This window comes from Macaca mulatta, chromosome 12, assembly GCF_049350105.2.
Source record: "Macaca mulatta isolate MMU2019108-1 chromosome 12, T2T-MMU8v2.0, whole genome shotgun sequence".
Taxonomy (NCBI): domain Eukaryota; kingdom Metazoa; phylum Chordata; class Mammalia; order Primates; family Cercopithecidae; genus Macaca; species Macaca mulatta.
In genome coordinates, this window is record NC_133417.1 from 71,584,176 (window position 1) to 71,728,354 (window position 144,179).

The window sequence follows — 144,179 nt, forward strand, 5'->3', positions numbered from 1 at the left end:
CAAGAGTTTGCAATATATATTTAAAACTAATCTATTTAATACATCCACTTTCAAATAATGCTATACTTCTTCACAGTAGTGCAAATACCTTAAAACCAAGTATTCTCAAGTTATTTTCTGCCATTCTTTATAATATTGGTGTCATTCATGTTTTTCTCGAGCTATAATCAGAATAGATTGTTGCCATTTTTATTTGAACAGTTATATATCAAAGCAATTAAGAATAAGAAAAAGTAAAGATTTTATTTTACCTTAATTTGTTTTTCTGACACTTCATCCTTCTTAATGTAGATCTGAGTTTCTGACATATCTTTTTATTCACTGGATAAAGAATTCTAGGATGGGGTACTTTTTCTTTTTTTGTTTTTTCAATAATTTAAATATTTTACTCCACTTTCTTCTTTGCTTTTACTTTCTGAAGACAAGTCTCCTGTAATTCTCATCCTTACTCCTTTACAAGTAAGATTATTTTAAATCTTCAGGCTTTTTTGAAGAATTCCTCTTTGTCTTTGTTTTCCTGTAGTTTGAATACAATATTCTCAGTGTATAATTTTGCATTTATTCTGCTTTGTATTTTCTATGGTTCCTGCATCTGTGGTTTGGTGTCTGTCATTAATTTTGGACAACTGCCAGACATACTGCTTCAAAAATTTCTTCTGTTCCTTTCTATCTTCTCCTTTGATTATTTCCATTAGGCATATATTAGACCTTTTGAAATTGTTTCACAGTTCCTGTATATTCTATGCCTGGTCGTATTGGTATTCTTTTTCTCTTTGCCTATCAGTTTTGAAAGTTTCTTTTGACATACCTTCAAGCTCACTGATTCTTCCTTAGCCTTGTCTAGAAGACTGGTGAGCCTGTCAAATGTCTTTAAGTCTGTCACAGTGTTTATTATTTCTAGCATTTTCTTTTTATTTTCTGTTAGTTTTTTCCCCTCTGATAACATTACCCATTTGTGCTTGCATGTTATCTGCTTTTTCCTTTAGAGGCTTTAACATATTAATAATCATAGTTATTTTGAATTATCTATTTGATAATTCCAACACCTGTAGCATAACAGACCCTGACGCTTGTTTTCCTCTTCAATCTGTGTTTCTTCTTGCCTTTTAAATGTTTCTTGCCTATTTTCTTGTAATTTCTTGTTGAAAGTTAAACATATTGCCTGATATAGTTTGGCTATGTCCTCACACAAATCTCATCTTGAATTGTAACTCCCATAATTCCCACATGTTGTAGGAAGAACCTAGTGGGAGATAACTGAATCATGAGGGCAGTCTAATATTGTTCTCACCATAGTGAATAAGTCGCATGAGACCTGATTGTTTTATAAGAGGAAACCCCTTTCAATTGGTTCTCATTCCCCTTTTGCCTGCCATTATGTAAGATGTGCTTTTCACCTTCTACCATGACTGTGAGGCCTCTCCAGCCACGTGAAACTGTGAGTCCATTACACTTCTTTTCTTTTTAAATTACCCAGTCTCAGGTATGTCTTTATCAGCAGCAGTGTGAGAACAGACTAATAAAATAAATTGGTATCAGGAGTGGGCACTGCTATAAAGATATCTAAAAATGTGGAAGCAACTTTGTAACTGCATAACAGGCAGAGCTTGGAACAGTTTGGAGGGCTCGGAAGACAAGAGAATGTGAGGAAGCTTGGAACTTCCTAGAGAATTGTTGAATGGCTTTGATGCAAATGCTGATAATATAAAAAATGAGGTCCAGGCTGAAGTCGTCTCAGATGGAGATGAGGAACTTGTTGAGAACTGGAGCAAAGGTGACGCTTGCTATGTTTTAGCAAAGAGACTGGTGGCATTTTGCCCCTGCCCTACAGATTTGTGGAACTTGGAACTTAAGGGAGATGATTTAGGCGGCATCTAGGAGAAGAAATTTCTAAGCAGCAAAGCATTCAAGAAGAGGTGACTGGGTGCTGTTAAAAACATTCAGTTTTAAAAGGGAAACAGAGCAAGAAAGTTTGGAAAGTTTGCAGTCTGACAATGTGATAGAAAAGAAAAACCCATTTTCTGAGGAGAAATTCAAGCTGGCTACAAAAATTTGCATAAGTAATGAGGAGGCAAATGTTAACACCAAGACAATGGGGAAAATGTCTCCAGGGCATGTCAGAGATCTTTGTGGGAGCCCTTCCCATCACAGACCCAGAGGCCTAGCTGGGGAAAAATAGTTTTGTGGGCTGGGCACAGGGCCCCTCTGCTGTGTGCAGCCTTGAGGTTTGCTGCCCTGAGTCTCAACTACTCCAGTCATGATTAAAAACCATGGTACAGCTCAGGCATGACATCAGATGGTACTAGCCCTAGGCCTTGGCAGCTTCCATGTGATGTTGAGCCTGCAGGTACACAGAAATCAAGAATTGAGCTTTGAGAACCTCTGCCCAGATTTCAGAGGATGTGTGGAAATGCCTGGATATCCAGGCAGAAGTTTGCTGCAGGGACAGGACCCTCATGGAAAACCTCTGCTAGGGCAGTGCAGAAGGGAAATGTGGGGTTGAAGACCCCACACAGAGTCCCCCACTGGGGCACTGTCTAGTGGAGCTATGAGAAGAAGACCACTGTCATCCAGAACCCAGAATAGTAGATCCACCAACAAGCTTGCACCATACACCTGTGAAAGTCTCAGAAAATCAATGCCAGACCATGAAAGCAGCCAGGAGGGAGGATGTACCCTGCAAAGCCACATGGATGGAGCTCTGCAAAACCATGAGAACCCACCTCTTGCATCAGTGTGACCCGGATGTGAGACATGGAGTCAAAGTAAATCATTTTGGAACTCACAATGATCTCAAGCAGTCTACCTGCCTCCCAAAGTGATAGGATTATTGGCATGAGCCACTGCACCTGGCATGGGGCTATTTTAACATGGCTTTTTTACTCTTTGTTGAAGCATAAGAAAAGTTTTCTCCAATCTTTCTGAGAGCCTAGTGGATTTCCTGAAGGTAAAGAACATACTTCAATACCATAAAAGCCATAAATAACAGACTCACACCCAAACCATCAGTGTTGAGATAGTCCCCTAAGACTAGGCCCCCAGGAGCTTTTAATTCTGAAGCGAGTTCACAACCTCCTGTAGTCAATTACCATGTCAGTGTTCCTACTAATGTCTGGCTTCCTCTGGTAAGCTCACCTTAGCTGTGATTCTCTGTATTCACCTGTATCTCCAGGTATCAGAGCCATGGTGTGCCCTGTGATTTCATTTCTTTGATGGATCTAAGAGAAGTTGTTGCTGTTCAGTTTGTTTAGTCTTTTTCTTGTGAGGGCAGGAGTGATGAGTCCCAAGGTCTTTGTGTGTCAAAGCTGAAAACATAAATCCTGACTACTTTTTATTAGTAAATGAAAAATGCTTTGTAGCTTCCCTGACAGCACTAATACTCTACATTTGAAATGTAAAGTACATGAAAGAGGCCTTTACTTACAAATTCTTGAGATCTTTTTCCACCTTAATCTAAGCTGAGATAGAGAAGATTTTTTGGTCTCCCTTTCTTGGCTGAAACATATGCTCTATCTTTGTTCTCTGAGTGTGTTGTTTTTTACAATCCCTGTTTTATTCAGAGTTCTTAATTTCAATATCTTATGTTGTTCTAGCCCAGGGCCTATCTTTATCCTCTGGAAGTAACAAAGAACAGCAAAAGCCCTCAGTTATCTGGTTGTTGCACCAAGTGGTCACTCTGGTTTTCTGATTCTACTCCACTCTTGGCCCCTTGTATTGTTTCAAGTTCAAATGAGAATTTAAAAGCTTGTTATATTTTTTATTTAAAAACATGTATTTTTATTTGCAAGCATGTTTTCACTTTTTATCTGTTGTTTTGGATATCTAGTCTAAAAGGTCTTTTCTAGTTCATAACTGTATTGCGAAAAGTTCAGACCATAAAATAAGCGGTCCCTGTGTCAAAGACGTATAGCTATCATTGTGCATAAATGGGAGTATTTACTGTGTGCCAGGAACATAGAATGCAAGAATGAGTCAAATTTCATAAGATAAATTCTATTTTCTTTCAAATGTTTCTATGTTAAAAAAGACAAATTTAAAAGTATGTCTAGAAAAACAAAGTGCTAGTGTGGTAAGAGCAGAGTGAAGAGAGAGTGCTTAAATAAGCCTTGTTATGGTGAACATTGTTGGGGGATGCATGCAGGAAAACCAAATGGAAAAGGTGACAATTGAGCAGAAACATGAAGAGTAACTAGAAATGATCCAAATCTAAAAGGCTAGGTAAAATTTTCCAATAATCAGAACCAACATATGTATAGGCAACTAGGGAAAGTAAATGAATTTCAGTGTGGCTAGAATGCTACGTTGGTGGGTAATGAGTGTCAACAAGAAATATGTGAGTCAGGCTACATGGTGGCTTTTGTGCTAAGATGGGTCAAGATTGCATTTTCAAGATAAAATAGGAATTATTGAAGTATTTTATTTATAAAATTGTTATGGGTACATATTAGATCTATATAAATAGAGGATATATGAAGTATTGTGATACAGGCATACAATGCATAATCATCAGTGTAAATGGGGTATCCATCATGTCAAGCATTTTTCATTTTTTTGTTACAAATATTCCAATTATACTTTTATTTATTTTAAAAGGTACAATGATTGATTAGTCACTCTGATTACATACTACATCTTATTCATTATTTCTAACTATTTTTTGTACCCATTAGCCATTCCCACTCCCCTGCTTCAACACACCCTCACTATGCTTCTAGCTTCTGGTAACCATCACTCTACTTTCTATCTTCATGAATAAAATTATTTTAATTTTTAGCTCCCACATATAAATGAGAAATTGTGAAGTTTGTCTTTCTGTGCCTGGCTTATTTCATGTAATATAATGATTTCCAGTCTCACCTATGTTGTTGCAAATGGTAAATTCATTTTTTCTTTGGCTGCATAGTACTCCATTGTGTATATATTGTGTGTATTTCTTTTATTTCTTTTATTGTGTATTCTTTCTTTTATATTTTTCTTTCTCTTTTCCTTTTCCCCTTTCTTTCCTTTTCTTTTACCCAGGCTGGAGTGCAGTGGCAGAATCTCAGCTCACTGCAACCTCTGCCTCCCAGTTTCAAGCAATTCTCATGCCTCAGCCTCCTGAGTAGCTGGGACTACAGACACCCACCACCACACCCAGCTAATTTTTTCTATTTTAGTGGAGACGGGGTTGCTCAGAGTGGTCTCAAACTCCTGAGCTCAGGCAATCCACCCACCTCAGCCTCCCAAAGTAGTAAGATTATAGGCATTTGCTGTCACGCCTAGCCACAACATTTTCTTTATCCATTTGTCTGTTTATGGACACATAGCTTGTTTCCAAATCTTCACTATTGTGAATAGTGCTGCAATAAACATGAGAGTCAGATGTCTCTTCATTATACTAATTTATTTTCTTATGGGTATATACCTGGGATTGCTGCTCTTATATTAGTTTCTGGAGGAACCTCCAAACTCTTCTGCATAGCGATCATAGTAATTTACTTTACCACCAACGGGGGTCTAGTACAAGGGTTTCCTTTTCTTCACATCCTTGCCAGCATTTGTTGATGCCTGTCTAATGGATAAAAGCAATTTTAACTGGGGTGAGATGAATCTTATTGTAGTTTTGATTTGCATTTCTCTGGTGATCAATGATGTTGAGCACCATTTCATATACCTGTTTGTCATTTGTATGTCTTCTTTTGGGAAATGTCTATTTAGATCTTTTGTCCATTTTTAATAGGTTTATTAGATTTTCCCTATTGAGTTGTTTGAGCTCCTTATATATTCTGATTATTAATCCCTTGTCTGATGGATAGTTTGTACGTATTTTCTCCCATATTGTGCATTGTGTCTTCAGTTTGTTGATGTTTCCTTTGCTGTGCAGAAGCTTTTTAACTTGGTGTCATCTCAGCTGTTCATTTTTGCTTTGATTTCAAGTGCTTTTGGGGTATTACTCAAGAAATCTTTGCCTGTACCAATGTGCTAGAGATTTTCCACCATGTTTTCTTTTAATACTTCTATGTCTTAGATTTTAGTTTTTAATCCATTTTGATTTGATTTTTGATATGGTGAGAGATAGAAGTCTAGTTTCATTTTTTTTTTTTTTTTTTTTGCATATGGATATTCAGGTTTTCCAGCACCATTTATTGAAGAGACAGTACTTCTCCGATGTGTGTTCTTGGCACCTTTGTTGAAAATGAGTTCACTGTAGATGCATGGATTTGTTTCTGGGTTCTGTATTCTGTTCCACTGACCTATGTGTCTGTTTGTATGCCAATACTACACTGTTTTGGTTACTGTAGTTCTGTAGTACAATTTGAAGTCAGGTAATGTGATTCCTCCACTTTTGTTCTTTTGCTCAGGATGGTTCTGGTTATTCCTTATCTTTTGTGGTTCCATATACATTTGAGGACTTTTTCTCTTTCTGTGAAGAATGTCGTGGTATTTTGATAGAGACCGCATTGAATTTGTAGATTGCTTTTAGTATGGACATTGGAACAATATTCTTCCAATCCAGGAACATGAAGTATTTTTCCCTGTTTTTATGTGTCCTCCATAATTTCTTTCATCAATGTTTTATGCTTTTCATTGAAGAGATCTTTCGCTTCTTTGGTTTATGTTTATTCCTAGGTTTTTAATTTTATTTGTGGCTACTATAAATGGGATTACTTTCTTGATTTCTGTTTTAGATTGTTTGCCATTGGCATTTAAAAAACGCTACTGATTTTTGTATGTTGATTTTGTATACTGTAACTTTACTAAATTTATCAGCTCTAGTAGTTTTTTGATGGAGTCTTTAGGTTTTTCCAAACATAAGATCATTTCATCTGCAAGCAATGATAATTTGACTTCCCCCTTTCCCATTTGGATGACCTTTATTTCTTACTCTTGACTGACTGCTGTAGCTAGGACTTCTAGTACTCTGTTCAATAACAGTAGAGAAAGTGGGCATCCTTGTTTTCCAGGTCTTAGAGGAAATGCTTTCAGTTTTTCCCCATTCAGTATGATGCTAGCTGGGAGTCTGTTGTTCATGGCTTTTATTGTGTTGAGGTATGTTCCTTCTATACCTAGTTTATTAAGGGTTTTTATTATGAAGGGATGTTAAACTTTATCAAATGCTTTTTCAGCACCAAATGAGATGATCATATGGTTTTCATCCTTTATTCTGTTGATGCAATGCATCACATTAATTGATGTGCATATGTTGAACTACCCTTGCATCCCTGGGATGATGCCCACTTGGTTATGATGGTCTTGTTTTTTTCTTTTTGTTTTGGATTTTAGGTTCAGGAGTACATGTGCAAGTTTGTTATACAGGCAAACTCATGTAATAGGGATTTGGTTTATAGATTATTTCATCACCCAGTTACTAAGCATAGTACCCAAAATTTATTTTTTCGAATTCACTCCCTCCTCCCAATTTCCAGCCTCAAGTAGACCCCAGTGTCTGTTGTTCCCCTATTTGTGGCCATATGTTCTCTTTATTTACCTCCCACATGTAAGTGAGAACATGTGGTATTTGGTTTTCTATTCCTGCATTAGTTTGCTGAAGATAATGGCCTCCAGCTCCATGCACATTCTTGCAAATGACATAAGCTCATTCCTTTTTTATAAATGTATATTATTCCATTGTGTATATATACCACATTTTCTTTACCCAGTCTATTATTGATGGGCATTTAATTTGATTCCATGTCTTTGCTATTGTGAGTAGTGCTGCAAAGTACTTATGCGTGCATGTATCTTTATGGTAGAGCAATCTATATTCCTTTGGGCATATACCCAGGAATGGTATTGCTGTGTTGAATGGTAGTCCTATTTTTAGCTCTTTGAGAAATTGCCACACAGCCCTCCACAATGATTGAACTAATTTATGTTTCCATTAGCAGTGTATAAGCCTTCCTTTTTCTTCAAAATCTCACAGTATCTGTTATTTTTTGAATTTTTATAAATAGCCACTTTAACTGGTATGAGATGATACCTCATTGTAATTTAGATTTGAATTTTTCTCATGATTAGTGATGTTGAGCATTTTTTCATATGCTTGTTGGCTGCATGTATGTCTTCTTTCAAAAAGTGTCTGTTAATGCTATTTGCTTTTTAAAGGAGTCGTTTGGTTTTATTTCTTGTAAATTTGTATAAGTTCCTTATAGATGCTGGATATTATACCTCTGACAGATACATAGCTTGCAAAATTTTTCTCCCATTTTCCCATTTGTATGTTTGCCCTGTCGATAGCTTTTTTTTTTTTTTTCCTGGGCAGAAGCTCTTTAGTTTTATTAGATCCCATTAGTCAATTTTTGGTTTTATTGCAATTGCTTTTAGCATCTTTGTCCTTAAATATTTGTGAGTTCCTATGTCCAGTATAATATTTCCTAAGGTTATCTTTCAGGGCTTTCACAGTTTTTGGTTCTACACTAAAGTTTTTACTGCATCTTGAGTTGATTTTTATATATGGTATAAGGAAAGGGACCAGTTTCAATCTACTGCATATGGCTACCCTGTTATCCTAACACCATTTACTGACCAGAGAATTATTTTCCCCTTGCTTGTTTTTGTCAACTTTGTCAAAGATAAAATGGTTGTAGGTGTGCTGCCTTATTACTAGCATCTCTGTTCTGCTCCATTTTTCTATGTCTGTTTTTGTACCAGTACCATGCTGTCTTGATTCCTGTACCCCTGTAGTATAGTTTGAAGTCAGGTAACATAATTGCTCCAGCATGGTTCTTTTTGCTTAGGCTTGCCTTGGCTACTCACGTTCTTTTTCTGGTTTCATATAAATTTTTAAGTAGCTTTTTTTTCTGGTTCTGTGAGAATGTAATTGGGTAATTATATAGAAATAGCATTGAATCTCTAAGTTGCTTTGGGCGCTATGGGCACTTTACCAATATTACTCTTCCTATCCATGAACACAGAATGTTTTTCCATTTGTTTGTGTCATCTCTTATTTCTTTGATCAATGTCTTGTAATTCTCAGTGTAGAGATTTTTCACTTCCCTGGTTAGCTGTATTCCTAGGTATTTTGTTCTTTTTGTGGCAATTGTGAATGGGATTGCTTTCCTGATACAGCGCTCAGCCAGGATGTTGTTGGAGTATAGAAATGCTGGTGTTTTTGCACATTGATTTTGTATTTTGTATTTGGAAACTTTCTGAAGTTGTTTATCAGTTCAAGGATCTCTTGGGCAGAGAATATGGGGTTTCCTAGACATGGAATCATGTTGTGTGCAAACATGGATAGTTTGACTTCCTCTCATGGATGTTGTTAATTTCTTTCTCATGCCTAATTGCTCTAGCCAGGACTTCCAACACTGTGTTGAATATGAGTGGTGAAAGAGGGCATCCTTATCTTGTTCTGGTTTTCAAGGGGTAATGCTTTCATTTTATTTCATTTCATCCCATTATGATGTTGGCTGTGAGTTTTTCATAGATGACTCTTATTATTTTGAAGTGTGTTCCTTCAATACTTAGTTTCTTGAGGGATTTTAATAGCAAGGAATGTGAATTTTAGTAAGCACCTCTTTTGAATCTATTGATATAATCACGTGGTTTTTGTATTTAGTTCTGTTTATGTAATGAATCACATTTATGGATATGTGCATGTTGAACCAAACTTGCATCCCAGAAATAAAGCCTGTTCGATTGTGATAGATAAGCTTTTGGATGTGCTGCTGGATTTGATTTGCCAGTATTTCTTCAGTATTTTTGCATCTGTGAGGATGCAAAATCTGTATTCATCAAGATTATTGGACTGAAGTTTTCTTTTTTTGTTGTGTCTCTGCCAGGTTTTGATATCAAGATGATGCTGGCCAGATAGAATGAGTTGGGAAGTCTTTCCTCTTTCATTTTTTGGAATCGTTTCAATAGGAATGGTACCAGCTCTTCTTTGTACCTCTAATAGAATACGGCTGTGAATCTATCTGGTCCTGGACTTTTTTTTCTTTTTCTTTTTTGGTTGTTTGGTAGGCTGTTTATTATTTATTCAATTTCAGAGCTTATTATTGGTCTGTTCAGGGATTCAATTTCTTCCTGGTTCTTCAGAGGGTGTATGCATCCAGGAATTTATTCATTTCTTCTAGATTTTCTAGTTTGTGTGCATGGAGGTGTGTATAGTAGTCTGTGGTGGATATTTGTATTTCTTCAGGGTCAGTGGTAATTTCCCGTTTGTCATTTCTAACTTTGTTTGGATCTTCTTTTTTTTTCTTTATTAATCTAGCTAGCAGCCTATCAATCTTATTAATTTTTTGAAAACAAAACTTTTAGATTTGTTGATATTTTCTAGCATTTTTCATGGTTTGATCTCCTTCAGTTCAGCTCTGATTTTGGTTATTTATTGTCTTCTGCTACCTTTTGGCTTGGTTTGCTCCTGTTTCTCTAGTTCTTCTATTTGTGATGTTAGGTTGTTAATTTGAAATCTTTCTAATTTTTTAATATGGGCATTTAGTGCTATAAATTTCCCTCTTTACACTGTCTTAGCTGTGTCCTGGGGATTGTTGCATGTTGTATCTTTGTTGCCATTATCTATCTAATACTATCAGTGTGGTGTTGAAGTATCCCACTATTGTTGTGTGGGAATCTATATCTCTTCATGGATCATGAAGGACTTTCTTTATGAATCTGGGTGCTCCTGTGTTGGGTACATGTATGTTTAGGATAGTTAGGTCTTCTTGTTTAATTGAACCCTTTACCATTATGTAATGACTTTCTTTGTATTTATTTATTTTTTTATCTTTGTTGGTTCAAAGTCTGTTTATTTATCTTTTATTTTTGGAGATTTTTTTCTTTTAGGATGTTGAATATAGCCCCCAGTGGCTTCTGGCGTAGAGTTTCTGCTGAAAGTTCTGCTGTTAGCCTGATGGATGCTCTGTTTGTAGGTGACCTGCCCTTTCTCTCTAGCTGCCTTTAACACTTTTTCTTTTATTTTGACCTTGGAGAATCTGAAGATTATGTGTCTTGAGGATGATCTTCTTGCATAGTATCTTGCAGGGGTTCTCTGTATTATCTGAATTTGAATGTTGGCCTTTCTAGTGAACTAGAAAACTCTTGAGAATGTTCTCATGAACGATATCCTGAGATATGTTTTTCAAATTGCTTGCTTTCTCCCCATCTCTTTCAAGAACACCAATAATTTGTAGATTTGGCCTTTTTACAGAATCCCATATTTCTTGGAGATTTTGTTCATTTATATTCATTCTTTTTGTTTACTTTGTGTCTGACTGTATTATTTCAGAGATCCAGTCCTCAGGCTCTGAGATACTTTCCTCTGCCTAGTCTATTCTGCTGTTAATACTTGTGATTGCATTATGAAATTCTTGTAGTGTGTTTTTCAGCTCTATCGGGTCTGTTAGGTATTTTTTATAGTAGCTATTTTGTTTGTCAGCTACTGTATCATTTTATTGTGATTCATAGATTCTTTGGATTGGTTTTGGATGTACTCTTGAATCTCACTGATCTTTATTTCTATCCATATTCTGAATTCTATTTCTGTCATTTTAGCTATATCTGCCTGGTTAGCAGCCCTTTCTGGATAACTGATGTAGTAATTTGGAGGACAGAAGACAGTCTGGCCTTTTGAGTTTTTGTATTGGTTTTTTCTCATCTGCATGTTTGGGTGTTTCTTTAACTGCAGTGTAAATCATGTACGTAAGTAGGCTTTTCTGGATGTTTTCAGAGGACTGAGGCTTTGTGCAGAGTGTTTGTAGCTGACTTCTTGTCATTGGTTTCACTGAGAAATGAGTTAGTGAAGTATTGTTGGTGTTGAAGTTGTGGGGTATGATCCAGTAGGTGGCACTTAAGCATATTGGTCAGTAGATAGGCTCTTGCTCAGTCACGTGGCTCTTCTGTATTTCCTCACAGTTGCACTTGTGCTCCCTCTTAATGCTATGAATGTGTGGGCTACTCTCCCCCTTGAGTACTGGCTGCAGATCACTACTTGGCACTGCTGGACTATACAGCACAGCTGTAAGGTGATGTCAGGGTTTATGTTCCCTCCCCAACTTGGAGGCAGCAGAGGAAGGGACTTAGCAGTGGTTGTGCCCCAGAAAGATGCAGAGCTGCAATCAATCAGTATGATTGGCCTGGGATGGTGGGGCTGCACTGTGGGTCCCAGCCAGGGGGTCGAGGCAGGTGCCTGGTAATGGGCAGGGGGGTGGGACCTGTGGGAGACAGGCCTCTTCTCCTCAGGGAAACTGCAGCTTTCTGGAAGGGCAGATAAGGAAGTTAGACCCTTGGTTCCTTGCTCAGTTGGAGAGCAGCAGGGGCAGTACCACTGCAGAGGCAGTGGCTAAGAGGCTTTCAGTTGCCCCATGGAGCTCCACCTCCAAGAAACACAGAGTCATTGAAACTGAAAGTATTCAGCTAGATGGCAGGGTAGCTGCATTGCTAGCCTGAGCTGGGAGGTCTGCTTGATAAGAGGGGTGGGACTTGACAGCTTCCAGGAAAGGAGACTGGTCTCCCCTCTTTATGGTGACTGTGGCATGCTGTATGCTTGGTGTAGCCCTCAGCCTCTTTATTTCTTCCCCAGACTGAGGGCAGCAGGGGCAAAACTGCTGCTGTGGCAGCGGCAGAGGGGCTACTGGTTGCCTCTGGGAGCTCTCCCCAGGGAAACTCAGAATCACTACCATTGGGTATGCTCAGCTGTGGATGGGGTTGCTGTTCTGTGGGTCCTGAGCCAGGGTTCCTGCTTGATGAAGAGTGGGGCATGGGTATTCCCAGGGTAGAGGGACTGTATTGCTCTCTGTATGGTGGTTGCTGTGTGCTGGAAGTGCTAGTGACTAGGTCCTTTGTTTCTTCCACAGCCTGAGGGCAGTTATGACAGTACCACTGCAGCTGCAATGGCAGAGGAGTTGTGGGTTGACTCTAGGATTTCCTCCTTAGAGAAATGCGGAGCTGCCTCTGATTGAAGTGATCAGTTAGTGGAAGGGTGGTTGTGCTGGAGTCCCAGGTTGGGTGGCCCTGCCCAGTGAGATGTGAGGACAGGAAACTGTATGGAAGACAATTTGGGCACTTTTCCATAGGGTGACTGCACTGTGCTAAAGGTCTGTGCCAGTCCCTCGTCACCTCTCCAGAGCCTGTAGGCAATACTAGTGAATGTTATGAGTGATTATTGTGCTGAGGAGAAGATGTGTATTCTGCAGCCATTGGATGAAATGTTCTGTAAACATCTATTAGGTCCACTTGGTCTATCGTGCAGATTAAGTCTGATGTTTCTTTGTTTATTTTCTGTCTGGATGATCTGTTCATTGCTGAAAGTGGGGTGTTGAAGTCTCCAGCTATTATTACATTGAAGTCCATCTCTTTCTTTAGCTCTAATAATATCTGCTTTATATATCTGGGTGCTTCAGTGTTGGATGCATACATATTTACAATTATTATATCCCTTGCTGAATTGACTTATCATTATATAATGACCTTCATCTCCTATAGGTTTTGTTTTGAAATCTATTTTGTGTAACATAAGGTATAGCTGCTACTATTTTCCTGCACCCATTGGCATAGAATATTATTTTCTATCCTTTTATTTTCAGTTAATGTGTGCCTCCATAGGTTGTATGTTTCTTGTAGACAACAAATTGTTGGGTCTTGTTTTTTCATCCATTCAGCCACTATTTCCCTACATTGGAGAGCTTAGTCCATTTACATTCAATGACATTATTAATAAATAGAGACTTACTCCTGCCATTTTGTTATTTTTTTCCTAGTTGTTTTTGGTCTTCTTTTCCTTCTTTCTTTCCTGTCATTTTTAGTGAACATAATTTTCTCTGCTGTTATGGTTTAATTTCGTGCTTTTTATTTTTCATTTATCTGTTATATGTGTTTAGATTTGAGGTTACCATAAGGCTTGCAAATAATATCTTATAATTCATTATTTTAAACTGATAACACTGGTTACATAAACTAACAAACATGGAAAAAGAAACTAATAAAAACTCTACACTTTAACTTCATTTCCCCCACTTTTTAACTTTGTTGTTTCTATATATATCTTAATGTACTGTCTATGTCTTAAAAAGTTGTTGTAGTTATTATTTCTTATCAGTTCATCTTTTTGTCTTTCTACTTAAGATACGGGTAGCTTAAACATCATAAATACAGTTTAATAGTGTTCTGTGTTTGTTATTGTACTTACTTAATTCCTCATTAAAGTCCTTTTCTTCCTGATTGAAGAACTCCTTTTAGCATTTCTGATAGGATAGGCCTGGTATTGATGAAATCCCTAAGCTTTTGTTTGTCTTGGAAAGTCTTTATAACTCCTTAAGGCTTGAGGGATTCCCCATCGCGCCGCCCCCCACCTCCCGCCCCACTGGCTATACTATTCTAGGGTAAAAGTTTGTTCCTTCAGTACTTTTTAATAAGTCATGCCACTCTCTCATAGCCTGTATCATTTCCACTGAAAAGTCTGCTGCAAGATGTACTGGAGTTCCATTATACGTTATTTATTTTCTTTTTTTACTTTTAGGATCCTTTCTTTATCCTTGACTTTTGGGAGTTTGATTATTAAATGTCTTGAGATAGTATTCTTTGGGTTAAGTTTTCTTTGTGTTGTATAACCTTCTTGTACTTGCATATTGATATCTTTCTCTATGTTTGGGAAATTCTCTGCTGTTATCCCTTTGAGTAAACTTTCTACTCCTTTATCTTTTTTTTTTTTTTTTTAAGGCCAATAACTCTTTAGATTTGCCCTTTTGAGGCTATTTTCTAGATCTAGTAAGCATGCTTCATTCTTTTTAATTTTTTCTTTTGTCTCCTCTGTGTATTTTTAAATAGACTGTCTTCAAGCTCACTAATTCTTTCTTCTGCTTAATCAATTCTGCTCTTAAAAGACTCTGATGCATTCTTCAATATGTCCATTTAATTTTTCAGTTCGAGAATTTCTGCTTGTTTTTAATTATTTCAATTTCTTTGTAAAATTTATTTGATAAGATTCTGAATTCCTTGTCTTTGTTATCTTAAATTTCTTTGAGTTTCAGCTATTTTAAATTCTGTTTGAAAGGTCACATAGCTCTGTCTCTCCGGGACCAGTAACTGGTGCCTTATTTAGTTCGTTTGATGAGTTCATGTTTTCTTGGATGGTCTTGATGCTGAGGATGTCTATTGGTGTCTGGGCATTGAAGATATAGGTGTTTATTGTAGTTTTTGCAGTCTGAGCTTGTTTGTACTTGTCCTTCTTGGAAAGGTTTTCCTGCTATTCAAAAGAACTTGGGTGTTGCGATGGAAGCTTTGTGTCACTGCAGCTTTATCTGTATTAGGGGGCACCCCAAGCCCACTAACAATGTGGTTCTTGTGGACTCATAAAAATACCTTTTTGGTGGTCTTGGATAAAACCTGCAAGAATTCTCTGGAGAACCAGGAAGAGACTCCTCTCTTTCCTTATTTTGTTCCAAACAAAATCTCTCTCTCTGTGCTGAGATGCCTGGAGCTGAGGGAGAGGTAACCTAAGCACCCCTGTGGCCACCATCACTGGAACTATGCCAGGTCAGACATGAAGCCATTACAGTACTGTGTCTCACCCAAGGTCTGCTCTTTCTATTACCTGGCTACTACCTGTGTTTGCTCAAGGACCTAGGATGGTACAATTGCAGGTCACAAAGCCAGCCAGGCATGTATCCTTCCGTTAAGGGCAGCAAGTTTCCCTAGGCCCCAGGTAGATCCACAGACATTGTCTGAGAGTCAGAGTCTGGAGTCAGAAATCTTGGAAGTCTACCTGGTACTCTATCCTACTGCAGCTGCGATGGCACCCAAACCACAAGACAAAGTCCTTCCCGCTCTTCCCTCCCCTTTGTGTCTCTCCGTGTTTATCACCACCACAGGCCCATAGAGTACTGCCAGCCTATCACTGACATTTACTTCAGGCCCTGAGGGCTTTTTAGTCAGCTTGTCATGAACGCTGCCAAGCCTGGGACTCACCCTTCAGAGCAATGTGCTTCCTTCTGGCTGTCCAAGAACCAAGGGCTGGAATTGGGGACCCTAAGAGTCCATTTGGTGGTCTGCTCCACTGTGGCCTCATTGGTACCTAATCAGCAAAACAAAGTCCTATTTACTCTTTCCTCTGCTTTTCTCGAGCAGAAGTCTCTCCTCATGTCTACCCTAGCTCTGAATGTGCTGTGTCACACCTGAAGCCAGCATGTCTCAGCGTCTCACCCAGAGTCCCACAGCATGTACTGCCTGGTTCTGTTGCTGATTTTGCAGAGTCCAAGGGCTCTTTACTCAGTAGATGAAGAATCCTGCCCAGACTGTATTTTTCCCTATAATTCAGTGAGTTCCCTTCTGGCCCAGGGTCTAGAAATATAATCTCAGATCTAGGGCCTCACACCTCTGCCCAGTACCCTATCCTACTGTGGATAAGCTGGCATACAGACTGCAAGACAAAGTCCTCTTTATTCTTCTTATTCTTCTTTCTTCTCCTCAAGTGAAAAGAAGAGTTCTTTTGGAGCTGCAAGCTGCACTGACTGGGGTTGGGGGAGGTGTGTCGCAAGCAGTCCCTTAGCTGTGCTGGCTGGTTTCTTACTGGGTCACATGCCTCCCAAGTCCACTGGCTCCAAGCCCAGAACAGCAATAGGTCTTGCCAAGGAATTGCAGTCCTTGTGGTCTAGATGGCCTTTTAAGTTTATTTAGGACCTCATAGCACATTAGCCTTTGCTGGTGAGGCATGAGAAGACTCAAGTTCTGACCACTGGGATGGGCAATTCCCCACTGGCTCATGTAAGTTCTCCCTTGAAGGGTATGGGCTGAGTTCTTCCCAGTGTTGCTTTCTGCTGTGACAGGGCAACACTGAGTTCGAATGCAAAGTCCCAGAATTGCTGGGCTCTCCCTTCCCCAAGCACACAGAGTCTGCCTCCACATGTAGCTACTATTGGGGGATGAGGGAAGAGTTGTGTCAGTAAGTCAAAACTGTCTTTCCTGTTCCCCTCAGTGCCTCTTTTAGTAATAGGAAGTTAAACCAGGTATTGTAAATCACCTGATTTTTGGCTCTTATGAAGGTGCTTTTCTGTGCAGATAGCTGTTAAGTTTGAAGTTTAAGGAAGACAGTCAGTGGAAGCTTCCATTCAGTAGCTCCACCTCTCTCCAGAAAAATGCTCTATTTAAGTAATTTAAGCAGAAGATCAGGAGCATGGTGAAAATTTTGCTTTTACAAAAGTCACTCAAAAAGATGTATAGAGCAGTGGTTCTCTAATTTTACTGTGTGTTAGAATCTCCTGTAGATCTTCTTGAAACCAGGTTGCAAGACACCCTCTCCCCCAAAGCTTCTGGTTCTAAGTCTGAGGCAGAGCCTGATAATTTGCATTTCTAACAAGTTCCCCAGTGATACTGATACTGCTGGTCTGAGGATCATGCTTTAAAAAATCACGGATATAGAGGATAAGTATACCAAGGGAAAAAAACCAGTCAAAGTAACAAGACCAATTAACTAGTGTGAAAGCAATAAAATCCATGAACAAGGTGAAAACAAAAGCAGTAACAACAAAATTAGATTCAGTTGATTTATGTTGTTAGTAAAAAGACAATTTAAAACATCTATGGTAGATATATATTCCTAATTGATTATTGGGATCCCCCTTTTTTCTCCCTTTTATTTTTCTTAGTTCCCTTTGTTATTCTCTAGCCTATCATCATGTAAAATGAAGAACCTAGGTAGAGGTCCAGGAGAAAATGAAGTTCAAATATACAAGAGAAATGGAAGAGACTACTAAATAATTATTGTGGTTCAGTTTTAATGCTTCTGTATTTTATGGTGCCACTGTTTTTACATTTTTTGGAGTGGGGGGGCATCATAAATTTAGGTGTTGAACGCCTCTGACATCTTAATCTGGCTTTGAGTAAATGATTTGAGAAAAGAAAAAAAAATCAAATAATTTGGGAGTAGATAAAGCATGTCTGCCAGGTAATAGAACATGAAAAGGGCAAGAATGAAAGCTGAAACACCAAAAGAATTTTTAGCTAAGATGATTTATCACTAGTAAGTATGGATCAGAATGGAATTTAGGCATTTATGCCACATATTCTCATAGCACCTTGTTGACATTGTTTTATAGAACTTTTGTCTGATCTGTATATCTTGTATTCAAAATAAAATGCCCACCATGAGGTGGTGATAAAATCTTAGATAATCGTGAAAATGCAGTTGGTGTGATTGAAATAGCAATTTATCATTGATACTAAAAATATAGAACTGTATTTTTCATTTTATAAAACAGAATTATATATAAAACTAAACATTGAATGAAAAGGTTCAATGTCCTCGTAGGATCTAGCTAAACATAAAATATTTAGAGGCATGTATCTTAAAGAGCATTGCAATAGCAAAACCTGAAATACAAATGTGTGTATCTTTATACCACTTATTCTGTTGCCCAAAGTTGTCATTAAAATAATTTTGTTTACCTCTTCTCTGTACATTCTAAGTGAATAAAATGATTGAAAGTATTTTGTGCAAGTACAATCTGCATTGTCTTATTGAAGGATGGCCTTTTCAAAACATCACAGCTTGAGTGTGTGGCATATTGTAATGTACTCATAATTAGCTTGCTAGTGTAACAAAAACAATAGAATATACCTAAGAGCTGAATATGGAGTTTTGTCAAGATTTTGTACCTACATCAGATGTCTTAACTTCTGGGAATGTGCTGCTTGTCTTACAGATTTATAATGCAATCTTCTATTTTTAGTTCTTGAATAATGTGAAAAGCCATCAAGTTACTTTAAAAAGAGTTTTGCCTTTTCTTTTTACAGCAGCTGCTGTAATCGTTGTCATGAATGTACAAGAATATAGCTGAAAAGACTACTTCATGATCAAGAATAACTAAATCAAAAAGGTGTTATTGGGGAAATTAAATAAGAAAATGAAAAAAAATCTTTTTGAAAGTCAATGAAATCTATCTTTTCAACATTTATTCTGGAATGTATATACTATACTATGTGGTGAAATATTGATTTTTATCTTGGCATTTTCTCTTTTCTCAGCTATTATGATTTTACTAAAAATATATATGAGAACAATAAAAAGCCTGTAGCTGATGAGCTGAAATTGTAAGGCACTGAGAAAACAACAACCACATTTCTTCTTGAAACAGATAGCATAGCAGTGAACAAACACATTCCCTTATTTGCTGGATTCTGGATAATAGTACACCACAGATGGCCTGGCGCGGTGGCTCACGCCTGTAATCCCAGCACTTTGGGAGGCTGAGGCAGGCGGATCACAAGGTCAGGAGATTGAGACCATCTTGGCCAACATAGTGAAACTCCATCTCTACTAAAAATACAAAAATTAGCTGGGTATGGTTGTGGGAGCCTGTAATCCCCGCTATTCAGGAGGCTGAGGCAGGAGAATGGCTTGAACCCGGAAGGCAGAGGTTGCAGTGAGCTGAGATCGTGCCACTGCACTCTAACCTGGTGACAGAGCAAGACTCTGTCTCAAAAAACAAAACAAAAAAAGGACACCACAGACTTATTTTGATGAAAACAGATGTGGAAGGACTTGGCCCATTTCTCAAGGTCTCTCAATGAAGAGATTAGTTTTAGTTACCTTGAATCATTATGAAAGAAAGAGACAAAAATATAGAGTGGTTTCCAGATACAGAATCGTGATCAAACAATGAAACAAATGGGTAAACTACCTCTTGTGTGTCTTTTTTTTTTAACAATTATAACCACAATTTAGGTGGAGTGCACCCTTAAACTGTGCCATAGAATTTGTCTTATCTGTTAGAAGCATAGTCATCCGTTTAGTTTTTACCTTGTACGAGATCATGTTCAGTAACATTCACTTTCCACAAAATGTTTCAGGGAAGAATTTTACCATTGATACTATCAATTACGTCTAAAATAACAATCATAAGAAAATGAAGGTGTACTTTGTAAAGAATAACTTCAATGTACTTTAGAACAGAAAATCCGTGGATTAGAAAAAAGCATTAACATGGTACATTAAATATATCTATGTGACCATCAGCATCAAAATAGAAAAAAATGACATTTCTGGGTAAATTTGACACAATATGTGGCACACAGTTTATATTTAGTCAAATCTCCTGAAGGTAAAAAATAGCCAAAATCTTGAATGACATTTTCTGCAGTTAGTTGTACTCATGTGTTTTGAGATGAGAGAACGGATTTTAGATCTCATTTTATAAAATTGTATGTACATATTAAGATATATTTAAGGGCATTTAATGTAATACTTTCTGTTATTTTGGGAGAATGGAGGAATAGGATAATACAGAATTTCTGTTTCCTATATGCAATCATGTTATAAAATTAGTGATCAGAGTCAAAAATATTGAGCATTGCACATATCCTCAGAGTTTATATCATCTCCTCATTTTACATATGAGATGGCAAAACTGTGTTTTAATCCTGGGTACATATCTCATTCATGATAATAAGATTTATAATAGGCCACCTTTTATTGAGTATTATGTTTTGTTTGCTTTATACTTTCTGACTTTTTTACAGATGAGTCATTTGGAAGGAACAAGGAAATTCAGTAACCTGCACATGTTTATACAACCATTTCATGTCTGGGCTGGACTGTTTGACCCTGGGCCCATGTGACAAATGTCAGTTTATTCCATCATACCTTGGCTCTTCTCGTGGTGATGTCTTTATACAGAAAGCAGAAAGATGATCAGACATTTTCCATGTTTACATAGATGTGCTGTCTAAAGAAGAATTTGAAAGTAAGAGAAACTGTGAGGTTGGCAAATTTTTACTTTATAGTTCTGATCTCTACCTTCTATGGCCATTTCAAACCATATTTTCTGCAATTTTTTTCTCCTGTAGTCATCCTGGTCCCATATGGAGGCTCTGGTGACCCAGGCTCCTTGACTTCATGGTGTCATCATGGTGAAATCTCTTGGCAATAACATTTAAGGCTTCCCTTTTATGGCTCCAAAAGAATGACTTCCTTCTTTAATTTCACCTTTTCTATGACAAGAGACTGTGGGGATGGCACTCCAGTTTCTCCAAAGCGATAGTTGACAAATTAATCTTCACACAAAGGCTCATATCTGTTACAGCTTTCCACAGGTATATTTATTCAACAGAGAAATGAGTTATTTTAAAAATGGGGTAATCTTTTGATGACAGGCTCCATGAGACCATTGCAAGTATTTAAGGGAAAGATTTGCGAGGAGGGGACATATTTATCAGAAACCTCCGATCTCAGTCCATTAGCAAGGAAAGCTGATTTTGTTGTAGGTATTTACTTGTTTGTTTGGTGTTTTGTTCCTAAACTGGTCTTGAGATCATTTTCATAAGACTGTTTATAAATTCCAGCCCTACTCTGAATGAGAATCCAAGGGATGTGGTTGTAGATTCAATGCATTTCACTGGCTTATTCTTAGTTCCTAAATGTCTGACCTATAACCAAGTGTCCCTCTCACAGGAAACTTGTTTATACTGGAAGACGCCCTTGTGATTCTTATTTGATCTGTGTTCAGTTTATTCCTACCGTAACAGCCCCTCTCTAGGACAGCCCTTGACTGGAAAGGAAGTGAGGTGTCAGTCAGGTGAGACACAGAGGAGACAACTCAACAAAACACATGAAATAACAGAAGCAGTTTATTTCTTACAGATTCCATAGAGAAGAGGGCAGCACCCTTCACAGAGCCAATGGGAAGGGGGAGCTCTTCAGCACATGCACACTTAACCAATGGATGTAGGGTAAGAGAGAGGTGGTGGGGGTACTCTGTGAGCCTGGGTCTTTACTGGGGTCCAGAGTATTGCCTAGGTGAGTTTCTTGTGGGGGTTTCTAATTCGTGAGTTTAGAGCAAGCTCCTATGAGTTCTGTGGAGTCACACTGTGACTGAGAAATGGTTACTGTAGCATATCTGGGCAGTCCATGTATGAGATGGGGATAAGTGTGACAAATTCAAGTAGCTCGTATCTAGTTACGACATAAGGAGGCGGTCACCAGGAGGTGGTTGTATAAGACAAATGTCTGTACCAACCACATTGAAAATCTGGGAGGAGGTAAAGAACTGGAAACCTTGTCAAGAGCAACTGATCACTGCTTCTGGGATAGAAAAGGTAAACCTATATTGAAAATGGGTGTCAAGGCAACATACAATTATGAGAATTTACTACAAAAGCTATTGTTTATTTTTAATATTAATGGCAAATCAATCTTATATACAATATTGTTTCCAAAGCAAATGATGATCAAAAGCAAAGTGTCTTAAGATAACAAGCAGCAGGTTAAAGTTGTTTAAATATGCATTTGATATTGTAGTATATTGAAATATATAATAAGATCTTTTACTTGTAGCTGTATCTGTCAAATAGGTCAAAAGTAGAACAGCAAAAGAACACCATTTCCATTACCATCAATTGAGAAAGATAAGATGTGATTGGAAGGAAATAGGGCTGTATTTTAATTTTAAGGAAGTAGCCCTGTGGAATAAGGATGAAAATTCTTTCTCTTTTGTTTTTATAGTTGACATTTTTAATTGCATAGTCTCATATATTGATTTGTTTAACAACCTACAATTTATTACACATAATTAATAATCTGGAGATAAAAATACTGTCATTACAAACCAGGTGACTGAAATTAGGCTGTCATGGTTAATGTCTACATTGAAGAAAAGACATAAACATAATTTTGGAGAAACATAATTCTCCAAAATATAAATTCTGGAGTAGTCTGCAAGAAACTGATTCTCAGTTACAGGTGCTCTATCCAAGAAAATTTAAAGCAGACTCTCTGGTCATGGACCTCAACACGAATTTTTTTTTTTTTTTTAATGTTTCCAAGTTGATCGTAATGGGATGTCATGGTTGTCAAACTGGTCTAGAATTTTTTTAGATAGGATATGTAGAAGGATTGACTGAGAGCTGGAACTTACTGCTTGGTAACTATTTTCAGATATTTTCCTAGTCCTTGACATATGGGAGGATTGTGTGTTGAATTGAATCAAGGCTAATTGACACTTCAGTCAACAAAATAGGAATAGAGACATTCAAGATCATGATTTTACCTTATTCCTTTTCCCTGCTTGAGTGAATCCTGAAGCATTGTGTGAAAAAAGAGGTGCCATAAGAATGCCTAGAATTCCAAATTAACTCACAAAATGTTAACCATCTATTCACTTTCGCATGCCTGAAAAATAAACCTTCATAATGTTCAACCTCTGAGATTTAGGTGTCTTTCTTTTTTTGCTAATGCGACATTAACAGTCTATCCTGACATGGCTCCAGGTGTCCTTAACTCTCTTCCTCCAAATTTTTTCTTTTCTGCAATTATAAGACACTGGCTTTCTTATCTCCAAGAGCAATCTGTCAGTTTTTACACTGTAAGTTCCATGAGAGAAAGGAGATTTTCTTTTTACTTTTTTGTTATGTTTCTTTGTTTCAGTTAAATAACCCAAATATTGGGGCAGAAGTGGATCTCACTAAATATTTTTGAATGAATGAATCTTTTTTGCCTCTCCTTTCATATCCTCATGAATTGATCTCTTTCATTAGCATTTGAAATTGATATACTTCTTCTTTGACCCAAGCTGTTATGCCATTTCTTTCTTCCATTTATAGCTAGATGCAGATGTCAGGTCTTTATCTTTCACTATTTTTACAACCCATTAAAAACTGGCTCCCATCCTCTATCACTGTATTAAACTTTAAAGTGCGTATCAGTAATGACTTCCCTATCTCTAAAAACCATGGGCACATTGTTCAGTCGTGTCTTTTTTGGTCTTTACCAGCAGCAATCACTACTAACAGTCACCCTTGAAACATTCTCTAGATTTGACTGCCAGGGTACTAGCCTAGTTATCATCCTCATCCTCTGGAGGCAATCGTCTTCTTCATTTCCAGATTTCTTCTCTACCAGTCATTAAATGTCAGAATTCCTCAAGATTCACCTCCCAGCTTTCTTCTCTTTCCAGGTTGTATTCTCTCAATAGGAAATTCTCCTATAGCAATTGCTTCAAAATTCATTTTTCCAGCCTATATCTCTCCATGGAGCTCCATATTTATGTACTCAGTGATTTGCCCAATGTTTATTGAACTTTAGCTATGTGACAAATACTATCATAAGCACTGGAGATTCATAAAAATAAGACTGTTTTTATGGTGTCTAGAGTATTGTGGAAGAAACTGAAGCTTGTTTCAGCTGTGAATATTACATTCATGATATGATTACTAGTGTTATCCTTCCTTCATTGGATATAAGTGCCTCAAAAACAGATATTTGATTTAGAAACTCAGTGAATATTTGTTGAGTGAATGAATAACTGAATGAGTGAGTGTACAAACAGCTCATACTCCTATTTTATGTTAGAGACTAATTTTGTTTGGTTTTTGTGCCTCATCTATTGCATCCTTTATTTGCTATTCAATTATACAGATACATAAACTAAGAATACAAATAATTTTAAGTCCTACCCCAGTTCTAGAGTAATATATTCAAAGTATAAACCAAATAATATTCAGATATAAAAAACATAAAGGCCAGCATTAATATTAAAAGTAAAAATTGTAGAGGGTCTTTTGATCCTTTTATTTGAGAATTCCAATGGGCTTTATGAATATTTTTAGTTGTCTCATTTCTGTAAGTGAAAACACTTATGTGGAAGTGACTACAAGAGGATTGAGGCTGAAATTTATGTGTTCCAACTGCACACAGCATAGCATGCCTCTAATGTATGTGAAATATCCTCTAAATGTTACTTCTACTTAGATACGAAAGACAAGAGTACTGGTTTTCAGAAGACTGGCATTTTCATGTTAAAATTGTGTTGCTGCCCCACACGTCCCGGTGAAGAGATGACCAAACAGGCTTTGTGTGAGCAATAGCTTTTTAATCACCTGGGTGCAGGCTGACTGAGTCCGAAAAAGGAATCAGCAAAGGGAGACAGGGGTGGGGCAGTTTTATAGGATTTGGGTAGGTAGTGGAAAATTAGTCAGAGGGGGTTGTTCTCTGGCAGGCAGTGGCGGGGGTCACAAGTTGCTCGGTGGGGGAGCTTCCTAGACTCATTGTCCAGGAGAAGAAATTTCACAAGGCAATGTCATCAGTTATGGCAGGAACTGGCCACTTTCATTTCTTTTGTGGTTCTTCAGTTGCCTCAGGCCATCTGTATATATACATGCAGGCTTGGGCTCAGGGGCCTGACAGTTGCAACTAATTAAAAGAATATGTGTCAGACTATGTTCCATTTTTGTGAACACAAAGACAGTACCACTACATGTGCTGTGTAGGTTTTGCACCTCAAAGAGCCATTTGGCCAAGAGGGCAAGTATGTGTTGAAATGTTCATTGAATATATGGGAAGGTGTCTGATTTCCAAAGTCTCACTAAATTTTAAGAGCTCCTCCTAAAGAGGAGATTTATCTTAGTCTCTGACCCTACAATTGACTTAAATGTCCCTGAAAGCCCTAATTATGTATCCAGCATATCTAGGGTTCCCCAAGGTATAGGAAAGCCAGTAATGAGAACTGCTGTATATGAGTACAGCTATTGTAACACACCATAGTCTAAATGATACCCATGAGTAGATTTTAAGGGCTCATGAAATTCCAAGAGAAAGCTGAGGCCTCCCTGGTGCCTGAAAATGTGAACAGACATTATGGCCACAACGGGCCCTCTACCTGAGGATTCTTGACACACAGTCTGGGAAGTTTTTATGTCACCTGTGGTTTCTATGAATAAACATTTTTTATAAAGGGATTTAATAGTAAAATTTTTTGTTTTGGAGTGCTGTTAAAATAGTTATTTCAGACTCGATATGTAAACCTAGATTTACATGTACATCACATTGGCAATCTGGCTTATCTTGTCCTTAGAGTCTTCAGTCAGAGTTTGTATGTAACTTAAGAAAGGTGGAAATCAGTAAAGAAAACATTTTAACAACTCTAGTCAAAGAAATTGTTCTTAAAATTATTTAGCCTTGTACCAAAAACAAGAGATTGTCTGAAAATCAGTATCATTTACTCCTTATGAACTGGCATTTACCTTTTGAAGAACAGCTCAATTACATGAGGAAAAAATGTATTCTCTACAGAAAAAAATAAGGATAGTAATCAACTCAGAAGGCTGATTTTAAAGAATTTCAACAATTCAACATAATGATTCTCGAATGGTAACATTTGCCAATGATGATTATTATATATATTTTTTCTTATTTGGAAAGTAGTAGCACTTTTCTAAAAATTAAACCTTCCTATACAATTGTAAAACCACACACTCACATTCAATATGTTATACCATATACTACTTTGTCCATAAGCCTTTCACTAAAAAGTTTCTATTTACTTTTTGAAAGATGAAAAATTTTTAATATCTTCACAATGTTGCGCAACCATCACCACAATCAATTTAAAAACATTTTCATCACTTCTAAAAGAAAGTCCATAGCCATTACCAGTCATTTCTTATTTCACTACAAATCCCACCCTGAGGCAATGGCTAATCTATTTTCTGTCTCTGTAATTTTGTATATTCTGGACATTTCATATTAATGGATTCGTGCAATATGGTCTTTTGTGATTGGTTTCTTTCCCTTAGTGTAACGTTTTCACGATTTAGCTATGTTGTAGTATGTATCAGTGCTTTATTTCTATTAATTGCCAAATAATATTCCACTGTATGGATATAACATATTTTATAGTTGATCAACATTTCAGTTGTTTGCACTTTTGGACTATTATGAATAATACTGCTATAAACTTTAGGGTACTCGTTTCTGTGTGGGTATATGTTTTTTTTTTCTTGGGTATATACTTAGGACTAGAACAGCAGGGTAATATAGTAACTCTATATTCAACATACTCAGGCACTGCCAGATAGTTTTCCAAAGCATTTTACTATTTCACATTTCCACGAGCAGTGTATGAAGATTCCAATTTCTCCATATCTTCATGAACACTAGTTTTTATGTCTTTTTGTTATAACCATACTAGTAGTGTGCATTTTATAGTTACACATTTTATAGTTATTTTTACATGCATTTTATACATACAAAATAACTATACATTTTACAGTGGTTTTTAAATTTTATTTTATTTTATTTTTTATTTTTTGAGACTGAGTCTTGCTCTGTCGCCCAGGCTGGAGTGCAGTGGCGTCATCGCGGCTCACTGCAAGCTCCGCCTCCCAGGTTCACGCCATTCTCCTGCCTCAGCCTCCCCGAGTAGCTGGGATTACAGGCGCCCGCCCCCACAGCCCGCTAATTTTTTGTGTATTTTAGTAGAGACGGTGTTTCACCAAGTTAGCCAGGATGGTCTCGATCTCCCGACCTGGTGATCCACCAGCCTCGGCCTCCCAAAGTGCTGGGATTACAAGTGTGAGTCACCGCACCTGGCCGTATTTTATAGTTTTTTTTTTTTTTTTTTAAAGTGTGGCTAATTATTTTAGCTATTATAACTATAATTGTTTTATTTTCAGATTGTTCATTGGTAGTGTAGAGCAATATGATTTTTCTATATTCATCTTGCATTATGCTACTTCTCTGAACTCTGTTAGTTCTCATAGTGTTTTTAGTGGATTACTTGAGATTTTCTATATTCAAAACCATATGATCTGTAGTTAGTTTTCTTTCTTCTCAATATGGATTTATTTTATTTTATTGCCTAATTGCTCTGACTAGAACCTGCAGTAATATGTTGAATAAAATTGGCAAGAGCAGATATCCTTGTTTTTCCTGATGTTAGGGAGTAAGCATTCAATCTTATGCCATTAACTATGCTTTCAACTGTTTAGCGTTTTAAAAATCCATAGCTGCCCTATAAGGTTGAATAAGTTCCAGTCTATTTCCAGCTGGTTGAGAGTTTCTGTTATGAGAGTGTGTTCCTGTTGATTAAGTGTTTTTATTATGAAGGTTAGTTTTATCATGAAGGTTGAAGTGTTTTGTTAAATGCTTTTTCTGCATGTATTGAAATGATTATGCATTTTTAATCTTTTGTTCTATTGATAAGGTATGTTAATCGATTTTAGATATTCAATATTGTATTTCTGGGATAAATCCTATTTCTTCATAATGTATAATCCTTTTTATGTTGTTAGTTTTAATTTGCTAGTATTTCCTTGAGAATTTTGAGTGTATATTTGTAAAATATATTGATCTGTAATTTTCTTGTGATTGTTTTATCTGACTTTGATATGAGAGCTATACTGGCCTCACAGAATAAGCTGGGAAGTGTTTGCTCCTCACCTATGTTTTGGAAGTATTTGTGAAGACTTGATAAAAATTTTTCTTTAAATGTTTGACATAATTTGCCAGTGAACCCATCTGGGTCTGAGCTTGTGTTTGGGAAGTTTCAAAATTATGGATTTAAACTCTTTAGATATTATAGGTCAATTCAGATTTTTAAATTCCTTCTTGCTTCAGTTTGTCTTTCAATTTCTTCATTTCATCTATGTTAACTAAATTTTCAAAGAATTGTGTACCATTTTTCATTTAATTTTTTTGTATTTTTGTATGGTCAGTAATTATGCCTTCTCTTTCATTCCTCACTTTAGTAATCTGAATCTTCCTTTTTTCCCCCTTTGGTCAACTTAGTTAAGATTTGTAAATTTCTAAAAAAAAAAAAAAAAATTCTTTTCAAAGAGCAAACTTTGGTTTTCTTGATTTTCTTCATTGCTTTTCTAATCTCCTCTTCATCAGTTTTTGCTCTAATCTTTCTTTCCTTGCTTTGGTCTGAATTCGCTCACCTTTTCTTATTGTCATAAGGTAGAAACTTAGGATATTGTTTTGGGGCTCTTCTTTGTTTATAGTGTTGGAATTCATAGCTATAAATTTCTCACCACTGTTTTAGCTGCATTCTATGGTGTATGGTGTCTTCATTTTAATTCACCTCATATGTCTTCTAATTTGCCTTATAATTGGATAACTAGGTGTATTTTTTCTTTTTTTTGCTTATTATTGAATTTTCCCAAGCCTTTTTGTTATTGAATTTTAGTTTCACTTCATTCTTGTCAGGGCACTTACTTTGTTTGATTTCAATCCTTTTAAATTTAGTGAGGGTTGTCTTATGGCCTAACATGTAAATCTATGCTGGAGAATGTCCCATGTGCCCTTGAGAAAAATATGCACTGTGTTATGGGTATCTGGAATATTCTGTTGCTATCTCTTCAGCCTAACGGATTGGTAGTGTTCAGGTTTTCTCTTTCCTTATTGACCTTCTGCTTAGCTGTTGTAGGCATTATGGAAAGTGAACTATTGAAGTCTCTCCATTATTTTGAATTGTTTGTTTCTCCTTTTAGTTTTAAGTTTCTGTTTCATGTATTTGGGAGCTCTGTTGTTAGGTGCATATGTTTTAAAAATTGTTATATTTTCCTAATGGATTGTCCTTTTAAAAATTGTAAAATATTCTCTTTACCTTCAGTAAGGTTTTCTTGTTTAAAATCTATTTTTGCCTGACTTTTTGGTATATTAGCCCCTCCAGATTTCTTATGGTTGTTATGGAGTATCATTTTCCAGCCATTTACTTTCAATCTATTCGTATCTTTGAATCTAAAGTGTGTCACCTATAAACAACAGTAGTTGAGTAATGTTTTTATTTTGATTATAGTGTTCATTCCCTTCACATGTACCATAAATACTGATAAAGTTGGTATTAAATCTGTCATTTTACTGTCATTTTATGTGTCATGTCATTTTCATGTGTCTATTCCTCTTTTACTGTCTTTTAAATTAATTGAATATTTTCTAGTGTAACATTTAAATAGCTTCTAATGACTTTTTTACTCTTTTCTGAATTTTTTAGTAGCTACTCTAGAGCTTATTTATCTTAACTTATAAGAATGTATATCACATTTATACTAACAGTTTTAGTGAAACAGAAATGTTCCTTCTACACAGCTCTATTTTATCTTCTCCCTTGTTTTTCTATTAACATGTAACATACATCTATGTATGTTGCTAATGTAATGATATGTTGTTATAATTATTATTCTGTATAATTTTATGTCTATTAGGAATGCTGGGTATGATTTGATGATTTTATCCTACTTGGAGTTTGTTGAAGTTCTTAGATATTTAGATTAATGTTTTTCATCAAATTTGGGCCTTTTTCAGTCATTTTTCTAGTATTTCCCCTTTCTAACTCGACTTTCCTTCTGGTACTCTCATTATGCATATGTTGGTGTTCTTAATGGTATCCCACATTTTTCTGAAGCTTTTTATATTTTTCTTCATTCTTTTTCTCTCTGTCCTTAAAATTGCACAATATCTATTGATTTAACTTCCCTGATTCCGTCATCTGCCAGTTCAAATATATTGCCGAGTTTCTCTAGTGAACTTCCCCTTTGGGTTGCTGTACTTTTCGATTTTAGCTTTTATATTTTTCTATCATATATATATATCTACTGATATTCTCTATTTGGTGTAACATTGTCTTCATATCTCCCTTTACTTTTTAAAGTCGGATTTTCTTGTATTTCTTTGAACAGAGTTATGATGACCACTTCGGAGTTTTTGTCAGTTAGCTATGACATCTAGGCCCTCTCCCAGTTTCTATTGCCAGCTTTTTTCACTGTGCATGAAGAAATACCTTCCTGTTTCTTTACATATGTCCTAGTTTTTTTCCTGAAAACTGGATATTGTATTAATATATTTGAACGCCTTGAGCTACTGAGAGTCCCTCTTTTATCTCTGGGATTCATTATGTTGTCATTTACCTCTTTATTTTAAAATTTGGTATATTCATTTCCTATTGTTCTATAATGGATTACTACAAATATGTTGAATAAAACAAACTTGTGGTCTATTTGGAGGTCAGTAGTCCAAAATGGTTTTCAGTGGGATACAATCAAGGAGACATTTTATGTCACGCAAGGTAGGTTACCTTCTTTCTGGAGGATTCAAGAATCAATTTCCTTGACTTTTCCTGATTCTATATTTGGCTTACCTTTTTTTTTTTTTTTTTGGCTTATGGCCCCCTTCCATTTTCATTTAATAGATAGTCAAGTCTTTCCTGTGTTGCATCACGCTGACACTGAATTTACTGTCTCCCTCTTTGATTTTATAAGGATCGTTGTAATTACACTGGGCCTATCTAAATAATCCAGGAGACTCTCCCATTTCAAAGTTAACTAATCAGCAACTTTAACTTATTGCAGGAACTGGTCAGCAACCCTTAATGCAACGGGGCTCTCTTTGCTCCCAGGCAGATCGTCAGGTCAAGAAATAATAGACACACACAAGATAGTGAAAACTGGGTCCGGGGGGTCACCGCCTTCTGGTCATGCGGTGCCAGCAGTGCATTGGATATGCCAGCATTTATTATTAAGTTTAGTGAGGGGGAGGGGGTAGGTTAGTGAGCGATTTAGGGTCATTTGATTATGAGGTGAGATGGTCACATGGAGATAAAGTAATTATTTAACATGACATCTGTATGCAGGAATACAGTATACAGAGATAATTGGCAATATAGTGTGTGCATCAGTAATTTCTAACAGAGCCTTAAAACAGGAAGAGCAGTAACAGTTGCAGCAAAGCAACTGTTGGCTCATTCTGACAGTCCAACCTGGCATTGTCTTTACACAATCCTGCATGCAATTTTGTATTTACAATAATGAGAAGCATTTCATCTTTTATTCTGTAGCAATAGTATCAGGGGATCTCCCTACATTAACTCTATATTTAAAAATAAACTGCTTTTGAAATTTAGCATAACATATTAAATTTCTGGCAATTAGGATGTGGACATCTTTAGAGGGACCCTTATTCTGCCTACCATACTTGACTATAGTTTTTGGTGAAGTATATTCTCACACAGTGTGAAGTCTCTGATGTCATTCCCCAGAGGCAGCAGCTTTAGGCATGTGCACAATTACTCCGGATGATTTTATTTTGCATATTGAAAAACAGTAGTACACATATATCAAGAAACCTGTCAAATGTCATATAGTATTTATCAGGAGAGTTTAGGCCAAAAACTAATTAGTTTAAACCTCTGTTAAGTGCAAATTTTTCTTCATCAATCTGCATTCAAATTACTTCCAAATGAGCACTATAATGATTGTGGATATAGATTCATCTTTCTACATAAAGAGAATAGTGTTTGTAACATTAATCTGCATATGTGGGCACATGTACTCATCAGGCAATGGTCTATGACAGCTAAATCTATTCACCTTCCAAATCATAACATTTATCTTTCTAAAGAAAACTTTTTCACTGTGTTGGGCACTATTGGCAGACAAGTTAATTTAGAAGCAATTTACAAAAAGCTGAAAAGTTAAACTTACAGCTGTTTGCTTTGAACACGATGTGTTCTGAATATATTCCAAGAACTATGATGTCATCACAAATTTACTGAGGTAATAAATGTAGATATTATAAGGGCTATCAGAATATGACTAGTTCCCTTGAAAATAAGAGAAAAGAGATCAAGTTACAAGACACTGATTACATTGAGGGTGCTGATTTGTCGTGACCAGAAACCCAAATGTTGAACAGTTATTAAGTAGCTGTTTTTTGTAATTTATTGGATATATAGGCATCTTTATCAATTTTCATATCCTTTTTATATGAAATCTGTGAATTTTTGCACTATTGAATTGTAAAAATTGGAATTTTGCCTGAGATATGAAATACCAAGTTGTATTTTCTTGGTTAGTCTTAAAAGCAATATATTCTAAATATTTGTTAATTTTATAAAAATAAACTTTTAAATAGTTTTTGTTCAGTACTAAGAAACAGATAACTTTTCAAGTACTGCCCTACTTATTAGGGACTAGCTTTATAGCAATCGAATGTGTTCATAAATTAAAAAACAGAACACACATATCTAGATCAAGTAGTATAAAAAGATTAAGTGAATAAATCAAGAGTATCAATAATAAGATCTGATCTATGAAGTGAAAGAAAGTATAAGATAGTTCCAAAGGAGGATAAATCTATTTAGAGATAGAATTATAAATGAGATGAAGAGACCAAAAGGAAAGGTGAAACGGTCAAATTGTTCAAGATGAAAGATGATACAAAGAGTAATAGCCCAATAGTCACATAAATTTATAAGAGAGCATAGAGAAGACCACTATTGTAGAAGTCTTAGCTTGATTGAAATCTCTTGAATACATTAAACACAAAAGCTGTTCATTAACAATATTAGTGCCTACCTAGTTCTTGCAGTTGATATTTTCATAACTAAAAGAGCGATTGAAATAGTAAAGGGTTATCATTGTTTTGATTTTCATTACAAGGGTCAAACATTTTCAAGTAGAGCCTGAGGACTGAAATGCTAATGGTTTTGCTAGATGTCTAGAACTTTTGTAAGATGTGTAGGATGTCACCTTTCTTCAGATTTGCTGCCTCTTAACTTGAAAATATCTATCAAAATAATAACTTCAATGAAGAATATTGAGGGGAAAGACAAAATGTGCTTAGTTATTACAACTCCAAAGCTTGCTTTCTTCTGGGGATACTGAGTGTAAGAAAAGAAAATTCCTATATTTAGTATATTTGGTTTAAATGATTTGTGGGGAGTAGGGAAAGTTATGTAACATCTGTCTTATCTTATGCATGATTTCTATCATTTATGTTACAAAGTCAGAGATAGTCAAAATAATGGGTAAACATGGCTGTCTGGCATAAAGATAAAGGTCAATAAAATACCCCCATGGTTTAAATTCCATGCAGAAACCCAAGAAGGCTTTCACTTAATTTGGCGTATTTCTTTCAATTTGCACTAAGCTGCATATCTCTCAAAGATGAGCAGCCTTTTTGTATCAACTGAATGATAGGAAAGTTGCCTCATTCAGTACAAGCTTTAAAAAGGAGCTGTTTTCTACTGAATGCTATCTTTGTAGATTATTTTTGTTGTTAAACCCTTAATTTGTAACTGCTAACAGCTATTTTGCCATCAACATTTTTACAGGAAGCATCATTAACGAGTAGTTGTGCATAATGTATCAGTCTACTGAAAACACACCAATGGGCCAAACTATTGAAGGAATCCTACTAGCTGACTAAAGTTATTGCTACGGTCTGAATGAATGTGTGTGTCCCCCTCGACCACACACCAAATTAAGATGTTGGAAACTAATACCCAGTGTGATATGATTAAGAGGTTTGGCCTTAGGAAGGTGATTAAATTGTAAAAGCTCCAGTCTCATGAATGGATTAATGTATGCTGTGGTTTGAATGTGTCCCCTCCAAAATTCATGTTGAAACTTAATTCCCATTGTAATGATATTAAGAAGTGGGGCCTTTAGGAGGTAGGTGGGCCATGGGGTCTTTGCTCTCATGAATGAATTAGTGCCTTATAAAAGGGATGGAGTGGGAAAGTTTGCTTTGTTAAAGCAGGACACTATGGACCAAGACAGTGCCCTTATGAAAGAGGCTCAAGGGAGCTGCTCAGCCCCTTCCTCCCTTCTGCCACATAAGGATGCCACAAAAAGGTACCATCTTTGAGGCAGAGTCCTCATCAAACACCAGATTTGTGTCTTGATCTAGACTTCCCAGCCTCAGGACTGTTAGTAATAAATTTCCGTAATTTATAAATTGCCCAGTTTAAAGTGTTGTTGTTGTTGTGGTTGTTGTAGCAGCCCAAACAAACAAAGGTAGTTATCACTTAGCTATGGGGAATATTATCATTCATCCAGGATCTAAGTAAATATATCAGATTAGGACACCACCACTCTCACTTCATGAACTAGTTATGCTGATAAGGGTAACTGGTTTAACAGTTAAGACAAAATTATCGTCAGACACAGCTATTTTGTCTCACATTATGACTAACACTGACACATTTTATCGAATCTTTAATATCATATGTAGAAGATACCTTAGAGATCATCTAGTCAAATTGGTGTGCTATTTGCTATAGGTCCTACTTTTTAGAAATTAGTTAACTGAATTTGTCAATAAATTAGTTTTATTAAAGTAAAGCTAATTCAAGATTAATTTGGTAACATAATTCTTACTCATGGCAGAGACTTGTTTGAATGATAGAGGATAGAAACTTATATTTAACATGGGAGAAACTGGCTGGTAGTTCGTAAGAAAGTAAATACCACCAAAGGCAGTGGGAAAACATTTAAGACCTATAATCCAAAAACAACAGGATTTCCAGATAGACGATCCATTTGGAATGGTATAAATGAAATGCCTCACACTATATGAAAACATGTGAAAAAAAGAAACAAATGGATTAAAGAAGTCAATAAAAAATAGAACTATGAAATAATTATAAGGAGAGGCTAATACTTATTATCTTACATAGACTTCTACATTCTGGATTACTTTCTAATAATAAGCATATATCAGATTTAACTAAAAATGCAAATAATTTAAAAATAAAATTGTGTGAAAAATCATTGCTGGTGTCTTCATAAACAGCAGCATCTTACTTTCCTAGTGGGAATATTCAAATATCTATGACAAGTAGATTGTATTTGCATTATTCATTCGTTAGTCTTATTTATAAATGTAGAATTTAAACCTTACCAAGAAACATAATTTCAAGTAATTTATATTTAAACCTCCATTTTATGAACCTACTTAAAACAAACTTAGTGTATAATACAAATGTCAAGGATATAGCCATTCAGATCAGGACATTCCCAGGATACCAGTTAGAAGCATTTTCACACAATGCAAGAGCAAAAGCTCTTGTTCATAGGGTGCTGTAATTACAAGATGACTTGCAACACAAAAGAACACTAGATTAATTCTTTTAGAAGAGCGAGCCTGTGGCTCAGCATATGAATGACACTTCTATTTCCCTTAGATAACCTTTTAAATATAAATATCAAGCAGCATTAATATAAATGCTGCTGTTCTTTAAACATCGTTTTATAATAGTCGTGGTTATAAATGTGGAATCTTGAGGTGTACATAAGATTAAACTCTGCAACATTGGATGTATCAGAATCTGATAATTATAGAAATGTAATCCTTCAGAGTTCAGAAAAGAAGTAAATATATTTCCTCCAGTTTTTTGTTAATGGGAAAGATCTAACAGGTATAAAAATTATAAAGGAGCTTGGAGAAAAGTTGGATGAGATATGACAGTTTGGAAGAGTATTAATCTTTATCTAGAATAACTAACTGAAATTGTTTGGTCTTTGACCAACATCTCCACATTCTCCCCACTCCCCCCAGCACCTGGAGACAACCATATTACTCTCAGTTTATGTTAGGGTGACTTTAAATCCACATGAGTGAGATCATGCAATACTTGTCTTTCTGTGCCTGGCTTATTTCTCCTATCATAATGTCCTCCAGGCTTATCCATGTTGTTGGAAATGACAAGATTTTCTCTTTGTAAAGCTGAAGAATATTACGTTGTGTATATCTACCACATTAAAAAAACTACTCATCCATTGAAGAACATTTAAATTGATTACAAATCTTACCTATTGTGAATAATGCAGCAATGAACATGGGAGTACCCTTATCTCTCCAACATACTGATTTCATTTACTTTGGATACATGCCCAGTAGTGGGATTGCTGAATCATGTAGTAGTTCTGTCTTTATTTTGGGGGGGAAGCTCTGTACTGTTTTTCATAATGGCTGTACTAATTTACGTTTCCACTAGCAGTGTACAAGGGTTCTCTATTCTCTACGTCCTCACCAACATTTGCCTTTTGTCTTTCTGATAATAGTTATTCTAACAATTGTGATGTGGTATCTCATTGTGGTTTTACTTTGGGTTTCCCTGATCATTAGTTATACTATGCAATTTTCTTATAACTTAACCAGTTATATGTGTGTTTTATAACTGTAACCAGTTACATGTGTTCTTTTAACGGTTAACCAATATATATTCTTTTGATAAATGTTTATCTAGATCTCTTGCCATTTTTTAATCAGATTATTTGTTTTCTTACTATTAAGTTGTTTGAGGTCCTTATGTTTTGGATATTAACCTCTTATAGCATGTATGATCTGCAAATATTTTCTCGCATTCTGTAGATCATCTCTTCACTCTGTTGATCTTTCATCGGCTGTGCAGAAACATTTTGGTTCAATGCAATTCTGTTTTTCTATTTTTGCTTCAGTTGTCCATGCTTTGGGGTCCTATCTGAAAAATCATTGGTAGACAAATGTCATGGACTGTCTCCTTTTTATTTTGGTAGTTTTACAGATTCAGGTATTACATTTAAGCCTTCAGTCAGTTTTGGGTTGATTTTGTGTATGGTGTGAGATAATTATCTAAATTCATTATTCTGCATGTGAATATCCAGTTTTCTGAGCACTATGTATTAAAGAGATTGTTGTTTCCCTATTTTGTGTTCTTTGCATCTTTGCCAAAAATTAATTGACCATAAATGCATGGGTTTATTTCTGGGCTCTCTGTGTTGTTCCATTGCACTGTGGTCCTTTTTTCAATCCAGTGCCATGCTATGTTAATTACTGTAGCTCTATATTAGATCAGGTAGTGTGATGCTTCCAATTTTGTTCCTTTTGCTCAGGACTGCTTTGGCTATACCAGGTCTTTTGTGGTTTCATGAGAATTTTAAGATTTATTCTACTTCTGTGAAAAATGTCATTGGAGTTTTGATGTAAACTGTATTGAAGCTGTAGATTGCTTTTAGTATAGACATTTAGCAATGTTAATTCTTCGAATCCAGAAACATGGATGTCTTTCCATGTACTTGCGTCCTCAATTTATTTCATCAGCATTTTATACTTGTTAGTGTACAGATTTTTCATGTTCTTTCTTAATTTATTCTTTAGTTGGTGTTTTTCAGTAGCTATTGTATTAAGTAGTTGCAAAAGTAATTGTGGTTTTTGCCATTAAAATAATAGCACCAACCTAATAAAGGGGTTTATTCTTATTTTTCTATTGTTTGGAAAATTCATTGTTTGTAGAAATGCTACTGATTTTTATGCTGATTTTGTCTGCTGTAACTTTACGGAATTGATTTGTTAGTACTGCCCAAAAAAGAGTCACATTCTGTAAAATATTTGAAGAGATTATTCTAAGCCAAATATGAGTGACCAATGACCCATGGCACAGCCCCAGGAGATCTTGAGAACATGTATCCAATGTAGTTGGGCTACAGCTTGATTTTCTACATTTTAGGGAGACATAGGACATCAATCAACACACGCAAGATGTACCTTGGTTTGGTCCAGAAAGGTGGAACAACTGGAAGTGGGGACTTCCAGGTTATAGGAAGATTCAAAGCCTGTCTAATTGGCAATTGGTTGAAAGAGTTATTATCAACAGAAAGGAATGTCTGGATTAAGGCTAAGGGGTTGTGGAGATCAAGATTTTATTATGTAGATGAGGCCTGCAGGTAGCAGGCTTCAGAGTTCTTATCAGACCTAAAAAGGTGCCAGATTCTTAGTTGATTCTCTCCTGGATCAGAGGAAAGAATTGGAAAAGAAAGCAGATTCTCTATAGAACGTAGATTTTCCTCACAAAGGACAGGTTTGCAGGACCATTTCAAAATATGTCAAGAAATAGATTTTGAGGAAAAAAAATACTTGAATTTCTTTCAGGTCCTGCTATCTGTCATGTGATACTGTACTAGAGCCAGGCTGGAATTTGGTGTTTTATTGTTACAAAAAGTCCTTTGTCAGTTTTAGAATCTCTGTTTTAATGTTGATGCTGGTCAATTGTGCCTGAATCCTAAAGAAAGAGAGTGTAATGAGGCATGTCCAACCACCCACCCCTATCATATTCTGAACTAGATTTTCAGGTATCCTTTGGAATGCCGTTGGCCAAGAGTGCAGGGTGGGGTCCATCAGTCAGTATGGGGGTTTAGAATTTTGTTTTTGATTTACAGTTCTAATATTTTTCTGATGGAATCTTTACGGTTGTTACACATAAGGTCATGTGATTGGCAAACATAGACAATTTAACTTCTTCCTTTCCAAATTGGATGCTTTTATTTATTTCTCTTGACTAGTTGCTCTAGCGAGAATTTGTAGAATGTAAGTGGTGAGAAGGGTATTTTTGTCTTTTTCCTGTTCTTAGAGGTGAGCCTTGAACTTTGTAATATTGAGTATGACATCAACTATGGGATTCTTGTATATGCATTGGGATGGTTGTAATATTGAGTATGACATCAACTATAGGATTGTTGTTTATTGGATTGAGGCACAATCCTATATCTAATTTTTGAGAGTTTTTATCATAAAAGATACTGAAGTTTGTGAGATGCCTTTTCTGCATCAATTGATGTAATATTGTTTTTGTCCTTTTTTTCTGCTGTGTATCACATTTATATATTCGTGTATGTTGAACCATTCTTGCATTTCAGAGATAAATCCCACCTGGTCATGGAAAATGATCCTTTTAATGTGCTATTAAATTTAGTTTATTGTAATTTGTTGATAATTTTTACGTTTATGTTCATCAGGAATGTTGACCTGTAATTTACTTTTATTGCAATGTCATTGTCTGGCTTTGGTATCAGGGTAATGCTGGCCTTATGAAATGAATTTTGGTGTATTCCCCTTCATTTTTTTGGAAGAGTTTAAGAATCGGCATTAGTTCATCTTTAAATGTTTGGTAGAATTCAGCAGTGAAATCATCAGATTCTGAGCTCTTTTGTTGGGAGACTTCTTATTACTGATTCAATCTCTTTACTCATTATTGGTGTGTTCAGATTTTCTATTTCTTCATGGTTCAATCTTTGTAGGCTGTGTGTGTATAGTAATGTACTCATTTCTTCTAGCTTATCCAATTTGTTGGATTATAGTTGTTCATAGTATTGTAATCACTTATGACCCTTTATATTTCTGTGGCATCAGTTATAAGGTCTTCTCTCATTTCCAATTTTGTCTTCTCTTTATTTACTAATTATTACAGCCAAAAGTTTGTCTATTTTAGTTATCTTTTAAAAAACCTAACTCTTAGTTTTCTTGTTCTTTTGTGTGGTTTTCCTAGTTTCTATTTCATTTATTTCTGCTGTTATGCTCCTTTTGTAGCATTGCATTTTTAGAATTATGTTGTGTTTACATTTTTATTCATATCACGATATTTTAAATTTACCATTTTATTTTCTGCTTTATTGGTTGTTTAGAAGCATGTTGTGTAATTTGCACATATTTGTAAATTCTCCAAAATTCTTTCTATTATTGATTCCTAGTTTTATACTATTGTGGTCAGAAAAGACACTTTACTTGACTTCAATCTTCTTTTATTTATTAAGACTTGTTTTGTGACCCAACATAGGATCTATCTGGAGAATGTTTCATGTGCACGTAAGAAAAATGTGTATTTTCTGCTATTGAATGGAATGTTCTATACATGTCTTTAAGGTCCATTTGGTCTAACAGGTAGTTCAAGTTTGTTGTATTTTTATTGATTTGTTTTTGTCTGGATGAATCATCTGACTTTGAAAGTGGGTTAATGAAGTCCCCTGTCATTATTGTTTTGTATTCTCTCTATATATTCGTTTGATTTTAATTAAAATTATTTTAATACAATATTTTTCTAGTTGTAAAAGTACCATGAAACAATTTTCAAAACCTTGAATAATACAACAAAGGATGTTTGAGGAAAACAGCTTTTAAAAAAGAAAGGAAAAATACGATAATGTAGAAAAGATAACTTGTGCGCATATTGGGTGATTTTACCTGAGTTCATTTATTGTGATGTAAGTATTGTAATGTATATATGAATTTTTATGCAACTCTTTTTCACTTAACATAAAACAACAATGTCTCCTTTGTGAAAAAAACAGAAGCATGTAGTCAAAGAAGAATCAGGGAAAATGTTATAGAGGTTGTTGGTTATTGAAAGTAGAGATGATGATTTGGACTAAATGGAGCATGTGGATGGTACTGGAAGTGTCAGATCTGGAATATTTTGGAGGCTGAGCCAATAATACTTGCTGATGAATGAAATGTGGTCCGTATATTAATAAGAGGGACCAAAGATGATTTCTGTGTTTTCAGCTTGAGTAACTGGATTAATGAATGCCATTTTCCAAGATGGAGAATCTTGGAAAGGAGTAGAGGGTATAAAGAAATTAAGAATTCTGATTGAGTCATGTTAAGATTGAGATGACTGGTAGACACCAAGTAGAGATATCAGTTGGAAGTTGTGTATAGAAATATGAAGCTTAGAAAAGTGGTCAGCGTTGAAGTGAAAAACTGCTGTCCATATAGGTATCAGGATGAATATGGTTAGCCATATTACATTAATATTTATTGAACATAATTATCTATTATTTTTGAAGGAAAGGTGGATAAATAACAGACTTTTGGACAGTTACTATTGCACAATTTAAAAAAAAATTAACATGCACTCCTACATCATAATGCTTTTCTGTTTGACTTTCCTTATGTATCAGAAGGACTTAAAAACAAAGCCCCAAAACATTTTTTGTAATTAAAAAAGACATAGAACATTTATATTGAGCAGGCTTTAAGTTTTTTAATCTTGTCCTTTGAAAAAATAACTCTTGTCCAGGTTTGGGTTATCCAATTATTCAAAGCTAAATCCTTGGCTGCATGGATTACAGTTATGTCTCAGCTTGGTAATTTGTAGGAAACTGTGTACTAATGTAGAGCAGATGATACATGATTACCTTGTATCAAAATGACCTGCATATGAATTAATCAAACAGGCATTGCTTAGGTAGTACCTTGGCTACAAATTTCTGCAGAAGTTAAATTGATATATTAAAATGCATTCAATCTAGTTTTACTTCGGAAAACATAAGCAAACATTTACCATCAGAAATAATACTAAGGTTTTAATATGATAGTTTACACAATAAGAAAAAGTTCCTGTGGATGGACCTGGGTCATGGTCTTTCTTGTTGACAGTATTGGTAATTTCCATGCATAAATAGAGAATAGAATATGAGATCCATGAACCAGGCTGACTAAAGTGAATAATGATTCTGTAAAGTTTAAATCTGAATTGCTATGAAAGCCAGACCTGATAAATGATGAGTAATTTGTAAAACCCACACTTTATGGGACATATCATATTACAGACCATTATACTTGTAAAAAGAAAAAATACAAAAACCATTTCACAAAATGAGGAAAGATTGTGTTTCATTTTGTTTCTACTCACGGATTTTTCTCTTGACTTGTTTATATTATAGGTACCTAGAAACCCATACTGAACTCTGCAATTTTAAATATTGTGTGATGCATGCATGGACTTCTGATATTTTCTCTTACACTGTATGAAATACAGAGCAAACATGCAATTTGAAAAGGAATGCTTTATAAAGCTGCAAGGGATAAGGCTATGGACATAGAGACTGATTAACTAAAAATGGGTTCTTTGATGAGAATATGATTACTAGCTTCAAGCTTTATGATTTTTTCTGGAAATACCACTGATTTTCTACAAGCTATTTAAGCTATGGATTTGAAATGGAAGAGCAAACACTAGCCCACAAGTCGTGTATATATATCTTCTACTCTTTGGCTCATTCTCTAATTCAGTAAATCATATAATCTCTTTTAGTTTTAGTTTCCCAATATGTGAAATAGAGATGAAGTGACTGTCATTTCTCATTCAGTATGGGTGTCAGGATAAAATGAGAAAATACGTTGGTAACATAGATAAAAGGAAATAGAATAGTTATAAAAATGCTATTATAGTTTACTTTATCTTTAATCACTTAGACCCACATAATCCAAATAAAATATTTTTATTTTAATACTTAATGAAAAGCTCAAATGAATACTTTAAAAAGCAGTCAATTTCTAAAAGACAACTTTAAATGTGTGTCTTTAAAATAAATTTGCCTATTTATAGAAATACAAATGAGCATTGGTTTCTCAGTAAATTAAGTTTGCAAAGATGTAAGCAGCAAAAGCAATTCTCAGTTTAGAGATTTTTTTAAAAACCAGATGATCCTCATAGGCATATGGAAAAATATTTATGAATGATTTATGTTATTTCTGAGGTTTGTACATTTTAAAGCTCCTTGATTACTTATTCAGATTTGTTTGACATCTTAGCAGCTACAGTCAAGCACCAGTATTCAAGGTGGTATGGGCAATGTGGTTGCCTTCAAGCAAAGCAAAACAAGACAAGAAAAAAAAGAAAAGCAAAAAATTTGTCATGTTTAACCCTTATTCTAGGGCAATGACTGTTCTTTTGCTTAATATCTTTATAAACAGAGATCTATTGCTTGTTTATTCACTTGTCCAGCATCAAATATTTGCTGAGCATCTACTATGTGCTGGGTGGTGGGTATAAAGCAGTAATAAAAGTAGGCAAAGTCTGTCTTCATGGAGCCTGCATCTTATTAATGAAGACAGGCAGTGAAGTAAAGAATGAGCCGTGCTAACACGTGGAAGAATAAATGTTTGCAGTATAGAGAACAGCCATTGCAAAGCCCCTGAGAAAAAGCATGTTGAGAATAATAGAAGAACAAAAAGGAGGTCAGTGTGACCACAGCAGAGTGAGCAAGAGGAACAGTTATACAAATGAAGATGGAGAAGGAAGCAGGGCCAGTTAATGTGGAGGATTTAAGCCCAAGGTAAGATTGTGTTTTACAAACTTAGCACACATAAAGCTGTTAGATTAATACATTTTGCCACTCATTTAACATGACTTTTTCCTCAAACATTATACTTAATAAATGTGACATAAAATGTAACATTTTGATAATAGTTTCAGAAAGGCACACTCACCAACTTACTTGTTACAGGTGTTTTATTTAGAGAATAATATATAAAACAAATATGAATTGTGCACCATATTCAGATAAACCCATAATGTTTGGCTTTGTATAACTATACCAAGCAAGAGGTGGGCAGGGATAGCATTTTCTACAATATTTGACCTGTTGAATGCATGTGGTCTATACATGTGTTTCAAGGCATCCTTTGATTCACCTAAATTTCACCCAAAATTTATTTTCTGTGCTGTATCTTATTTTTTCAGTGACCTTTGTGTAAGGTGAAAAGGTTGTAAGGAATATGGTACAGAAAGAGAAACTTACCAAAAAGAGATGGCTCCCTTGCATTCTTCTCTCCACCACCCACCATTCACTATCAAAACTCTTTCTCCTTGACTTTTGATCCTTTAAAAAAATTATATCAAATGTTATCTATTGTATTCACTTACTTGTAGTTATTCATTATTTATATTAGTTTGTTTTCATTATTCAATTAGTGTATTTTCTAACTTTGAAAATTGTTTGGGTTTCTTTGTTTGGAATACATTAGATCATAATTTCCATGAAAATTAATGATTTTTTAAATAATTTAACCACTTTTCACTGATGACAGAGTGTTATTAAATTAACTTCAGTGAGGGAGAGCTGTGTTCTGAGGTGGGAGGGCCCAGGAAGAGCCCAAATAATTGGATATAGTTGTCTGTTTCAAGTGGACTTGCTCTCTGCAACTCAAGATACAGTGACAAATTTTAAAAAGCTATTTATATTGCTAATAATAGCCTGTGACAACCACAAAAATAACAGCAAAAGTTCTACCTTTAAGGGCACATCATCATGATTACTTAGCGAGGCACAACTGCAGTAAACTTTGTTTATCACAACCCGGGATATAGGTAGAATACCAACAATTTGAAGATTTTGTTTTGGTAAAATTTGTTTTTAGAAATGGGCTTTTCAGAATCTTCAAATCAGTGCTCCCTTTCCTTTGTATTGCAATATATTTTCATAGATTCCTTGTTTTTTCCTTGGAATGCCTTTGAAGTATTCAGGATAAATGTTTCTTAATATTCATGTTATAGGGAATGTTCTTATCCCCCCTCACTGTTTTCCTTTTGGATCTAAATTTGGAAAGCCCCAATGTGGTTCCCATTAGATATTTATCAGAAGCATATCTGCTGGACAGAGCTGGGGCTTTGTTTGGCCCCATTGGTTCTGTCAATGGAGGTCTGCAATTCTTTGGAGAATGTAGCTCCAGCAGATACTATCTACTCCTCATAGTGAGTGTAATGGGTTTCACACAACTCAAATTATCCAGTGGTTTTACTGACCCTTTAGCATCAGGGGTCTCTTTTTTCCCACTTGAGCACTGTACCAGTAATATGCTTCCTTTCATTTCAAGTACCTGTTACCATTCATATGTCTTCATTGGAGAAATGTCTATTCAAGTCTGTAGTCCATGGTAGTATCAGAATATTGTGGTTTTTTGTTTGTTTGCTATTGAGTTGTAGGTTTCGTATTCGTTTTGTAAATTAAATCATTATTTGATATATTGTTTGCCAATGTTATCTCTCATTTCATACGTTGACATTTTACTCTGTTAACTGTTTTCTTTGCTGTACAGAAGCCTTTCAGTTTGATGTAGTCCCATTTATCTATCTTTGATTTTATTGCCTGTATCTTTTGTGTCATATGCATGAAATCATTGCTAAGACCAAAGTCACAAAGTGATTCCCCTATATTTTCTTCCAGGAGTTATACAATCTCAGGTCTTACATTTAAGTGTTTAGTCCATTCTCATTTATGTGTATGGTGTAAGATGAACCTAATTTCATTCTTTTTTTTTTTTGAGATAGTCTCGCTCTGTCACCCAGGATGGAGTGCAGTGGTGCAATCTCGGTTCACTGCAACCTCCGCCTCCCGGGTTCAAATGATTCTCCCACCTCAGCCTCCCGAGTAGCTGGGATTACAGGTGCCCACCACCGCACCCGGCTAATTTTTTTGTATCTTTAGTAGAGACAGGGTTTCACTGTGTTAGCCAGGATGGTCTCGATCTCCTGAGCTCATGATCCTCCCACCTTGACCTCCGAAAGTGCTGGGATTACAAGTGTGAACCACTGCGCCCGGCCTAATTTCATTCTTTTGTATATCCAGTTTTCCCAACACCATCTTTTAAAGAGACGGTCTTTTCCCCTTTGTGTATTTTTTATATTCTTGCCAAAGATCAGTTGATCATATATTTATGTGGATTTACTTTTGGGCTTTCTAGTCTGTTCCATTTGGTCTATATGTCTGCCTTTGTAATAGTGTCATTCTGTTTTAATTAGCTCTTAATACATTGTAAAATCAGGGACTGTGGTGCTGCTAGCTTTGTGTTTCATGAGATATCTCATCTATTAGAATAGCTATTATCAAAAAAACAAAAGACAACATGTATTGGCAAGGATGCAGGAAAATTGGAACCCTTGTTGACTGTTGGCAGAAATGCACAATGATGCAGTCACTATGGAAAATAGTATGAAGATTTCTCAAAAAAGTAAAAGTAAAACTACCATACAATCCAGCAATGTCCGTTCTGGGTCTTTATCTAGAAGAATTGAAATCAGGATCTTGAAGCTATATTAGCACTTCAGTGTTCATTGCAGCACTATTCGTAATAGCCAAGGCATGAAAACAACCTACGTGTCCGTCAATGGATAAATGGATAAAGAAAAGGTGGTATATGCATGCAACAGAATATTATTTAGCCATAAAAATGAAATTCTGCAATTTGTCACAGCATAGATAAACTTGAGGATATTAGGCTAAGTGAAATAAACCAGTAACACAAGAATAAATACTGCATGATTCAACTTTATATGAGTTATATTAAAAAGTCAAATGTACATAATAAAAATAAAATTGTGGTTACCAGGTGCTGGGAGAAAGGAGAAATGAGAAATTACTAATCAACTGGCTTTAAGTTTCAATTATGTAAGATGGGTAAGTTCTAGAGATCTGCTGTAAAATGTTATTCCTAGATTAATAATACTGCATTATACACTTAAAATTTAAGAGGGTAGATTTCATGTTGAGTGAGATCTACTTAATCTACTGTAAAAAAACTAAAAACACTTCCTATCACTCATTTGCCTTTTCCTGCCATGAAAAGGTAGCACTTTACTTTTTTACTTGTCTTTGTCTCTCTTCTTTTCTCTCTCCTCCAAACCCCGTCTTTATCTCTGTTCTTTCATCTCTGTCTTATTTCTACCATTACCTCTCGCACTTTAAATCCCTAAGAGACAATCTTTCTGAGTTCGTCATGGACAGAGCTTTTAATACCAGACTCTCTTGGGACACTGGTGAGCCTATAGATAACTGATTTAGTTCATACACTGTTCACTGACCTAATCTGTTATGCCAAAGAATCAGGGTAAAATGATATATGAAGCACTGCAACCCAAGAGTACAAACTGATTTCTGGGCTCTTGCTCAGAAGAAGGCTGTTGACATAGCAAGAACTTAAGGGTTTTATTTTCAGAATAATCACACACACACACATACACACACACTCTCTCTCTCTCTCTCTCTCTCTCTCTGTCTCTAAGGATGCACTGTTCCCCCAAAAGACTTCTTCTTTCGGTCACTTCTCAAAGAATTGCTAGATTGCTGTGAGAAAACTATAACATTGTTCATCTTCATTTACTTCCTGATTTTTTTTGTACAGTGGAGACATATTCTCTAAGTAGAGACAGAAATTATTATGTTATTAGGATTAGATAAAGTAAAGAGCATGACTGACTCAGAGGATGATTTCCATGTAGTTGAGGTATGCCAGTATAATTTTAGGTCTTAGTTGCTCTTAAACCCCAAAGATGAGAAAGATATTAAGGATGATTTACAATGTTTCTTTTATTCATTGGGGAGAAAACAATGTTCTTCTGTCTATAAGGGTAGACTACATGTAGTCTAATAATCTAGTTCCAATAATAAGTCAATTTCTTCAGATAACAATATTGTTATCTTACACTTCTGTTACTAGATTTTCTTATTTTGGAAATTTTTATAGATAGTGCAATGAGTACACTGGTTAATTTAAAAAGTCCCTCTTAATCTGCTATCAGATACAGCCAGAAGTCTAGGCCCAAATTTACAAACTTAAGTGATTTAGGGACCAAACAGGTAACATAAATAAAAGAAGCAAGCAGAATTTAATATGTGTATAGTAATGTGAAGCATCACCAAGCAGAAAACATATGCCATGCCTAAAATTATTCAAATTCAAATTTATATTTCTCAAAACCAGAGTGTGGCAAAGTAAATACATTCATGAGCCCCGTGGGACTTATGGACTTCCAAATTAGAACATCTGCTGGTTTTTTTTTTTTTTTTCCAATTACCTGGTAAGAGAAGAAGAAATAGCTAGATATGGTCCAGCATAGGACAAAATTTCTTAATGTTTATTTAATTTTAAAAGATCAGGTCATGTTTATGGAAAGAAAAATGTTACAGATTGTAGAAGAGAAGAGGAATAATGAATTGAACCAGTGCCAAACCTAGAGGAGAACTTTGGAGATGGACATTTAACCTTATATAAGTGTATTATCTTCTTCTGAGATTCAGTGAACATTTCATGTCTCAAGGCTGTTCAAAACTAATTTCCATGAGGCCTCCTATGATCAGGTAATTTGCTATTGAAAGCACCTAGCATTCCTGATCCCTGTAACCTTGCTCTATTGTTCTACTTAGGTTTTACGTTAATACTGACTCATGACACTAATATCATATATATATAACATTTATCCATTATTATAACAATTTATGTATGTCTTGTAGTCATTGTTTAATGTCCATTATCCTTGCTAGGATGTAAGTTACATGAGGGCAGACATCTTCATTAGTTTTAGCTTCTGATATATCCTAAGATCCTAGAAACAGACCTTGAAACATGACAGGTGGTACATAAAGATTTCTCGAGTGAATGAAGAAAATGTAACTAAACATAGGTATGAATAATTATCAGTAGCAAATACATTTACTATTGAGCGACTTCATATTCTTGCAAAATACAAAGAAAGGTAATCTACTCAAAGATAAGTAACTGAAATACTACCAGGATCTTTGAGTAGAATGTTGAACTTACTAATACCTTAAGAACTAAAACCATGAACAGAAAATCATCTGTTCTGCTCCCTTGAAACTCTTTCTGAAGCTGAACACTAATTTTGCAATGACCAGCTTGATTCTGTGATAAAAAAGTGCTTAAATTGGACCAAAGTAGTGGATTAGTGGATTGGAAGTGGTCCAAAACCACGGAATATTAACGATTCAAGCTCTTATACATTGCAGAGTCTACAGGTGGAAGTAATGCCAATGTAAGACATTAGCCTGGAAGAAAATTAAGGCTTTATTAAGCACAGAGAGATATCAGAGAGGCAGCAAGCAAGTATACCTGGAAAAAGGCATGGGAACACTGTGGTTACAGTAGCCTTGGTAAAAGCAAGTTTTAAGAAAACTTAGATCCGTTTAGATCATTAATGTATGATGTACTCAGAGGTACTTGGCACAGGGTAGATGCTTAATGCATTCTTGTGGGATGAATGGTGGGGTCCAAATTGTGATCATGAGAGTAGGTTCATATGAAGGAGGACAAGTAATATATATATATATATAAAAAATTGTATGTAATATATATTATATAATAGGGTGACCATTCCATTAAGAGAAATGAAATAACGTCTTTTGCAACAACTTGGATGTTAGACAAGTTTTATATATATATATATATATATATATATATATATATATATGATATATGTAAATATATAAAAATATATATTATATATATAATATATATTATATATTACATGTAATATATAATATATATTATATATAAAAATATTTTTTTATATAGATGGAGTCTCACTCTGTCACCCAGGCTGGAGTCCAGTGGTGTGATCTCAAATCACTGCTGCTACCTCTGCCACCCAGGTTCAAGCGATTCTCCTGCCTCAGCCTCCTGAGTAGCTGGAATTACAAGCATCTGCCACTGCACCCAGCTAATTTTTGTAGTGTTTAGTAGAGATGGAGTTTTATCATCTTGGCCAGGCTGGTCTTGAACTCTTGACCTCATGATCCACCCACCTCGGCCTCCCAAAGTGCTGGGATTACAGGGGTGAGCCACCACGCCCGGCCAAGGACAAGTAATATTTTTGTGATAAGAGGTAGAAGAATATAATCAGATTGCAGAATAATTTACACCCAACCTTAGATGAGTCTGTGATGTGGGAATAAAAACAGGCAGAACGATGAGGGCCCGGTATTAAAGACCTTGAATAGCAAGAACATATGTCCAGAAGGTAGGTTGAGTAGAAGTTAGAATGATGTAATCTTGAAAGAAAACAGTTTTCTACATGAAATTTCTCCATGAAATGATCTTGAAGTGACAAAAGCCTGTTTGGTGCATATTAATTTTGTCTACAATGCCTGAAATACAGGAGTATGACTGATACACCAAATTCTTCTTCAAAAGTTACAGCAGGAAAAAGTCAAATTTTATTTAAGGCAAAGGAGTAGAAGTAGCATTCTGTGAACAATTTGAAGTGTAAGACAGATTTCCAATGGAACAATTTCTCTAGATGGGGCAAGGAAAAGAACTGAGAGAAAGGCTGAGGAGAGGATAAGCGGAAATTATGTTTTTGTTTCATTTGCTTTTGGGGTCTTAGTAATGAATTCTTCACCTAGGTCAATATCTAGAAGAGTTTTTCCACTGTTGTCTCCTAGAATTTTTATAGTTGCAGGTGTTATACTTAAGTCTTTGATTCATCATGAGTTGATTTTTGTATAAGGTGAGAGATAAGGATTCAGTTTTATTCTTCTAGATGTGGCTTACCAGATTTCGCAGTACTATGTATTAAATAGGGTGTCTATTCCATTAAGAGGAATGAAATAATGTCTTTTGCAACCACTTGGATGGAGCTGGGGGCCATTATTCTAAGTGAGGTAACACAGGAGTGGAAAACCAAAAACCATATGTTCTCACTTATAAGTGGGATCTCAGCTATGGGTACACAAAGGCATACAGAGTGATATAATAGACTTTAGGGACTCAGAGGGGGAAGGGTAAGAGATGGGCTAGAAATAAAAAAAAAAACTATACATTTGGTACAGTGTACACTACTTGGGTGATGTGTACACTAAACTTGAATTTCAGAATTCAAGGCTATATAATTGATCCATGTAACAAAAAAACCACTTACACCCCCAAAGCTATTAAAAAATAAATAAATGCATACATACATACATACATACACACAAAGGTGAAATTGTGGGGGGGATGAAATTATTTTGATGATAAACTGTAAAGGAGAATGGACAATAATAACCAGTATCCCTGGAAAAGTGTTAAGAAGCTTCTCTTATAAGGGCAGTGCCTAGTGCTTTGAGAGAATTCAAACTGTATTTTAGTGGCATTAGCATTTATTATTTGTAACTAAAACAAAGGTACTGTTATGCTCTGAGTATATCACTATAATTCATATCTATTTATTGAACATCATTATAAGCACTCTATTGCATTATCAAAATTCTTATCCTATGAGATGGCTATATTATCCACAGACCGGTGTTTAGGGAGGAAGAGTAACTTGCCTGAAGCGACAGATATCAAATGGATGAATTGGGACTTAACAAGGCAGTTTGAATTCAGAGACCTCATTCTTAACTACAGATACATCAGCCATGCTTGAAATTCCAAGGTTCTTTAACTCTTAATATAAAATAGGTTTTCCTTCTTAATTTAGTTCCAGGCTTTCAGGGTACTAGAATATACGTTCTGAGTGCTTGCTGCTAGCCTCCCTGAGGAACATAAACATGAAACTGGAAGCTAATAATCAACTTTGAAAACTTTCACTGAGGCTACAACATACCGTTATTTTAAAATAGAAACCCTAAATCATTTGAAGTTTCTGTGGTGCAAATATATTTTTTTAAAAAACTTGCCTGAAAACAGTGGACACATTCTAATTTGTTGTATTGGGTATTGGGAAAGGGAGTAAGGAGGAGAACTGACCTTTGTATGCCTACTATGTATTTCAGACACATGATTCATATGAATAATCTATTTAAATTCTCATAAAAATTGTGTGAGGTGTGTATTTAAATGAGGAAACTGAGGTTCAGAAAGGTTAAGGCCATAGATTTATCAAGTCATAGAACTGGGTTTTTTCTTTAATCAAGTGCAAAATATTTGAAAACCTCCATTTTCTTCCACTACTGTATGCTTCCCTGCAGGAATATGACCCTATTGGTAGAATTTAGCCTTTTACTCATAATTTATGGTAAATTGTACATAACTAAAAAGGCATCTGATTAAATATAGGGTTGTCATATGATTTTAATACACACAGTAGATTAAAATAAGATTCGTTTGCCTCTGTAAGAAATGTATGAGTAGTTTATCGATAACATTCAATGTATTCTAATTTTATATTATGATTTCACTAAAATATAATTTTTGATCCTAAATGAAAACAGCAACAAGAATTAGCATTTATTGAGCTTTTATTGTGTGCCCAGTGCTATGCTAAGCACATCAAATGTGCATTAAATTAATCATCACCTGCCTACCAGGTCCTCTGTATATTGGTTACCAATTGACTTGCCAGCTTCTAGAAAACAATTTTTCTCTCAGTGGCTCCCCCAGTGCTGATCCAGATTGTTGATACTCTGGCCTCAATGAACATACACCAGATCTAAGAAATTAAACATTCCAGGAGCAGGGCCTAAAAGTGTTCAATTTTTTTATTTTTATTTTTGGAGATGGAGGTTCACTCTGTCACCCAGGCCGGAGTGTAGTGGGGCAATCTTGGTTCACTGCAACCTCCACCTCCCGGATTCAAATGATTCTCCTGCTTCAGCCTCCTGAATGGCTGGGATTACAGATGCCCACTACCACGGCTGGCTAATTTTTGTATTTAGTATAGATGGGGTTTTACCATGTTCACCAGGCTGGTCTCGAACTCCTGGCCTCAAGAGATCCGCCTGCCTCAGCCTCCCAAAGTGCTAGGATTATAGGCATGAGCCACTGCGCCCAGCCAAAAGTATTCATTTAAAATAAGCTTCTTTAACAAGTGAAAAGAACATGACAAAGTACATATCTTACTGATTTAATATTTAGTCTGATGCATTAATCAGCCAATAAATTACTCATGATTCTAAAAAATACATCCAAACTGGTATGTGATGTATGCATTGAACATTAAACATGTTTAGTAAATCTTTAGTAGTAGATTTTAATTTTCTAAAATATTGATCCAATCTCAGAAATGAAAATTATGTCCAGGGCACCCACTTTTCAAAGAGGAGAGTGTGACTAGAGTTCTTTTTTCATGTTTGGTGGTAACATCCAAATCTGTTACATTTGGTCAGTGGAAGATTTTTCATACCTAATCAAATTTACAGCACTCAGAATATGGTATAGCACATTTATAGATGGATCTCACTTCTCTAGATATAAGGGTGTTTTAGTCTACGTATTTAAGTCTATTGTACTGTATTTATTGAGTATAGGAAATAAAGTATATGCCAGTCAGGTTGCTGAAATCCCTGGTGACATTGATTTGCAGTTAGTTATATTCATTCCTTTGTATCTTAGGAAGAATTTAAAATATTAGTTGTCCAAATTATAGGTCTAGAAAGTAAGTATGTGTTTTGAAATACTTACGTGAAGTAAATATGTGAACTCAAATACAAAGCCACATTACAATACTATTGTAACTTCTACAAGTATGACATTTTTTTGACGTGCCGGAATACTTTTACTCAAAATTGGATGTTTAAAATACTCAAGATACACAGCACATAAACTTTATGGATATTTATGTGCAGGATTGGACTTAACTACTGCAGGCTCGCACAATGTAATTTGAAGAATACCCAGTGTTATGATTTTTCCTTTAAAATAGCTCTCCTGCTGACCCTACCTCAGTACATACAATTAAATTTCACTCTTAATCAAGGCCTTGAACATGACTGACAAAAGACTCATGTTACCTGTGAAGCATCAAGCACTGTCTTCACATTGGAATTCAACTGTGTTTGATTACTTTTGAGTCACATGGTAAGGCCCTATATTGACCTAAATTACAGGGCTCAGGGAATTGCAATAGGTGATATAAATGGAATACAAAATAAAAATAAAATTTTACTATCTTTCCAACTTTAGGATGTAATATACACACACACACACACAAACACACATATGCATTTTCATTCTCCTAAAACCTGCTTTATCCTCCAGAAAATATCTTAATTGTTTCATTCTTCTTTCCATATTACTTTGATTTCAATAAACTACTATGCAGAGTATAATAGTGAAGTGAATATTTAGATTAAAGGCAGTTAAATGATTCTTAGTTTTTACTTATAAAGAAATGTCTGAACTATGTTCTCCATGATGGGCAAAGCTTCTGAAAAGCCCAGTCCCTGAGGAATGTTCATGGTAAATACCTGATCTGAATAGTTTTATTTTGTGTTATAGTATATTGTTGTGCCAAATTAAAGGAAGAATTGACTATAATCCTCTTATTATTTCCTGCCCAGGCTTTTAAAATGACAGTTTAGCTGCTTTTGTTTCCTAATAATACATGGTGATGTCAACATATAAATGTTCCATGCATTTTTGAATAAGACCCAATATTCAATAAACAAACCACAAAGTTTGTACATGGTTTCATAAAGAGGGGAAGGAAGAGTTTATTGTGCTATATTCTTGCAAAATTGTTTTATGGATAAAAAAAGAAAGGGAAATGCAGTAATTACTTATGTGTCAGAGAAGGCTATGTTTAATTTTATAGTCCTTTCTGGACTTGTAAAGAGTAGTATATACAGCTATCATAAACTCTTGATCTAGTATCAGAATTGTGCAGGGTATTTTGTGTTCAAGAAAGGACCATCTTTAGGGAGGGGCAAGGTGAGATATCATTAGAATCTTCCTTGCCATTTTCAACACCTTCACATTTAGTTACCATTTTCATTTGAATGCTTCCTTCTTCCTTTCAATGATGCCTTCCTAAAATCTCATCAACCAAATGAGTTTTATCCTAGGCTGAGTAGCAAAGAAAAAGAAAATGCTTCATGCATTTATTCATTTTTTTCATCCAGATCACATTCATTGAATATCTGCCATGTGCCAGATGCTGAGCACACCATGATTAACAAGGCATGTGTTTGCACTTAGGAGTTCTCAGTCTGTTGCAAAGAAACAGACAAGAAAACCAAAGATGACAATGCAGTATGATAAGAATCATAATACAAACATACACAATCTTGGCTTAACTAATAGCCTGATGAGTTGGGGGGGTGGAGTGAGGTGGGTGTAAATGTATTTCCAGGAAGGCCTCCAGGAGGAAGTGAAGCAAGAGCAATCCTGAAGAAAAACCCCAAGGTGATCAGCAGGGTGGAGGGAAAATGTTCCAAACAGGGAGATCAGAAAAATAGAAACAGAGCCATGAAAAAGCATGGTTTATTCAGGGACATGAAGTAGTTTAGGTTGGCTGATGGGTGCTTTAGAGGAACATGGGTAGATATAACACTGAAGACAAAGCACAGACTGGGTGACGAAGGGGCTTCTCTATGTTGCTACAGACTTTAGATATCATATAAAGGGCTTTAGGGAACCACTGAAAGATCTTAAGCAGAGAAAGTGGGAGTTGGTTTTTAGAAAGCTTACTCTAGAATAAAAGTGGAGAATGGAGAGAAGGTCATATTGGAGACGGAGTTCTCAGTCAGAAATTCGTAACAAATTTTGAGATTCTATTCTGGAGCAGTAACACTGGACATGTGAAACAGAGGACGAACTACCTGAGATATCGAGTTAAACAGTACCTTGTTACTGATGTGGAGGCAAGCAGGGAGAGAAGGTTTTCTAGGATATGCCCTATTTTTCTTTTGAACTTTTACTGGCCAGAAAATTATATCAGGAAAAACAGATTTGTTGAAGACTGCAGATAGGATAGTTGGAGTTCAACATTGCACATGTTGACTGAGCTTCAGGACATTTTGGCCAATGGCTATGAATATAAAGAAGAGAAAAGCCCACTAGGTGAGAACACAGATTGTGAACTTAAATTTCCTGAGTTTGACATTTAGATTTCCTATTTATTAGCTAGGGGAATACTTGGAAAAGTATTTACCCTTTATAAGTCTCAATTTGACCACTAGAATTGTTATAAATATTAAATTTATATTTCATTGAAAATGCATGCCAGTGCTCAACAGATTTCGCTCTTGTTATCATTATTAGCATAAAATAATCAGTGTTATTTATATCTTATACTCAAGAGAATAAGTGGACTACAGAGTTGGATTTAGAGCTATGGATTTGAGAGTCATCAGCATGTTAGTTGTTCTTATTTACTCTCTCATTTATACCGCAGTAATTGCTGTATAACAACCCCCAGATTCACCAGCCTTTGGATTAGCTGGACATCTCTTCTTAACTGGGTTCAATTATGTTTTTTTCAGTCAGTTGTGGGTTGCTGACTTGGGGCTGGACTCTCTCATATACTGGAAGGTTGGCTGGCTATTGGCTGGTTTAGAAAAGCCTCAACTATTTTTTTAAATGTGTCTCAAATTCCTGCAGTTTGTTCCGGTATGTGCGTATTTATGGAAAGGTAGAGGTATAAAAGCAGATAAGCCTAATTGTGTATAAAAAGAAATGCACATGTTTATCAAGCCTCTGCTTGCACAATGGTTGTTAACATCCTTTTAGCCATAAGAATTCACAAGTTTGAGTTCAGTCATACTGGAGTAGATTACAGAATTAGCAAAGGGATATAGATATGGGGTAGGGGACATAAGTGAGACCATTATGTGCACATTTTGCCCCTGTAATTATTGACCCAGAACTACAAACATCACATTCCGACCATAAAATAAAATTAGATGTTTTGTTTTTCATAAACATGACTCTTCCTATTAGATGGTATCTCCTACCCCATCTCAACCTGATTATTGTGTGTTGTTGCCCTTTTCTGTATTACTGTGGAAGATTCCTAAATCATATTTCCACCGAGAGCCACTTGGAGACCCACTTTATGAAAGGTAACACTCAAAACAGTGTTTTGATAAAAACTATGCCTAACATGGAATCATTTGTTCCATAAATATTTATTGAAAACGTGTGATCTTCTAAAAGATCTAAGAATAGTGCTGAGCAAGAGCAACATGTTTGCCTGAGAAATTTGCATTCTTGTAAGGCAATAGGCAATGAACAAGTAACAAAAAAATTCGTATTTTAAAAGTATTGACAAAAACATCAGCAGAATTAAATTTAAATAAGTTTAATGGAACAATGAACAATTTGCAAATTGGGAAACCCCAGAATCACAGCAGCTTCATAGAGACTCCAGCACAGCCACGTGCTGGAAGAAGATTTATAAACAAAAAAGGAGAAATGACTTACAGAAATTGAAAGTGTGGTACAGAACAGCTGGATTGATTACAGCTCAGTATTTGTTTTATTTGAATCCTTTCATGACTTGCACAGACCACTGATGACATCTTTGGACTTTTTGACTTGTCCTAAAGATCCCTCTTTTTAAACAACCACTCATTTTACTTTAGGACAAGGACAAGAATTTACCATTCAATATTCTTTCTTACATAAAATCTCTTTTCTTTATAACGTCCTTTGCATAGCTAGGGGACATGGCTAATTTCCCATATCTTCAGGTCTTATTTAGAATTTAACATCTCCAAAATAAATTGAACAATTTTCAAAAGTTAAAGCAGTTTATGGCCTTAAAGCATTAAGCAAACCTAATATCTGACCTGCATAATTTAGACTAAATGTCTTTATCTTATCACTAATTATTTATTTATTTATTTATTTTATTATTTTTTTTTTTTTTTTGAGACAGAGTCTCGCTTAGTCCCCCAGGCTGGAGTGCAGTGGCGCGATCTCGGCTCACTGCAAGCTCCGCCTCCCGGGTTCACGCCATTCTCCTGCCTCAGCCTCCCGAGTAGCTGGGACTACAGGCGCCCGCCACCTCGCCCGGCTAATTTTTTGCATTTTTAGTAGAGACGGGGTTTCACCGTGTTAGCCAGGATGGTCTCGATCTCCTGACCTCGTGATCCGCCCGCCTCGGCCTCCCAAAGTGCTGGGATTACAGGCGTGAGCCACCGCGCCCGGCCTAATTTTTTTTTTTAGACAAAGTTTTACTCTTGTCGCCCAGGCTGGAGTGCAGTGGTACAGTCTCAGCTCACTGCAACTTCCACTTCCCGGGTTCAAGGGATTCTCCTGCCTCAGCCTCCCAAGTAGCTGGGTCTACAGGTGCCCTCTACCACGCCTGGCTAATTTTTGTATTTTTGGTAGAGACAGGGTTTCACTATATTGGCCAGGCTGGTCTCGAACTCCTGACCTTATGGTCTGCCTTCCTCGGTCTCCCAAAGTGCTGGGATTACTGGCTTGAGCCACTGTGCCCAGCTAATTAAGCTGACTTTTAACCATAGCACTCTTTAAAGTCCTTTTAAAATTTCTTATTACCTGACTTTAGCCAGGCCAAACGGCCAATATTTCTGGCTTTTAAACTGTATCAAAAGTAGTCTCACAGGTGCTCTGAGAAAGGAAAATTCAAGACAGTTCATGGAGGGGAAGACAGCTAAAAAATGGCAAAGCTTACCCAAATATCAATCAGAAAGGCTCATCCCCTAAGCTAGGAATTGAACCCTCAACCCAGGCCACCATTGTGAAAAGAGAAATCAAGGCCACAGGGTTATAAGATCAAGTTCCTAAGGACATAACTGACCAGTTCCTGGGGCCATCTTGAACAGCAGGCTTATGGAGTTTTAGGCACACATTTTATCCTAAGGTACCCCTCTTTATGACAGAGCAATACTGAAAGACACAGCACACCAGAGTCACTACAGCTTAAGAACAGCCTCAGAATTCTTTTTCCTATTAATAACAGTGATTTTTACCATTCATTTAACCAGTATGCGCAGGGAAAAAGAGGGAGAAAAGCCAGAAATCTGACTGGGAAGAAATTTTTACCCTTTTGCCAGCATGCTAGGTTCTGGGTTTTCTTTCCCTGAGTGGCCCTGGTGACCAAGCTTGCTGCACCATTGCTCTCGGGGCCAAGCCACATCTTAAAGGAAAATTATCCTTCTCTGTTCTGACCAGAGCAAAATACATGTGATAAAACATAGACATTAGCCACTCTGCTTAGCACCCAGTATCAAACTGGCAAGGCTTAAATTTGCCCTCAGATGAGCCCTGTCATCTTTAATCCAACCTCTGACTAGGAGTTTCAACATGTGGTCTCTGGGAAAGATTGTTGCCCTAGTAACAGGAAAGATAGGAAAGGAAAAGCAGAGGAAGAAAAGTATTGCCTGTGGCAGGGTGGGAAAGGTGAAGAGCTCGGGGAGGCCAGAGCAAGACCCATTTATTGCAGTGACACTGCAAAGTTCAGACATCCTCTTGTAAGTAGCAAAGGGATTTTTTCTAGCAGTCCCATCAACTCTCAAGTTTACCCTTTTGAAGAGGAAAAAAAGCTCACCATGTCCCATTGTCCTGTACATGCCTAATCCTGTCACCCATAGCCATCAGCAAAAAGTGTAAGACAGATTAATCCAAAGAGAATAGCAGTTAACATCCCATAGTGGCAAACCTGTTCTTAGGTGAAAGGGACTTTACTGAGAGCCCTCAGTTTTAAAGGTACTTCAATGTGTTTATTTTGAATGTTCCACTGTAAATTATCTTTTGTAAGATTTTGCCATTTCTGTAAGACTTTACTGCCCCCAGGCCTGATGTATAACCCAGAAAGAACTCAGTTTTCCAGAAATTAAGGGTTTCATTTTTACATTTTTACCTAAAATATTGACTTTAATCTTGGGTTTTCTTGATTAACTTAGCCAATGATTTTTTTCCTACTTAAGCATGCAAGAAAAATGAAACAAAGGGGGTAGAACACAAAAATCCCTGTGAATTTTCAAAGGTCAAATTTTATAACCCCTGCAATATTACTCCTTACTACCAGTTTGCTTCTGACTCAGTCAGATGTTAAGAGGCCTCTAACTGCATCATAGCCTGTTAATTCCCCAGATCAAATCCATTCCTGGCCTCAGCCCAGTTTCTATCATGATTTCCAAACCCAGATTGGATCAGATATTTGCTCAAAGAAACTTAGAAAGCTCAAAACACAAATCTGTGGAGCTCCAAAATCTAAGAGCGAGCTTAGGCATGCTCCCCAGCTGCTCCTAGAGATCAATAGACACAAGTGGGTCCTGCAGGTACCTTGCTTGTTCACTCAGTGCTCCTGGGGATCACTAGAAGCTCTACTTCAGATCCCAATTCTGATACCATCTGATAGAAGAAAAACTTCAACTGAGTTAAATTTAAAGAAGTTTAATTGAGCAATGAACAATTTGTGAATCAGGAAGCCCCCAGAATCACAGCAGATTCACAGAGACTCCAGCACAACCACGTGGTGGAAGAAGATTTATAGACAACAACAAAAAAGAAATGACCTACAGAAATTGGAAGTGAGGTACAGAATGGCTGGATTACTTACAGCTATGCCTTTGCCTTGTTTGAACATAGTTTGAACACTCAGCAGTGTATGACTGGTTGAAGTATATCTGCTGGGATTGGCCAAGATTCTGCTATTTTTACAGATACATACTCGTAAGTTAGGTTTTCAGTGTTGTCTACCTATTAAGCTAGGTTGCAGTTTGTCCACAAAGACTCAAATATAGAAGTACGGAGTTCTCAGGTCACGTTTAGTTCACTTGAACAGCATGATGGAGTGTATGAGAAACATGAGACAGAGCAAGTTCAAAGAGAATAAGTTGGAATTATAGAAAGATTGCATGAGGTGGTTCGAAAAGGCTTCCCCATCAAGCTGTCTTTTGAGCTCAGCCATAAAGAAATCTGAAATGAGAGTACTCCAGGTGGAAGAAGTAAAAAGTGCTGAAGGCTTGAGATGGAAACATGCTACTTCATTAGTATATAAGAAGGTGTGTCATACTGCTGAAACTTAATAAATGAGTAAAATGAGATGAGAAGGAACCAGAACTTGGGGTCTTGCATGCCATGGTAGCATTTGGAGTTCATTCCAAATACAAAGTGAAGCCATTGGAGGGTTTTAAGCAGGACGGAGACCTGCTGTGATTATTGAGCAGTAGAGCTCTTTGGGACAGTCTAATGACTACAATTCTAACTTCTGGCCCAGAATCTCTCATCTGCCTGGAGCAGAGGATATTTTCTGTCTTCTACAGATAAATACTGTTGATATCATAATTTTCCAGTTGCTGACAGATTATAGTTTAGTTTCTCTAAATAAACTATTCAGACAAATTAAGGTATTACCACTTTCTGCATTACTTTTCATGATTTCATACTTTTTCTTCATATCTCTTCCTCCTGAAAAGCTCCAAGGTATTTGTCTTTCATCCATCACCTAAAGAGTGTGAATTCGTTTACATGGGTCATAGGAAATAGGACATGGGATGGCTTTCTAGCCGATGTATAGCTAGTTCACTGCCAGTCCTTTCTGCCGGTGTCCTCCCTGCAGCTCTATCTTGTAGTATACGTGAAAAGCACTGTACCCCACAAGAACCCCCCTCCAGAGTTCCCTGCTGTTGGGAAATCTAGGAGGCATGTCCTTTCCTCAACTATCCGTCCTTCAGCAATAGGTCTACTCTTTATTCTCGGCTGGTAAGATCCTTTGGCCCCAGTGAGTGGTTTCTTGATGCAAGGTGGGATGACTTGCAAATTTGCTAGTATCCATGGCCTATTCTAGCTCACTGGAAACTGAGGATTTCCTGTAAAACCACAGCTGCTTTACAAGAAACTGGAGGCAAGTTTCATCCTGCGTAGGTTAGCTGTAATGCTCTGTCTTCCTTCTGTGTATGTGTCCCATACTTCAACAGCCTCCTCTGTGCTCAGTGAACTGTAATGGCAAACTACCATCAGTCCTTATGTTTAGAACTATTCCCTGACCCCAATTTCAGAAAAATTTTCTGGTGGTTGAGAATATTTTCAAGGGAAGATTCATGTATGAATCAGACATACCAATGAAAAGAAGCCCCATGAATATGAAAATGCCAACAACGTGACTTACCTCCTGTGGTCTGAATGTGCTCACCCACCACTCAGTTCCTATGTTGATACCTCATCCCCAGTATAATAGTATTAGGAGATGGGGCCTTTGGGAGGTGGGGTCACGAGGTCAGTCTTTATGAATGGGGTTACAGTCCTATAAAAACAAGCTCAAGGGATTTTGTGTGCCCTTCCGCTGAGTGCGAAGAGGTAGAAGGCACCATCTATGAAGCAGAGAGCTAGCACTCAGCAGATATTTAATCTGTTGGTGCCTTGATCTTGGACTTCCCAATGGCAAGACTGAGAAATAAATATTTGTTGTTTATAAATTACACAGTCCTGGGTATTTTGTTATGGCAATCTGAATGGACTGAGACACCTCCCCCAACAGAAAATGCAAAAAATTCTAATGCACCAAAAAGACTAATTTCTCTTAGAAAACCCCTTTTTTCCAAATTCTTTTAATCATCTTCTCCTGCAGGTGGGTGAGGATTAATGCATTATATTTGTCTTGTTTCGTCAGTTGTCCCTGTCTTAACACAGAGAATATCTAAATACACCTGAGCCATTTATATTCCATTTTCAGTTAAAACTGGCTTGGGATTGTCAGAAGAAAAGGAATGGTGGCATGAATCTACTGCCACAGATAAATATTTTATTTGTCAATCAATTACCTATGATATATAAAGGGCACCTCTTTATGCTACATAAAGAGGAGCTTAGAGAAGAAAGGGGCAGGTTGTGGCTATGTAGAAGCTGAAACAAAGAGCGAAATTAGGAGGCCATTATGAAGAATCAAGAAAGACAATAAATTGGACTAATTAAAACTACCATGTATTTTCTTCCACAGAGAGGACTACCAGAGAAATAGGTACTTGTAGATAGTGAATGTTTCTTCTTTGTTCATTTATCACTTTTGAGAAGATATGGCTTTTCTCTAAGCCTTGAGTGTATTAGTCTATTCTCATGCTGCTATTAAAGACATGCCTGAGACTGGGTAATTTATACAGGAAAGTGGTTTAATTGATTTACAGTTCAGCGTGGCTGGGGAGGCCTCAGGACACCTACAGTCACGGCAGAAGAAGCAGCAAACACATCCTTCCTCAAATGGCAGCAGCAAGAAGAAGGAGAGCAGAGCAAAGGGGGAAGCGCCTTATAAAACCATCAGGTCTTGTGAGAACTCACTCACTCTCATGGGAACAACAAGAGGGTAGCCACGCCCCATGACTAAATTACCTCACACAGGGCTCCTCCGACCACGTGTGGGGATTATGGGAATTACAATTAAAGATGAGATTTGGGTAGGGACACAGCTAAACCATATCATTGGGTATACCCTGAGGACAAGAACAAGGAAACTGCACTGGAAAAAGTTATATTGAAAACAGCATTTTACAGGTATTAACTTTATTTTGGAGTTATACAAGCTAGTATAAATACTAACATGAAATTGTTTTAAGCAAAGCATTTCTCCACAGGCCTTTGAAATGTCTGACTAGGCACTTAATGGTTGAATTTTATTATTGGTTTAAATAAGGTATAAACCCTGAAGGAAAACTACAGGAAATCTAGAATCTGGGATATAAATATGTAAGCAATAGCTAGTTAGTTTGCAACTTTAAATAGATGGATTTGACACACTGCTAGAGTCTGAATGTGTATGTCCACACACCAAATTCATATGCTGAAATCTTAACCTCCAAGGCAATAATCTTAGGAGGTGTAGCCTTTGGAGGTGATTAGGTTACCAGCGTGAAGCACTTCAAAATGGGTTTAGTGCCCCTGTAAAAGAGACCTCAAAGAGACCACTTCCCCCATCTGCCTTGTGAGGTTACATTGAGAAGACAGGGGCCTATAAGGAAGCAGGTCGTCAGATACTAAATCCACTGCCATCTTGATCTTGAACTTCCTTTCCCAGCCTCCAGAAGTCTGAACAGTAAGTTACTCCTATTTCTTAGCTACTCAGTCTATGGTATTTTGTTATAGCAGCCTGAATGGACTAATTTTAAAGTTTTAAAAATCTGATCATGTGTCCTTTACGACAAGCTGTATAGAGATTGTTTAACAATTTCAGTTGATTTTATTTAAGAAAATGGAAAAAATGGATGGTAATGTTGTCTCCATTTTAATAATTTCAAAATATAGATTATTTAATTTTAGGAGTAAGGTCAGAAAATAATAAAATAGAACTCCTCTGCCTTCATCAAAATGAGTAGAAAATGTAATTATTATTTTATCTTGAATAGTTGCATTATGTCGATACCTTAAAAGTTTTAGTGCCAAATTCATTTTTTTTTGGTATACATGTCCAGTGAGTAATGAATTTAGAATCAAATCTTATTGCACACACATGCTCACACATATACACACATACTTATGCATGTACACACCCTAAAAACCGTGACAGGGCCCTTACAATCAGGACGATAACCTGTTATACACATTTTTATAATACAAATTTGTCAGTTTGACAAGTTTTTTCCCTTATTAAGTCTTACTCCCATTTGTATGTTAGTCTTTTCTTTTAAAAATACACAACAGTTTAGAATGGCCCAAGTGCAGAGTAGAGCTGATAGTGTGATTGATCATAGCTGAGCTGAATTTAGAAACTAGAATTACAGAAATTTGATTTGGTTAAACAGGGGCTAGGGATCTTAGTGCTTTACCTACTTGACCTCTTGCTTTCATTCTTTTGAGAGACTCAGTTCCAAGTATTGTACTTTTCCTGCAGGGTATAAGTGATGGTAGTGAAAGTGCAGAGGTGGCAGTCAACAATAACGTAGACTTGATGGGTAGATGGGCATGTATGTCTACCTGATTGCTGTACCTTCACCATGCTTAAACACCACTACACCTTGCTTCCCATTAGTCTGCAATATATACATATTTTGCTAGATATGGCTTGGAAGAATAATACAACTTGTCATTGTTCATATCACTTTCATAGAAACAGTCCCTCTAGAACCTTACAACTCAGAGTGTGGTCCACAGAAGGAAAACATCAACCTGACCTGGGAGCTATTTAGGAATGCAAAATCTCCAGCCCTGCCTCCAACATACCGAATCAGAATCTTCATCTTACTTAAGATGCTTAGGTGATTTTATTATATACTAACATTTTAAAATCTGTGCTCTAAAACAGTGGTGCTTGACAATGGTTACACATTAGAAACTTCTAGGGCACTTTAGAAAACATTAGAACCAGTGCCCTTCCTCAGTTGAATTAATACGAATAAGAAGGCTGGACTCTGGGAATCAGCCTTCATGATATAATAGGAAATATGTATTTGATCTCTGTCCCTAATTCCTAGCAAAGAGTTTCTAAAACTCACATAACTTTTAGTGATGGGGTGATAGGAACGTATTTTGTTACAATATTCAGTCATACTCCCCAGCTAGGAGTGTCTTTCTTTATAATATTTGGTCTTATTCACTGGTTCCTGACACAAGATCTTCTAAGATTTTGGAATCTCCCGAGTGTTAGGAGTATGTCTTTTTGTGTGCTAATGAGATGACTGGTGGCTAGAGGTCCCTGGATAATTTTAGGATAGAGCTGGTCACCAGAACGTGTAAAATCTTAGACTATTTAGCCCTGTTCCCCATCCTGTGGGGAGTGGAGAGTTGCTAGAGACGGAGTTAATAACCGATGATGCCTATGTGATTCAGGCTCTATGCAAATCCCTAAACTAAAAGGTTTGGAGCGCTTCTGGGGTGGTGAACACAGGGAGGTGCCAGGAGGGTGACACACAGCAAGACAGGGAATAGAATTCCACACCCCTTCCCACATACCTCACTCTATGTACCTGTTCATCTGGCTGTTCTTCTTTGTCCTTTGTAATATACTTCACAATAAACGTGATATAAGTAAATGCTTCTCTGAGTTCTGTGAACCATTATGGCAAGTTATCAAACATGATGTGGATGTTATGGGAATCCCCAGCTTATAGCCAGTTGGTTAGAAATACAGGTGACAACCTGGGTCTTGCAATTGGTATCTGAAGTGGAGGCAATCTTGTAAATGGAGCCCCTAATCTGTGTGTCTATACTAACTCTCAGTAGTTAGGATCACAATTAAGTTGTAGGACACCCCACTGGTGTCTGCAGAAAAGTGGAGAATTGCTTGGTGTGGAAACCCCACACATCTGGTGTCAGAAGGGAAGTGTAAGTAGATAAATAGGTTTTTTTTTAACATTAGAAAAAATGTTTCCCTGGTGATTTTAAGTTCTCTAAGTTATGAATCACTGAAGGGCTTAAAACCTGGGAGTGTCAACATTGATTCCAGATACCTTATATGTTGTATTCCGTCTGTGCCAACTGATATAACATGAGAACAAGAACAAAGGAAGTCTAGTAGGGTGACTAGACTGAACTTACCGGGTCAATTTTCTGCCTGGAATAGTGGCTGGCTCCATCACCCATGCCAACCAAGGCTCTCTGAATTAACAGCCAAAAGTTGTAGACTAGAGGTTAGATAGGACTCAAAGACTCCACAATGATTTGACATGGAACTCTATAGTTACAATATTCCTGAGACATATTTTTTTCTGAGGCTGCATTCGGCAGAGAGAAGATTATATAGAAAGAATCTATGAGGCACAGGGGTACAGCAACAGTTCTAGAAGCTCAAAGTTACTCTTGCAATTACTACTGTTAGTATGGTAAGCTCCTAATCTAAAAGAACCTAATTATTTTCCAAACTCTGAATTATGGGATACAGTCTCCCAGATTTGCCTAATCTATTTTCTTTGCTACCCATGAAACTGAAGAATGTATATTCCTGGTCTGGACGGTCTACTTCAGAAAACAGGGAAAGAAATTTTTTTTCTTGACTGCACATCTTGTTTCCTTGTTCCTTTTTATTTTGATCAGCTTGAATACCTGTGATATCAAACTTGTGCTGACTTCCAGATGGCAGGGCAATCTCAATTCAGAATGACATTTCTGCTAGACATTTTAAATAAAGTATATGATTCAGTTCTCCAGAGAAACAGACCAAATAGGATATATGTAGATATATAGGAAGATTTATTGTGATTTATTGTAAGGGGTTGGTTCATGTAATTGTGGAGGCCGATAAGTCATCATATACAGAATCACCTAATTATTTCTTATAAGTGGTTAATTAGGAGTATTCAATGCAGATATTTTGCATGTCCATAAACACTTCACACTGTGTACTACTCATGCTCTCTTCACTACTAGAAATAGTCACCAGCATCTTTAAATCTAATCAGATTAGCAAGCCAATTCCAAAACCCTAGAACTAATTCAGAAAACTTATTCTTAAAATTCTGTTCTTCTAGAACCACTTTTGCTACCAAAATCTACATTACTCTGGGTTCTCTAGATAAACAAAAAACAGTATCTATACCTATATACATACACATATCCATTTATAGACACTGCATGACATTGCACTCAATGATAGACTCCATATATGATGGTGGTTCCATAAGATTTTAATGGAAGTGCTCTATTTAGATGTACCATTTTTTATCTCTTGTACTGTATTTTTACTGTACCTTTTTATGTTTAGATATGTTTAAGCACATAAATACTTACCACTGTGTTACAGTTGCCTGCAGTATTCAATATAGTAACATGCTGTACAGGTTTGTAGCCTAGGAGCAATAGGGTTTAAGACATAGCCTAGGTGTGTAATAGGCCATACCACCTAGGTATATAAGTACACTCTATGATGTTCATACAATGATGAAATTGCCAAACAACACATTTCTTTGAGTGTGTCTTCATTGTTAAGTGATACATCTCTCTCTCTCTCTCTCTCTCTCTCTCTCTCTCTGTCTCTCTCTGTGTGTGTGTGTGTGTGTGTGTGTGTGTGTGTGTGTGCATGTAGTCCTTCTTCAGTATCCGTGATAGATTGGTTTTAGGACCCCTTGCAGGTACCAAAACCTGTGGATGCTCAAGTCACTTACATAAAATGGCATCGTGTTTGCATACAAGTTATGCTTATCCTCCTGTATACTTAAAGTCATCTCTAGATTACTCATAATACCTAATATCATGTAAATGCTGTGAAAGTAATTGTTGTATTGTTTAGGAAATAATGACTAAAGAAAAAATCTGTAAATGTTCAGTACATAGGCAACTACCCATTTTTTCTCAAATATTTTCTAACCAGCCGGTTGAATCTGTGAATATAGAACCCACGGAGATGAAGGGATGGCTGTACACATACACATGCATAAACACACACACGGATAAATAGACATAGATATGTAGAGATATATAGAGACATATTGTGAAGGGTTGGCTCATGCTATTTTGTAGGTTAAGAAGTCCCATGATCTAAAACTTGCAAGCTGCAGACCCAAGATAGCCTGTGATAGATATAGTTCCATTCCAAATCTGAAAATCTGATAACCAGAGGAGCCAACAGCATAAGTCTCAGTCTAAAGGCTGGACAACTGACAGCACCAGTATCAGAGAGCAGAAGATGTATGTCTCAGCTCAAGCAGAGAGCAGAGTCTCCCTTCCTCCACCTTTTTGTTTTATTTAGGCCCTTAACAGATTGGATTATGCCCATCACATTGGTTAGGACAATTGTTTTTCACTCAATCTACAGATTTAAATACTAGTTTTTCAGAAACACTCTCATAGATACATCCAGAAATAGTGCTTTATGAGCTATCTGTACATCCCTTAGCCTAGTCAAGTTGACACATACAATTAACTACCACACAAAGTCTTTTCTTTCTCTCTATTGCTCCATTTTGATCATCTTTATTTCAGAACCCTTCAATAAATCTTGTGGCTGGTTTACAGATGCTGCATGCCAAGTGTTTAGAAAACCTGTGGCTGGGCGCAGTGGCTCAAGCCTGTAATCCCAGCATTTTGGGAGGCCAAGGTGGGTGGATCACCTGAGGTCAGGAGTTTGAGACAAGCCTGTCCAACATGGTGAAACCCCATCTCTACTAAAAATACAAAAAAATTAGGTGGGCGCCTGTAATCCCAGCTACTCTTGGGGAAAAAAAAATGTATCAATTAGATTGTTTACCACATTTTATGCTTTAGCCCTTAACAAGCAAGTAATATAAAAGGTGTGCTTTGGAGCAAGGCAAAATGACTAATTTTAGCTATACAATTTTGTGTAAGGTAAGCTCATTCTTTTAAGAGAAAACTCTGCCCTACCTAAGGACTAAAACAAATCTTGCATTTTGTACATTGGAAGACTCTTTCTAAACTACTCTAAATGAAAGTGTTATTTTGATTCAAAGCTTCCCATTTCCCCCATGCCATTAAGAGTGGGTTAGATTCAAGAGGGGAGTGGTTCCAAGATGGCCAAATAGGAACAGCTCACAGCATGAGTGATGCAGAAGGTGGGTGATTTCTGCATTTCCAACTGAGGTATAGTGGGATCATCTCACTGGGGCTTGTTGGATCGTGGGTGCAAGACAGTGGGTGCAGCCCACAGACTGTGAACCAAAGCAGGGCAAGGCATCGCCTCACTTGGAAAGCGCAAGGGGTCGGGGAATTCCCTTTCCTAGCCAAGGGAAGCCATGACAGAGGGCACCTGGAAAATCGGGCCACTCCTACGGTAATACTGCACTTTTCCAATGGTCTTAGCAAACAGGACACCAGGAGATTATATCCCACACCTGACTTCGAGGGTCCCACACACATGGAGCCTTGCTCATTGCTAGCACAGCATTCTGAGTTTGAACTGCAAGGTGGCAGTGAGGCTGGGGGAGGGGTGCTGCCATTGCTGAGGCTTGAGTAGGTAAACAAAGCTGCCAGGAAGCTCGAACTGGTAGAGCCCACCACAGCTGAAGGAGGCCTGTCTGCCTTGTAGACTCCACCTCTGGGGGCAGGGCATAGCTGAACAAAAGGCAGCAGAAACTTCTGCAGACTTAAATGTCCCTATCTGACAGCTTTGAAGAGAGTAGTGGTTCTCCCAGCATGGAGTTTGAGATACGAGAATGGACAGACTGCCTCCTCAAGTAGGTCCCTGACCCCCGAGTAGCCTAACTGGGAGGCACCTCCCAGTAGAGGCTGACTGACACCTCATGCGGCTGGGTGCCCCTCTGAGACAAAGCTTCCAGAGGAATGATCAGGCAGCAACATTTGCCATTCTGCAATATTTGCAGTTCTGCAGCCTCCACTGGTGATACCCAGGCAAACAGGGTCTGGAGTGGACCTCCAGCAAACTCCAACAGACCTGCAGCTGAGGGTCCTGACTGTTAGAAGGAAAACTAACAAACAGAAAGGACATCCATACCAAAACCCCCTCTGTATGTCACCATCATCAAAAACCAAAGATAGATAAAACCACAAAGATGGGAAGAAAGCAAAGAAAATCTGAAAATTCTAAAAATCAAAGTACCTTTTCTCCTCCAAAGGAATGCAGATCCTCACCAGCAACAGAACAAACCTGGACAGAGAATGACTTTGACGAATTGAGAGAAGAAGGCTTCAGAAGATTGGTAATAACAAACTTCTCCAAGCTAAAGGAAGATGTTTGAGCCCATCGCAAAGAAGCTAAAAACCTTGCAAAAAGATTAGACGAATGGCTAACTGGAATAAACAGTGTAGAGAAGACCTTAAATTACCCGATGGAGCTGAAAACCATGGCACGAGAACTACATGATGCATACAAAAGCTTCAGTAGCTGATTCGATCAAGTGGAAGAAAGGGTATCAATGATTGAAGATCAAATGAAGAAAATGAAGCAAGAAGTTTAGAGAAAAAAGAGTAAAAAGAAACGAACAAAGCCTCCAAGAAATATGGGGCTATATGTAAAGATCAAATCTACGTCTTATTGGTGTACCTGAAAGTGAAGGGGAGAATGGAACCAAGTTGGAAAACACTCTTCAGGATATTATCCAGGAGAACTTCCCCAACTAGCAAGGCAGGCCAACATTCAAATACAGGGAAATACAGAGAATGCCACAAATATACTCCTCAAGAGGAGCAACTCCAAGACACATAATTGTCAGATTCACCAAAGTTGAAGGAAAAAATGTTAAGGGCAGCCACAGAGAAAGGTTGGGTTACCCATAAAGGTAAGCACATCAGACTAACAGTGGATCTCTCAGCAGAAACTCTACAAGCCAGAAGAGAGTTGGGGCCAATATTCAACATTCTTAAAGAAAAGAATTTTCAACTCAGAATTTCATATCCAGCCAAACTAAGCTTCATAAATGAAGGAGAAATAAAATCCTTTACAGACAAACAAATGCTGAGAGATTTTGTCACCACCAGGCCTGCCTTACAAGAGACCCTGAAGGAAGCACTAAACATGGAAAGGAACAACCAGTACCAGCCATTACAAAAACATGTGAAATTGTAAAGACCATCGATGCTAGGAAGAAACTGCATCAACTAATGAGAAAAATAACCAGTTAACATCATAATGACAGGATCAAATTCACACATAGCAATATTAACCTTAAATGTAAATGGGCAAAATACTCCAATTGAAAGACACAGACTGGCAAATTGGATAAAGAGTCAAGACCCATCACTGCGCTGTATTCAGGAGACCCATCTCATGCGCAGAGACACACATAGGCTCAAAATAAAGGGAAAGAAGAACATCTACCAAGCAAATGGAAAACAGAAAAAAGCAGGGGTTGCAATCCTAGTCTCTGATAAAACAGACTTTAAACCAACAAAGATCAAAAGAGACAAGGCCATTACATAATGATAAAGGGATCAATTCAACAAGAAGAGCTAACTATCCTAAATATATATGTACCCAATACAGGAGCACCCCGATTCATAAAGCAAGTCCTTAGAGACCTACAAAGAGACTTAGACTCCCACAGAATAATAATGGGAGAATTAACACCCCACTGTCAACATAAGACAGATCCACAAGACAGAAAGTTAACAAGGATATCCAGGAATTGAACTCAGCTCTGTACCAAGCATATCTAATAGACATCTACAGAACTCTCCACCCCAAATCAACAGAATATACATTCTTCTCAGCACCACATCACACTTATTCCAAAATTGACCACATAGTTGGAAGTAAAGCACTCCTCAGCAAATGTAAAAGAAAAGAAATTATAACAAACTGTCTCTCAGACCACAGTGCAATCAAACTAGAACTCAATATTAAGAAACTCGAAACTGCTCAACTACATGGAAACTGAACAACCTGCTCCTGAATGACTACTGGGTACATAACTAAATGAAGGCAGAAATAAAGATGTTATTTGAAACCAATGAGAACAGACACAACAGACCAGAATCTCTGGGACACATTTAAAGCAGTGTGTAGAGGGAAATTTATAGCACTAAATGCCCAAAAGAGAAAGCAGGGAAGATCTAAAATTGACACCCTAACTTCACAATGAAAAGAACTAGAGAAGCAAGAGCAAACACATTCAAAAGCTAGCAGAAGGCAAGTAATAACTAAGATCAGAGCAGAACTGAAGGAGATAGAGACACAAAAAACCCTTCAAAAAATCAGTGAATCCAGGAGCGGGTCTTTTGAAAAGATCAACAAACAAAATTGATAGACCGCTAGCAAGACTAATAAAGAAGAAAAGAGAGAAGAATCAAATAGATGCAATAAAATTGATAAAGGGGATATCACCACCAACCCCACAGAAATACAAACTACCATCAGAGAACACCTCTACGCAAATAAACCAGAAAATCTAGAAGAAATAGATAATTTCCTGGACACACACACCCTCCCAAGACTAAACCAGGAAGAAGTTGAATCCCTGAATAGACCAATAACAGGCTCTGAAATTGAGGCAATAATTAATAGCCTACCAACCAAAAAACGTCCAGGAGCAGACGGATTCACAGCCAAATTCTACCAGAGGTACAAAGAGGAGCTGGTACCATTCCTTCTGAAACTATTTCAATCAATAGAAAAAGAGGGAATCCTCCCTAACTCATTTTGTGAGGCCAGCATCATCCTGATACCAAAGCCTGGCAGAGACACACACACAAAAAAGAGAATTTTATACTGATATCCCTAAAGAACATCGATGCAAAAATCCTAAATAAAATACTGGCAAACCAAATCCAGCAGCACATCAAAAAGCTTTTCCACCATGATCAAGTGGACTTCATCCCTGGGATGCAAGGCTGCTTCAACATATGCAAATCAATAAACGTAATCCATCATATAAACAGAACCAAAGACAAAAACCACATGATTATCTCAATAGATGCAGAAAAGGTTTTTGACAAAATTCAACAGCCCTTCATGTGAAAAACTCTCAATAAACTAGGTATTGATGGGACGTGTCTCAAAATAATAACAGCTATTTATGCCAAACCCACAGCCAATATCATACTGAATGGGCAACAACTGGAAGCATTCCCTTTGAAAACTGGCACAAGACAGGATGCTGTCTCTCACTGCTCCTATTCAACATAGTGTTGGAAGTTCTGGCTATGGCAATCAGGCAGGAGAAAGAAATAAAGGGTATTCAATTAGGAAAAGAGGAAGTCAAATTGTCCCTGTTTGCAGATGACATGATTGTATATTTAGAAAAGCCCATCTGAGCCCAAAATCTCCTTAAGCTGATCAGCAGCTTCAGCAAAGTCTCAGGATACAAAATCAATGTGAAGAATCACAAGCATTCCTATACACCAATAACAGACAAACAGAGCCAACCCATGAGTGAACTCCCATTCATAGTTGCTTCAAAAAGAATAAAATACTTAGGAATCCAACTTACAAGGGATGTGAAGGACCTCTTCAAGGAGAACTACAAACTGCTGCTTAATGAAATAAAAGAGAACAGAAAGAAATGGAAGAACATTCCATGCTCATGGATAGGAAGACTCAATATCGTGAAAATGGCCATACGGCCCAAGGTAATTTATATATTCAGTGCCATCCCCATCAAGCTACCAATGGCTTTCTTCACAGAATTGCAAAAAACTATTTTAAAGTTCATAGGGAACCAAAAAAAGAGCCCGCATTGCCAAGACAATCCTAAGCCAAAAGAACAAAGCTGGAGGGATCACGCTACCTGACTTCAAACTATACTACAAGGCTACAGTAACCAAAACAGCATGATACTGGTACCAAAACAGAGATATAGACCAATGGGACAGAACAGAGGCCTCATAAATAATGCCACATATCTACAACCATCCAATCTTTGACAAACCTGACAAAAACAGGAAATGAGGAAAGCATTCCCTATTTAATAAATGGTGCTGGGAAAACTGGCCAGCCATATGTAGAAAGCTGAAACTGGATCCCTTCCTTACACCTTATAGAAAAATTAATTCAAGATGTATTAGAGACTTAAATGTTAGACCTAAAGCCATAAAAACCCTAGAAGAAAACCTAGGCAATACCATTCAGGCTATAGGCATGGGCAAGGACTTAATGACTAAAATACCAAACACAATGGCAACAAAAGCCAAAATAGACTAATTAATCTAAAGAGCTTCTGCACAGCAAAAGAAACTACCATCAGAGTGAACAGGCAACCTACAGAGTGGGAGGAAATTTTTACAATCTACCATTCTGACAAAGGGCTAATATCCAGAATCTACAAAGAACTTAAACAAATTTACAAGAAATCGTCAAACAACCTCATCAAAAAGTGGGCAAAGGATATGAACAGACAGTTCTCAAAAGAAGACATTTATGCAGCCAATAGACACAATAAAAAATGCTCATCATCACTGGTCATCAGAGAAATGCAAATCAAAACCATGATGAGATACCATCTCACACCAGTTAGAGTAGTGATCATTAAAAAGTCAGGAAACAACAGATGCTGGAGAGGATGTGGAGAAATAGGAACACTTTTACACTGTTCGTGGGACAGTAAACTAGTTCAACCATTGGGAAGATGGGTGCTGATTCATCAAGGATCTAGAACTAGAAATACCATTTGACCCAGCCATCCCATTACTGGGTATATACCCAAAGGATTAGAAATCATGCTGCTATAAAGACACATGCACAGGTATGTTTATTGAGGCATTATTCACAATAGCAAAGACTTGGAACCAACCCAAATGTCCATCAATGATCGACTGGATTAAGAAAATGTGGCACATATACTCCATGGAATACTAGGCAGCCATAAAAAAGGATAAGTTCATGTCCTTTGTAGGGACATGGATGAAGCTTGAAACCATCACTCTGAGCAAACTGTCGCAAAGACAGAAAACCAAATACCACGTGTTCTCACTCATAGCTGGGAATTGAACAATGAGAACACTTGGGTACAGGGTGGGGAGCACTACACACCGGGGCCTGTCGTGGGGTGGGGGAAAGAGGGAGGGATAGCATTAGGAGATATACCTAATGTAAATGACGAGTTAATGGGTGCAGCACACAAACATGGCACATGTGTACATATGTAACAAACCTGCACTTTGTGCACATGAACCCTAGAACTTAAAGTATAATAATAATAATAATAATAATAATAAAGAAATTTAAAGGCTCACCAAGTGCTTCATTGCTACTATTTACCATTACTTTCCATGATTCACAAATTGATTTTCTGGCTTTATATCTACAAGACACAGTGGGCATTGTACTACAATAATTTTTCATAGGCTGATAAGTAGGGGGATGATGAACGAGACTTCATCCCAGTTTCCCCTAACTGGGCTACTTAAAATGATGTTATTTTGAAATTATCTTTATTTTAATGTTATTTTCTTTTCTCTCCATTGCTTTTCAAAGCCCTCTGGAAATTACATTTCTTTCTCTATCAGTTATTAAATCCTACAGATTTCTTTTGTTCCCTAAAATATAGAGGTTATTTCTGTACATGAAGCTGGAGAATGAAACAGATGAACACCTTGTGCTAGCCCACGTCTGAAGATAGGACAGGCAGGTGGTATTAATTCCAGGTTATGATTAAATATTATTGATTAGGAAGAAAGTTCTAAAAATGAGTGATAAAAGAAATATCCTCAAAAGGATGACCTGGCTAGAGAAGTTAAAATGTAGTAACACTAGATTTTTTCCCTCCCTCCTACACTGCAGCTTTCTGTAGGTACTTACATTAGTTACAAAAAGCATAATACACAGAAGGATCACAGTGCAGCCATCTGTGTCTTTAGTGTTTCTCCTCTCAGAAGCTTCCTGCATTTATTTGAGGAAGAACGAATCTGACCCCCTGGGGTATCAAAATTCATTCTGGACACCCCACAGGATATGGGGAGTAATATCACGCCCCTCTCCCCACCTGGATATTACGATCCACACCACAGGGGGGTACACGCAGTCCCCGCAAGGTGGGGAGTAATATCACCCCCTCTCTCCCGTTATTACGATCCATGGTGGACACACATCGTGTTTACGATATTGTGATTCATATCATCTCCCCCTTTGGAAACTCCAAACTATATCACTGATAGGTGTCCACCCTCTGCAGTATCGGGAGTAATGTCATCCTCTTTTCTCCTGGATATGAAGAACAATATCACAGGAGTGTTTATTCTCCCTGCGATACTGGGTGTAGTCTCATCCTCTCCCACATTGAAGTTAGTAACTATATCACTGCAGGCCTGTACACCCCTGTGATATTTAAAGTAATATCATCCTCTTCTCTCCTGGGTCACAAGAACAGTATCACTATGGGGTGTACACTTTCTGCAGTTTTGGGAGTAATATCCTCTCCACCTTTGGATATTATGGACAGTATCACTGCAGGGGTTCAAACCCCCTTTGATATTGGGAATAATATTTTCCTCTCTCCCCTGCATTTTAGGAAAAATATCACGGAGTGGGTGTACTCCTCCTGCGACATGGGGACTCATATCATCTTCTGGATATTAGAATATCACACAGGTGTGTACATTTTCTGCAATATTTGGAGTAATGTCATCCTTTCCCCCTTTGAATATTAAGAACAATATCGCAGGGGGGGATGTACACCCTCGTGATATTGGGAATAATAACAGGCTCTCCGCCCCCCACACTTGATATTAGAAACAATATTCCAGGGTGGGTGTACACCTTCGGCTATATGGGGAGTAATATCATCGTCTCCCTTCCTGGATATTAGAAATAATATCACAGGGTGGGTATAGACAGCTTTTGATATTGGGAGTAATTTCATCCTGTCTTCCTCTGGATATTAGGAACAATCTCACAGAAGGTGTGTATACTCCCTGTGATATTGGGGGTAATATCATTTTTTTTCTGATATTAGGAGCATATTAGGAATACACTTTGAACATTAGGAGCAATATCACCGGGTGGATGTACACCCACTGTTCTGTTGGGAGTAATATTGTGCTCTACCCCCTGGATCTTAGGAGCAATATCACAGGGTGAGTGTACACCCACGGTGATATTGGGAGTAATATTATGCTCTCCCTCTCTGGATATTAGGAACAATATCACAGGTGGGTGTACGCCCCTTGTGGTATGCGGAGTCAAATTATCTTCTCTTCCTTTAGCTATTCGGAACAATAGTATCACGGGGGGTGGGTGTTTTATACTCCCTATACTATTGGGATGACTATCATTCTCTCTTCCTCTGGATATTAGGAATAATATCACAGGCAGGGTGTACACCGCCTGTGATATTGGGAGTAATATCATCCTCTCCCACACTGAAAGTAGAAACAATATCATTGGGGGCCTGTATACCCCCTGCGATATTGAAAGTAATATCATCCTCTTCCCTCCTGGATCATGGGAACAACATAACTGGAGGGTGTACTCTTTTTTCGATATTGGGAGGAATATCACCCTCTCCGCCTTTGAATATTAAGGACTATATCACAGGGAAGGTGTACACCCTCTGCAATATTGGGAATATTATCCTTTCCCCCCCCTGCATATTAGAAAAATATCATAGAGTGGGTGTACACCTGCGATATGGGGAGCCATATCATCTCTCCCCTTCTGGATATTAGGAACATTATTACACAGGGGTGTACACTTTCTTCGATATGGGGAGTCATATCAGGCTCTCCCACCCCTGGATATTAGGAACAATAGCCGAGCGTGGGTTACGCCTCCTGCTGTATGGGGAGTAATATCATCCTTTCCCTGGATATTAGGAAGGATATCACAGGGTGGGAGTACACAGTCTGCGATATTGGGAGTCATATCACCTCCCCCTGCTCCTCCGGATATTAGAACAGTCTCACAGAAGGTGTGTATACTCCCAGTGATATTGGGAGTAATATCATTCTCTTCCGTGAATATTAGGAGCAATATTACTGGGTAGATGTACACCCAGTGCTATATTGGGAGCAATGTCATACTCCACTTTCTGGATATTGGGAGCAATATCAGTGTGCAACTGCTGTGATATTGAAAGTAATACCATTCTCTCCCTCCCTGGATGTTTGTAAAAATATCACCAGTGGGTGTACACCCCCTGTGGTATTAGGATAACATTAATATTAATAAATTATATTAATCATTAATATTTTTGTGTTCATTAATATTATTAACATTAATATTACTCTAAGAACCTCATGGGGTGTACATTCTCACTGTGATATCATCATACTATTAATATTAAAAATTAATCCTGATATTTATTAATATTGTTAGCATTAGTGTTTATATTATAATCAATTTTAATTGCTAATACTATTTTAGTTTTAATATTATCATTAATTATTAATAACAAGCATTATTTCATTAATATTGATACTTAATATTAATCACCAATATCGATAATCACTATTAGTATTAATAATTATTAATCATAATTATTACTTCTTTATATTCAGAGGTGGAGAGGGTGATAATACTCCCAATATTGCAGAAGACGTACACCCCAATTTGATGTTGTTTCTAGTACACAGGAGGTGGAGGATGACATTACTCCAAATGTCGCAGTCAGTGTACATCCCTTATGTGATCTTTTTCCTATTAACCAGGATGGGAGAGGATGATATTACTCCCAATATCGCAGGAAGCTTACACCTTCCCTGTGATTTAGTCCCTAATAGTCAAAGGTGGAGAGGATATTTCTCCTAATTTTGCAGGGAGTGTACACCACCCCTGTGATACTGTTTTTCATATCCGAGGGGCGAGAGGATGATATTACTCTCAATATCGCAGGAGGTGTACACTCCCCAGTGATATTGTTCCTAATATCTAGGGAGGGAGAGGATGATACTACTCCCAATATCGCAGGGGACTACACCCACCCAGTGATATTGTTCTTAATATCCAGTAAGGGAGAGTATATTGCTTCTGATATTGAAGAGGTTGTACACTCCCCCTGTGATACTGTTCCTAATATCCAGTGGGAGAGAGGATAACATTTTGCCCAACATTGCAGAGTGTACCCCGTGTGATATTGTTCCTAATATCTAAAGGTAGAGAGGGTGACATTACTCCTAATATCTCAAGGGGTGCACACCCCCCTTATGATAATGTTCTTAATATTTAGGTGGGAAGACAATAATACTACTATTCCCTATCACAGGGGTGAACAACACCCCTCTGATATTGTTTTTAATATTCAGTGGGGGAGAGGATGATATTAATTCCAATATCACGGGTGACACACCCCCTGTGATATTGTTCCTAATATCCAGGGGAAGAGAGAATGATATGACTCACAATATGGCAGGGGGTGTACATCGCCTCCGTGATATTGTTCCTAATATCCAGCGGGGAAGAGTATGATATTACTACCAGTATCACAGGGGGTGTACACATATACAGGGAGGGAGAGGATGATATTACTCCCAATATTGTAGGGAGTGTACAGGCTCCCCTGTGATATTGTTTCTAATATTTAGGTGGGGAGAGGATAATATTACTCCCAATATCACAGAGGGTGTACACCCTTCCTGGGATATTTTTCCTAATATCAAGTGGGGGAGAAGATGATATTACTCCCAATATTGCAGGGGGTGTACACCCCCGTGTTATTGTAATTTTAATATCCAGGTTGGGAGAGGATGATATTACTCCCGAAATTGCAGAGATTGTAGACCCATCCTGTGATATTGTTCCAAATATCAAGGGAAAGATGATGATATTACTCTCAACAGTGCAGGCTGTGTACATACCGCTTGTGATATTGTTCCTAATATACATGAGGGGAGAGGGTGATGTGACTCTCAGTAGCGCAGGGGGTGCACACCACCGCTGTACTATTATTTCTTGTATCCAGGGCTGGAGAAAATAGTATTACTCCCAATATAACAGAGAGTGTACACCACTCTTGTAATATTGTTCCTAATATCCAGGGGTTAGAGGATGATATTGCTCAAAATAGCGCAGTGGGTGTACACCCCCACTGTGGTATTGTTTCTCATATCTAGTGGGCAAGAGGATATTACTTCCAATATCACAGGGCATGTATGCCCCACTTGTGATATTGTTCCTGATATCCCGGGTGTGGGGGAGACTGTGATATTACTGGCAATATTGCAGGTGGTGTGCACCTCCCCCTGATATTGGTTCTAATGTCCAGCAAAGGAGAAAATACTACTACTCTCAATATGGTAGGAGGTGTACACTTCCCATGCGATATTGTTCCTAATATCCATGGTGGGAAAGGATAATATTACTCCCAATGTCGCAGCGGGTGTACAACTCCCCTTTGATATTGTTTCTAACATTTAAGTCAGGAGAGGATGATATTACTCCCAGTGTCTCACGGGGTGTAAACTGTCCCTGTGATATTGTTCTCAATATCCACTGGGGGAGAGCATGATACTACTCCCAACATCACAGGTGGTGTGCAACCCTCTTGTTATATTGTTCCTAATATCCAGGTTGAAAGAGGATGATATCACTCAAAAAATTGCAGGGAGTGTACACCTCCGCCTGTGATATTGTTACTAATATCCCGGGGAAGAGAGGATGATATTACTCCCAAGAGTGCAGGATGTGTACACCCCCTTTGTGATATTGTTCCTAATATCCATGGGGGGAGAGGGTGATATTACTCCCAATAGCGCAGAAGGTGTACACCCTACCTGTGATACTGTTCCTAATTGTCAGGGAGCAAAAGTATAATATTACTCTCAATATCACAGGGAGTATACAACCCCACATGACATTATTCCTAATATTCAGCAGGGGAGTGGATGTTACTAATATGCATAATCATAGGAAGCATACGCCATCCCCTATGATATTGTTGCTAATATCCAGCAGGGAAGAGAATGATATTACTTCCAATATTCCAGTGGATGCACAATATTATACTGTTCCTAATATCCAGTGGGAGAGAGGATAACATTTTGCCCAACATTGCAGAGTGTACCCCGTGTGATATTGTTCCTAATATCTAAAGGTAGAGAGGGTGACATTACTCCTAATATCTCAAGGGGTGCACACCCCCCTTATGATAATGTTCTTAATATTTAGGTGGGAAGACAATAATACTACTATTCCCTATCGCAGGGGTGGACAACACCCCTCTGATATTGTTTTTAATATTCAGTGGGGGAGAGGATGATATTAATTCCAATATCATCCTCTTGATGTAATTAATTGGGATGTAATTAATTCCATTACATCCCCACCTGTAATATTGTTTTTTATATCCATGGGTGAAAAGGATGATATTGCTACCAATATCGAAGGGGGTGTACTCTCCCTCTGTGATATTGTTTCTAATATCTGGATTGGGAGAGAATGATATTACTCCCAATATCAGAGGTGGTTAACACCCTCCTTGTGATACTGTTTTTAATATCCAGGGAGCGAGGCGATGATATTACTCCCAATATCGCAGGTCATATACAGCCCCCCCCCCGTGATATTGTTCCTAATATTCAGGGAACGAGAGGATATATTACTCCCAATACCACAGGGGATATGGGGAGTAATATCACCCCCCTCTCCCTCCCTGGATATTATGATCCATGATCGACACACGGCGTTTTTATATGCTAGCTTATCCAGAAAAGTACACAAGAACTTAATTTGAATGTGTGTAGATGATGTGTTTAATTTGGTTTTGAATTTTTCTTTCACAATAGAGTAGATTTTCAACAAATCCTAAATAGTGTTCTTTTTACCTAGAAGATCTATATTTCAGGGTTTTGAAGTCTCTTCAAGACTAGTTTATTTTTACATAAACGAAAGACCTCCAAAATGTGAGCCTTAAGGATCAAAGATACTTTAAATTGAGTGGCTCAGTTGAACTGTAGATGGCTGTGGATTATAGCTTAGAGAGACTTTTATTTCCAAAGCAACAAAAGGCCTTTCATATTTATTAGAGTTATTTGGTAAAATGCAAAAGAATAATAAAATTACCAAACCTGACTTTGTATATGTTCACTTTCTGATTTTACACACACACACACACACACACACACACACACACCCCCCGACAAAAGAACAAAAGTCTTTAAGTATTAATAATTCAACTTATTTTCAATATTGGATGTTTTGTATTGGTGAAAATAAAATTAATTATATAGGATTGCCATTTAATTGAAAAAAAATGAACCTTGAACTCACTTTGGTTTGGAAACTCTGTTCTGTTTTTACATTTTTGGTATGATTTAAGGCAAAGAGCCTTCATTTTCTGAGCATGTATTTCTCGTCTGTAAAATGGAAGTGATAATCACGACCTATTAGTGTAGTCATGAAGAATAAGCAAAATCACAAATGTCAAGCATTGAGTCCTCTATTTGATATCTAGGAACTGCTCAATAAAGGGTAATTATATCGATGGGGTGATTTAATAATGATGTTTTCTTTTATTATTAGCCTCTCCTAGGGAAAGCAATCTTGAACCTTGGGAAAGCAATCTTGAACATTGTTCCTGTTACAATCATACTTTCAAGTTTACACAGACAGCACACAAACAGCTGCTTCGTGCATGTAATATCAGTTCCAACCCACTGGGCTTTTCAAAGAAATTGCTTTTATAAGCTAAACATGAGAGATATAAATTCTCTTAGCTTGATAACTGTGTTAGAGGTCTTATGACTTTGCTTCTTTTTTGTATCATACCGTTTAGAATATTAAGGTCACTAAAAATCACTTCTGTTAGAGATACTGTAACTTTCTATAACTGAATATTCCATTCTTCGTGTAAAAATGAGTGGTAATACAAGCTTTATTCGAATCATTCAAGTAGCACTGAGTATAGGGAAGTTCATCTAATAACTTTTTTTTGTTTTGAGATGGAGTCTCGCTCTGTCACACAGGCTGGAGTGCAGTGGTGCGATCTCGGCTCATGCAAACTCCGCCTCCCAGGTTCACACCATTCTCCTGCCTCAGCCTCCCCAGCAGCTGGGATTACAGGTGCCTGCCACCAGGCCCGGCTAATTTTTTGTATTTTTAGTACAGACGGGGTTTCACTGTGTTAGCCAGGATGGTCTCGATCTCCTGACCTCATGATCCGCCTGCCTCGGCCTCCCAAAGTGCTGGGATTACAGGGGTGAGCCACTGCGCCCGGCCTTAATGACGTTTTATAATTATGATTCTCTATGAAAAATATTCTGTACTATAACAAAACCATAAAGCTGGAAGTATTTTACCCTGTATATACATGGGATATCAAATAAGAAACTGTTGGCTATGTGACGAAACCTTATATGATGTCACAAAGATTATAAACAACTTGTTTCCAACAATTTTACTGCAAGTTGTGCCTAAAAATAAATGCATGAGTACACTTTGGAACTGTTGGAAGTATATAATATCTGCCCTATTTTGTAACATGTTTCTAGAATTCAATAGTATTAGGACAGACGGGGAAATGTGCTGGAGGAGAGAAAGTGGGAGGTAGTTTTTTCTTTTTTTTTTTGAGACGGAGTCTCGCTCTGTCTCCCAGGCTGGAGCGCAGTGGCCGGGTCTCAGCTCACTGCAAGCTCCGCCTCCCGGGTTCACGCCATTCTCCTGCCTCAGCCTCCCGAGTAGCTGGGACTACAGGTGCCCGCCACCTCGCCCGGCTAGTTTTTTGTATTTTTAGTAGAGACGGGGTTTCACCATGTTAGCCAGGATGGTCTCGATCTCCTGACCTTGTGATCCGCCCGTCTCGGCCTCCCAAAGTGCTGGGATTACAGGCTTGAGCCACCGCGCCGGGCCTGGGAGGTAGTTTTTAAATATTTGCTCTAATATGTAAGAGACATGTTCATTGCCACCTTAATATTAATCAGTATACAAAAGGCGGCAGAACTGCAATGCACAGTTGCAAACTATTGCAAACCTGAGCAATATTTCAGTAAAATAAATTGTTATTTATTTAGTTATTATATGTCTGTATTTACTTATACAGAATTACTAAATACAGACATAGAATTTAGTACAGGTGTGAACTTGCATTAAAGGAAGAATAAAATGTTTTGTTTTATACTTCCTTTTTAAAAAATTTAGGTTTTTAATGTTTACTTTTAATATCAGTGGATAAACTTATTTTATCCTTATAGCTGGAATTAAAGACCCAACTAGTGAGTTCACTGTTAAATATTTCCCTATGACACCAGCAGAGGACAGCAGAACACAGACATTAATGCTAACCCTTAAACCTATTTTCTTTTACATCAAAAGCAAAGTTGGAAAATGACATACAATCTGATTTAGCTTAAGTGGGATGTATGTAGCAGATGACAGTTCTTTTTACAGGATGTTTATGATTAAATAGAAATGGTCTCGGAATCTCAAAAGACTAGATAACTCTGTCAACACAAACGGAGTAGCTACCACTACCATATTTTATGTTCCTTGCATTTGTAAATGAAAAGGTCAAATTGTTTTTCAATGAATGTATGGCCTATTGAGTAAATAATCTATCATTTAAATTAAGTGACTAGATTAAGAAAGGTGGGACAGACAGACATGAGAGTTGTGAATAGAGCAATATCAGCCTTGCCTTTTTTTTTTTTTTAGGGCTTCTCTCCTCTTAGTCAATGTCCTATGCCTTCATCTTTCTGCTTCTCACAGACATTAACCAATCTAATATCCATCATTCTGCCTTTCTAGCAAAGTTAAATTGGGACAATCCCAAAACATTCTAGAATTCAGGTGAAGTTGTATGACTTTGCTCCCTTAGAACAAAAGAATCAATCAGTTAAGTATAATCAGCAAACTTGGTAATATTGTTTTAATGGAAAAAGAAGTTCATTAACACATTGACTATTTTGTTGTATAAGCAATTTACTAGGTATTTCTACCTCTCTGAGATAGTATGTTCATTATCTGAAGGAATTTTATTTACTATTTGAAATAGTTATTGAAAAAGCTAATGGCCGTAGGAAATTAAACTATTTTCTCCTCTTACTGGTATCAACAGGGACATCTAGTTTTTAGAGCTGAGAAGAAAGTGAAAATATACCTAGGAGTAGATTATTTAAATCCACTCATCCAACCACTGAGGGTAACAAAAAGTATGGTTATAAATTATTTTGCAAATGGAGACCTTCTTTTAAGCTCTTCAGCTCATGGGAGGTCCTCATGTCTGCTGGGGAATTTTGGAGACAAAGAACTACAGGATGTTTTTCTCTTCAACAATAGTTTGTATTAACCTCCTGATGTTTGGCACAGGGGGCTGTAATTATGATCCCACTGATATCAGCCACCCATCGAAAATAAAGGAAAGATATTTTGGCTCAAGCAACAAGAGGCTGAAGACTGGGAGGTTTTTGTACCTGATGATATAACTGTGCAAGAATTGTGAGAAAGTATGTTGATATTGTGCCATCCTCCTAGCTGTCTATTTGTGATGTTACTCAACTCAATACCTAGTGAGTTTGTACTATGGTCCATCCTAGTAATGCATTAGGGATTTCAGGTATACAGGCATTAGACAAGTCACCTGCCCTTCAGAAGCCTTGTGGAGAGGTTTCCACCGACAAAAATACAATTTAAATGCTAACTTGAAGTGACTCCTGTCAGAAAGGAAGTATGATTAGACATTAAATGATTCTGCTTGATGCCTAGAAGAGGAAAGAAAATTCCTCAGGCATAGATACACATAAGATAGTATTCTACCTTGTTGCCTGTTGTAATTTACGTATCTTAAGCTGGTTGAATACAAATACTCATCACCTTATACACATTCTGGCATTCTGATGAGTAGGCTCTTCTACTTTTCTAATTTTATATATAAGGCAATCAGAATGTTGTCAGATTAAGTGATTAGTCTAGGTCCAAAATGTTAAGAGTTAGGAACAGTGTTTGAATATATACTCTTTGAACTTTTTGTGTCTTCCTGAGCACAAAGTTACGGGAACCACTTCACAACCCTTCAATAGTTACTATAGTAGTGATTTTATTAAATATCCACTAAGATAAAAAATTATTTCTGCTAATTTAAAAAAATCTTTCATATTTAGGATGAAATGTTAGAGAATACCCAGAGAATAACAAAAGCAGACTAGGTTCTCCATGAGCTACAACCATGCTGAAATAACATGAAGTAACTATCAAATTTGAAACTGAATGATTCCAAGTAATGCATCTTTGCAGTAAGTATTAATCACCAATGCTAAAACGGTATCAGTGCTGCCAGTTTTCCCCCTGTGAATCTGGAAGCTTTTCCAGGACAGACATAATGCCTTATAAAACCCTTAGTACCCTATGCAATGTTATTACCTGCTAATAGGAAAGGGTTAACTTGTCTAGCATTGATCATCTACAGGCTGGCCTCCTAGAAAAGGAGCTGGCCTCCTTGCAAAAATTCCATGAAACTGGCTATGGCTGGTGCTTAAGGCAATTAACCTAGGTCAAGGACAAGGCTGTTACTTCACCACCCATGATTGGTAATGTGCTTAATTTGTCTTCTACCTGCCACAGTATAAAACTGCAACCACAAAATTAGGACCCAACCCCCCCTCACCCCGATCACCCAATAGCTGAGCTGGCAGGACAGAACTGGAGCCAAAATTCTGTCACTTCATAGTGATATTGTAGCATGTTCCTTGAGCAAAGCAGGAGAGGGGTCATTGATTTTTCTAATCATTCACCTTAAAAACCCTGCAGTGTGAGAGAATGGGAGTTCCCACCCTTACAACACTGAAGGCTGATTACAATTTTTCAGCACATAAGATAGAGGGAATATTAGAGGAGGACACTGTCCACCCAGAAGAGGGAAATGAAGACCATCACCTCCCTATGAGTTTAGGATAGCAAAGTGGTTAGTCTGATGGAGTGGCCCCTTAGTGGGTCACTAGGCAACAGATACCCTCAGGTTTTACAGTCGCCCAGTTTCCCAGAAAGTAGACAGAGCTTTGTCCAAACGCTGATGTCCATACACAACAGTTCAACCACTGAATGAGCTGGAAGGGCTGGCCCTTTCCTATTGAGATATCCAGAATCATTTCCTCAGGAAATTCTTTTATTAGATCACATTTTATTTTATTGTTTTAAGAACACTTGAAGTAAGGTCTATCCTCTTAAATTTTTAAGTATATAATAGATTATTGTTGACAATTTGTACAATGTTGCACAGCAGATAACTAGAGCTTATTCACCTTGCTTAACTAAAACTTTATGCCTTTAGATTAATAATTCCTCATTTTCCCCCCCCACAGCCCATGGTAACCACTCCTCTAGCCTTGGATTCTATGAATGTGATAATTTCAGTTACTGCATAAACGTGGAATTGTGGCGTTTGCCGTTCTGTGACCGCCTTATTTCACTTAGTAAAATGTTCTGAAGGTTCATCCATGTCCCATATTGCAGAATTTCCCTCTTTTATAGGCTGAATAGTATTCCTTCATATGTATACACCACCAAACATTCTTTATTCATTCAGCAATGGATATTTAGTTTGTTTTTACATAATGGCTATTGTGAATACTGCTGCAGTGAACATGGGAGTACAGTACTAATATCTCTTTGAGATTTGGATTTCAATTCTTTTTTGGGTAAATACCTAGAAGTACAATTATTAGGTCATATGATAGTTCTGTTTTTGATTTTTTGAGCAATCTCCAAATCTCCAGACTGTTTTCTGTAGCAGTTGACCATTTTGCATTCCCACAATGTGCAGTGGTTCCAAAATCACTGCATCGCAACACAGGTTGTCTTTTGTTTTTTGTTTTTTTTTTGACAGATATAAGGTGATATCTCATGGTTTTGATTTGCATTTCTCTGGTGACTAGTGACATAGAGCATTTTGTCATGTACCTGATGACTATTTGTATGTCTTCTTTGGAGAAATGTCTATTAGAGACCTTAACCCTTTTTTTAGGATTATTAGTTTATTGCTATTGAATTGTAGGAGTTCCTCATATATTTCAGCTTTAACTCCTTATCAGATAAATAGTTTGCAATATTTTCTCTCATTCTATAGATTGCCATTTCAGTCTCCTGATTCTTTTGCTGTGCATAAATTCTTTAGTTTGCTGTAATCCCATTTATATATTTTTGCTTTTATTGCCTGTGCTTTAGTGTCATTTAAGAATCATTGCCAAACCAATGTCAGGAAACTTTTCTCCTATGTTTTCTTCTAGGAGTTTTACAGTTTCACTTTTGAGTCTTCAATTCATTTTGAGTTAATTTTTGGGTACAGTGTAAGATAAGGATCACACTTCATCCTTTTACATAAGAATATCCAGTTCTACCACCACCATTTATTGAAAGAACTATCCTTTCATTTGTGTTTTCTTGGCACACTTGTCAAAGATCAGTTGACTGTTGATGTGTAAATTTATTTCTGAGATTTGTATTATGTTCCATTGGTCTATATGTCTGTGTTTATATCAATACTATAGTAAAAGTTTTTATAATATGTTTTATTTTAAATTTTTTGATACATTATATTTGTACATATTTATGGAGTACATGTGAAATTTTGTAACACACATAAAATATGTAATGATCCAGTCAGTGTATTTAGGATATTTATCACACAATTATTTATCATTTCTATGTGTTGGGTGTATGTCAGGTCTTCTTTTCTAGCTATTTTGAAAAATACAACACATTGTTGTTAAGTATGGTCACCCTGCTCTGCTATCAAATATCAGAACTTATTCCTTCTATCCAACTGTATATTTGTACACTATAACCAACCTCTCTGGCATTCATTTCACTCTTCATTCTTACCTTCAAAAGCAGAGGATTTAAAAACTGAATTCAAAGGCCAAATTAGGAGATACCATGAATTGATAGTCAATATTCTAGGCGATTAAAAATTATCACAACTTACCTATGGTACATAGGCCTTTGCTATGTGATTTATGTGCTGTGTTCCTTTGTTATGCACTGTTCAGAAAAGACTATAAAATATTATAATCAGCAGCCAGTTGCATTTGGGAGGCCAACTATTTATATACCTAGGGTATGTTACTTTCTAAGAAAAAGGGGGAAAGAGAGTTTCAGGTTTCCTCTGACAAACAAAAAGTTAGAAATCCCATGGTTTAGGGGATGAGAGTGTATGAATAGATTTTATACAGCTCCATTTTTCGAGTTATATATCATTGAAAGAGAACTTGCTCTCTAAAAACGCTGTGAGCAATGAACTGTTTATTTCAGAATTAGACTCTAGGGAATAATCTCATAAGAAATACATCTTGCTTTTGTAGAAAACCCAAGAGGATAGTATTCACAAAGCATTATCCCAACATGGGCAAAAAAATAAAAAAAAAGACAACCAATGCAAATATATCGAACAATTGAAAAGGAAATGCTTGATTGCTGAGTAAATTTTTTCTCCTCTGCCTCGTGCTCTTTCCCAAATGCACAAATACGTCACTCTATGGTATAAACAGAATGATAGTCCTTTCTCTCTCCCTCCTCCTTTTTTCCTACACAACTTTTCTCTAATTCCCACCCTACTATCTAAACAAGCAAAACAAAGACAAAACTCTCTACAGATCCTAAAGGTATTTTAAGTTACAAGTCAGGCCATTTATGTCACAAAGTCTCTATCACATGCTTTGTGAACAATAATTCTTCTCATAGGTTTAACTTGTAATGTTTAACTATGGTATGGGGCACATGGAGATCAGTTTTAAGGTGTCAGATGTTCAAGTGTTTGAATGTTTAGCTGTCTTATAAATTACAGTACATTCAAGGTTATCCCCATAATAATGTCATGTTCACTGACTTGTGTTTGCTTTTCAGAGTGAGGGACAAAGGGTTGGAATTACTAGATAAGAGCATTGAGCTAAATTCCAAGCCTATGCAGCAACCAGCAGAGTATCGCATATGTGACCTTAATCCATTGGATGTATTAAGGCAGTGAGACCATTGTCCTGGATATCCATCCCTTTGCTGTAATGACAATATAGGCACATATTCCTTATTTCTTATTTTTATATTTTGGGGACTCTTTGAAGATAGTAGAGACAAGCAGCTGCTTCTGTGTGTGTGTGTGTACATGCACGTGTGTGTGTGTGTGTGTGTGTGTTCTACTTACCAACCTATGAAGTAGCACAAGAAACATGTGTTAGCTCATTTTCATGCTGCTGATAAAGACATACCTGAAAATGGGAACAAAAAGAGGTTTAATTGGACTTATAGTTTTCCACATGGCTGGGGAGACCTCAGACTCACGGCAGGAGGCAAAAGGCACTTCTTACATGGCAGTGGCAAGAGAAAAATGAGGAAGAATCAAACGTGGAAACTCCTGACAAACCCGTAAGATCTGAAGAGACTTATTCACTACCACGAGAATAGCATGGGAAAGACCAGACCCCCATGATTCAATTTCCTCCGCTGAGTCCCTCCCACAACACATGGGAATTCTGGGAAATACAGTTCATTGAGATTTCAGCAGGGACACAGCCAAACCATATCATTTCACCCCTGGCCTCTCCAAATCCCATGACCTCATGTTTCAAAACCAATCATACCTTCCCAACAGTTGCCAAAGTCTTCACTCATTTCAGCATTAACCCAAAAGTCCACAGTCCAAAGTCTCATCTAAGACAAAGCAAGTCCCTTCCACCTGTGAGTCTGTTAAATCAAAAGCAAGCTAGTTACTTCCTAGATACAATGGCAGTACAGATACTGGGTAAGTACAGCTGTTCCAAATGGGAGAAATTGGCCAAAACAAAGGGATTATAGGACCCATGCAAGTCTGAAAACCAGCGGGGTAGTTAAATTTTAAAGCTCCAAAATGATCTCCTTTGACTCCAGGTCTCATATCCATGTCACGCTGATGCAAAAGGTGGGTTCCCATGGTCTTGGACAGCTCTGCCCCTATGACTTTGCAGGGTACAGTCTCTCTGCTGGCTGCTTTCATGGGCTGGCATTGAGTGTCTGTGGCTTTTCCAGGTGCATGGTGCAAGTTGTCAGTAGATGTACCATTCTGACGCCTGGAGGAAGATGGCCCTCTTCTCACAACTCCACTAGACGTACCTGAGTAGGAAATCTGTGTGGGGGATCCAACCCTTCTGCGCTGCCCGAGCAGAGATTCTCCATGAGGGCCCCACCCCTGCAACAAACTTTTGTCTAGGCATCTATGCATTTCCATACATCTGCAATCTAGGCAGAGGTTCCCAAACCTCAAGTCTTGACTTCTGTGTACCTACAGACTCAACACCATATGGAAACTGCTAAGGCTTGGGGCTTCCACCCTCTGAAGCCACAGCCTGAGCTCTACATTGGCCCCTTTCAGCCACAGTTGGAGCAGCTGAGACACAGGACACCAAGTCCCTAGGCTACACATACCATGGGGACCCTGGGCCCAGCCTACAAAACCACTTTTTCCTCCTGGGCCTCTGGGCCTGTGATGGGAGGGTGTGCTGTGCAGGTCTCTGACATGGTCTGGAGATATTTTCCCCATGGTCTTGGGAATTAACATTAGGCTCCTGGCTACTTATGTAAATCTCTGCAGCAGGCTTGAATTTCACCTAAAAAAATGGGTTTTTCTTTTCTACTGCATTGTCAGGCTGCAAATTTTCTGAACTGTTTCCATTTTAAAATGGAATGCTTTTAACAGCACCCAAGTCAGCTTTTGTATGCTCTGCTGCTTAGAAATTTCTTCCTCCAGATATCCTAAATTATGTCTCTCAAGTTCAATATTCCACAAATCTCTGGGGCAGGGGCAAAATGCCACTAGTCTGCTTGCTAAAGCATATCAAGAGTCACCTTCACTCCAGTTCCCAACACGTTCCTCATCTCCGAGACCACCTCAGCCTGGACCTTATTGTTCATATCATTACCAGCATTTTTGTCAAAGCCATTCATCAAGTCGCTAGGAGGTTCCAAACTTTCCTACGTTTTCCTGTCTTCTTCTGAGCCCTCCAAACTGTTCCAACCTCTGCTGTTATCCAGTTCCAAAGTCACTTCCACATTTTTGGGTATCTTTTCAGCAATGCCCCACTCTCCTTGTACCAATTCCCTGTATTAGTTCATTTTCATGTGGCTGATAGAGACATACCCGAAACTGGGAACAAAAAGAAGTTTAATTGGATTTACAGTTCCACATGGCTGGGGAGGCCTCAGAATCATGGCAGGAGGTGGAAGGCACTTCTTACATGGCAGTAGCAAGAGAAAAATGAGGAACGAGCAAAAGCGGAAAACCCTGATAAACCCATCAGATCTCATGAGACTTATTCACTATCATGAGAATAGCATAGGAAATGCCGGCCCCCATTATTCAGTTACCTCCCTCTGGGTCCCTCCCGCTACACATGGGAATTCTGGGAGATACAATTCAAGTTGAGATTTGGGCGGAGAAACAGCCAAACCATATCAAAAGGCTTGGGCAGTAACCATAGAAAGAGAAGATTAGGGCTTCAAGCAAATTTAAGAAGAAGATAATGAATTCCAGAAAATATTTTTGGCAGAATTTAAGTGGTAAGAGGTGCTTCTTACACAGATACAATGCTGTGTAAAATAATGAAAATAGCACTCTGGTGATTGGTATCTCTTAATAGATAAACACATATTGCCTTCCACTGAAGAGCATAGGCCTTCTTCACTTTCAGAGTAATTATGGGATAGTTCAGAGGGAGTATGGAGATGCTGAAATAAAGCTACCAAATACCCAACACGATGTCATTATACTGGTGACTCAGAAAGATGGCCAAGTTGAGAAATGGTGATAGCCTTATTATATGTCCACTGAAGGCATCATATTGCATTACAGAAGTGTATTTTGTATGGAATTATTTTTACTATGAATAGTGGAGTGGTGGAATCATTTTTCTAGGCAATTTGAGAACCCACATCTTTTAAGTAAATAAATGGCAAGACCTTGATATTTCTATTCCTCTGACATCTTGCAAATATACCACTGCAGAAGTAGATGTGGTGTTTAAAGAGCCATAAGAGTTACAAATGGAAAAAGAATTCAAGCAAGTCATCAACATAATTTACTTGGACCTTATGGGAAAACCTATAGGCACATCCTTTTTATTAAATTCTGTAATTGAGGTATTTCCTGTGGCGTGTGTGATCTCCTACACACATTTCATTTCCTATGAAAAGAGTCAGAAGGAAGGGACAGTACTATGCCTAGTCCTTCTCAAATTTACCCTACTGAATTGCCATAACAGGATTTTAGTCTACAAGCTGACTATGAAGTATGACACGTTTGAGGTCAAAACATTTGAATATTTAATGTCCATGTCTTTGTAACTTTATAGCAGAAGGACTGAGATCCAAATTAATTGGAAGTTTGTTATTATGAGCTAGGGAGCACATTTTCTGTAAATCAATACTACGGAAAATTGAAAACAACTCTGACAGCTCACATGGTTAGAACTCTCTGCTGGTCTCCTCTGTCTCCCGTTTCCCCCACTTCTCTTTTCTGTTGAGGTTTCCTATCCAAATTTAGAGATATTTTCTTTGCTTATGATGCTCACTCATATTACGTTTTCTGGAACTCTTCTTTTTAGAAGATGGGTGTGCCAGAACATCCTTAAAATTTAAAGTGAAGGAGAAGTGAATGAAAGATAATTGCCCTTTAAGAGATTACCCTTGAAATCAACATATAAAGATGAGAAGCATTGTCACAGTATAGAGACAAGAGGTTCCAGGCCTGTAAGATTTGCCTGTACTCTGAATAAAGGTGTTAATGTATACTACTGAAGGGATGTAATAGATGGCAAGGGGATTGATCAGTCATGGATTCATGAGATGAACCAAGCACTAACTCTAGCCACCATTGCCTTGAGCACAAACATGTTGGTCAAGAACACAACCTCTGTCTGGTTCAGGTGGCAGTAATGACTCTAGGGTGGAGGAAATATATACATACATTTTTCTTGTATTGTTCAAAGGTTTAATTGCTTTGGGGTAATACACTTTACCTATTCTGATCTCATACTTACCAGGCAATCTTCCAATTATAATTTAGCTTTCCATAAAGCTTACTTATCAAAAGGTAACATACTGACTTTAGAATGTTACCTGCCCAGTGTTTTTCACAGTTATAGATTAAAGCTTTCATGTTAAATTTAAAAACTGACACCAAGGTTCCAACTAGACCTTCTTTAGTGTTGCCTACAGGGGCAATCAGTACAAGTTAGAAAGAGGACCCTAGTGTCTTTCATTTCAGCAAGAATAATCCTCCTCCTAAACAGAGAATTTTAGTATCCTGGTTTTGAACGCAGAATGCCAACGTTAATGTGAATCTGTTCCCAAAGATGAATTCAGGCCACCCATCGATAAAATCAGGTTTGTTAGCCTTTGAGGCTAAGGTATCCTGACTTCATACTGGCACATTCACTAAGCTCATGTCACTTCTTCTGTAGCTACTTCACCAAGCAACATGCTCTTCCTGGGACTGTTTATACTCTATTCCTCAGAAACACTGCTTGGCACAACTTAGAAGTAATCCATTCATTTCAGTGACTCAAATATCGTTCTTGATATTGAATTTTCATACTGCATGATATTCAAACAATAATGATGCTTTGAATGGCATTTGCCCTCAAGCATTTGCTTTCCAGTGAATCCAAGATGTCATAAAAGGATTTGAAATTCCCAAGGCTGAATGTAAGATGGAAATAAACATTCTATATCTAATACACACATCTATTTCAAGGTGCAAAGCAAACATGTAGAGAAATGTAGATTATATTCTCAGTTATGTTTGAGCAAACTGAAATTCACCCATGTTAAATGACTCATCCAAGTTTTAAAGTCACTCTTTCTGATTTCAAACTTTGTGCTTCTTTATTTGTTTTCTTTAGACCTAGATGGAATAATTCAGTTGTGTGGATGGTGGTGGTGGAAAGGTGGTGGGTAAATGCAGGAGGAGAACAAAGTTAAATTTAACAGGTTAAACCTATTGGTGGTACAGTAAATATCTGTTGAGTGCATGGTGTTGTCATTGTGATCTTTGTTAAGTCCTCTATTTTTTTTTTTTTTCACTTTACAGAACCTTTGAACTTGGCCAAACCTCCACAAACACAACATTCTGGAAAATAGCTGAATTTTGCCAGTGCTATAACACCTGAACAGCAACAATCAATGAACTATGAATTTATGCACTAAACCAGCTTCCTCCACTAATGATCGTTCTTTCAAACCACTTGTGTAATCACCTGCAAAGTCCTTAAAAATACTTCTTTTCCTCTCTTTGGAACTTCCAGCCAAATCTGTGTCTCCCAAATTGCAATTCCTACGACCCCAATAAGAGCCTCATCTTACTGCTTTGCAGTCCAGTCGTCTTTCACATCTTCTTGGTTGACAGTTTTCTATTTAACAAGTTGCTAGTAGTTGCCATCTTTTAAAAAGAGAGAGATTTTGTGTGTGTGTGTGTGTATCAAAATATAAACATTATAGCCATTATTCTAGGGTGTCATATACATACCATTAAGAAGACTAACTTAACCATTATGAAAAATTTGGATTGCAAATCAGATGGAATTGCACAGTTTAGAGAAGTTGTTATTTCTAAATTAGTACATTACTTCAGGCTTAAATTATCATGAGGCTGGTGGTTGTTTGGGTGTTTAACTGAAAAAAGAGAGATAGCTTTGGTTTCATCTTTAAGAAAAGGGAAGTGAAATGAAGTGCTACATGGTGATGTGGGTTTTTCACAGGCTGAAGAGTAGGATTTGAAATAACTGTCCCCACAGGTCAGTGAGCAACAATTAATTGGAAAAAGGCAACTGAAAAAGCTAAATGTCACATACCTACAAGTATCCTGTCTTTGACAAAGTTGACAGAAGCAATGAGGAAAGGATTCCCTATTCAATAAATTGTGCTGGGATAGCTGGCTAGCCATATGCAGTATATTAAAATTGGACCCTTTCTTTATACCATATACAAAAATCAACTTAAGATGCATTAAAGTCTTAAGTGTAAAACCTAAAACTATAAAAACCTTGGAAGATAACCTAGGAAATACCATTCTTGACACAGGGCCTGGTGAAGATTTCATGATGGAAACCCTAAAAACAGTTGCAACAAAAGCAAAAATTGACCAATGGGACCTAATTAAACTAAACAGCTTCTACACAGAAAAAAATCAACAGAGTAAACAAGCAATCTACAGTCTAGGAGAATATTTGCAAACAATGCAACTGACAAAGGTCTAATATCCAGATTTTATAGGAAACTTAAACAGATTTACAAACAAAAAGCAAACAACCGCATTAAAAAGTGGGCAAAGGACATAAATGGACACTTTTCAAAAGAGAACATACACTTAGCCAACAAGCATATGAAAAAGTGCTCAACATCAGCAATCATTAGACAGATGCAAATCAAAACTACAATGAGATACCATCTCACGCCAGTCAGAATGGCTATTATTCAAAAGTCAATAAATAACAGATGATGGTGAGGTTGTGGAGAAAAGGAAACCCTTATACACTGTTGGTGGGAATATAACCATTGTGGAAAGCAGTACGGCGATTCCTCAAAGAGCTAAAAGCAGAACTACCATTCAACCCAGCAATTCCATTACTGGGTGTATACCCAGAAAAATAGAAATCATCCTACTGTAAAGACACATGTATGTAAATGTTCACTGCAGCAGTATTCACAACAGCCAAGGCATGGAATCAACCTAAATGTTCATCAATAATAGACTGGAGAAAGTAGTATGTGACGAAGAAGAGGTAGAAACCCTTTGTTAAGGGAACACAGAAAGTCTTCTGGACATAGCATAGAATGCCTTGACAGGGGAAACATTTGAGTTCAGGGTTGAACAAAGAATAAAAGGTCTTCATGAATATGAAGATGTGCATGGGTAGAAATGCATTTACTGGAGAGGTGGGAAATGAAAGACAACATTCTTTAGTTAACCTTCAGAGAAGGTATAATTAAAGATGTCAGGGACAAACCATGTGTAGCACATTTAAGAAACTGTAGGAATTTTAATGTTCCTAGAGTTCTTGATGCATATGGAAAGATGATGGCTAGATAGGGAAGATGGAAAGAAATAGGAATTACTCCCAATGCAAAGGTGTTGGGCTTGACTGTCGATGTAATAGCATGATTAAAGTTCTTTAAGTCAATCACATCTTTATTTAGAAATTTGGCTGTGGTTGTGTTGTGGATGGATTAAATATAGGGAGCTAGAGAAAGCTATTGAAGAATTCTAGTAGAGAAGATGTAAAGGCAGAGGATAAAGCATCAGAAGTGGAAGGTGAGAAGACTGACTGAAAGATTTCTAGGCAGTAGAATTAATAGGACATGGTGAAAGATTGAATGTAAGTGGTGAGATGAAAGAGCATATAATTATTCTCAGCCTTCTTGCATGAATGGCACAGTGGAAAAACGTGCCAATAACTAAAATGGGAGAAAATATGAAAAGCTTGGGAAAAGTCTATGAGTGATACAAATGTGTATTTTTGAGGCTGATTTTAAAATAACTGACTATATCCATTAGTTGAATCTGTTAGTGTGTTGTTTGAATTACCATAGTTTTTTGTTTATATGCATAATTTGTATTATTTACATCTTGCCAGCTTTTGAAGGTAGACATCATTTAAGTGGCTAACTTTCTTTTATATTATCCACTCAAGTACACACAGTTTTGATGATGATAAAACTATATCCAGGAAAATCGGATACACCCTTAGAGCAGAAAACAGCCCCCATTAAGTTTTGAATCTTAGCTTAAAAAGCTTTCAGTTTCTAAATCTTCTCCGTCTGGAAGATGAATTACTATATTTCAACATTAACCAATTTCAAGCATAGGAGGAAAATAGATTTATGCATTCCTTGAAGATAACATTGGTAGAGCAGTTTAAACTAAATAATTTCCACTTAGAATAGCACCGTGTGTTTAAAATGCAGTCAGACGATCATCTGTTTTTTTGTTTCAGTTCATTCAATGGTTCCAAAATGAAACTTAGCCACTGAACAGAGTGAAGCGTGGACATTTATGATGATATCCTCATTTCCACCTACTGAAATGCAAAGGGACTGGGAAATGCTTTGTTAAATGAGTAATTGTCCAAAGAGTACTGCACTCATCACCCACACCCTTCAGGGTAGGGTGAGGTTTCTCCCAGAAAAGGACTAAGGAAATAATAGATGCGATCTGCTGGCCTTTTGGGGCTGATGGACCAGGTCTTTGGTGATTGTGTATCTGTTAACACCCCTCCGTACTCAGTAACATATATGTCGTCTTTCTTGACTCTTCTTTTCAACTTGATTAGATCAGCCAAGGAAAGAATTGAATACTTTATGCCAAATCACTTCTCTGGCATTTTCTGATTGGAACCCATTTTCTGAACTCCTCTGCCATCCCTTTTTCTTTCACTCTAGTCGGGGTGGAAAAGTTAACAAAGGTATGGAATTTTAAATGAGCTTCCTTGCAAAGGAAGTAATTTTGCAAGAATTGGCATTTTGTCCTCTTGTTTTTGTTCTTTTGTGTAACGACTTTTCTCTACTGAAGAGACACAGTCCTCTGGCTTTAAACTGTGAATGAGGGATAATACAGTATCCCTGTATCATGAGGGATGAGTATCCTTGGCTCATTCGGCTGCCTCGGGATGAGCCATTTTGTTTTCTGCAAGTACCAGATCTTGCTCAGGATTCCTGACTTTGAAATCTACACAACCCCTATAAAGATCTGTAGACTCTTTTAAACTAAGTAATATGCTTTAAAAAGCAAACATAACTTAAAAACATGACTGAGAGGAAAAAGGCAGAAGGAAGCTTAGAGGTTAAACCTACATTACAAGTTTAAAGTCCTTATTTGGTTGAGTAATGATTTTTTGACTGTTGAATAAATAAGAGTAAAATTTTCATTTTGTGTAATTCTCTGGAAGAATGCCCAAAGCATAGCATAGGATGACAGTTTAAACCATTATACATTTGTCATGAAGAATAATGCATTTCCTGTTTCACCTGGTTAATAAGGACCTTAGAATCAATTTGCCTCTCCTGGAATTAACGCATAACCTTTAATTCTTACTGAAGGTCCTTGAGGGTGAGAAGTTGAGTTTTCTGATGTCCTTTGCTTTTGAGTGAATATGAATACTTCATAAAAGAAAGAGAAAAGAATATTCACTGCTCTATGGAAATTTAAGGAAAATATGCAAATGAAAATTTATTTTATTACACAATAAAATGTACTGCAAAAACAAAGCTAAAGCAGCTGAACTCAATTTGAAGCAAAGATATGAATATAATAATCATTATTACACTGAATTTGTTCCTCTCCAGGAAAATACCTTCAATCTATCAGAGTTTCACACTTTGTAGAAAGGATATTAACCCTTTCAGGCTGCTGACTATTATTCTATTTAACCCTTAGTTCTTTTGAAATAAAAGAAAATGGAAAACATTTACAAACATCACCAAAGGAAGTTATAAGTTATTTTCTCCTGCTTCACCTTTATGTTTGCTGATAAAATACTGCCTTACTGTCTTGTTCAAATTGTTTGATATAATAAAAGTCTTGTCTTTTAATATATTTATTTAAGAATCGTAGGCTATAAAAGATGGGAGCTGTTTTCTAACCTCAAATCTGCTGAGTCTTTCCTTGTCACAACCTTTCTCTGAAACTCAGCTCTCAGTCTGTAAAAGCAAGTACTTTGGCGACAGAACTGATGCTTTGTTTTCTACCACTTGTTACCTGTAATCATTTTTCCTTAAAAATATCAGAGGATAGAAAGGGCAAAAATCTTTGGCCTGTTTGCTTCTACAACTGATTTACAGTATGAAAATGCACATTATGTAGATGAAGTATTTGTTATCCTCCATCTTAGGTCTGTGGCCTTTGATTTTCAGATAATGTCAGATGACACTTTGGACTTTGGAATAGGACTCAGAACACTGTAAATCCTTCAAAGGATGTGGAGTTTGGAATAGATAAGGATAGTAAAGGAGTCTGTGTTGGCTAAGGTTTGTAGAGGGAAGATGAAGTAATCATCAGTGTGCATTAAGGTGCACACTAGAAGATCTTACTGGAAGCTGATGGATGAGTGAATGTTGACATTTTCCATAGAGAAATTGACTTGAAATACAATATTTTTGAAGTATTGTGACATGCAAGGTTTTTACCCTTCAATAAAAATACTTAAAGGCCATAGCTGGTATATGTATGAATATTTAAAAACTGTGATGTGATCTTAATGTCCTGTCTTCTTCTTTCTTCTCCTACAAGCCATTATTACAAAACACTGGAATCCGGTTTCCAGATGTTTTTCACACATATTGAGAATCTTAAAGGAAATAAAATGCACATTTTCTAAGTTCTTTACCTCCCTGAAGAAAAGTCATCTGAAAATGTTCTCTTTCATCTTCTTACTTTGCCAGATTAATATTTTGCTCCATTAAAAGCCAGAAATCTAAGTAAATGGGAGAAAAGAGTCAAATTATCCTTAGAGAAGAATTCCAAATAATTTATTTAGATACTGCCCCTGATAGGAGATGGAATTTAGACCATCCCCTGCCTGCTTGACTATGGACTGCCTTTGGTAGCTCTTTTCCAAACAATAGAGTATAGAAAGGAGGAAAAAGTAGCTGACAAACTCTATGTTAATCAAATGATTAAGGATAACATCACGTGATAAATCATGTTGATAACATGTGCCACTAATAGGCTGTGATGAGAAGCATACTTGATCTCTGTAGTATTCTTCCCCCCAAAAGACCTGTAATACTAATCTAACCCTGAGGAAAATATTACAGAAACCCAAATTGAGGGACATTCTACCAATAATTGACCACTACTCCTTAAATCTGTCAACCTTATTAAAAAAAAAAAATACAGACAGACCAAAAAATTGTCTTAGATCAGATGAGGCTAATAAGACATAATGACCAAATAATCTATACTATTCTAGATGGGATTCTTGACCTTAAATAGGATTCTAGGGGGACAAACATAGTAGTGGAAAAACTAGTGAAATCCAAATTAAGTCTGTAGTATAGTTAATAGTAATGGCCAATATTGGTTTCCTAGTTGTGACAAATGCACCATGGTAATGAAAAATGTTGACAATATGCGAAGTGGGAAAGTGGGTTAACAATATGGTATGGTACTCTGTACCAACTCTGCAACTTTTACATAAATGTCAAACAATTATGAAATTAAATATTCATTTAAAAATGGAAACCTAATTTTTTGGCTCTTTTGATGGCTGTTCCAAGTCCAGTTATTTATTTAATAATAAAATACAATAAATATTTTTCAGTTCTTGCCATTATGCTCACATGCTTTAATGCTTTAAGAATTCAGAGGACATATGTAGAAAGATAGTGGAATTGTAAATAATGTATTGGTATTTGTGACCTACAATGGGTACAATGAGTATGCTAGAAAGGCTTTTAATTTCTTCTTAATATAAAAGAATAACCACTTTATAGTAAGAAAAAGGTTTGAGAAGTAAGGTTTTAAGGAAAAATTGCAGAATCCTATTTGAATGGCATAAAAATTCTGCTGACTCTTTTCAAACTAGACGCTTTTCTATCTGAAACATGAGGGAAAATACTTTGCAGAAATTCATACTATGAGCTCAGGAAGTCATAGTATTGAAGTTATTTAGTGTTGACTATGGTGCAGTCAAATAGTATCAGTAGATTAGAGTTATGAACTAAATATTCAGAAATTATTAATAACATACAGCTTCATTAGATAATTGGTTTCTAAGCAAATTTTTCTAGCTATAGTGAAATCCACTCAAATATGTTGAATATTCTCTACATATAACATACTGTACTTAGCTGTATTTAAGACTTGTAACAACCACATTAGTTTTCATCTCGGTTTTAGATTTTTTAGCTCACCTTAAAGTATATTGGGATTCTTCATCTGCAACTTATTTTATCTTGAACCTATTATTTTCACATCTTTAAAAAACTTTTTAGATTAATCCTGCTACTTAAGTTACCATGTTTTACCTCATTAGAGAGAAGTGTGGGTTCGATGGCTTCTCAAATACCAGAATTGTCTTCCATTCTCTTGTGAATTCAACAAGAAAGTAGTATTTGCAGTTTCTATCATAGAAAAATACAGTTAACATGTTGAAACACCATTGTGAAACAATGCTACCAAAAGATCACAGTAAACATAACTTCTGCAAAAGCAAAACACATAATTGCTACAATGTATAGATAAACTCCAAAACTCATTATCCCCTACACCTCTGTACAATTCTCTAAGTCATAATTGGGATAGAATAAATATTTGGCAAATGTCAAAATGTCACAAAGTTCAGGCTTACGAAAACATTTGAAAATGGTCATACGGGGCAAAGTTGTGAATTGTGGATTATGAAAGATGCGACTCAAATATACTTTGGATATCGATAAAAACATTAATTATAGCAAAGAGGAAACAGGTAATCTTGGAGCACAGTGATTTAGAATCAAATGATATCTACAGTAAAGCAACACAATTAGATAAAATTTCTTTTCACAAAACAGGTACATTTTACTAGGCTTACAGTATCAAAATGTAAAAAACTAGCCCAAGAAAAGAATATAATTCTAAAAGTATCTTATATATTTATATCTTATATATATTTATATATTTATTGCAATAAACTGTAATAGACACTACAGAAAGAGTACATGAATTATTAGATGGCATTTGTTCATTATCTGAGTAAGAATCAAACCCACTGGTCTTTGATTTTGGCTGGTTGTAGCAAAGCTCTAAGAATGAACACTAGTAAATTATACAAGGTGCTTTGTTCAGGGTTTTCAAGGAGGCACATTGTTCAGTTTGTAAAAATATTATGTAGAGAAGCAAGATGAGGCATATGTTTCAAAGATGGTCGTCAAAAATGTGCTGAAGATTTATGGAAAGCAAATCAAGGTCATCTTTGTGTCTATGCAAAGGGAAAAAAATCTCTGCAAAGAGAAACAAAAAGTGAAAGTTTTAAATTATTCATAAAATTGAATGCATTACAAAACCTATTCCCAGAGAACAGCATATGTGTATCTATTTTGTAACTAGAAATTGTTGATCATAGCTCTCCAGAAAACATTTTCAAACCATACCCCTTAAATTCAAACAAATATTGAAGAGCATTGTGTAAAGATCAATGAATAAGTAATTATTTAAGAACTTGATGAATAATATATTGGCTTGCCACCTGCAATTCTATGTATGTCCTAGCACAATCTGAAGATAACTTTATTTTGTATAATGCTTCTAATCTCTTATGGGGGAAAAATACCATACCATTGTATGGTAACTGACATACACTGAATCCTAACTACCTTAATTTATAACAAATTACAGTTAAATGAAGCAAGGTTCTGGTACAGACAATCTGTACAACTAAAATAATATGGGTTATTTTAATATGGGTTGCTTGTTCCTTATATTTTCTGTTTTAGGTAAAAGCAATTTATGATTTGTGTCAATAATGGAGACAAACTGTATGTTAATATCTCATTTGAATATTTCACTGGTTTTCTCTTATTATAATAAGTAGGATGTCTACGTTCTGGCTGAAACGGCAACATTCAGAATTTGATAACATTGGTACTGGGTTATCAGGTTTCTAGTCCTCTCCTAGACTATATATTCATATTTAGACATACTTGTACATTTCTTCCAGTTTGTCAGAAAGAAAATTGTGTGCTTTTATATACTTAAATGCAAAACAGATTCGTGTTGCTAGAGAATAGGAGACAAGCAGGATTGTTCAGTGGCTAAAAAGAAGGAAGGACTTTGGAGCAGAGTCTCAAACCTCGCTCCTCTTGTGGGAGCTTTGCCACCTGGGACAAGATAACAAACTTCCCTAAGCTTCAGCTTCATCTTTATAAAATAAGAATTATAACAATAATATTAACAATAACAAAATACCCTACCCATAGGGTCATTACAAGGAGTGAGATAATGTGTAAAAATTAATAGTACCTCAATGTTAAGACTAGTGATTATTATTACATGAGGAAGATGGGCTTAAAAGAGATTCACAAAAGGTAGGTATATTTGCACCTTTGTATATTTAGCCTTATTATTAAACAATATGTATACTGCATTATATTAGTATAATCGAACACAAGTTTATTTTGTAAATATAGTGATTAGAAAAGTAAAAAATTCTAAAGTATCCTCAGAGTAAAATTATTATTTTCTTTAAAAGAAAAACACATTCCTTAGACATTGACAATTTATACACAAGCGATGCTCATTAAAAACACTATAATATAGTATTGCATAACATATGTAACAGATCTAATACATTTTTATAAAATTCACCAGTGTTTTTCTCCTTTTTTAAATGGAATTGGATTAGAATTTTTCTAAGATTTCTTCCTTTATTAAGATACTACTACTATGCTATAAATTCCTTAATAGCAGTGAGAATAATAAAATATATTACATTATTAGGAGCATTCTGCTTCTGTTCTCCAAATTGTTACAGAGAGAATGAGACACAAGAAAGTTCAGAATTATATCCAAAGCCACATAACTAATAAAAGAGGTGGATCATGGAAGTAAATTTGTTTCCGTACACAAGGCTTTTCCTTTAACACACAACTGATTTATGCATCTTTGTGTATTTCTCTATATCCTACCTTTGAGGATCTACAGTATAACTTTGAATATAGTGTGTGTGTGTGTGTGTGTGTGTGTTTTCGTCAACTGTTAATTTCCAGGGTACATGTGCAGAATGTTCAGGTTTGGTACATAGGTGAACGTCTGCCACTGTAGTTTGCCGCACAGATCAATCTACCACCTAGGTACTAAGCCCAGCACCCATTAGCTATTCTTCCTAATCTTCTCTCTCCTGCTGCACATCAACAGGCCTCACAATGTGTGCATGTGTTTTCATCATTCAGCTCCCACTTATAAGTGACAGCATGTGGCATTTAGTTTTCTGTTCCTGCATTAGTTTGCTGAGGATAACAGCTTCCAGCTTCATCCATGTCCCTGCAAAGAACATGATCTCATTCCTTTTTATGGCAGCATAGTAGTCCATGGTGTATATGTACCACATTTTCTTTATCCAGTCTGTCATTGATGGGCATTTGGATTGATCCCATGTCTTTGCTATTGTGAATAGTGCTGCAATGAAAATACACATGAATGTATCTTTATAATAGAATGATTTATATTCCTTTGGGAATATATATGTACCCAGTAATGAGATTGCTCGGTGAAATGGTGTTTCTGCATCTAGATCTTTGAGGAATCACCACACTGTCTTTCACAATGGTTGAACTAATTTACACTCCCACCAACAGCGTAGAAGTCTTCCTTTTTCTCCACAACCTTGTTGTTGTTTCTTGACTTTTTAATAATTGCCATTCTGACTGGCATGAGATGGTGTCTCATCATGGTTTTGATTTGCATTTCTCTAATGATCAGTGATGTTGAGCTTTTCTTCATATATTTGTTGGCTGTATGAATGTCTTCTTCTGAGAAGTGTCTGTTCATGTCCTTTGCCCACTTTTTAATTTTTTTTTTTTTGTAAATTTGTTTTGAGGTAGGTTACTTCTATACCCAGTTTGTTGAGAGGTTTTATCATAAAGAGATGTTGAAATTTATCAAGTGCATTTTCTGCATTGACATGATCATGTTTTTTGTTCTTGATTATGTTAAATGATGTATCACAGTTATTAATTTGCATATGTTGAAACTTCATTAAATCCCTGGGATGAATCCCACCTGATAATAATGAATGATTTTTTTACTGTGTTGCTGAATTTAGTTTGCTAGTAATTTGTTGAGGATTTTTGCATTTATATTCATCAGGGACAGTGGCCTGTAGTTTTTTATTACTGTTTTGTGCCCTTGTCTGAATTTGATATGAGGGTAATGTTGGTGTCATAGAATGAGTTTGCAAGTATTCCTTCCTCTCCAAATATTTGAATAGTTTGAGTAGAATTGCTATTATTTTTTCTTTAAATATTTGATAGAATTTGGCAGTGAAGCTGTCAGGTTTACTTTCAATCTCAGTACCCATTATTTGTCTGTTCAGGTTTTCTATTTCTTTATGGGTCAATCTTGATTGTATGCATCCTGGAATTTAACTGTTTCCTTTAGGTTTTCCAATTTGTTGGTATATAATTGTCCATAATATTCTCTAATGATCCTTTGAATTTCTGTGGTACCAATTGTAATGTCTACTTTTTCATCTCTGATTTTATTTAGGTCTTCCCTCTTCTATTATAACTAGCCTAGCTAAATGTCAATTTTTTATGTTTTCCAAAACCAATTTTTTATTTTGTTGATCTTTTTCATTTGGTAGTCTAAGTTTTATTTAGTTTTGCTCTGATCTTTATCCTTTCTTTCCTTCTGCTAATTTTGAGTTTGGTTTCTTCTTTTTTAGTTCCTTGAGATGCATTGTTAAATTGTATATGTAATGTCTTCCTTTTTTAATGTAGGTGTTTATGACTATAAACTTCTCTCTTAGAATTGCTTTTACTGTATTTCATAGATTTGAGGATATTGTCTTTCGATTTTAATTTTTCTCAAGGAATTTTTAAATTTTTAAAAGATGTCTTCATTGACCTGTTTGTTGTTCAGCAGCATGTCATTTAGTTTCCATAAACCTCAGCAGTTTCCAGTGGTCCTTCTGTTACAGATTTCTAGTTCTTACTACATTTCATTGTGGTCAGAAAAGAGCTATTGATATGGTTTTGATTTCTGAAAATGTGTTAACAATTGTTTTGTGACCTAAATGGTATATTCTGGAGAATTTTCCATGTGCTGTTGAGAAAAATGTATAATCAGCAGCTATTGGATAGAATGTTCTATAAATGTCTGTTGGGCCCATTTGGTCTATTATACAGTTTAACACTGATTTTCTTTGTTGATTTTTCCTGTCTGGATCATCTGTCTTTTTCTGAAAGTGGGCCATTATTGTATTGCAGATAATCTTTTCCTTTCACTCTATTAATATTTGCTTTACATATTTAGATGCTCAAGTGTTATATGCATATATACTTAAATATATCCTCTTTCTGTATTATTCCTTTTATCATAATATAATGGCCTTCTTTGTCTGTTTTTGACATTCTTGACATAAAGTATATTTGATATAAAATCTAGGTACTCCTACTCTTTTTGGTTTTCCATTTATATGGAATACCTTTTTTTATCTTCTCATGTTCAGTCTGTGCATGTCTTTCAGATGAAGTGTCTTATACAGAGCATATAGTTGTTTAAAAAAAAAAAACAAAAAACCTACGTTCAGCCACTTTGTCTTTTAATTGGGAATTCAATGCATGTATAATCAAGGTAGTTATTGATAGGTAAAGGCTTACCGCTGCCATTTTGTTACTTATTTTGTGGTTATTTTGTAGATTCTTTCTTCCTTTTTTCCTCCTTTATTGTCTTTCTGTGTCCTTAAGTGAAATAGAAGTGTTCCTTTTTCTCCACAACCTTGCCAGCTTCTGTTGTTTCTTGACTTTTTAATCACCATTCTGATTGGTGTAAGATGGTATCTCACTGTGATTTCAATTTGCATTTCTCTAGTAGTAAGTTTTGATTCCATGCTGCCTATTTTTAGCTTATCTACTATAAATTTTTGCTTTATGGTTACAGTGAGGCTTACACAAATTATCTCATAGTTATGAAAGACTTTTTTAAAGAATAACAACTTAATTTCATTCCAAGATGGCCAAATAGGAACAGCTCTGGTCTGCAGCTCCCAGTGTGATCAATGGAGAAGATGGGTGATTTCTGCATTTCTAACTGAGGTACCCGGTTCATCTCATTGGTACTGATTAGACAGTGGGTGCAGCCCACAGAGGGCAAGCCAAAGCAGGGTAGGGCATCGCCTCACCTGGGAAGCACAAGGGGTTGGGGAACTTTACTTACCTAGCCAAGGGAAGCCATGACTGACTGTATCAGGACAAATGGGACACTCCCACCCAAATACTTCGCTTTTCCAATGGTCTAAGCAAATGGCACACCAGGAGATTATATCCCCTGCCTGGCTTGGTGGGTCCCATGCCCATGGAGCCTTGCTCACTGCTAGCACAGCAGTGTGAGATTGACCTCCTGGGTAGCAGCCTGGCAAGGGGCGGGGCATCTGCCATTTTTGAAGCTTGAGTAGGTAAACAAAGTGCCGGGGAAGCTCGAACTGGGTGGAGCCCACCACAGCTCAGCAAGTCCAGCTGCCTCTGCAGACTCTACCTCTGGTGGCAGGTCATAGCTGAACAAAAGGCAGCAGAAACTTCTGCAGACTTAAACGTCCGTGTCTGACAACTCTGAAGAGAGCAGTAGTTCTCCCAGCACAGTGTTAGAGCTCAGAGAATGGACAGACTGCCTCCTTCAGTGGGTCCTGGATCCCTCTGTAGCCTAACTGGGAGATACTTCCCAGTAGGGGCCGACTGACACCTCATACAGGCAGGTGCCCCTCTGGGACGAATAATCCAGAGGAAGGATCAGGCAGTAATATTTGGTGTTCTGCAGTATTTGTTGTTCTGCAGCCTCCACTAATGATACCCAGGCAAACAGGGTCTGGAGTGGACCTCCAGCAAACTCCAACAGACTGGCAGCTGAGGGACCTGTTAGAAGGAAAAGTAATAAACAGAAAGGAATAGCATCAACATCAACAAAAAGGACATCCACACCAAAACCCCATCTGTAGGTCACCAACATCAAAGACCAAAGGTAGATAAAACCACAAAGATGGGGAGAAACCAGAGCAGAAAAGCTGAAAATTCTAAAAATCAGAGCACCTCTTCTCCTCCAAAGGAATGCAGCTCCTCGCCAGCAATGAAACAAAGCTGGATGGAGAATGACTTTGATGAGCTGACAGAAGTAGGCTTCAGAAGGTCAGTAATAACAAACTTCTTTGAGCTAAAGGAGGATGTTTGAACCCATTGCAATGAAACTAAAAACCTTGAAAAAAGATTAGACAAATGGCTAACTAGACTAAACAGTGTAGAGAAGACCTTAAAGGACCTGATGGAACTGAAAACCATGGCACAAGAACTACATGACACATGCACAAGCTTCAGTAGCCAATTTGATCAAGTGGAAGAAAGATATCAGTGATTAAATATCAAATTAATGAAGTAAAGTCAGAAGAGAAGTTTAGAGGAAAAAAGAGTAAAAAGAAATGAACAAAGCCTCCAAGAGATATGGGACTATGGGAAAGACCAAATCTATGTTTGATTGGTGTACCTGAAAGTGACAGGGAGAATGGAACCAACTTGGAAACACTCTTCAGGATATTATCCAGGATTAAGGGACTATCACTACTGACCCCACAGAAATGCAAACTACTATCAGAAAATACTATAAACACCTCTACGCAAATAAACTAGAAAATCTAGAATAACTGGATAAATTCCTGGAGACGTACACCATCCCAAGACTAAACCAGGAAGAAGTCGAATCTCTGAATAGACCAATAAAAGGCTCTGAAATTGAGGCAATAATAGCCTACCAACCAAAAAAAGTCCAGGACTAGACAGATTCACACCCGAATTCTACCAGAGGTACAAAAAGGTCCTTGTACCATTCCTTCTGAAACTATTTCAATCAACAGAGAAGAAGAATCCTCCCTAATTCATTTTATGAGGCCAGCATCATCCTGATACCAAAGCCTGGCAGAAACACAACAACAACAAAAAAGAAAATTTTAGACTAATATCTCTGATGAACACCAACACCAAAACTCCTTAATCAAATACTGGCAAATCAAATCCAGCAGCACATCAAAAAGTTTATCCACCACGATCCAGTCGGGTTCATCCCTGGGATGCAAGGCTGGTTCAATATATGAAAATCGATAAACATAATCCATCGCCTAAACAGAACTAAGGACAAAAACCACATGATTATCTCAATAGACGCAGAAAAGGCCTTTGACAAAATTCAACAGCCCTCATGTGAAAAACTCTCAATAAAGTAGGTATTGATGGAACATATCTCAAAATAATAAGAGCTATTTATGACAAACCCACAGCCAATATCATATTGAATGGGGAAAATCTGGAAGCATTACCTTTGAAAACTGGCACAAGACAGTGATGCCCTCTCTCACCACTCCTATTCAACATAATGTTGGAAGTTCTGGCCAGAGCAATCAGGCAAGAGAAAGAAATAAAGGGGATTCAATTAGGAAAAGAGGAAGTCAAATTGTCCCTGTTTGCAGATGACATGATTGTATATTTAGAAAACCCCATCATAGGAGCCCAAAATCTCTTTAAGCTGATAAGCAACTTCAGCAAAGTCTCAGGATACAAAATCAATGTGCAAAAATCACAAGCATCCCTATACACCAAAAACAGAAAAACAGAGAGTCAAGTCATGAGTGAACTCCCATTCACAATTGCTGCAAGAAGAATAAGATACCCCGGAATCCAACTTACAAGTGAGGTAAAGGACCTCTTCAAGGAGAACTACAAACCACTGCTCAATGAAATAAAAGGGAACACAAACAAATGGAAGAACATTTCATACTTATGGATAGGAAGAATCAATATCGTGAAAATGGCCATACTGCCCAAGGTAATTTATAGATTCAATGTCATCCCCATCAAGCTACCAATGACTTTCTTCACAGAATTGAAAAACACTACTTTAAAATTCATATGGAACCAAAAAAGAGCCCACATATCCAAGAGAATCCTAAGCAAAAAAAAGCAAAGCTGGAGGCATCACGCTACCTGACTTCAAACAGTACTTCAAGGCTACAGTAACCAAAACAGCATGGCACTGGTACCAAATCAGATATATAGACCAATGGAACAGAACAGCGGCCTCAGAAATAATACCACACATCTACAACCATCTGATCTTTGACAAACCTGACAAAAACAAGAAATGGGGAAAGGATTCCCTATTTAATAAATGGTGCTGGGAAAGCTGGTTAGCCATATGTATAAAGCTGAAACTGGATCCCTTCCTTACACTTATACAAAATTTAATTCCAGATGGATTAAAGACTTTAATGTTAGAACTAAAACCATAAAAACCCTAGAAGAAAAGTGAGGCAATACCGTTCATGACATAGGCATGTGCAAGGACTTCATGACTAAAACACCAAAAGCAATGGCAACAAAAGCCAAAATAGACAAATGATATATAATTAAATGAAAGAGCTTTTTCACAGCAAAAGAAACTACCATCAGAGTGAACAGGCAACCTTCAGAATGGGGGAAAATTTTTGCAACCTACCCATCTGACAAAGGGCTAATATCCAGAATCTACAAAGAACTTAAATTTACAAGAAAAAAAAACAAATAACCCTATCAAAAAGTGTGCAAAGGATATGAACAGACACTTCTTGAAAGACATTTATGCAGCCAACATGAAAAAATGCTCATCATCACTTGCCATCAGAGAAATGCAAATCAAAACCACAATGAGATGCCATCTCACTCCAGTTAGAATGGTGATCGTTAAAAAGTTGGGAAACAACAGATGCTGGAGAGGATGTGGAGAAATAGGTAGGCTTTTACACTGTTGGTGGGAGTGTAAAATAGTTCAACCATTGTGGAAGACAGTGTGGTGATTCCTCAGGGATCTAAAACTGGAAATACCTTTTCACCTAGCCATCCCATTACTGCATATATACCCAAAGGATTATAAATCATGCTAGTATAAAGACACATGCACACCTCTGTTTATTGCGGCACTATTCACAATATCAAAGACTTGGACCCATCCCAAATGTTCATCAATGATAGACTGGATTAAGAAAATGTGGCACATATACACCATGGAATACTATGCAGCCATTAAAAAGATGCATTCATGTCCTTTGTATGGACATGGATGCAACTGGAAACCGTCATTCTGGGCCTACTATCACAAGGACAGAAAACCACACACTGCATGTTCTCACTCATAGGTGGGAATTGAACAACGAGATCACTTGGACACAGTGCAGGGAACATTACACCCTGGGGCCTGTCATGGGGTGGGGGGCAGTGGGAGGGATCACATTAGGAGAAATACCTAATGTAAATGACATGTTAATGGGTGCAGGAAACCAACATGGCACATGTATACCTATGGAACAAACCTGCACGTTGTGCACATGTACCCTAGAACTTAACATATGATAAAAGAATAACAACTTAACTTTGATCATTAACAAAGTAACAAAAACAAACTCTACATATTAATTTCCTACTCCTCCCCACCTTTTGAATATTAATGTCTTAATTTCCATCTTTTTATATTGCCTATCTCTTAACCAATTGTTGTAGTTATTGATTTTAATAGTTTTGTCTTTGTTTTCATACTTAAGATATAAGTGATTTGCTTACCCCAGTTATAATATTAGAATATTTTGAATTTGCCTCTTTCTTTAACCAGTGAGCTTAATACTTTCAGATGTTTTCTTTTTGCATATCAGCATCCTTTTCTTTCAAATTGAAGGACTCCCATGAGAATATTTTGTAAGACATTTGGTGTTGTCGAGTTTCCTCAGCTTTGTTTGTCTGAGAAAATCTTTAGTTCTCCTTCATGGTTTAAGAATAGATTTGCTGAGTACAGTATTCTTAGTTGACAGGGATTTCTTTCTTGCTTGCTTGCTTTCTTGCTTTTTTGCTTTTTTTGTTTCTTTCTTTCTCTCTTTCCTCCCTCCCTCCCTCTCTTCCTTCCTTCCTTCCTACCTACCTTCCTTCCTCACTTTGAATATAGCATCCACGCTCTCCTGGTCTGAAACGTTTCTTCTGGTAAATCCAAGAAAACCTGTATTGGGAATTCAATGAATGTGATATGTTTCTTTTCTCTTTCTGCTTTGTGTAGTCTTTCTTTGTCTTTGATTTTTGCTAATTTGATTATTATGTGCCTAGGTTATTTCCTTTTTGGGTTTAATCTGATTGGTGACTTTTCAGCATTCTTACCTGGTTGGTGTTGTCTTTGTCCAAATTTGGGAAATTTTCAGCTATTATTTCCTTAAATATGGTTTCTAGGCCTTTTTTTCTCTTGCCTTCTTCAAGACTTCTTATTATGCAAAGGTTAGCTTCCTCCTTGATGGCATTCCCCTCTGGTTTGGGGGGAAATTGGGATCTTACTCTCTCATCCAGTTTGGAGAGCAGTGGTGCAGTCGGGGCTCACTGCAACCTCTGTCTCCTATGCTCAAACAATTCTCCCACCTCAGCCTCCCGAGTTGCTGGCAGTAGAGTTTTGCATCACCATGGCCAGCTAATTTTTGTATTTTTCGTGGAGGTGATGTTTCTCCATGTTACCCAGGCTGGTCTTGATCTCCTGGGCTCATGCGATTCACCCATCTCAGCCTCTCAAAGTGCTTGGATTACAGATGTGAACCACCATGCCCAGCCTGGCATCCCATAACTCTTATTCACTCTTTTTATTCTTTTCTCTTTTTGTTCCTCTGAGTGCATAATTTCACATGTTATCTTCAAGCTCACTAATCCTTACCTCTGTTTCTTCAAATCTACTGTTGAAACTTTTAAATAAATGTTTCAGTTCAATTGTATTATCTATTTCTAGAATTGTTTTGTTTTATTTTTTAAAGATATCATAACTATTTCTTTGTCCAATTTCTCATTTTGTTCCTGGATTGTTTTTGAAATTTCTTCTAGTTTTCTATCCATAATATCTTGTGATTTCCTGAATTTCTTTTTTTATTTTTATTTTTCTGAGATTAAGTCTTGCTCTGCCACCAGGCTGGAGTGCAGTGGCAGTGTGTCTGGAAGTTATCCCTTCTGGTGGGTTCTTGGTCTCACTGACTTCAAGAATGAAGCCGCAGACCCTCATGGTGAGTGTTGCCGCAGACCTTAAAGATGGTGGGTCCACAGTTTGTTCCTTCAGATGTTCAGATGTGTGTGCAGTTTCTTCCTTCTGGTGGGTTTGTGGTCTTGCTGACTTCAGGAGTGAAGCTGCAGACCTTCACAGTGAGTGTTACAGCTCTTAAAGGTGGCATGTCTGGAGTTGTTTGTTCCTCCTGGTGGGTTTGTGGTCTTCCTGACTTCAGGAATGAAGTGCAGGCCCTCATGATGAGTGTTACAGCTCATAAAGGTAGTGCGGAAACATAGAGTGAGCAGCAGCAAGATATATTGTGAAAAGCAAAAGAATAAAGCTTCCACAGCATGGAAGGGGACCCAAGTGGGTTGCCGCTGCTGGCTTGGGTGGTCAGCTTTTATTCCTTTATTTGGCCCCACCCACGTCCTGCTGATTGGTCCATTTTACAGAGTGCTGATTGGTCCATTTTACAGAGTACTGATTGGTGCATTTACCATCCTTTAGCTAGATACAGAGTGCTGATTGGTGAGTTTTTACAGAGTGCTGATTGGTGCATTTACAATTCTTTAGCTCAACACAAAAGTTCTCCAGGTCCCCACCCAACCCAGAAGCCCAGTTGACTTCACCTCTCAATTCCCCCTCTAAACAGGACACCCCAACTGCTGTTGGGAATTGGGCGATGACTGCTCTAGCTATTTTCTGCTGGAGCAAAGAAGGGGCCCTGCAGTTGTAGTGTCCTCCAGTGGGGAGCTCTTTAGGCCAGTGAAAGGGCCAGTGGGTGAGTCCAGTGGTCCTTGGTAGAAGTTGTTAGTGGAGCTCATTTGGGGTTCCATTTGTAAGACCATCTGTAGCTTGATGACCTTGATACTAGAGGAAACAAAGTTGACATGGAGGTGAAAAATACAGGGCCCAAAGATGAGTAATAGCAAGATGGCTGTCATGGGACCTAGAAAGGGTAGAAGCCATGTTGCCCAACTTCAGAGGTTGGTATAAGAATTTGAAAGGCATTGTCTGATTTCAGAAGTCTTTTCCTGTAAATGCTAGGCGGCATCTCATACTATCCCTGACTGGTTATTGTAAAAGCAACACTCTTCCCCTAAGAAGGTGCAAAGTCCTCCTTTCTTAGCAGTGAGGAGCTCTAGGTCTTGGTGGTTTTGGAGAGTCACTGCTGCCAAAGAGTCTGTTTGGGATTGTAGAGTAAGGATAGATTTCGTTATTTCTTGCAAACTGTCTGAGAAATCCTTTGAAAAGTGTGTGGTAGCAGGATAATGAAGTGGATAAACCAGCTATTCTGGTTTCTGTAGCAGTGGCCATTCCTAATCATATAAGTAGGGGTATTAGTTGTATGGCTCTGCGCTGACAGACTTGAGCTTTGACGGGTACTGATAGGGTCTGATTTCCATAAGATTAGAAGTTAGGATGACACATGTTACACTCTTAGCTTTTGGGAAAATTTACCTTTGTAGAAAACCTGTAAGTTTGGGATTTTAATTTTTCTTTGCTTTTAATGAAACCTCGTTCAGTCCATATTAACTTACCTTTGGTGTAGATGGCTCCTTCCTGATTCTGTAAGTACTTTAAGGGTTGGCTGAGTGCAAAAAACTTGCACATTTGAGCAGACCAATTATTAGGCAATTTTCCTAACTGCTTCTACAAGAGTTTCCTTATCATTTACTAAATACCCATTGTGTCTTTTTCCCTTAATCGCCTGGGAGAAACCATCTATGGTCCTGTCCTGAAGGGAGTTCCTCCTAGGTCTGGTCAGACTTTTATATGGTAATTAATTAAGATTTAAATTCCCTGTTAGGAAACCTGCTGGGTTAAGGATTTTTGATAGGAAGGCTATGGGTTGTCAGTGGCCTCAGTGCTTTTGGGCTATGCCCTTGTTTATACTGACAACAAGGTGGTATTGGAGTGATATAGGGTCATGGAGAAGACCTTCAATGATCAATTATAGGTTTTAAATTTACCCTGGCTTTTAAAGGAATAGGGTACAGTTTTTTCTTTACTACTTCCATCTCTCTCTCTTTCTCTTTGACTTCTTTTTTGTCTCTTTCTGACTCCCTGTTTGTCTCTGTCTCTTCCTCTCTTTCTCTGTGACTTTCTCTGTGACTTTCTCTTTCTCTCTTTCCTTTCTGCTGGTCTTTCCCTGCCTCTGCTAGCTGCTTATGCTGCTGTTCTCCTCTCTCCTTCCCCTTTTTGATGGCTTCGGCAGTGTAAGACTGCTACCTCGGGTTTTTACACTGCATGCAATAACTCCATGATTTTCTTGTGGTAGTTAATGGGGATTCCTCCAGAGAGTAGGAACGCCCTTTCTTTCCACATTGCAGCATGAGCATGTAGGATTAGATAAGCATAGTATCTGTAGCAGTCTCCCAATTACAACTGAGAATACCTGTGGGAGAAATACTTGGTTACAAGCTATCCTAAGATTCCTCGGATGTTAACGGACCTTGAGGACAGCCATCCAGGACAGGAGATTAACACTGAGAAAGCCACTCCAGTGTCCAGGAGGAAGTCAATTTCCTGGCCCTGAATGGTTATACATACCCAGGGCTCAGTGAGAGTGATGACATGAGCTGGTGCTTGCCCTGGGCACCCTCAGTCCTATTGTTGTGCCATCTTGTTGGGGGCTTCTGGTCCACAGAAACTTTGTCCTCTGGGACCATGTGCCTTCCAGTGATTGCCTCAGCATAGTGGACATGGGTGAGGGGGCAGCTTATTTCTCATTGGACAATCCTTTTTAAAGTGTCCTTGCAAACCACACTGGTAACAAGCCCTACTGGATGATTGGCCTGCTCCATTTTCTGTCCCCTCTGAACCACCAAGGTTTGTTTGTCTGAGGGCCATGACTAAGGCTGTGGCCTTTCTCCGATTTCACTTTTCCTTTTCGGCCTGTTCCTCTTGGTCCGTATTATAGAACCCCGAGGTTACCAGGTTTAATAATGCCTCCAGATTTTGTTCAGGGCCCAGGGCTCCCTTTTGGGGCTTTCTCCTGATATCTGTGGCTGATTGGTTAATAAGCTTATCTTTTAGAATCAATTGACCCTTGAGTGAGTCAGGTGACAGGGGAGTATATATTTTCTTAAGGCCTCACATAGCTCGAGGAAGGCAAAAGGATTTTCTTCCTTTCCCTGAGTTATGGTGCACATCATTGAACACTTTATGGGCTTTTCCCTAATTCTCCTTAGTCCTTCTAGAACACAGGTCAACAGATGTTTGCCACTCCAGTCCCCATGATCTGAGTCAAGATTCCAGTGGGGATACATCCTGGGGACAGCTTGCTGACTGGTAGGGAATTTGTCCCTTTTTTCGGCTGTCATTTTATCATTTACTTGACAAAGATACCAGGTATCTCCAAACTCTTGGGCTGCAGCTAAAGCTGCATTCTTTTCATTAAAGGCCAGGGTTTGATCTAACAATAGCATGACATCTCTCCAAGTGAGATCGAAGGTTTGCCCTAGACCCAGTAGGACAATTATATACCTATCAGGATCATCTGAAAGCTTCCCCAGGTCTGCCTTGATCTGCTTTAAATCAGAGAGAGAGAAGGGCACATGTACCCGGGTTGGGCCAGATTCCCCTCCCCCTACAGCTTGAAGGGGACATAACCGATAGCCTCGAGGGGTTTGTGGTCCTTTGGAGATTTGTTTGCTTGTTTCCTTATGGGTTGGGGAGATTAGTGGAGGCTTATCATTAATAGGAAGGGGAGCTATAGGGAGGCTAGGATATGTGGGTAAGCTGAAAGGTCATCCTGTGGGATGTAAATTGCAAGCTTTGCGTAGTTGTGGATTCACCTTCAATGAAAAGAAAGCTTGGACATAAGGTCCTTCACTCCATTTGCCTTCCCTGTTACAGAAAAGGTCAAGCTTCAGGTTAGTATTGTAGTTTATACTTCCCTCAGGTGGCCATTTTTCCCCACCAGAGAGAGAATATTGGGGCCAGGCTATAGTGCAGAAAAAATGAGCTGCCCCTTTTTCAGGGTTTGTGGGTCATATTGGTTCCAATGGCTTAGGATGCATTTCAAGGGTGAACCTGTTGATGCCTGAGTGTTTCCCATCTGAAAGTCAAAACTGCCCACGGTTTTGGTTTGTTTCTTTCTCCCCCTGTCCAATAACCCATAATGTTCCATGGACCCTGCTGATCGGAATAGTTGTGCTCACCAACGCCTCAGAAACACTAGTTTTCCTCCTAGACCACAAGGAGGACCAAGGAAGGTCAGATTTAGTGGCCCTTACTGATACATTCTCAAAAACCTCTTAGAGTCCTAAGCATTCTCCTGTAGGTATTGGGACCTTACCACTGCCCTATAAAGACGTTATGCCCCAAAAATGAAGTGGAGGGCCATACCGGGAGGGATGGAAGAGATCTCCAGAGTTGGAAGAGTGCTGCCTTTTGTCCTCACTTGAATAGGAAGGATATCATTTCTGAGGCTCCCCATATCCTAGCTTCAGGAATAGCCTTTGTTAGGCCTGCTTGTCTGAGGAGGGATCCTAAAAGGATAGTCGGTTGCCCCACCTGACAGCGCTTTGGGCAAAAATTATGTCTTTCTGATTGGTGAGCCTGCGTGCCTAAAGAAGGGAATAGAGTCCTGGAGTTTATACTATAAATCATTCTTATAGGAGAAACTAGAAAAACACCAGAGACAGAGTGGTTTTCAGAAGCAGGAATAGCCTCAGAGAAGAGGGGCAAGAGGAAGTTTGTCTGATAAGCATTAGGACCCAGGAGCAAGGGTCAGGATAGATAGGATAGATGGGCGAGTCTTGCTTGGGCAACATGATTTTGAGAGTTCCGCTCATGGCCACAGGGTCAACCAACTTGTTGTTGGGACCACAGAGCTGAACGGCTTTCCTCTCTGTCGACCCTTGGCTCAGACTAGAAGTACAGGAAAAGCAGAAGCTGGTTCCAGGCAAACCTAATGCTCCCAACTCTGAAGAGTCAGGGGTTTTTAAGAGGGCCCTTTCCCAGAAATCCTGACACCTGTGTCTTTAGTCCAGTGGCCGCACTAGTCACTTTTAACTGGCCGACAGGTGCCAGTTATTTAACCCCCAAATTCTAAGGAAAAATAGGATAGAATAGCAAGTGAAAGGGGTCTGATGGTACTCACTGCTTGATGATTATCCCATCTGGGTCATTAAAATGTACCCCACATTAGGCGCCAAAACGTGTCCAGAATTTATTACTTCGGTGGGTTCTTGGTCTCGCTGACTTCAACAATGTAGCCGCAGACCCTTGTGATGTGTGTTACAGCTCTTAAAGATGGTGTGTCCGCAGTTTGTTCCTTCAGGTGTTCAGATGTGTCTGGAGTTTCTTCCTTCCGGTGGGTTCGTGGTGTCGCTGACTTCAGGAGTAAAGCTGCAGACCTTCACAATGAGGGTTACAGCTCTTAAAGGTGGCGCATCTGGAGTTGTTTGTTCCTCTCAGTGGGTTCGTGGTCTTCCTGACTTCAGTAATGAATTTGCAGACCCTCACAGTAAGTGTTACAGCTCATAAAGGTAGTGCAGACCCAAAGAGTGAGCAGCAGCACAATTTATTGTGAAAAGTAAAAGAGCAAAGCTTCCACAGCGTGGAAGGGGACCCCAGCCGGTTGCTGCTGCTGGCTCGGGTGACCAGCTTTTATTCCCTTATTTGGCCCTGCCCAAGTCCTGCTGATTGGTCCATTTTATAGAGCGATGATTGGTCCATTTTACAGAGTGCTGATTGGTCCATTTTACAGAGTGCTGATTGGTGTGTTTACAATCCTTTGGCTAGAAAGAGAGTGCTGATTGGTGCGTTTTTACAGAGTGCTGATTGGTGAATTTACAATCCTTTAGCTCGACACAGAGTGCTGATTGTTGAGTTTTTACAGAATGCTGATTGGTGCGTTTACAATCCTTTAGCTAGACACAAAAGTTCTCCAAGTCCCCACCCAACCCAGAAGCCCAGCTGGCTTCACCTCTCAGCAGGATCTCAGCTCACTGCAACCTTCACCTCCCAGGTTCAAGCAATTCTCTTGCCTCAGCCTCCTGAGTAGCTGGGACTACAGGTGCATGCCACCATGCCCAGCTAATTTGTGTATTTTTAGTAGAGATGGGGCCAGGATTGTCTTGATCTCCTGACCTTGTGATCTGCCAGCCTTGGCCTCCCAAAGTGCTGGGATTACAGGCATGAGCCACCACACCCGGCCAATTCTCTGAATTTCTTCAAGAGGATTATTCTGAATTCTCCATCTGACATTTCATAGATCGTCTGGGTTCATTACAGGAGCTTTGTTGGTTTCTTTTGGTGGTGTCATATTTTTCTGAGTTTTCATAATTCTTGCATCTTTGTGTTGATGTCTACAAATCTGAGAAGACAGTCACTTCTTCCAATTTTTTTGGGTGTTCTTTAGTGGTATTTATTTATTGCAGACAGATTCTCACTCCGACACCCAGGCTGGAGTGCAGTGGCACTATCTCAGCTCACTGCAACCTCCACCTCCCAGGTTCAAGTGATTCTTTTGACTCCACCTCCCAGGTCATTGGGATTACAGGCTTATGCCATGATGTCTGGCTAATTTTTGTGTTTTTAGTAGAGACAGGGTTTCAGTATGTTGGCTAGTCTGGTCTTGAACTCCTGACCTCAAGTGACCTACCCACCTCAGCCTCCCAGTGCTGAGATTACAGGCATAGGCCACTGTGCCTGGCCTGTGGTGGCATTTAGCATTTACCACTTAGTATCAACACTTGAACACTGGCTTGTTTATCATTCCTGTATAGGGAAATCCTTATAGTGAATACAAACACTTAAATGCTACTCTGGAACTAAATTCTTGGCTCATAATTGTTTCCAGGTCTGGAGAAGACTTCTAGTGAGCACCAGAAATTAAACATTGCCTCAGAACTATATTGCTACCCTCCTGTTTTTTCCTAGTCTGGGGAAGATTTAGCAGGTACCAGAACTTAATATGACTTTTTACTTGTTCTGTATCAGAAAAAGGCTTCACAAGAGCACCTGGGCTATGTGGAAAATCCAGGCCCAGATTCAGGTCTTCCTGTGGAATACACTCCCAACAGCACTTACGGCACTTACCAGTCTCTTCAATATGGCATTGACATTGATTAGAACACAGAGCAGCTTCCAAGATTGGCATGCCAGTTACTATGATCATCACCGCATGTATTATCCCCAATTCATTCCAGGTGGTTCAGCCCTCCTAACACTTACAGTGGTATCTGTGGGATGGGAAAAGTTTTAGCTTCCCACAAAGACTTTCAGACCAATGTGGAAATCGAACATCCACCTGCAACTCCCTTCTCATACTTCCTCACAAACTGGGTCTAGAGAACTTCTCTGTGAGTGGCATTAGGCCAGCTTGAGGGAGGATGCAGTAGGCTGAAATGATCATTTCTTTTACTGCTTATGGCTTCCCTTGATTCTGTGGGCCCAGTGGGTTTTCCTACTGCTCCACTGAGCTCTGGTGAACTCAGGGTGATATTCTTAATCTCTGAATAGTTTCTAAGTGCATTTTTATGGGAAAAGTAATGCTGGGGGGTCTATTCTGCCACCTTCCTGATGTCACCTCTGGAGAATAATTTTTAACATTTAGATATTTTGCAAACTTCATACAACCTAATTTTAGGATGGTGCAATTAAGAATCCTATGATAAAATTAGGGGCATGAAATCAATTTGGTTACATGCTTAAAAATTAATTTGAAAACCGTTAGTTGTAAGATAACTTAGTGGTAAAAACATCTCTAAATCTCAAGCAAATAACTCTGCATACCATGTCAAAATTCACAGCCTAAATAACCTCTGCTTTCTTCCTGCTCCCTCCCACACTTTATTACCCTAGTCACTTTTTCCAATGTTTACTTTAATTCTCAGCATCGAGAACATGGAAAGAAAATTAAAATGGTAAGATGGAAATACCTCTAGAATCAGATTGCCATGGACTCTGAAGTTGAATTACTAACTACTTAATAGCTAAAAAGAAACACAGAAGTGTTAATAACAAAAATGAAAAGTAGTAATTAAGCTGCAATGTGGCTGAAAGTGCAATTCTCATACAAAATTAAAGATGAAAAGGAAACGTTCTCAATGTTATGAAGACAAAAATACCAAGAAAAGGGTTTTTTCTCCTTTTGAACTTTAGTCAGAGAAAATTAACCTACATTTATGATATTAATCTTTCTGCTTTGGTTTATGGTGAATTTATATTAAGCAGATTTATGAAATGAATAACAATTCTAATGAGAGGGTGGAAGTCTCAGTTGAACAGGCAAAAAATGACTGAACACTACTTTCTAAGCAGAATTTGATGACATATATTAAAAAACATCCAGTGTATTTAGGAATTGAATGTGTTGCAATCATTCATGGAAGTCATAATGACTGAGAAGGAAAGACTTGGTTGCAATATTTTATAAAGAAAAATCTGTTTCTACTTATTAGATTTAAACTAATAGGAATAAAAATTTCAAGATAGCAAAAGCTTAACTCTTTGAACACAAAATCAGAACGGACCGATTTCACTAAGTTGTCATATAATCACTACTTATTTCATTAATTAAAATGTTCAAGTCTACCATGCCAGACATAAAAGTCTACAAAGATGTGTAATAAATATTTTCTCCATGAAACTTGCATTGTATAAAAGGAATTGTAATCTGATTTTATTCTGTAACAACATGCCCAATTACTGACTGAAGAAAGTGAGCTATAGATACAGGCTATCTGAACTTTGAACTTTGTCTGTACTGATTTATTAGTAAGACATTTGAGAAATATGATCTAACTGCCATATTGCCATTGAACAGAAGAAAGTTTCTATACTGCATTAATTAGTGCTTCTAAAAGGCTCAAATATATATACACACAAATACACTATATTCCTAAAATGAAAGATTATGCACCCATAATGTGTATATGAATGCGTGGATGCACACATATATTATGTTCAATATATTTAAAATATAATATATGTATAATATATATGTGAAATATATTTATATGTATATAAACAGAAATGGAGTGGAACAGTTATTTGCACTTTATATGCCAGTTTACAGAAGCATGTTAGTTCCTGCCTCTGCTCTTCCCAGCCACATCATATGAGATATCTAAATGTAGCTCCTAATTTTAGTATGTTCTTGTATCAGTTAAATACTTGTCTACTAGTCAGGTTAAATCTGTGAAAGCACTCCCACACTCCTCAACCTAAAACAAATAAACAAAACCTTTTTGTTTTCTAAAGGGGTTGCTAACTCTTCAGAATACAAAATTAGACACTGGAAAAATTGTCAACCATAAAAAATTTAAATGAATTTAAATTGAATCCATAATAATAAATTTGATTGAAAAATACAGGGATATAGCATAAAGAGAGAAAAGGTAAATTATAAATAAAATAAAGTTACATGTAGGTTTTACAATATAATACAAATGAATAGAAAAGAGCCTTTTCCTTTATTAGAAAATAATACTAAGTTTGGAATGTTACAACAGGGTTATATGTGTTATGGGTCAAACTTAAGTAAGTATTCCTATGTAGGCTAGCAACATATAAGAATTATGGTTGTTTATGAAAGCAAAATTGTTTCTATTTAAAAAACTTGCTTTTATAGAAAGCATATAGAAATAATTATTATATAACAAAATTTATTGAAGTTGAGTCCTTATAATACAAAATGTGATTGATAAACCGATGGAACATTCAAGCACTTAAAATGAAAACAAACAAAAAATGAGTGTAGTTCCTATCTCTCCCTCTTCTTATCTATTTAACAATGGCTATGCATGTTTCTTACTCCCTTTGAATCTGCTTTTTCCTTTTACAAAATATGCAAAATTATATCTACTATACAGGATGGAGCAAATAAAGATAATTTATATATGACTAGGTTTAGTGAGCTGCAGTATGAATACACATACACACATACAGCCACCTTTATTTGTTGAGCTAAATTAATTTAATGACAAGAGTCATTGCTATAATAAACTAGCATAAGTCAATAAATATTTTCTATTGACAATGAGTGTGTAAGTATAAATTGTACTCATAAATCTCTTAATAATTATCATAGTAGAAACCTATTTTCCCTCCTGAACAACTATTTGAACCTTCTTCTAGCAGGAGACCATGAATTTATTTTGAAAAATTATCTCTTTCTCATTGAATATAGTAGTGATAAAACCATTTATGAAGATGAACCATCTCTTGGCTAGTGTGAAGACACATAATCTAAGATTGACCAGTGAGACAGGCTACCAGGAACTTCAGCATTAGCATTGAACAGTGATTTAAAACAAAACAAGACCCCCTCAAACCTGAAAATAATTGGATTTTCTATGTTTCCAAACTATTGCCCTGAAGAGATTGACCTTTATTTCCTGCTACTTGAATCCTCAGCTCTGGCTTCAATAATTTTTTTCCTGTGTTTTTTAATCCCTGGTTCCTCAGCGATTCATCCTCAATTCTGTGAGCCATTTCAAGTTTTCCCCATATATTTCATTTTCAGTTAATTACTAAATTGTTGCTTGGCACCAAAGAAGGCACTTGATACAATATCTCTTTTAAATAAAAATCTAGTTTATCTCCAGCTTATAGATATATACTTTTTCTACTGTTTACAGCATTAATCAGTTGGGCACACTATGTCAAGTTTGTTTCCTCTAAGTTTTAGGTGCATAAATAAGCAAGTTCTAGGTAATCATTGAGTCAAAAACATGAATCAAGTTATAGAAATTCAGAATTAATTTCTACTTTAGCTTTGCTATACTTTCCATCTCTTATTTTCTACCACTTGAAATTTACCTTTCTGTGGGAGAAAAGGTAGGATAAGAGAAAATGTAGAACTGTAGCTGTGCTTCCACTTAGGAATTTGACATTACCTAGAAGATGGAGATAAATAGTTCATCCAATATTATGTATCTTACTGATACAAGTTTTGATTGTACTAGCCATTCTAAGCTGTAAGCCCCTGTCAACATAGTAATTTGTCTTGTGTAGAATATTTCTCATTATATGCTTTTACTTAAAGATGAATTAAGTAAATTCATCTTTAAGTAAAGAGGAAGAGGCAGATTACTTAAAGATGAATAAAAGGAAGATACTTTAAGTTATCAAGCAACCCTTGAGATAAAAGAAAGTATAACTATCCCTTAATTTTATTGATAATGCAGAGAAAGTAATCATATCCAATATAATCTTAAGTAGATGTCGGTATTTTTAACCAATGTTTCCTTGCAAAAGTGGTGATTAGGAAACAAAGGTAGTTTGTAGCCACATACTAACACCATCATGTAAATTGTAAAAAACCGTAAAGTTGTATTTAATCATTGAATTAATAACTACTTATTTTAATACACTTTAAACAGAATTCCAGTAGGATAATTGATTTAAGTTCCTTCTAGTATTATAAGAAATGTAACTGACTTTTCAAATGTTTCAATTGTGGAGACTTAAATAATCCAAGTAGAGAAAATAATTGTCAGTCTTCTTTTTAACATGCTTGGAGAGGTAATTTTCAATAAAAAGAAATATTTTCATGCTAGGGCAGTTACCTCTATTTCTCTGTATTTTCCAGAGTGTCTGATAATACAGTGTAGACAATTGGTAGATGTTCACATCTATTTTTTGTTCAGTCTTGTCAATGTACTGAATGGAAAGTTCTGCCTGAAGTTACTTTGTTGCCATCTACACACGATTTTCAGAGTAATCCTTTAAGGAAAACTATAGGATGCTGAATAGCAAATAGAGATGACTTCAGAATGCTGCATTTTCTTCCTAAAACTTCTTTTCTTTTTCTTTGAAAATGAGAAAATAACAAACTTGAACATACATTTCATTGAATGTTTATACATCTATGGTTATGAAAGCAAAAACTATTAAAAGGTACCACTATTGTTCCTTAAAAAGTAACTTCTGGATATCTTATAAGATACTATTTAAACTCATGGAAAACATTCCTAAGAGAGGAAGTTGAGGAGGGCCTATAAAGAATGATGGGGAAGTACTGTCCTCAAATGTAATTTATTATGTATAATTTGAAGATGGCAAATCACCACATTTAGTACATCAGGCCTACTGGCTTCACAGCACTTGGAAGGTACATGGCATCCTTCACATTTATTTTTGGTGCTCTTAGTATAAAACTGCAGTTTAGCTTCTCAATTTTTTTTCTCAGTAAGTCAAGATAGGATTGCTTGTCAAAATGTGTTATGGATGAGGATGAAACACATAGTAGCAAACCTGTTAGATAAATGGATTAATGTACATAATCACTTAAGCATTTTATCACTTGTCAGAAATTTAAACTAATATTTTATATTTGACATATGATATTGTATCCAAATGCAAGAAAAAATAAAACACTAGCTTTATCTGCACCAAGTGACTTTTATTTACCCATAGTAGTAATCAAAGTCTTAATTAATATATTTTTCTAAATAGCTATTTGTTTTGAGATGCCAATTAATTTCAAGTGTGAATATTACATGTAGAAATTACACTATTAGAACCTACTTCAAAACTCAGCCATACACTTATCTTTAGTATAAAGTCTGAGCTATTGTAGTAAGCATTTTCTATACAGCTGCCAGTAAGACACCTTCCATTTCCGTAAGACCAGTATTGAACATATATTGTAAAACATTAACAGTCTATTTTTATTTAACTATTAAGGAGACCTTGTTAAGAGTGTAGCTGTATTTTCTGAAATTTGTCAATAATTCCACTTATTTTTGAACTAGGAAGGTTAAAGTAAAATAAAGAATGTTACTACAAAAGAAAGTTTTAGCTCTTTCTACATTAGACTTTTAGTCTCATGGAAATTACTTGCATCTTTAGGTCAGTTAGTTATTCATTTATTTTGAAAATTAAAAAGATAGTCATAAAACAATGCCTTAAGTTTGGGACACATATCTATTTTTGAATATAAATGAAATAGTTGGTTATACTACTGAATAATTGCTTATTCCCTACTTAACAAGAGAAATTTTGAGAAAGTATTTTTAAGCTGATTTCATATTATATATGAACCTTATTCTCTTTGGGGAAATATATTATAATTTTAAATTATGTCATCAAAATCCAAGGAGTTATGCAAAAATGTCTTAGAAACATAGGAAAGCACTCATGTTTGAAAAACATGTCAAAGATTGTAATTTTATTTTTTTGTCTTTGAGGTATATTTTGATGTATTTTGAAAGCTAAATGATTGTAGGAAAATAAAGCTGAGTTTTCACTGTTTACAAACATCATTCCCCAGACTTCAAAGTATGAGACTGACATATTGTAAATAATAATTCAGCACAGCCCTGCTTCCCATAAATTAACATTTAAAATGTAACTTTGAAGAAAGGAAGCATTTTAGACAGGACTGACTGTTTAAGGGCACATGGCCATAATTTCTAAGATGGAAGAGGTTTCTTAAGGTGAATAGACATAAGAGAAGATTTATAGTTATGGGCTTTCCTGGCCTTCATGGTCTTTGAATAAGTCTCACTGAACCTTATTTTCTGAATTTATAAACTAGAGTTTATCTATAGATAGAAAAGTCTGAGACCTTTGAGCAGAAGGCAAATAGAATGTACCATGGGACAGAGAAGAATTATTATTCAGAGAAAATCTTATCTTTTTCACATTGCCATTTATCTTTCTCTTCCCTTCAGTTGATAAGTAAAAGAAAGCAGGGGCAATGTTGTTGTTTTCAGCATACAGATGATGTTATTTTGTTGGTGCTAAATTTCTCTTGGCTGTTGGTCCTCTTAATTCTTTTTATTTCTCTCCATTATGTTTCTTACCAAGCAATATGGTGTTAGAAGCCACAGAGGACTATACTTATTATTTTAAAATTGTATAATATTGTTTACAGTAATAAATGTGCATGCATGTGGTTAAAAAGCCAGAGCCAACTGCGAATTCCTTAAAATAGCAAATCTGTCAAGACTATCAAGACACTGTCTTGCTGTGTAAAAATGGTCTTAACTTTATCTTCCTTTAAAAACCACCTGAAACACCTGTGGGAATTGAAAATATGCAATTCCTATGACCCGTGATTCTACTTCTAGGAATCTACCCTACAAAAAATAGAGAAGACTCCAAGATCTTTGTTTCAGACTGACGAGCAATAGTAAAATATTGTAAAGGATCTACTATGCACCAATAAAGAAAGAAATCAGGCCAGGCATGGTGGCTCACGCCTGTAATCTCAGCACTTTGGGATGCCAAGGCGGGTGGATGGTCTAAGGTCAGCTGTTCAAGACCAGCCTGTCCAACATGGCGAAACTCCATCTCTACTAAAAATACAAAATTAGCCAGGTGTGGGGGTGGGTGCCTGTAATCCCAGCTACTTTGGAGGCTGAGGTAGGAGAATCACTTGAACTTGGGAGGCAGAGGTTGCAGTGAGTCAATATCATGCCACTGCACTCCAGCCTGGGTGACAGAGTAAGATTACATCTCAAAAAAAAAAAAAAAGAAAGGAATCAATAAAAAGTGTTTTATATATGTGTGTATATATATACACACACACATATATACACATATATGTATACATATATACGTGTGTATATATATACACACACATAAATATTAATGAAATCTATAAACTCATAACAACTATATAGATCAGTGTGGAAACATGTTTAACATGTTATGGAGTGAAAACAGTGAATTGTAGAAAATGGTTACCCTTTATATAAATTTTAGAAATACATTTAAGTGTAGATTACTCTGTGTGGATACACACACACACACGCACACACAGTTTTAAGAAAAGGAGTGGAAAAACAAATCATAAACATATAATGAAAACTTCTAAACAAGAGTCAAAGTTGAATTTGAAGGAAGTAGTCAAGTAACTTTTACTTCTGCTGCCTAACAATTTCTAGAAGCAACATATTCATGTAATTCTTGTATAATTTTAATAGGTATAATGTAGATTTATATCTGACTGCCTGAGATATAAAATCAGACATTACATGTCTTAAAGAAAGTAGAAGCTAATTTCTCTATCACATAAAAGAGGTAGGTTACCAGGGTTGGTATGGTGACATGGTATCATCAGGGACCCAGCCATTTAATTTCTTCTCTGCCATTCTCAGAATCCTTTTTTAACTCATAATTCAAAATGGTCGTTGGAGGTCTCGTTGTAATTTCTACATTCTAAACCAGGAATAAGAGACAGAAACCATAAAGATATAGCTCCATCCATTTTATGACTATATACAAACTTTCATTTCCATCTCTTTAGCCAGATTTAATCATCTGGTCTCCTCCATGCTAGGGCTTGTGGAGATGTGTGACATTCTAGCTGATCAGATAAGACAGAGGGAGAGAATGGGCATAGGAAAGCAATTATATTCCTAGTTGAAGAAAGATAGAAATCAATAGATGGACAGATGATAGACAGATGATAGATAGTAGATAAGGATATACATGCAAAAGTGAACAGTAGTTAAATTTGGGTGGGGAAATATGGATGATTATATTTCTTTATATGTTTTATATTTAAGATATTCCCTTCTACTTCAAAAAATACTAAATTTGGTATTCTTTATAAAAGAATTACCAGTCCAACCTTGTTTACAACATTTCACTTACAAAATGTAGATAATATGACCACCTACTTTGTATTCCAGAGAAAGTTTTCAGAGAGTCACAGGGGCTTGCAGCAGGAAGCTGTCTGTGACCACTGAATGCCAAGGAGTGGTGGACAGTGACCAACAGTAAATGCTACAGATATCTTGAGTTCCAAAAGATGCCTCCAATTAAGGCTGTCTTCTAGGTGTTTCTTTGATTTACATTCCTTTTGAATTTGATGAGCAGGGGGAATAGTTACTGTGGCTGAAGAATGGATACTTAAAATTTAAGTCATAGAGTAGATATGATTTAATTAATTCTAACTGGTCTTACAGCATATGGTAAAGGGGAAAGTTTAACATTTCTAAAATTTGTTATTCAGGTGCCATTTCCAGGGGAATTTTAGTACCTTATTTTGAGCATTAATGAGTGGTAACACTGAGAGATGGCAATTAGAGTACCACTGGGGATAACCGTGTTTCTCTGAAGCCATTTCTCTAGGGTACATAAGCAGGTGGATGGATGGTTATAAAATCCAGAATCTCATTTCTCAGTTCCTCCTCTTGTCCCCCAGATACTTAAGGGAAAAGTTAAAAATATACATTGGGATTCTGGATTACTTTTAAATCCTGTTTTTTTTTTTCTTTTTTATTTGAGAGGTGTTTTTGCTTTAGATGTCTCTCTCGCTTCTCTCTCTCTCTCTCTCTGTCTCTAACCCTCTTCTTCCCTCTTTCCCTTCCCCCATCCCCCATCCCTGCTTTATCTCTTTCAAATAAAGTAGAAATTATAGTTAGAGCTAAGCACATTTCCCATCAAAAATACTTACCCACTCTCCTGAAGTTTGTCATACCAGAAAAAAAGTATGTTTTTTTTTACACAAAAAGTTAATAAACCTATCCTTTTTCAATGTTTTTTTTTTCACTAATTATACTTCGCAAATGCATCTATGTTTATACATGTAGCTACAGCTAGATTATTTGATTTGATTGCTGTTCTTTATTTTTTTTTAAAGTGTGTTACTATTTGTCTCTTTCCTGAAATTAGTATATGTAAACTTTGCAGTCTTGTCATAAATATTTATGTATGTGTTCTAGTACCCTTTATTGAGCCAGACTCTTGTTTACTATTAGATAAATTATATAATTGAAGATTTGGCATTCTTACAGTAATAGATGTTGACAGATTTTCATCTATAGTGATTTTGTGTAATTAGGATGCTTTTAGATCTATACGTTGGTGAGGAACCTCACTACAATTTTGCATAATATTTCTGAATTTGATCAATGATAACTTCCTTTCTCTTATATGAATATTCCATTATTTCATGAATGCTTCCAGTTATTTATAGTCAAAGCCTAGTTTATTGATCCAATGTAGCATATTGTGTTTTCTTTCCAAGGTCATCTATCTTGATCACTTGAATGAGCAAATTTAAATGAGTTTGAGGTGGCAGAGTGAGTATACACTATTCTAAATGTAGAAATATAGGGCATGATCTTCTACCAAACAGTATAATCTATTTTACTAGGCAGTATTAACTCAAGACATTTACCTGAATAAAATAAATATTTCTTGTTGATACACAGAAACAATAGTATACTCAAACTGTTAAATTTTATATAATCAAATAAAAAACAGGACAATTGTTAAGTAGCAATATGACATCTAGCAATTTAGCCAACTAGCTAAGAAAAGTCTCAAAAACTTTAACTGAAATGCAGATATATGTATATTTTAAACTAAATATGTTAAATAACATGTTGAAAATTAGTCAATATAATCCTAGTTTTAGCATGAGTAATCTGGAGATATTGAATCCAAATAACTTTCATGAAATATTGATTTAAAACACTTATTGAACTCTCTGTAAATACATATGCAACACTTAATTACAATTAGTGGGAAAATACAAAATAAATAAGAGAGATATTATAGGCTCAGAAGGAATCTATGATAAATATGAACACAAAATGAACTAAAACAATATATTCAAGTATGCACTGATATTACAAAAACTCGGTAAAAATTTCTGTTACACTGATTTATTGGTATTAGCTCTTTTATCTAAAGTAATTTCTATATAGCACATTTTTTTAGAACAGGATATTAGCACAGATTATCTTCTTGTAAATCAGGATAGGTTTTAAAGACCACAGGTAATTGAGACTGGCGGTCAGGAAACCCACACATCTTCATTTGTGGTGACACATAACACATAACATACCACCTAATCTAAAGTAATTTCTAACTGAAGTACTGAAAGGGTGATTATGTTTAATGTAATCATTTTAATAAGAGCCATACATAAAAGAGAACATACTTCCTAAACAGAACATATTCTGCACAATTTTACCTTCTTACTATATTTGCTGTAATGAAATAACTTTTCTTCCTCCTTTTGTGATTTTAGTGCATCTGCTCTTATTCCCCCATCTCAAGGGGTGCTGAGGACAAACTGCCAGAGTGTGTTCCCCATACTGTGCCGCACAGAGGGAAAGATGTTAAAAGGCATTACATCGAAGGATGGAGCTTTTTAGAGCTAATTACCCATGGTCCAAAAAGTTGGGGCAGTAATAAAGCACAATTAAATAGCTGTATTTGCTTTAGAATCCTTCACAGCCTTGAATATTAAAACCTTCAAGATGAATATTTTGTTTGAAATATTTCACCAGCCGGGGCACGGTGGCTCATGCTTGTAATCCCAGCACTTTGGGAGGCTGAGGTGGGCAGATCACTTGAGGTCAGGAGTTCAAGACCAGCCTGGCCAACATGGTGAAAGCCCATCTCTACTAAATATACAAAAATTAGCCAGGCGTGGTAGCGTGTGCCTATAATCCCAGTTACTCAGGAGGCTGAGGCAAGAGAATCGCTTGAACCTGGGAGGCGGAGGTTGCAGTGAGCTGAGATCCAGCCACTCCACTCCAGCCTGGGCGACAGAACGAGACTCTGTCTCAAAAAAAAAAAAAAAAGAAAAAAAGAAATATTTCACCAAATTTATTAGATCATAAAACCCCTGTTGTTATCTTGAAGGCACTGGTGTTCCACAAAATGCAATTTGGGAAACACTCGTCTTGCCCCCACTTATACACAGGTGATTTATCTCACCAATTTGACTCCTATGTGTATAAACATCTTTAAATAAAAAAAAAGAAAGTAGACCACCGGAGTTACTGGTATTCAGAAAAGAACCATTTAGAATAAGCCTATTTAGCTCCATCTTTTTAGTCTGAAGGTGTGGTAATAACAGCTAACACTGAAGTGGTAGATATAATGCTCCATGCTGATACTAAGAGATGTACGAGTATTAAAACTAATGTAATCATCAAAACTATCTTTTGAAATGGATTTTGTAATTGTTCCTATTGTAGTGATAGAGTAACTAAGGCACGGAGATGTTTAGTGACTTGCAAAAGTTCACACAGCTAGTAAGTGATGGAACCAAGTTTCCAATCCAGGCAGTCTGTCCTCAGAATCCTTGTGCTTTACTCCTACTTCTTCTGTTAAGAATGACGAGAGCCGGGCGCGGTGGCTCATGCCTGTAATCCCAGCACTGTGGGAGGCCAAGGCAGGTGGATCACTGAGGTCGGGAGTTCAAGACCAGCCTGACCAACATGGAGAAACCCCGTCTCTACTAAAAATACAAAATTAGCCGGAGTGGTGGCACATGCCTGTAGTCCCAGCTACTCAGGAGGCTGAGGCAGGAGAATTGCTTGAACCTGGGAGGCGGAGGTTGCAGTGAGCCAAGATCGCGCCATTGCACTCCAGCCTGGGCAAAAAGAGCGAAACTCTGTCTCAAAAAAAAAATAATAATAATAACAAGAGAAGCTAGGTGCAGTGACTCACATCTGCAATCTCAGCACTTTGGGAGGCTGAGGTGGGAGGATCACTTGACCTCAGGAGTTCTAGACCAGGCTGGACAACATAGCAAGACCTTGCCTCTACAAAAAATGCAAAAATAATCTAGCCAGACATGATAGTGCATATGCATTTGGTCCCAGCCACTTGAGAGACTGAGGAGGAAGAATGGCTTGAGCCTGGGAGGTCAAGGTTGCAGTGAGCCAAGATTATAGCACTGCACTCCAGCCTGGGCAATCGAGTAATACCTTGTCTCAAAAAAACAAACAAACAAATGAACAAAAAACAAAATGATGACAGACTTATTCACAAGCTATTGAGGACACTGGGGTGGCTTTAAGAACATCTGTGAAGAGGTAGTAATGACAACATATGATTTATTGGTCATCTATGAATAAGTGTTGGCCACTGGGCAAAATATTTACAAATTGTCTCATTTAGTCCTCATACCAACTCTCTAACTCAGGTAGAGAATATAAAGAAAAGAGTTCAGAGAGACATATAGTCTGTTTTAGTATGTGGTGCCCCTGTATGTTTGAGGGCATCTTTTATGCTTCTTCAGCCAGCACCTTGCTTTCCAGTTGCTATTTGCTAAATCTCAGCCAAGATAGTACCATTTATTTAACATTGGTTGGAAAATATTCCTCTGAGGAATACTTCTAATTTGGTAGTGGCCTCCTGAAAACCATAAAGCTTCTGTTCTCCAAAGAAATCAAGCTATAATGGGCTCAGAGGGGAAGAAGAGAGAGGAGTACATTCACTGAGGTTAACAGTTCGGGGAAGGGGCAGGAACACCCTTTTTCAGCCCTTTAAAATCACAGTATAGGTAGCTTTATTTGTTCTTTTCCAGTTAATGTGTTGCCAGGGCTGTCCTGAGACAATAAACACTCTAACAAAGGAGAGAGTAAAAACATTTTCTATTTTTTGATTTTGTTTCTCTTCTTATTTCCCAAGAAGGAAGAATAGAATTATATTGTAATATTCTGCCCCCCAATATATGTATAATATATGCATGTCTGTTCATTTATGTGTTTTTGTGTGTGTATATGTGTGTGTATGTGTGTATATATACATATATATTCCAGTTAAGTAGGTATTGTTTCTGTAATTTACAAATTAGGAAACAGAGACTCATTTTGCCAAAGATCTGATAGCTAATAAATGTTAGGTAAAGGTGGAATTAAATCACTCTAAACTTGCTTAAGAAAGGGGATGTTGGCCAGGCACAGTGGCTCATGCCTATAATCCAGCACTTGCAGAGGCCAAGTTGGGAAGATCACTCAAGGTCAGGAGTTTAAGACCAGCCTGGACAGCATAGTGAGACCTCATCTCTATAAAACATTTTAAAAAATCAGCTGGGGATGGTGGTATGTACTTGTAGTACTTGGGAGGCTGTGGGAGGAGAATTGCTTGAGCCCAGGAGTTTGAACCTTCAGTGAGCTGTGATCCTGCCACTGCACCCCAGCCTGGGCAACAGAGCAAGACTTTGTCTCAAAAAAAAAAAAAAAAAAAAGCAAGTATGGAAGGAAAGAGGAAGGGAAGAACGGGAGAAAAGGGCGGAAGGAAGGGAGGGAGGGTGGGAGGGAGAGAGGGCCAAGTTGTAGGTTTATAGGTAGGGTACATTAGTAAATAGTGCTTCAGGCAAATGAGACAGGGTGTGATGGAACATGCGATAAATTTGGTGGGCTACGAAGGTAACTACTTGTCCTAAAAAGATGGGAGACATGAAAGAGAGCAAGTAGAAAACTATCTCAAATTCCAGGCAACAGATTTTTAAGACTTGAACTAAGTTACTGTTAGTAAGATTAAAGTAAGAACAGATTCCAGAAACAGTTTAAAGAAAGCATTAACAAAATTTAATGACCTATTGTGAAAAAGAGGAAAGAGTCAAAAATCATGAACCAAAGTACCTTAATCCGAAAGAGAAAAAGGAAGAACATATTGACATTTAAAGAGATCCTCAACTTTCACAGGCAGAGGACAAAAGATGAATGTCATTCCCAGGATCTGACTGAACAAATGACAGAGATATAGATGAGTCTAAATTCATAGCATGGCAAATATAGCAGCTCTCCTTTACCTGGAATCGATAAAGAGTCACCTGAGGCAGATGCCGTGCAAGATAGTGTGCATCATCCTTTACATCTATGTTGATTTCCCTTATTGTTTTTAGACAATTGTTTAAGTTACTCTAAGTCCTTTGCATTTTTATATAAATTTCGTAATCTGCTTGCCAATTTCTACCAAAATGCTGGCTTTATATTGAATCTATAGATAATTTGGAGAGAGTGGACATCTTAATATTGAGTCTTCCAATCCATGAATATGGCATATATATCAATTTATTTAAATTTTCTTTAACTTCTCTCAGCAATATTTTGTGATTTTTAGATTCAAGATCTTGAACATCATTTTAAAAATATATTCCTAGAAATGTCATGTTTTTATAAATAGTATCATTTAAATTTTTCAATATCCTAGTATAAAGAAATATAATTAATGACTGTGTATTTACTTTATATCATCTGCCTGTGCTAACTTTACTTACTAAATCTATAATTGTGTTTTGTAGAGTCCTCAGGGCTTTCTGTTTAAACAACCATGCTGTCTGTGGATGAAAACAGATGTACTCCTCTTTTCCCAGTAACATTGCCATATTTCAGTTTCTAAAACTCTCGATATAATATTGACAATAAGAAGGTGGAGTAGACAACCTTTCATAGTTCCCAATCTTACAGAATGTTCATTCAATATTTCACCACTAAGTATAATATTAGCTGTAGAGTTTTTGTAGATGTCTATTACCAAATTAAGGAAATTATCCTAGTTTCCAAGCGGGCTGAGAATGTTTTTTTAAACATAAGGTTGTTGAATTTTGTCAAAGATTTTTTTCTATATCTATTGAGCTGGTCATGAGTTTTTTCCCTACACTCTATTAATTTAGTGAATTATATTATTTTTACTTTTATTTATTGAGACAGTTTCTCTCTCTATTGTCCAGGCCGGAATGCCATAGTGCAATTATGTCTCATTGCAGCCTTGACCTCCCAGGCTCAAGTGATCCTCCCAGTTCAGCCTCCCGAGTAGCTGGGATCACAGGTGTGCACCACCACACCCAACTAATTATTTATTTTTTTGTAGATACAGAATCCCCCTATGTTGTCCAGGCTGGTTTCAAACTCCTGAGCTCCCACCTTGGCCTCCCAAAGTGCTAGGATTACAGGTATGAGCCACTGTGCCTGACCTGAATTACGTTATTTATTTTCACTTTTTGAATAAATTTTGCAGTCCTGGAATAATCACCACATGATCACAGTGTGTTTTCTATTCGAATTTTTTGTTAAGAATTTTTGCATCTGTGTTGATGAGGCTATTAGTTTTTAATTACATATATTATCTTGATCAAATTTTATTGTCAGGATTGTCTCAGCATTATACAATAGGTTGGGAAGCATCCTTCTTTTGTCTATTTTCTAAATGGGGTTTTGTAAGATTGATATTATTTCTTCCTTGAATGGCTGACAAATTTGACCATGCGAACCTGACTCTGGAGCTTCCATTGAGTTTGGGGTTTTAATTATACATTTAATTAGTTTAATAGATAGAATGCTATTCTGACTATTTCATTTTGAGTCAGTTTTGGTAACTTGGAGTGAGATGTTAAGGGGTGCAGAACAAAGGCTTTTTTTTTTTTTTTTTTTTTTGAGACAGAGTCTCACCCTGTCACCTGGGCTGGAGTGCAGTGGTGCGATCTTGGCTCAGTGCAACCTCTGCCTCCCGGCTTCAAGTGATTCTCCTGCCTCAGCCTCCCAAGTAGCTGGGATTGCAGGCACCTGCCACTACGCCCAGCTAATTTTTTGTATTTTTAGTAGAGACGGGGTTTCACTATGTTGGCCAGGCTGGTCTCAAACTCCTTACCTTATGAGCCACCTGCCTCAGCCTTCCAAAGTTCTGGGACTACAGGAGTGACCCACTGTGCCTAGCCAGAATAAAGACTTTCTAAGGGTGAGTTTACTGACAGGTAGAATTCCACTATGATTCCTGATTTCATATCTTACCACACACGCCTGGGATCAGTCCTCATACGCTGCAGTATGCTGAGAAGAAGCCCACGCATAGTGTTCATTCCCATCCTTATGACTGCTCCATTCATAGAGCTATCACAGACCTGTCAGGCATCATCAGGACAGGGGATGCTGAGGAGGAGGCTAACTGAGCCTCACAGGACTCTCTCCATCTGCTTATTGTGTGTTTCCTCTGTGGTGGAGGTGGATGTCTCTGGTGGGTATTGAGGGATGAAAGGAAGATTTGTATACATTGTGCCCATTCTCATAGATACACCCATATGCTTAATTCCCAAAAGTTTTTCTCTAATTTTCCAACCTTCTTCCTTCCAGGCCTTTAACCAACTAGCCAAGTCATTGAATACTGCTCAGAATTTCATTGTCATTCATATTTCCATCCACTTCTATTCTATGTCAACAATTTGACTACTGAGCAGATTTTTCCTCTTTTATTTCAGGGCTAGTAACAGGGCTGAGTATAGCTGGAGTTTAACCGCAATCCATGTTTTACTTTACAATGAAAGGAGGCAACCTGTCCTGAGCGAGACCTGAGTATTTTTATTCCTTGGTCAAACTGTTCACAGGGAACTTCCCAAAAGGTCATAGGACTTGACCTGAAGTAGACCTGTGTATGTATGCTGCAACAGAGGTCTGTGGTTTGGGTTTCTTGAACAGTTTGTTGTTAAAACTGATTTGTGCACCTTGGACCTGCTTGGGCCCATCCCAAATGTGTAATTTTCATCTTATAAGCCTATTGGAGAAACTCTGTGAGCCAGTATAGAACACACGTCTCAGAGATAGCTCACTTGCGAGATGATCAAGCTGAGTTATTTTCGTACCAGCTCCTGTAAGACACTGGTTGAGGGCTCTTCCTATGGGGTGTTAATTTCCAGGTACTTGTAGCCTGCTGCACAAGCGAACAAAGCAGGCTTCAATATTCAGAGAAAGCTCTCAAGCAAAGAAATACTGTTTCTCACAGTCAGAAGTTGGTGTAACTGAGAATCAGACATGTTAATTAATATCTTATGTAATATTGGATATTATGGATAATCTTAAGGATTATCCTAGTTCCAATTACAAATAATACAAAAGGGCTTGCAAGAAAATATTTCATAGCAGCATTCTGCTAACCTAACTACAATCACTGTGATCAATTTCTTAAGTATTTTCTGAGAGTCGTTAATGAGTTTACAGGCATACATGCATTCATATGCATTTTATAATTCTATTTTCAATCATTTTAGTTTTGCCAAGCTAAAAGGAAAAAATAGTTTTCTTGCTATATTTTTATTTATCTTTTATTTTTGGAAACAGAGACTTGCTTTCTCACCTAGAAAAGAGTGCAGTGTTGCATTCCTAGCTGGTGTAACCTCAGACTCCTGAGCTCAAGGGATTTTCCTGCCTGGCCTCCCCAGTAGCTATGACTATAGGCACGTGCCATCACACATAGCTAATTTTTAAATTTTTTGTAGAGACAGGTCTTCCCATATTGCCTAGGCTGGTGTCAAACTCCTAATCTCAAGCACCTTGGCCTCTCAAAACTATGGAATTACAGGCATGAACCACCATGCCCACCCAGTAGTCTATTTTTATTTTTCATTTATCTTCTTTGAGTGAGATAAACCATCTTTACAGATATTTATGATCTACTTCAATTTACTTCTCTGTGAATTATTGTCATATTCTATGTGTATTTTCTACTTTTTCCCGGTCTTTTTACAAATTTTTGAGTGTTTTCTATATTAAATTATCCGGTTATTATGTAATTACCAATTTTTCCTTTATGCATGTGTTTTGCCATATTGAATGCTTGATTTATACATTGTTCAATTTATTGATCTTTTCTTTATATATCATTGAAAAATTTGCTCATTTTGTGACTTAAAGATGTTTCCATGTTCTATTACTTTCTTGTTCATATTTCTTATGTAAATATTTGAAATATTTATTTTTGCATAAAGTATGCTATCAAACTATCCTAGTACCATTTATTAAAATTCATATCTTCCATAAATTTGAAATATATCCTTTACCATATTTTAAGTTTCTGCATGTAGTTTTTGTTTGTTTTTAGATTCAACAGTGTACTTTGATTGTCTGTCTATATAATGCCATTTTTAATTTTTAAAAGCTTAAATTTTTTATTATTACAGATGTGTTAAATAAGCATAAGAATCAACTTGCAGGGCTTAAAGCATATGTTTTCTAAAAAAAAAAACAAATAAAAAAACCCTCCAAACTTTCTCATCGTCTCATCATTTGCAGTTAAATGAGACATTATCATATTAGGCATAGGCTTTTTAATAAAGGGACCGAAGCAATAGGCCAGAGAGTAGACTTTCTAGAAGGTAAAGATGATGTTACAAATAAATTTTATCATTAACATCTCTTATATAAAACCATAGTTTTCCCATTGCATAATGTATTTTCTTATATATGCATGTCTAAAAGTAAGACAAGTTAACAACTCAAAAATTAAAGCTGAAGTTTATTGCCTTTAGCCTCCTAAGTCATATAATTTCATCTGGCCTCATTTATTTCTTGCAGCGAATAATTTAATATGATCAAATAGAAGGTAGATATGAAGTAAAATACCATAATAAGTTTCACTGAATTTTCAATCTCCAATGCAGGGGAGACACTTTGGTTGTAATTGTGGCAGATTGTTCATTATATACCTGAAAATCTTTTCTTCCCATCTTATCTGCTAAGACCTGATTTTTTAAAGGTGGAAATCCCTTGATCTGAGGGAATGTACTCCTTTTTCCAGCCCCAGAGGCCAAATCCTGTTCAGTCTAAATGTGTCACTGTTATCTCAGTCTATTTTTCTGGTCTAGGAATGACCATTGTGATGTAAAGAGAGTCAGCTAGAGGGCATTCCCTTTCCCAGTAAGAGAATGCTTGCTGGCACCACCTTTTCTCAATCTTCCTGTTTTGAATTAAGGCGTAATGCCTGAAGTTATGGTAGCTGACTTGCACTCTGAGAGAAGGTCCCTGAAGATTGCAAAATGGTCATTGTGGTCTCAGAGACATTATTGACCTACTGAATTAATCACTATACGCTATAAACAATAGCTTTGGAGAAACACATGTGTGCTTCCTTTTTTTTTTTTTTTTTTTTTTTTTTAACAGATGAAGTCTTGCTCTGTCATCCAGCCTGAAGTAGTACAGTGACATGATCATAGTTCACTGTAACCTCAAAGCCTGGGCTGAAGTAATGCCTGTGTCTCAGCATCCTGAGTAACTAGGAGTACAGGTGTACACCACCACACTTGGCTAATTTTTTAAATTTATGGGGAGATAGGGTCTTGCTATGTTGCCCAGGCTGGTCTCTAATTCCTGGCTTCAAGTGATCCTCCCACCTAAGCCTCCCAAAGCACTAGGATTGCAGGTGTGAGCCACCACATGCCTGACCTGTGCATGTTCCTGATATATTACCTTACTTAAGTGTGTATACCAGTGGGTTTATTATGAAAATATCTCAAACAATGCCTTCCACAATCTTCAAAAATTTGATGCCAACTCTTGTAGATTCTGTCAGCACAGAGCACAGATCTCCCTGTTGTTTAAAGTATTTAAGATCTGTGCTAAGCAGCCTCTAGCATGGCCCCCAATGATTCTTGCCTCCTGATTATGTATGCCCTTGTGTAATCCCTTTGTAGAGAATAAAATGCAGCAGAGGTGATGGGTTGTCATTTCTGAGATCAGGTTACAAAAAGACTGTGGCTTCCCTCTTGGGTGATCTCTCTCACTCCTTGTGCTATGCTGTGAGCAACCTTATGGGCTCCCCATGGAGCCAGAAACTTGCTTTTCTGGCCAATAGCCTGCAAGGACCTGAGGCCTTCCAACACTTACACGTCTGAGCTTGAAAGCAGATCCTCCGCCAGTAGAGCCTTAGGATGATTACAATCTAGCCAACACCTTGATTGCAGCCAGGGATTTTCTGTATCATGTACAAAAGTAGGAAAACCATGAAAAATGTGACACAGCTGCCACTCATTAGTGTCATCGTTCACCACTTCATCTTCTTTTACTCTGTCTTTCTCATTTGGTATGTAGTGGTTATTCATTAGCACACAGACAAATATCCTTTAGCCTCTAATTCCATCTCATTTACATTAATTTGTCTGTTAAAATTTTGCCTTCACTAAACACAATTGTAATGAAAGTAAAATATTTTCTTCCATCCAGTGATAGTCTTTAAATAGTTGGTGATTATTATAATATATTCACTCACCTTTCAAGAATTTCTTTCTTTTTCCCACAGAGAGATGCACATTTAGCAATAACAGCTAAATGAAGTGCAATAAAATTATGTCGGAAGGATTTCAATTTCATAGTAGAATGGAAAAATTACTATGAAATATTTAAAGTTTAGTTCTCATCCTAGGACATAAACGTGCTAGTTATTAAGCTATTGTTTTTAAGCAACAAACTCACCCTTCATACTTGAGCGATCAAGTTTACTGTCTGACTTTGACTTGGGATTTTATACGTTGGCATACTTCTGGGGTCTTGCACCTCTTCTCCCTTGATTCTTCCCTTAGGATGGGCTTTCCACATGCATGGTGGCCTGCTAGACCTTGTGCAATGTTTACTGGAGTTGTACGCATGCTCACTTGAGGCGCTCTTCCCTTACCAGTCTAGCATTCCTACAGGAAGGTTATATACCAGTTAAACTCCCCATTCTGCCTCTTAGAGTATATGGGTGTGTCCACTGGCCCAACTCCTGAGATCTTACTGGGAAACTGCTGGTCACCAGTTTCAGGTGTTTCTATCTATTGGCAGACTGCCTTTCCGTGGCGCCGGCTGTGACCAATTGTTATTTTAGGGAGACAGTTTAACAACTGCCTAACTGGCACTTGATGGTCACCTGACCCACTTGATAGTCACCTGACCTTCCTGGTATGGGGCGGGGAGCCTGATTACCTACCCTAAGAGTGCTTCTTCCAAACTGCAAGCTTCTGATAACCAAACCTCTTCCCTTTGGTCACTGAGCGGTAAGACTGTTGGCTACTTCTTGCAATTATTATTATTAATCAATTATCTAACTCAGCATTCTCTACCTCCCTTGATTTTCTAACATCAGTTTAACTAATTTACTATATATAGAGTTTTCTTTTTAAAAAATAACTGCTTTGGTTTCTATTTTCCTTACCTGTAGTGTGGCTAGCTTCATAATAGAAGGATTTCAAATCTGTAGTACAATACTAACATTAAGGGAGGAGACCACCCCTCATATTGTCTTATGCCCAATTTCTGCCTCTAAAGAAAGAAGTAGTAAAAGCTAAAAGGCAGAAATGAAATCCACAGGCAGACAGCCTGGCACCGTGCCCCGGGCCTGGTTGAAGATCGACCCCTGACCTAACCGGTTATGTTATCTATAGATTCCAGACATTGTACGGAAAAGCATTGTGAAAATCCCTGTCCTGTTCAGTTCTGATTACCGGTGCAGGCAGCCCCCAGTCACATACCCCCAGCTTGCTCAATTGATTACGACCCTCTCACACAGACCCCCTTAGAGTTTAAGGGCTTAAAAAGGACAGGAATTGCTCACTCAGGGAGCTTGGTTTTTGGAGACGTGAGTCTTGCCTTGGGCCGAATAAAGCCCTTCTTTCTTTAACTTGGTGTCTGAGAGGTTTTGTCTGCAGCTTGTCCTGCTACAACATGAGGCTAAAGAATAGGTTTTATTAACTTTGTGTTATATGTTGATTGTTTTGAATTGTGTTTTGAATACTCATTATTGGTCTTAGAACACAAATGTCCATCATGACAACCTCTTCTAAAGGAAATCCTTAAATAGGCTTAATATAAGTTGACAATGAGCCATTTCCTCAGGTTGTTCCTGGTTCAGGGTAGATTTCTAAACTCCAGTAACCCACCCCTGTCTCTGAATTTGTATTTGCCTTAATTACTGTGTTCTGTAATTTGACAGTTCTTATACACTGTATTCTTTCTGCTATATCATTTTTTTCTCCCAAATATGATTATAATCTTCTTATGGATAATGAATACTTTCTATTGTATTTCTCTTAATACCTAGCTACATTTGTGAACTATAACTTTGACAAAAATTTGTTAATTTTTTATAATGTACTACCTTTTGTTAATAAAATAATTTCTTGTAAAGACATTAGGAAAAAAGAATGTGGTAGGAGCGGAGGAATAAAAAGAGAAAAGAGTTAATAAATACTGATAAATAGATTATAATGTGTTGACGTAATTTAATAAGAACTTTGTATTCAATTAGTATTATTAATAAAAACTGTGTTGATTAATTTCTAATTATCAAATTCAGCACTTGGTAAATATTTGATGAATTACTATCTTTTAACTTATTTTAAGTTCAGGGGTATGTTTGCAGGTTTGTTTTGGAGGTAAACTTGTGTCATGGGGATTTGTTTCATAGATTATTTCATCACCTGTGTATTAAGCCTGGTATCCATTAGTTAATAGTTACTTTTCCTGATTCCCCCCCTACTCCTCCCACACTCCACCCTCTGTTAGGCCCCAGTGTTTATTGTTCCCCTCTTTATGTCCATGTGTTCTCATCATTTAGCTCCCACTTATAAGTGAGAGTATTCAGTATTTGGTTTTCTGTTCCTGCATTACTTTGTGAAGGATAATGGCCTCCAGCTCCATCATATTCCTGTAAAGGACATGATCTTATATTTTTATGGCTTCATAGCATTCCATGGTGTATATGTACCATTTTAAAAAAATTCAGCCTACTGTTGATGGCCATTTAAGTTGATTCTACATCTGCTGTTGTGAAGAGTGGAACAATGAACATACACATCCATGTGTCTTTTAACGAACCTGCACATTATGCACATGTACCCTAGAACTTAAAGTATAATAAAAAAAAATGATTTATATTCCTTTGGATATATACCAAGTAATGGATTGTTGGGTCAAATGGTATTTGTTTTCAGGTCTTTAAGGAATTGCTACACTGTTTTCAATAGTAGCTGAACTAATTTACACTCCTATCAACAGTGTAAGTGTTCCCTTTTCTCCAAAACATTAGCAGCCACCTGTTAGTTTTTGACTTTTTATTAATAGCCATTCTGACAGATGTGAGATGGTATCTCATTGTGGTCTTTAATTTGTATTTCTCTAATGATCAGCAATGCTGAGCTTTTTCATATGCTTGTTGGTTTCATGTATGTCTTCTTTTGCAATGTGTCTGTTCGTGTCCTTTGCTCACTGTTTTAATGGGGTTGTATTTTTTCTTGTAAATTTGTTTAAGTTCCTTATAGACCTTTGTTGGATGAATATTTTGCAAAAATTTTCTCCCTTTCTGTGGGTTGCCTGTTTACTCTGTTGATA

General features: G+C 37.1%; 1 long non-coding RNA gene across 1 annotated transcript; it reads left to right on the forward strand.

Moving 5' to 3' along the window:
• Positions 1-16,596: 16,596 nt before the first annotated feature.
• LOC144333393 (uncharacterized) lies at positions 16,597-99,826 on the forward strand. Its single transcript, XR_013402015.1, has 2 exons — positions 16,597-16,677; positions 94,711-99,826. It is a non-coding gene; the product is annotated as an uncharacterized LOC144333393 (long non-coding RNA).
• The last annotated feature ends 44,353 nt before the right edge of the window (positions 99,827-144,179 follow it).